At 41.2% G+C, this 121,896-nt stretch overlaps 1 protein-coding gene across 15 annotated transcripts; it reads right to left on the reverse strand.

The window, feature by feature from the left end:
- Positions 1-30,668: 30,668 nt before the first annotated feature.
- CDK8 (cyclin dependent kinase 8) lies at positions 30,669-121,213 on the reverse strand. 15 transcript variants are annotated; one of them, XM_074815961.1, is made up of 18 exons: positions 120,890-120,973; positions 112,927-113,066; positions 111,420-111,507; positions 105,585-105,693; positions 104,322-104,533; positions 93,163-93,369; positions 92,345-92,420; positions 76,617-76,727; positions 73,333-73,473; positions 53,654-53,711; positions 50,732-50,863; positions 48,496-48,639; positions 46,428-46,497; positions 45,309-45,381; positions 38,356-38,453; positions 36,902-36,980; positions 36,624-36,782; positions 30,669-31,964 (listed from the first exon to the last, which is right to left on the reverse strand). In XM_074815961.1, exons 6-18 carry the CDS (start codon positions 93,225-93,227, stop codon positions 31,839-31,841), a joined length of 1,332 nt encoding a protein of 443 aa, XP_074672062.1. In that variant the 5' UTR covers positions 93,228-93,369; positions 104,322-104,533; positions 105,585-105,693; positions 111,420-111,507; positions 112,927-113,066; positions 120,890-120,973; the 3' UTR covers positions 30,669-31,838. The 15 variants fall into 15 exon arrangements, with proteins under 15 accessions (XP_074672062.1, XP_074672060.1, XP_074672063.1 ...); XM_074815959.1 differs by having other exon boundaries at positions 105,585-105,727; XM_074815962.1 differs by lacking the exon at positions 111,420-111,507.
- Positions 121,214-121,896: the final 683 nt, after the last annotated feature.

A 121,896-nucleotide genomic window follows, 5' to 3' on the forward strand; every position in this document is an offset into this window, starting at 1 on the left:
ATTTCTTCCTCTTTGGATGTTTTTTATATATTCCTAACACATTTTTATCTCAGAAAGATTTCCTGGGTTCTTCTGTGTCTAACCACAAGATTCTTTCTTATTAGTACGTTATTGTTAGCTGACTGTTATTATATATATATCTATGTGGGATACAGCTGTTTGTGCACTGGTCCTAACTGGTCCTGATGGTCAAGCTTTTGGTGGGGAGAGGTCAACACAGCGTGAAAGTGATGATGTCAAAGTAGCTCGACACAGATTTTTATTTTATCCTCTGGCTTTTCATAGCCAAAATCTGCAAGGGCCATTCTACTCTGAAGTTGTAGCCCCACCTCCCAGTCTACATCCCATATATCTGCAAGAAGTAAGGGGGTCTTTCAACTCCAAATGTGATCTGAGCTCTTTACTTTGCTCGTCCCTCCAAGGAACCTAGGTTTGGGATGGCTGTGGGTGCAGTTCACATGGAAATATCTGCAGTCATCACAGCACACATTTTGGGAATTCAGGGCCACCACAGGGAGCAGAGGCTGACATCAGCAAGGAGACATTGGTGAGCCAGCAGCATGGAGCCCACCTGGGTGAAAGGGGGAGTAGCCAGGGAAGTGAACCTGGTATTAACCAAAGGAAAAATTGCCTTTCCAGTGAGGGTGGAGGCAGCAGATCATGGCAGAAAGCAAGTGTCCACGTGGTGAGGAGTTAAGGTCTTGCCTGTTTGTCACAAAGCGTGATGAAGTTGAGGATGAAGAATGAGACACAAGCGCTAAGCTTTCTGAGAGGCTTATTATTTCAAATACCAGAACCCATAGCCCTGTAACTACAGCACTGCCACTGCTTGTAATGGGCTGTTATATGCAGTGCTGAGTTTGCAAGGTCTCAGAACTCAGGCTTCTTTTGTCTGAACTTGTTTTAACCTGCCTAGAGCTTTGTTTTAAGCCCGGTTAGCTGTATCTGCATTTTTTTCTAATCACTAGGCAGCTATGCTTGATTTGCTTTCCTTTTGCTTATTTTTGTATGCTATAACCATAATGTTTACATTGACGGTAGCAACAAATAGCTCTTCCATGCAGAATGAAACCTTCACACCTAACACAACGAGGTGGTGTAGAGGAAGGCAGGCTGGCCATGATAGCAGGGGCCTTGAACGTCGGAACACAGGACATGGCGTACAGGCATGGGATGATAAGAAAAAGGGCAGAGGCTGACATGGCAGAGCCCAGGGCTGTAAACAACTCACCAATAGTCAGTTAAAGAAATGAAGACCAGGGAGCTGGACAAAACATGTTTCAGGGGTAGCAAACAGAGCAAAGAATCTAACATAAGTAAAAGGTACCATATATGCAGATTTGGTTGCAATGCAGGGTGGCAAATCAAGGTGTGAACCATATTAGCACACTTATAGAAATGATCCCAATTGGCTCCTACAGGAACAAGGAAGAAACCATCAACCTGGTGAGGGACTCAGGGGTGCTGATGTCTCCCACCATTCCCCCAGTCTGAGGCATCAATCTGAGCCCCCAGAAGGACAGTGGAAGGGATTGCAAAACACTGGAAAAAGGACCAGACACTAGGATTGGATATAACAATTTTAGCTGTATTGTTATTATTGAAACTTTTTCTATAGTAATTTTCTTTGCTTTTTTCCCTTCCTTTTTCTATAATAATTAGATGTAGATTAATAAAAATTCTTTGATTAAATCATTTATATTTCAATTATGCTAACAGCAGATTCTTAGCTCTACATATGAAGTGTGTTTCCTTTTTGTCCATAACAAGATTTTGAGCTTAACACATTCCATAAATCCCCGATGCTTTGGGGACTGAGGCAATTTCTGATTTCTCTCTCTGTTAAAGGGTACACACACCAGACACCTGAAGGCACTAACATTCTCTCCATTCTCCCAGAGCGATGTGAGTAAGTGCAGGAAAGAGACACTCAGCAGTTGCAGAGCATCCATTATAGCCACTCAGCCAGAGTAGCAGCTTCACTGGGGCCCTGCATAACTGCCCTGATAAAAAGGATTTTTAATTCCTGTAAGAAACATTACTCTTCCACATGATTCCATAGTGCATGCAAGATAATTCCCACCAGCTCCTAGCAGGTCTATGCTACATGTTTTAATGTGCTCTCCCTGCTTTTCTGAGTATGACAGAACGAGGTCCCGAAAAACGTGCGAATGTCCGCAGCATCTTTGTTTCTGCACTGTGGCCAAGGGGATGTAGCACTCTATTAAGACAGTCTTCAGCCAAACATCACAGAGCAGAAGAAAGCCCCAGCTCATATTGGACACGTAGGATCCATTATACCAGTTTCTTGCCTAAAGAGACAGTCAGCTCTTAACTAGGCTGGTTTTATGGTCATTTTGCCTGAGGAGAGCAATTTAAAGTAGGTGCAGCATCACCAAGAAATGAGGCCAGTGACCTGGAGTTTCAAAGAGACTTGAGCATCTAGATGGAAGTACAGCCTTGCTGAAACTACCCCACACTCCTTGGGATACTCCTCGCTCTACTACCAACTACCTGAAGTTGCTTTTCCCCTGGTTATTTCAGCACTTCCAACATTTGCTCAGAAATTTCCAGAACTCTGCTGAACTTAGGAGATGCAATGCCAGCATTTTCTTCTATAATCATCAAGATAATCCACTGAATTTCCAAAGTTGCTACATGCAAGTCTCACTCAATATCAGGAGCTCTGGTGGGAAATCAGTGCCTCTGAAAGTCCAGCTACAGACAAACTGGAGAGTATATTGGTGAATGAAATGGAAGAATAACTCTGAGAGATGTGGTACCCCCTGGAGAAGAGGATGCCCAATCTGGCTACTGTATAGATTTTTAAGTTGCTTCTGAAAAAAAATGTCTGGCTATGAATATGTAAAAAAAAGGTTTCGTTGGCAGATTAGCACCTAAATTCTTTGCAGACGAAGTGAATTAAAGAGGAATTTGAGTGAGGAAAGGGCGGTTGTTTGGGATGGGAGAGCAATCCCCTAAGCACCGTGTATATGGCCTTACGATGTGCATGCATTTTCCTTATGTTTCCCAACTTCCTCTCTGCCCTCTAATTTAAGGTTGCATGTTCCAATAGTAAACATCTCACAGCTGCAGAAAGGAAGTCACAGACAGTCTGTAATTTACTGCCAAACATCTCACTGAAGAAGTTTGCAATTTGTGATAATGGTATTGTTCCTTCAATTCCGTTCTTGTAGCTCATCCTTCATTACACACAACGCTTTACCAAGCCTTCCGTGTTTAGCAGCATTAGCCCCTCAAGCAAGAGATTACAGTAAGAATCTTTAAAATTTTATTACTGCATCTAATTTTTTTAAGTCCCTGGTGGCAGTAAGTACAAGGTATGAGTGGGTAGTGCCAGGAAAAATCATTCCTGTTTGTATCAGGCAACAAATAAACCCCACATCTCTAATAGAGTTTGACATAATAAACCCTCAGTGCAATTAGCCCTTAGATTAGTAATTTTATAATTCAGCTGTTCAGCAATGACTCAAACCTGTTGTAGCCATCTTTCAAGTAACGATATAAATAGCTTTAGCAAGCAAAACAGACCTGCAATTTATTGTTTCAAAATGCACTTTTCCATTCCAGATCTCTGATCTTTTTCCTGATAAAACTGTCTGAAAATGATTTGGATTAAATGGATGGGCTTTACCCAAAGCAGTCTGAGGCTTGGTTAAAGTGTATTATCTGTGTCAGCCCTGAATGGACTGGGAAAGTGTACCCTCACCCAACAATAGGCCATTTCTCTAGTAAAGAATTTGCACTTTACTGCTTTCCCAGGCAAGATATGCATCATCTCTTACCTCTAAGGAGGGATGGGGGTGTGCACAGAGGATCACTGTGCAGAATCATGCACGCAGGATTCCAAGCAGACAGATTTGCCGTTTCTTTAGGCTAAAGACTGAGGTCTGCTTCTAATTATGATACTGGTCAAACCCACATAGGATTCAGATTTGTGAAATCCAAGGGTTTTGTCTGGTCTTTTTTTTTTTTTTTAATTTCTTTTGATTTATGATATTGGTCTTGTTGAGTTTTCCCATCAATGACTCCTTCGAAAAACATTATTTAGTGTCACAAAGGGCCTCCTGAGGAAGGGGGAGTGCTCAGCTCTGCTGCAGAGCTGTTATTCACAGACCACATGCAATTGCTCAGGATCTGTGACACTGTACTTGGCTGCCAGATTATTCTGGTACTTCTGCATCCTATCAGTACCCATTGTGTCCTCTGGAGTGTTATATTTAAATGGTTAAGCTTTTCCTCTTCTGTGTTCCAGTATGTTTGTTTCTTTTCCTCAACTGGGATACACCTTTCCTTTGCAGAAATAATATCAGTGCCTCAAAATATTCTTGTGCTGTGGAAGTACACTGCTTCCTTTTTGAAGAGTCTCTGTTTTACCCTAAAATATGATTTTACCCTCAGGGTTTGTAACCCCACTTTATACTATAGCCCAAACTCCAAAGCCTTATATCCTATGTCTTTCTTCTCACTTTAGTATGATGAGAAAGAGGGAGCCATGAAGTCTAGATAGCTCATCTGCTTCCTGGAGCACTGACCCACACTGGTAGCTGATGGGTTGTACTCTTCCATGTGGCCTCTGTTCAGCAGATAAAAGTTTTTCTAACTCTGGTAATATATATCAAAAAGAACAAGGCTCCTGGGAGGCCATCACGGTAGACTCTGCTTCAGGTGGTAAAACAGAAACAGGAGTATGAATGATCTACCTTTTTCGTAGCAATCATTAGCTATGTTTAATTGAACAATAAAGGCTTGTGATCTGATAATTCCTTTAAGTGGAATGAAGTTGACTAGACAGTCAAGTTGATATGGCATTTGTGAATTTGGATTTATTTTTCAAGAACAAGTTTGGTAAGGTTTTGTAAAGCTAATGTGACCCTAATGATGTTAAATATAGAGGTGATATAATTAGAAGGTAGTTCATAGTTAATCAATATTATAAGATTCTCCAAATGCTTTGGTGGGTAGATCATCATATATAGTTTTAAATTAAAATACAAATAAAATTGGTCATATTTTCAGAGCAATTCTTTGGCTGAATTTTTTTTTCAAAATACATTGCTATCTTGTTCTGCCAAGATGAGAAGTTCAACTGCACAAAAGAGAGGAACTGCTACAAGACTGCTTTGTGAGAGTGCTTAAAAAATCTACTAACAGAAAATGCTTGCTTTGCTTTCTGATTTCTTCTTAAAGAAATCTTCAGCCTTTGTCATTATTTTTTGTGTGACTGGTCAGGAGTAAGTCTAGCAGAAGTCTTATACAGGCCCTATCTCATTGCAAGGTAACAGAAGTAAGGAGTGTCCTTTGTGTGATTTTTTTCCTTTTTATTACTAATATTTACATCTTAAAGTAATTTCATAAATACAATATACTTTATTCTACTTCTACCATATCCTAAAATAGAACTTTTACTTAGGTTTCTTCAGGGAATGGTGTCTGTAATTTTCAGGGATTTGTAGCACATGCAGCCATGTAGGTATGAGGCATCTTTGGGCAGCAAGGTCTCTTTTGGCAGCCCTTATATTCTAGCTATTTCCCAGCTTTTCTCAGTTAGCAAAGAGTTCCATAGCAGCAGGGAAACCCAGAAGACATCATGGAACCTGTTTGAACAACACATTAAACACCAGTTGCATGCAGATTGCAGCTGTAAAAAGAGACACGAGCTCTCGGTGGAACACAGACTGACCCCCAGAATGGCTCCGTGCACATTTCTGAGATTGGGCTTCACATGAGAAAGTTTTCGGAAGGCCTTGCTTCACAGGGCTGCTGACTTGTGGGAGCATGGCTGAGAACGTGGTGTGACATGGTCAGATGGGGTGATACTTCAGGTTTGCTGTTAACAATGGGAGACATTTCAGCTACCAGTCCATAGAGAAGAGAGGCTGGGAAAGATGTTGCTTCTGCTTGCTGAGTACAGATTTCCACCAGAACTCAGCATTAAGAGATACCAGCCCTAAGAATAGCCTTTTCCAGATACTTTGTGAGTCCTTAGGAACCTGATCACATCTCAGGGTGAAGGCTCCCTCACATCTTTCCTTTCTTTGTTAAGTATTTGTATACCTGCAGATTAGCACCTTGCCCTCATGTTGCCAGACTGGTCTGAGCCCACCTCAAGAGTAAACACAGACACTGCTGGTAAGACAAAGCCCCATTTACTCACCAAGAGATAAGGTCAGGTTTCTGTTAGAAGATTGCAAACTAAATTGCCAGCAAAGCATAAATACATCTTTAATCTCAGCCCTGCAACACAGTGTGTCTCTTTGCTTAGACTCTCTTACCTAGGACATCTCTCTGCTCTCAGAAGAAAGGGCTGAAGGCACCATCCTGCCATCAGGGTGTCATCCTCTCTGCTATCCAGAAGCAGAGACTTCTTCCCCAACATGTTGCTGGTTTATAGGACTGGAGACAGAGGTAAAAAGGCAAATGCTGAGGAAAGTATTCAAGGAGTCAGACTGGAATTGAGAACCACCGTAAATATCTACAGACCGTATTTCCTCTGGTCTCTAGACGAGATAATGTAATACATTGCTGTTATATACTTTTCCTGTAATTGATTACCGAAAAAGATTTTGAAGATCATATGGCTTGCTGTGTACTTGCAGCTCAGATGCCCATTTAAATATTGCCTTATTTCTGTCCTTCTCCCTCCAGCAAATGTGACAATCAGCATAGCAGCGCTTCTGAAGGTCTTGTTTTCCTCTGATAGCATGAAGCAGCCCAAATAATATCAATGGATTGTGGCTATAAAGCTTCACTAGGCAGGAGAATTAACCCAGTTGAATAAATATGGGTCGGCTTTGGCTAACACCTCAGGGTGAAATCTCTAGGTCACTTTGGCTGAAAAAGACAGTATGAAATAGGTCACATCCAGGCCTCAGCTCACCCTGTTTTCCAGGCTCTAAAAGTCAGTCTTCACAGACAAAGCAAGCAGGGAATGTTTTCCTGCTAACTCAGGGGGTTAATGGGCTCAGGGAGGGCACAAGGGAGTGCTGGAGCTTGCAGAAAAGGATGGAGACAACTATCCTCGGGGAGGAGGAGGCAGTGGAGAGGAGGCAGAAAGGGAGCAGAGCATTGTTGCAGTGATGGTGAGCTCCTGCAGCACCCAGTTCTCTGCACAGTCGACAGAGAGGAATAATCATGTTTTGAAAAGGCTGGTTTTAAAAGACAGGATAAATTTCCTGACTGACACCTCCCTGCTAAATGTGTATAAACTCCCTTGGATAACATGCCGCTCAGAGAATTACAGGCTCTGAGTGCCTGGGTAAGTTTTACTGCTTTGGTTTCTGTAGGCTGGCTAATGGCTGTGAAATTCCCTCACAGCTCTCAGTTTGAACACTGCATCCACAATTTAAAAGCACTCGTGTGTTTACCCCTATGTTAGTTAGATAAAGAAAGGCTACATGGGTAGTATGTTGTACTCCTTGATGCAGCTAGAGGGATAGAAGAAAGCCCAGTCCATCAGCAAAGCTGTAACCTTAAGTGAATAAATACACAGAACAGCTTCTCCAGCAAAAACCAGCTTTGAGCACCAGGAAGAATAAAGTCCTAATTCTGCAAAGATGTTATCAGCAGCCACTGCAGCACCTATTGTTTGTATTCATAAGCTCCCTCCTGTATCTTTGCCTCTTTTATTACATTGGTTTCAGGCTACTGAGAAATTCCTTGGTTCCCAAATCATGCTCAAGCTACTGTAACCCCTGGATGCACTTGAAAGCAGCTGATTCTGATTTGTTTTTTGCTCTATTATCTCAAGTTTCCTCCCTTGACCTCTTGAAGAGATACCATTCAAACACTCTGAAAAGAAACTCTGACTTGCTAGTTACATAAACTTTCAAACAAAAGGCATGCATAATTAGATCACCCAATTTTGTGCAGTAGCAGTAGCCTTATTAACAGACAGCAACCCTAGAAAGACAGCTTTTTCTTAACCAAAGCAAAACTACAGTGTGCTGAGGCTGTAATGCTGAGAAAACTTGGACAGTGCTGATCTACTGCAGTCTTATAGATGACATAATGCTGTTAATTAATGGACTTCAGAGAGTCTTCTTCATTTGTCTTTGTCTACAAGCACATTTAAATTAAGACTTTTCTATCACTGACCTGAAGTCTCTTCTAGGGACCAGTTCTGCATTGCATTTGCTATGGAGACAAACACCCTGCATATACATAGAGGAAAATAGCTGTACGGCCAAATAGGGTGTTCACTTGGCACAGAGTAACAACCTCGTGTTCCTGTCTGTTAATGATGGGGATATATCAGTCGTCGGACAACATGAGGTGTTATACACACATTTGCACAAAGCAAAGCTAAAGCTCAGACACAGTGGCGATGGTCACTTCGCTTGTTTAGCTGTAACAGCAGTTGTCTAACAATGAACACAAGCTGCAGGCAGATTATGGCTCCTCCAGACATGGCCATTGCTCAGCTACTACAAAAGCCTCTGACATGCTCCTCAACGTGGGACTACCCTACTTACTGGGCTACGTGGCCATCATAGGTAGTGAACAGCATCTCTTGATGTTTGGGGACATAGAGCAATTTGTATCTTCATGAGAGACAGTATCAAGAGAAGCTGACGCTGTCCAGAGGAGATATGGACCTAGTTATTGTCCAGATCACAGACACAGCCTGGGGCTGTGAAAGGCTCAAACAGCTTCATTTAGAAGAATGTCCTCTCCCGTGGGAAATGAGGAGAATGGAGGCAAGAAAAGCCATCCTGGAGAGCTCAGCTCACCTGGAAGGAGTTCAATGCCTTGCACAGGCACAGCATAGTGTCTTCAGAGGGTTGAAGAGTATGTTTCATTCTGATCTTGCATCCTTGCAGGCACATAGCTTCAATGTATTCTGTGTGAAAGCTGTGGGTGCACAAAAAGATGAGTTGAAAGCACAGCTGGGCCCAGGTGTATACAGGGACAGAGAGTGTGCTGGTGTGTGCAGGATGGTGGAGGAGCATGGCGTCTGGGCGTTCCCCTGCAAGGATCCACCTGCGAACAAGATGTCTGCTCTGCCTTTATGGTAAAGACAGTCTGGCTCTTGAGGACAGTTTTACTCCTCTTAAGGTAGACATTAACTTAGCTAGGTTGGATGCTTGGCAGTTGCAAAGGACATGTCTACACTATTGTTTCAGTTTGGATCACGAGTGAGCTTTAGAAGTGATTCTCCTGCTCAGCTCCACAGAGCTTTCCATGGATGCTGAGAACAGCCTAAATACTCCTCCCAGCAGCTTCCTCCATATTTTAGAGAGGGCTTCAGGCAGTCAAACAATTGCCAAATTTCCAAGTTTGACAAAGCAGCTCTTTCACTGCCAAAGGAGGTACACTTCGTCCTTCCTGAGCAACAGCCCTGAAGTCTAATCAATGAAGTCTGACCATGACAATAAAGGAGAACCTGGACCAGGGTGGCAGTGGCAGATGAGGAGAGGTTGGATTTAAGCCCATGTGCACCCCATGGCTCTAGAGCAAGTCCAGAGCTGACTGTTTCCTCACAGAGATGAGAGGAAGGCCAGGGTCACCAGAGCCCCGGTCCAGCTGATAGACTATTGAGCAGCTCCCATCATTCCTTAACTGGGCCAAGGGCACAGCTGGGAAGGGGAATTCGATTTGAACACTACAGCTTGATGAGGAAGTATTGATTTCTCATTCCCTTTTATTTGTGGGTAGAAATTTGTCACCCCTATTTTTTGGTGGAAAACAGATAGTTTCAATGGATATTCCTCTAGAAGTTAAAATTAAAATATTTTCATTAAAAGAAAATTAAATTATTTGGGTTCAAAATATCACTGGAAATTAATCTACATCCAATAAATTCAATCTCAAAAGGCAATGGATGTTGAATTTCAGATTTTTTTAATCTGTGTGGATGTTGGGGAAGTCCTCCTTCTCCCTGTTTGCCAGAGGGAGATGATGCTGGAGCTCTACATGAGTGCTCTGCCTGCCTGAACCAAAGGATTAGTTACCCTCATTTCCTCCATCAAAATGATCATAGAATCATAGAATGGTTTGGGTTGGAAGCGACCTTAAAGATCATCTAGTTCCAACCCCCCTGCCATGGGCAGGGACACCTTCCACTAGACCAGGTTGCTCAAAGCCCCGTCCAACCTGGCCTTGAACACTGCCAGGGACGGGGCAGCCACAGCTTCTCTGGGCAACCTGTTCCAGTGTCTCACCACCTTCGCAGGAAAGAATTTCTTCCTTCTATTTAAGCTGAATCTATCTTCTTTCAGTTTAAAACTGTTACCTCTTGTCCTATCCCTACACTCCCTGATAAAGTGTCCCGCCCCATCTTTCCTGTAGGCCCCCTTTAAGTACTACAAGGTCACTATAAGGTCTCCCCAGAGCCTTCTCTTCTCCAGGCTGAACAACCCCAACTCTCTCAGCCTGTCTTCATAGGAGAGGTTCTCCAGTCCCCTGATCATCTTCATGGCTTCCTCTGGACCCACTCAAACTGAACCATGTTCTTCTTATGTTGGGGACCCCAGAGCTGAACACAGTACTCCAAGTGGGGGTCTCACGAGAGCGGGAATAGAGGGGAAGAATCATCATCTCCCTTGATCTTATGACCACACTTCTCTCAATGTAGCCCAGGATACAGTTGGCTTTCTGGGCTGCAAGCGCACATTGCTGGATCATATTCAGTTTTTCATCCAACAGTATCCTCAAGTCCTTCTCCACAGGGCTGCTCTCAATCCACTCATCGCCTAGACTGCATTTGTGCTTGGGATTGTCTCAACCCATGCACAGGACCTTGCACTTGGCCTTGTTGAACTTCATGAGGTTTGCACAGGCCCACCTCTCAAGCCTGTCCAGGTCCCTCTGGATGACATCCCTTCCCTCCAGTGTGTCAACTGCAGCACACAGCTTGGTGTCATCGGCAAACTCGCTGAGGCTGCACTCCATCCCACTGTCCGTGTCATCAACAAAGATGTTGAACTATGCCAGTCCCAGTACTGACCCCTGAGGAAAGCCACTCATCACTGGTCTCACTGGATTCAACGTTCTGCAAAACGGCAAAGCACTGCCTGACCGAAGCAGGCTCTGCTGCCTCTCACTGAAACGTGCTGCTCTGGGTTGGTCCTCTCTGGGTTTTGGACCAGTAATTCCACCTCGGCTGTGTGCCTTGGGAAATGATGTGTTTCTGAGAGGGAAACATGGCACTTCTGTCAGCTCCCAGAGAGCCCTAGCCATGGTCCACATCCTCCTGGTTCTTCAGTGAGCCGCTTGAACACATCCATGGGTTGTTGCTTCTCACGTACACTGACTGCAAGCACCTTAGCATGGGGAGCAACTATTTGTTTGATATTCCTACAGCACTTAACATGATGAAGTTTAGGGTGGTTTGGGATTGTTTTTTCTTCTTTTTTCAGGAGGGACCCTAGAAAGAAATGCAAAAAGAAATACAAGAAGAAAGCAGAAGATGATGTTATACACCATCTGATACAAGCTCATATTCCATGGCATCATAATGAATGTGTTCTGCTGAATTTAAAAAAAAAAATAAAAATGGATTTTCTCAGCTAGCCATGGAAATGGAACATAAATGTGAAGTCAGTATGAACTAAAAATTTGTAACCTGATCCAGCCGGGTCATGGAGTGCTAAGAAGATTTTTCGAGTCACCTAAATCAAGGAATTGTGTGAGCCATGGGACTAATAAATCCTGATGTCCTGTGTCCTTCTTCTGTATAAGTGTTTACTGTCTAATGAGGGGACAGTTGTTAATTTTTCCTTCCAGAAAGAAATGAAATTCACTCAAACCACTTGATACCACTTCATCACTGGTTCCTGAGATAACCTGTGAGGGGCAGAACTTGTGATCTGCCCCAGGAGCATCCTGGAGGAGCCAAGGGAAGCCAGTGCACTGGCTACAGTAGTACTGGAGTACCTCTAAGGAAGTCTGGAAACACTGTTTGCAATGCAGGGTTTTTTTCCTTCCACCTTCCATCACTTTGTCTTGCCTAGAGGAACCACCAGGTCTTTGGAAAAGCAAAGTATAAAGGAGTTAAAGGGAGATAAAAGTTAAAGGAGAAAAACATAAAAGAGTTCTGAACTAGGCAGGTGCTTACTAGAGAACAGGGTGATTCTACCTTTTGAGAAACTTTCTGGTAGGCTGCTCACTCAGCCACTTTGTCTAGTGAGAGCTGCCTTGGTGATGATGGTTTTTAGCTCTAGAGAACAAGTGCTCACAACTCTGACTTCCTGGCCATAAAGGGAAGGCAAGTTCAGGCCTTTCCTTTCTTCATTCGTTCCCAGTGTGATTAAGTAGAAGCTTCTTGTGACCTAGTGAGACTCCTGCAGGGAGATGACAGCCATCTGGAGAGCAATCTGATTAACTGAACAGATTAAGAGCACATTCTGCAAAGGACATGGGAGTGTCCTGGTAAGCTTCTTCTCTTTGAGAGTCTTTGAAGGATCCTGCCTAGAATCCCATTTTTTTGCAAAATATAGTTACAGTTCCTGTGCCCTTGTCCTGCCTTGAGAAAGCCAGAGGAAACTGCCAGTCACTCTCCTGCTGCTCCAGATGTCCCATCTAATGTCCTTCCTGGAGAGCAGTTGTTCCTGGACCCATCCTGGAGCTGCTCTTTTCCTGCTCTTGCAGAAGCAAGGGAGATGGAACAGCACTGGAGAACTGGTGCAAAAGTCTCCCTTGACTGACAAGTCAATGAATACTGAACTACTTACCTTTCCCAAGGGGTCACTGCCCTTTGACAGCCAGAGAGCTCAGGCTGATGGCTCTCTCAGGAGAGATTAGTCTTGTCTCGCTCTTACCTCAGGGAAAGAGAAAGCTGAGGCCACACTGTCACTGCTGGTTATTTCCATCTGTCCTGCTTCCCCTGTCGGCCTCCTTTGCTGTTTTTCTTCATTGTTCTTTTTTAAGGTGTAACAGATGAGTTGTGAAGTGCTGTGGGTGATGTCCTGGTGTCTCTGGCCTGCTGCCACTTCCATTACGTCACGTAGGAGCTGCAGGGTCATGTGAAGCCCCTGGAAGAAATCTCTGAGTTTGTCTTCATCACCCTGAGCAAACTTGCTACCAGCTATTGTGCAGCAATCTCCACTTCATGCTTTGATGTGACACCCTCAGAGAGCTGGGAGAAGAGATCCTTTCCCTCTTCCGCCAGCACTTGGTGTTAGACTGAAGGGCTGCAACATTATTGCTGCCTTGTCTCTCATTGTCCAGGATCTGCTGCACGCTGCGACCTCCTGACACAAGTTCCCTTGGGACAGGAACATGGCGGGAGAGCAAACCTACCAGAGACCTGCTCCACTCTCTCCTCCCAGTCCCACACACGAATACTTCCCCACTCCCATCCATCTTGCTGGAGACCAGACTGCAGGTTCAACCCTGGCAAAAGATTTTCTTGCTTGGTACCTGCCCGTTGACTTTCTCTAGCATCTCTTGAGTCTGTGTTGCCCTTCTCCCTCCCCCAAAGGCCTGGCAGCCCCAAACCCTTGCCCAGCAGAGATGCTGAGGGGTTTCCACTGAAGCCTCTCATAACTGCTCTTCTTTCCTCTGTTCTCTCCCTCATGGCTTGGGAAGCCATGCACACCACGCTGAGTCAAGCAGGCAACAGCAAGCTCAAGCAAGTGTTTTTGTGGCTTTAAGTATTTGCTGCAAGTGCCAGAGTGCAGGGGGAGCAGAGGTGGCTGCCCCATGTTGGACACTTCCGTCTGTTCTCAGGCTGTTGCAGAAACTTGTGAACTTGGCCAAGTTCAGGCCCTTTCCAGCTTCAAACAGTCTTGGCAAAAACAATGTCTGCAGCTCGGGAGATTGATGTGGACTGGAAATAAAAGGCAGTTGATGTAATTTTGCTCCTTAACCTCCTGCGACAAGGCTTGGAGAGATGAAAAAAAAAAAATGTGATGGGAAGAGGAGGAGGAGGTGGAAGTAGCTTAGCATTTTAATGAAGACTTTTCAAAATGTCTCACACCTTGTCCCTGAATTCAATTTTCTTCCAGAAATTAACACTGAGGAGCATGGTGCTGTTGTTCAAGACAGCGGGGGATGATAATGCAAGATATCTGCACTGGTACATATTTTTTGGTTGATCTGCTTTTCCCCTTCTTTTGTTGAAGTTCAAGAAACATGCTTCAAAAGGTGTAAGTATGCACTTCAGACCTTGGGAAAAATGTTCCTTCCCTTGGAGGAGGAAGCCTGGTTTTGTGACAAAATTAATTTTTTTTCTTCTGTGGGGCTGTTAGAAACTGTCTTTACAGAGAATAATATTTAAAGTAGTTTGGTTGGAAGTGATTGCAGCCCTTTTTGTGTTACAACACACTGGAATACCTGAAATTCTCCTTAAAGTGTAGCAGCCTTTCCTAGACCCACTGACAACCTCCTGGGATAAACCCACGGAAAGAACATCTCTCTCCTGAGATGAGGTGTTCTGAGATGTCCCCTTCTTCTTCTCTCTGCCAGAACTCTGCGCCCACCATTGCCCACCTTTTCCACTGGCACCCATTGCTCAGGACAGGGCTACTGGTGCCCCAGAAAATCCACAGGGAATCATCTCCCTCTTATGGTGTGATCCCGTACTACACTTGGGTGCTCCTCTCCGAGCTCCCCAGCATTTGCTGCTCCTACGGGTGCTTGGAGGTGGCAGCTCGCCTGCCTGTGGGAGTAGGTAGGGGGGCAGGTGGAGAACGTGTCAACTAAACCATTACAAGAATGAGGGGGTCTAAAATGAGGATGGGCTGGAAATTAAGAAGAGGGTATAACTGTTAGCAGAGGAAAATGAAGACAGGAAGGTAAAGACAAAGTTTTTCAGTTTATGAGTGAAATTGGAGGAGACGATCACCCATGGCTGCTGAGGACTGGAACCAGTGAGGCAGAGCTCCCAGCTGCTCCTTTACACACCAAATCCAAAAATACCCCTTTGTCCTGAAGCTGTGCTGGCTGTGGCACGCAGTCCCTCCTCAGGGAGAGGGATGCCAGGGGTGTGAGCGGCACAGGCCTGTTCGCCCATCAGACAGGTGAGCACTAACCTGGCAGGACTCAGTGCTAAGGCTGGAGGTGTTGCCTTCACCGCTTTGTCTAAACTCTTAACAATTCCATACGTCTCTTCTTGTCAGAGTCTGAGCTTGGTCTTATGGCAAGGGGGGCTGCAGCTGGGGAGGAGGGATGGCAAGAGCAGGGCAGGTTGCCCTGCCTGCAGTCCCAGCTTGCAGTCCAGCTCTACCTGTTCATGTTCACCACGGTAGACCTTGTAGATCTCCACCTGATGTCTGCTCAGGGAAGAAGTTGACAACCAAACTTGCCAAAACAATCCTTAGGGCTGCAGGAAACATACAGAAGGCTGGGTCAGCACTGGCCTGCTGGGGCATACATTGCTCCATGGAGACCCAACTGCCTGGCTGGGAAGCACTGCAGCTCCCAGCTGGCCAGGGAAGCAGCTCCCCTCCTGCAGCACCCGGCTGGGAGGGAAGCTGGCATGTGCCTGGGTCCTGCCTAGGGCCCCTTGCCCGAAAGACAGGGCTGCCAATGTGCTCTGATGGTGCATGCCCAGAGCCTCCAGCACAGCAATCCCAGACCAGTCTTGTCCAGAGACAGATCCTAGTTTTCATCATTAAAATGATAAATGGGAAGCCTTCATGGAGCAATTTCTGCTATGTCCATGCATCAGTCTTAAAAGAGGAATGCAGGAGCTTCCCTGTGTTCAGGTGACCGTTATTCAAAGAGCTCAGAGCAACTGTGGAGGCCTCACTTCATGATAAATATTCAGAGAGAAGAGCAACCTAGATTAACAAGAATTCCCAGTGAAACTGGCCACATTAATTTAAACCACCAAGCTATCCCCCTTTTGCTCTTCACACTTCGTGATTTTCATAAACATCACAAGTGCTTGTCTGATCACTTTTAAGCTAGACTATTTGTGTCCAGTTAACACCAGTAACATCCAAAAAGTTGGTGTGAAAGCGGTGCTCAGCAGCAGTCTGGGGGCACACGCAGGTGCCGGGGCCTCACACACATGGGGTGCATCCCCTTCACAGCTCATAGCAGAGGTACTGCCCCTCCACAGAGCTCCTCTCCACTTCCCACCTCCCAACCAGATCTCTTGCAGCTCAGCTAACATGGCAGCTAATTAAGCACACTAATGGTCAGGTGCCCATCCTTTGAGATGGACCTGGGAGTTATCCAGGGGTTTGCTTCTGCTTCTGAGCAGTGCTGCTGGCTGGAGCCAGACTTCAGGAGCTGCTCCCATGCTCAGTCCTCATCTGTGAATTTTGCCCCCGGATTAAATCACTTTGACGCACTGCAGCAGCAGTGAAGAGGAAAAGCTAAATATATTGGCAGAATATAAGCCATGTATTTTGGTTATGTTCATCCCTTCACAATCCCAACCTGAATAGTGGCTGAATGCTCCAATGCTGTTCATTTTGTTGGGTTACATCCTTACAGCATGAAGGCTCCTGAAATTGTTCAATGAATCAGCAATAAAGCTAATGAATTTCAAAGGATATCCCAATATATGTGAGGTCTTCTATTTACAGGTTTTCCCTAAATATTTTTGCAAAAAGGAAAGCTGCAGTTCTCATGTAATGGCATGAATTTATGGGCTAGGAAAAGCAGTCTAGCTCCCGACTTCCCACTGACACAGGGAATGGGTTGGGAGCAAATCACTTCCAAACTGCTCAGGTCCCTTTCCTCTAGAGCTGCCAGGAGGAACTGCACATAGTTAGCCCTGCTGCACCAGCCCTGCTGCTCTCTAGGTGAAATTCCTGGACCCAGAGACCCATTAATCACCACAAACCCAAGGCAGAAAGCAGGAGATGAGTGTCTGTAAACCCTGGACCCTCATTTGCAAGGAATTCTCCAGGCTCCCAGTCCTGCTTGGTAAAACACCAGCATTCACCACACCGTGTGTCCCGCAGAAGAAAGGCCCCTTGCCACCTACTGTTGCCTGCCTACCCTTCAGGTGGGGTTTACACAGGACTTCTCACTTAACTTCTTACCTATTTGGTTTAACATAGTACATCTCTACTGACATTCAAATTATAGGGAAAATGGGGCGGGGGGGGGGCGAAATCTGATAATTTATTTGTTATTTTAGAATAACAGCCTCTGAGTAATGTTACCTACAGATGCAATGGTTGAAAATAAAACAAAGATTATGGAATTGAATGGATAGTCATGGTACAGCAAGCAGAGGTAGACACATCCTACTGAAATTGTAATTTAACATGGAAAGTACAGGAAAAAAAAGCTTAACAGAGGAGCAAGAAGGTTACCTACTGCTAGCTACTGCTAGGGAAGGTGGTGATGGAGAGGGAAGAAAAATACCCATAGAGATTTGTGAAATTCACCAAGTATTTTGTTCACACTCAATGTCCTGTCCATGCTCCCAATGCACAGATGTCACAGGAGATCCTTGTCCCACCTGGGAGGAGCATTTAGACCATTAAGATTTCTTTGTGTGACTGACTCCTCCAAAGTGGGCTTTTAATGGGCTGCAGTGATGGAAGCTGCTTGCGGCAGCTTCGGTGTCTCTCCCAGCGACGGCTGCTTCAGGCCATGGCAGCAGTCACGTGGCATTGCTTCTGGTCACTGTCTGGGTGACATTTTGTTCAGTATAAATTACAAATGTTACAAGTGAATGAACAGTTTGAAATTCATAGAGTCATAAATTGGAAGGCCAGGGGGGCCATTACCATCAGCCGCTCTGACCTCCTGTATAACACCAGCCATAAAACCGCAGCCGGGAACTCCTGCATCCAGCCCAGCAATTTCTGCCTGAGCAGGAGTGAATCTATGAGAAAGACACTCTGTCTTGATTAAAATCCCAATGTGACAGAGAGCTCATATATCCTGGCTGAGATCTCCTAAAGGCTAATTACTCTCTCAGAATTCATACCGTATTCTCGCTTTGAGTTTGCTCCTCTCCACAGGGTTCCTTACCTGCATTACTCACAAAGCTCCCCTGCAAAAACCAAACTGGATATTTCATGGTACCCACTGCTGTTTGGGGATTAAATTCACAAATCATCCTGAGCAAACAAGTAGGGGCATGAGATCACCTGCAGGTTTTGGAAGTACCAAAATATTCCGGACATTCATCAAATGTATTTTATACAAATGACTTGCTGAGTCCTCATCTAAAAGGAGTCAGAGGGTGCTTGTGCTCCCAGTAAGGGTGTACAGGGAAAAGCGAGGAGAGGGTGAGATGAGTGAGAGGGTTGACCCAGGGCTGATTAAGGAGAAAACTGGAGGAACTGTGCCAAGCCTCACCAGGAACTGGGGACCAAAAAAAGCCAAAAAAAAAGAGAAAAGGCACATTTTAGGAAGCGGAAGTGTTGCACGTAAGATGAAGAAAAGGGGTTTGAAAGGGAGGTGCCAGGAGGAGGGACAAGTGCCACCTGTGCCAGGTGTGGAACTGGACTAAAAGCCAGGAAAATGCTTTCAGCCCCTGTGCTGGGTGCAGGCAGGGGAAGGAGACAGCTGCCAGCCACCAAGGCACCAGAGAGCAGAGGAGGGCAGGGGACCAGCTAGTTTCTCTACATTCACACCAGAGCAAAACCTGACCTCCCATTCCCATGGCAACCCTAACCCAGCTGCATCGCACCGAGGCAGATGAAGGCATAAATTTAACAGCAAAGCCAGTCATCTCAGACCCTTGGCGTGCACGATGCAGCTGAGTTCGGGTTGCTGGGGGAACCATAACTTTTTAATCACACTGCATTAAGGGTTTTATTACTCTGCATATTTATAAGGGTTGGTTTACTCAGATCCGTTGAGAGAGAGATATTTGCCGTTTTTACTGTGTCTTTCATATTACCACAGGTTTTTCCCTCGTTTTGTACTGCACCGGTGCAGGCGACCAGGGTACCACTGCTGAGGGCAAATGCAGTGCAAAATAGTCACAGCATGAGCAAGCAAAATAGCAGAGATGCTAAAGAGACAACTGCAAAGTATCCAAAGGAGGAAGTTCATCGAGGCAGTAGATCAGTGCTTGATACAATATTTAATAACTCTGTGAATTTTGAGTGAAAAGGCAGCTGGGACAAATGTTAGAAGGATGTTTTACATAATGGCAGCTACAAAGATTTCAACAACCAAAAAGAATGACAACCAAAGGGAAAAAAAACCACTCATGAGCTACTTTCTGGAAAGATTGAGGAACAAATGCAACACAGAAGAGAAGTCTTCTGCCCTCCAGGGCCTTTGTGCACCCTTATTATTCCCCCTCCTGGCCTGTACAGCATTGCTCAAAAACCTGTGTGGAAAGCTTTTGGAAAAACATTGACACCAGTCTTTGTTTGAATCAGCTGGAAAAAATGTACTTTCCAAAACATTTGGAAAGGCACAAAAATGACCTAAAGAAACCCTTGGAGGTTGTCCTGGGCTCAGGGCTCGGACAGATTTATTCCTTCAGATTTAGCTGCAGTGCTTTAACATGTGCCTCCAAACCGTACACTTTCACCCCACTGACTTGAGTATATTTGGGCTTCTTGCTGAGCTGCTCAGCCCATTAGACTGGCTGGAGTGGGAGGTGTAGAATGCCAGGGCCAGGCTTCTCCTTCTTCAGCCCTGGAGAGGACCAAGTGAGGTGCTGGGAGGCTGTGTGCAGCCCACATCGGGTGAGCAATTTGGCTGCCCCTGCTGAACCTTACAAACAGATGAGCTCATTACCAAGGAAAGTCCCTTCTGGAAGCAGCAAAAGCAAAAACTGTCAGCTTTGTGCCATGTGCTTTGGAAAATCCCTTCCAGTGCTCCACTCATCATGAACTCCATCCCAGACAAGCTGAATGTCTTATCTGGCTGTGCCTCAGCCCAGGCTTTTGATGCCAGCCCCATCTGTGGCAGTGATGTGTCAGAAGAGAAACAGGACATGTAGCTTCCTCAGTATGACTTCCAGCACTGGCTGCTGGGTCTTTGAGAGGGCTGTGGGCACCAGAAACACCAGGGCCTCCACAGGGGCTGAGAAGAGTTGGTTTGTTTATTACAGTGAAATAAATACTGGGGAGAGAAGGAAGAAACAGGACCCACGGGGGGTTGCACAGGTTGGGGTGCTCCCACTGCTTGTATTTGTCTTCTCCATCTTCTCTCCTTTCTGCTCCTGCCAACTCTTGCCACAGCTCCCCAGCCCCTTCCCGCTCCCTCCAGTGATTGCCCATGCTCTTGGTGGGACCAGCAGCAGGAGCCGTGGTAGCAGCAGCAGGTGCCCCAAGGACTCTGACACCTTTGCCTCTCTTGTCCCCTCTAACACTGCCAGCTCAGTGTCTCTTCTCACTCACTTTGCTCCAGTGTTGATTTTTCAATTTTTGAAGATTTTGGGCTTTGACTGTCAGGGCAATGAACAGGCAAATGCATCTCACATCAAAAGGCTCCAGCTGTGCTGGGCGAGCTGCTGCGCTGCAGGACTGGGGAGGATGAGCGTGGTGTGTTTCTCTGCACGTGGGTTTGCCAGGCTGCAGCCACAAGGTGACCTTCACATGGTGGGTCAGGGACAGCTGCCCTCGACCATGTGAGACTGCGTGTCATAGAGGAGCGGTCACCCTTGGTCAGACCAAATGTCCAGCTGACCCCATGGCTTGTCCCTGCCAGCAGCAGATGCCATGAGAGGAGGGTGAGGACAGACCCATTGCAGCACTTCCCCAACCTCTCCTCCCCACCTCTGGGGACCCAAGGTACCTCCTGGGCCAGATTTAATGTTTCTTTAGGCAATAGATTTTAAATTATTTTCCTTTAAATGATTTTTTCCTGCCACATTTTGAAGCTGTGGCCAGATCCGACAGCCTCCGGTGGCAGAGCTCCACTGTGTAACTACATTCTGTGTGAAAGCACATCTCCATTTTGAAGCTGCTGCTTCCTGCTTTTTCTCCATGCCTCCAAGGTGTTGGCTGGGAAAAGGCGCTGAACAGTCATGGACTATTTGCCGTCCCCTGGCCTCCTCTATCACCTCTTCCTTCAGCTGGGCTGAAAAAACCTGCCTTTTTTCCTGATATTGCAACCACTCTATACCTTCAACTACCCCTGCACCCACCCCTGCCCCTTCTCCTCCTTGCTGAGGGTGAGGGGGAGCAGAGCATCATGCGGGAGCCCAGCTGCAGGCACGCTGTGGCTCTCCGTAGTGCTATGATGAGCACTGGGGAAGAAAATCGTCCCCGAGCGGCTTCCCCGCAGGCATGGCATGGCATGGCATGGCATGGCATGGCAAACCCCAGCGCAAGTGAGCCAGGGGGTACCTGCTGCCACTTGCCCAGGGTGTTGGGCAGGAGATTACTATGGATGCATTTCATGGTAACAGCTCTGAGCTGCTGGGTGCCCTTGTGCCAGTAAAGCAATGCAGGACAGGAGCCTGGCACACACACAGCCTGAAGTAGGACACTATGGGTTCAAAATAATGTAATTCCATAAAGCTTTCTGGCTTTATGGGTCAGGCTCCCACACCTCCCTGTTGGTGCAGAGGCTGAGAGCCCGTACCTGTCCCAGGCTGGCGCCTCCGGCTGCCCGCAGTAACCCACCGGTGCCGGATTGCCACCAGGCCGTGATGGCCGCTAGTGCCAGGCCAGGGGAAATGCTCACACCTTATCCCAAAGCCCTTTGTGCAGTCACTGTCAGTGCTGCGATGCATTTTTTTTTTCAGTGCCCTTTTCTTCTCCATACAGCCAGTAACTTAGAAGCGCACAAGATATTTTTAGACCTAACTTCAAAGTGCTTCAGGTCTGCAATTGGGTGACTCAGCTGCCAGTGCTATTTACTTTACTTTTACATTCGAACTGGGTGATTACAGACCTGAATGGCTATTTAGAGACCATATTTCCTTGTCATGCTGTCATATAGTTTACACATGGCATTGTCCGTAAAGAAGTGCTTTGCACACCCAGGCACATGTCTAAAGGTTTTCCAAAGCAGGTGGTGAATAAAGCCCTGGGCTGTCACACCTCTTTCCTCTGTCTGCTTGTAAATCCACCTTCCTGTGCCCTTCGTAACACTGCCTTATTTCAAGATGGTCTGGCAAACTCTGCCAGGAATGCTCCCCAAGATGACAGCTCACAAAGGATTGCTGCAGGATTTGGGTCACGGCTGGAGCGTAAGGTGGCATTTTCTCCCTAATGAAAGCCTCTCTCACAGCTTTTTTCTTTCAGAGGAAGAAATCTCCACAGCTCACAGAGCCATTTGTGCTGATTTAATGATGCTCAAGACATTTATCCTGGGGAAGGGTTCTGCCTGAGCTCCCTGTTTACTTCAAGCCCACTTATTTATAACATCCTTTCTTCTAGTTCTTGAATCCTTCACCTGCACGAACATCTCCTTTAGATCATCTTTACTGAATACAGTTAAGTGTAGCTCATGGGGTTATTGAATTACAGGCATGAACTTACCAAAATGAGATAAATCACTCACATATTAGCCTCTCTCTATTAAACACATTTCACCCTGAGGCATTTTTCCATAAAACAGATACTATATATCAAGCATTTGAATACTTGAAGTAGCTAACACAGGCTTCTCCCAGCAAGAAGGCACACGATGGGAATGCAGCAGCACTCTCTGAAGGAAGCTTTACTGCCTAAAATATTTATTAGAAATAACATCCTCTGTGTGAGGCTTGAGCGGTAAGAGCTTGAGTTGGAGTTAGAGCTACATTTGCTCCTATCGGATTCTCTTTCACGTGGTGCAGTACTAAACGGCGATGTGTGCCAGCCATTGTGAGGTACCGCGCTGCAGCAAGTCACCTCCGGTCCCCAACACCTGTCTCTGCCCAGACCCTGGCACGGGAGGAGCAATGCCCTCCCTGGGGCCACTTACCGACGTGCCCCTGCCAGGCACCAGCTTTGCCCCCACAAATCACGAGGTGTGAGAGATATTTTTGTCTTTGTGAGATATTTGAGCTTGATTTGGCAGGGGGCAGCACTGGGAAACGGGGATGCCATCTGGGGATGCGAAGGGGACTCGGCTGCATGCTCAGCCCCCAGCACGGTGGGGAGCAGCAGGTCCTGGTGCTGCCCAGCCCCAAACAGTGCCACCTCCTCACCTGCCCCGCAGCATCCTTGGACTCAAGCACCTCCAGAGTATCTCCAGACCACTCTAGCTACTTCTCATTCTGGCACTCATTTTAACTTCTCTTACCATGGCCTCACCTTTGGTATTTTCACAGGCTGCACCTTATCCACATATTTCCTTCCTTGCCTTGTGGTTTGACACATCTTGGGTTTGTATTTTTTTCTCTCGTGCATCACCCTGCCCAAATCGGAAGCCTGAGGGGGTTTGGTGATGGTTTACTTGGGGGATCCTGCTCCCGAACTGCATCTACTGACTCCAAACCATTTATGCTATGAGGTCACTGGCTGAGCTTCAGCCCGAGGTCCGTGAGGTGAAGGCACAAAATGTCTTCTTGACACTTCACTGGGGGTGTGCAGAATCTCTCCTGCAAATGTTGGCCTTCTGCAGGGAAAGCGATGCAAAATGACCTTCCCTTTTGTGCATTTCTGTCCAGGTACAGAACTTGAGGGGAACCATCAGTGGCCTCTGGCATTGCTCCTGCAATTAGAGAAGAGGGCTGACGTTTTCAGATTGTTGTTCAGCCAGCTGAAAAATGGCCAAAATCCCTGCAGAAATCCTCTTTTGCTAAATGCTCCTATTTTCTATTATTTTCACTAGAGCCAAGGTTTGAATTATTTTCAGATAAAAAGATTCACTGAAATACACGGAAGGGAAAAAAAAAATACATATATACAGTAATTTGCCCTGATACATCACCATGAAGATTAGTAACCTTTCAGGAACAGGCACATTCACTGGAACACTGCTGGATCCTTGCTCCTTATACACAGGATTTTGTTCTGAATAGCTCTTGGATATTAATTAAAATTTTATAAATAATTAGCATAATCAATATTTTAAATCCTGACATTGTTAAGGATTGCACAAGGATTGTTAAGGATCAACACAGGTGTATTTGTAACCTCAGGGAGCATAAATGACCCTATTTAAATACTGCTATTAAGTAAGTTGCCTCCCTTGAGGAAAATAATTTTTACAATCAATTAATTAGGTTTACAGCCAGTGAAAATGGTTTTCATTGTGGATGTTTAACTTTTTTTCCTGGAAATGCCTTTAATTAAGGAACAAACTGTAAATTTGGTAACAGTGATGACATCTATATATGATATTTATTGTTCTCTGTCCACCAAAGGGGTTTTCCTGCCCCATTTTGCAATGTTCTGCAAAAGACTGTGGTGAAAACAAAAGCTGCACCGCCTCTTCTCCTGCCTGTGCCTCTGCACCCTTCAGAACACCCCTCAAATGCACTAAACCCCACGAGCAGCACTTCTGGCTGCAGCACCCCTGGGCCATACACAGCCGCTGCCCGTGGGCACACGTGTACAACATGCTGAAAACAAAGCAGGGTGGGAGCTCCCCTTTCATGGCCTTTTTGTTCAAACTGCAGGTTTATGACACGTTATACCACTTTGTTTTCCAAACCCAGATTCCAGCTTGGACTTTCTCCCTTCCTTTGAGGTATGTGCATGTTGCTGCTTTACAGACACCATGGGTTACTTCATTAAAAGACAAACCTCTGTGATACCATTTCTTCTCATTCCCAGTGAATTGGATTTCATACTTACAAATTTCTGTTAAAAAAACCCAAATAGACAAATATGACAGACAATCTTTCATGCCTGCTTTTTATGTTGACCCATTTTCACTGTTTTCTCTCCTGGTGGAAGCTAAAATCACTCTTGGAGCCATCTCCCACTCTGCAATATTTAAACCAAAATCGTCCATCTCATGCAAACATGAATCAGCTCGCAGTTTGTCAGAGCAGCAGTTTGGCACCAGTATCACCAGTTTCCCCAGTGACTGCATCTCACTGTAGGCTCCTTTGGGGTGCTGCACTCATCAGAATTTGCCAGGCAAGGGCACAGCAATAAATCTCTGTGGGGGCTGGGAACGGGATTGCAGCTCCCGGCAAACACTTAACTTCAAGCAACACACCAGGTGCTCTGTAAGGTGACTGTCAGGTGGTCTCCTCCTTTAATCCCCCTTTGGACAATTTGATCTGCGTTTGAGCATCCATGTGCTCTTCAACTTTTCAGTTGGGGAAAAGGTTTTCTGGCAGATTGGCCCTTCTGACAGTGGGTCCCCGCAGCAGCATTTTGAGCCATCACCATCCCATTGAGCCCCAGGGTGCAGATCAGCCAGTGTGACTGACCAGCACCTCCCCATCTGCGGCTGCTACCTTTCCTCCTCCCCTCAGACCCCACCAGCAATGCCGGTGCCTCCCAGGGAGCTGGAGAAGCGTGTGATTGCAAATGACAGCCTCACCTCTTCACCCACGGAGCGAGGGTTGGATGAGATCTGATCAAACAGCTGCTCATGGGCCCCAGGCGCCGACTGCCCGTCGCTCAGGAGGCACAGGCTGCTCTCTGCGTCAGAAGCCCCGGCGGTGCTCTCCCAGCAGAGCCTCCAAGGCGACTGGGGAGGGATTTTCATATCAGCTGGTTTCATCCGGCATGCAAATAAATTGCATGGATATCTTATATACCTGCATGGCTGGTGGTAGTGGAACACGTACTAGGAGCTTATATAGGGATTTCTAAGTTCCTGGGCTGGGACATCATATCCTGCTCACATTTTCCTGCTCTTCTGAAGGTAAGATGGGGCAGAGAGCCAGAGGAAAGCCTGAAGCCTGTGCACAGAGGACTTCAGGAGTACCCAAGCTGTGTATGAGCTGTCTGCACTGACACGAGCACACCTCAAAGCACACAGCCACCACGGTCATCATTCCTGGCAACCAAATGCAGAATTTATCCCCAAAGAATCCTCCTCCATAGCTTTCTGGGTATCTCCATGTTCTGATCTACAGGAGCACACAGCTGAAGTAGATGTGAAGCACGCCAAACAATTTATTCTATTGTCTTCCCTACCCAGTTAAAGGGAACAACTCACTAAGGTAGAGCTTGGTTGGTGTAGGAAGCCTTAGAGTTCCCTGCATATATTTGAGAAACACTATAAACAGCAAAAGAATTTTAATTTAAAAAGTTGATCAGTAAGAATAGCTCTATATACACCCTGCCAGCATCTTGTGGGAAGACCAGCCAGTGAATACTAAAGGTGACCCTGCATAAACTGGAAGCACAACTGTAGGACATGGTCAGATTTCGGCACAGTGACTTGGAGAAGGAACGACAGGGTAAGACAATACCTCTTTGCCTTCTCATACAGCTCCTTTGGGAAAAGCGTTAACAGGCCTTTCATAAGCATCTGCTCAGGGCTTTTCAACTCTCATCTCAGCACTCCTGTAGGCACTCTCCTTAGACAAATCCCTACTTCATCTCCATCCCTTCCTCAGTCAGCTGGATGCATTTCTTATGTACCTGGTGGGGTGGCAGAGAGGCTGCTGCTCCTCAGACATTGTGGGTGAAGCACTATACAAATCCAAAGCTCCCACAAATATTAAGCAAGGGCTTGCTCCAAGCACATGGTAGCTTTCCCACATCCCAGGCTAAGGAACCAAAAGCGCATGCTGTAAAGGCTATCCTTGGTGTTTCTGTGGGCATGGGGTTATGTGCCAAGATGTGCTGCGCTGCTTAAATAACAAGCACTCCTGCACTAGTCCTTCCTCCATCTCCCCTGGCTCAGTACCAGTACGTACTCACTACCCAGCCCACCCAACTAGGACCAAAAATGCAAAGCGATCGTTAAACTCAGTGTGAAGGCCAATAAGACACCCCAATCCTATCAGGCTGAAAAGTACTCTTCAGTATTTTGTGACATGGGAGCTTTCAGAACAGTGATGGAGCTTGTCCAGATTCCCATCCTGGGTTGGATCCGGTGTGCATCACCCCAGGGCAATGGCTTCTTTAACGTCAGTGCTGGTGCCAAGCTCTGCAGCACAGGATCCCTTTAACTGAAGACAGTCCTCTGGAGACAGCTCCCTTCTGCCATTGCTGAAGCCAACTGCCAGAATAAAGCCTGCTTAAAATCCTCGAGGAGTGGTGAAACTTATTGCAAGAGTCCTGGTGAAAGAAGCAGCTTTGTTTCTGTTTTGCTTTCAAAGGGTAAGCACCTTTAACTCTCCTGCTGCTAGAGCTGTTCGTACGTCCCATCATTGAGATGACTGACATACTATTTCACAAAGTGTTCTTTATCCATAGCTGTGACAAGCAAATTACACTGAATTAAGCTCATCTACCTTGGTCTCAAGGGACGCTGGCTATTAAACTGTCTCAGAACTGGCATCCTGAAGCACTGTCACCACTCAGCCTACAGGAAGATGCTGAGACAGCTGTGCTACCCAACAAAAAAGGGATGCTCTAGTCAGGGCTGTAGCTAAAATAGTGTGCAAGGAGCACCACATTACTCAGTCCTTCTGCAGAAAATAGGCGCAACTTACAATGATAATGTTTAGTCCAAATGGCAGGTCTGCAACTTCACTACTGGCTCCAAGCAATAATCTATGCCTTTCCTTTCTGATCCACAATAACCAATATAAGATCCTGCAGGCTCCATCCCACTGGGTGGCAAACTGCCTAACTGTGCCCATAAAATCATCAAAGCCACCATACATGAAAGGTGGAGATCACAGCTCGCCTTTTAGTGAAGTCAGGATGGCCTTGGGGGAGATGCAAGAGGAGCTGCTTATTGTTCAAAGAGCAATTTTAGAAAGAAACCGATGGACACTGGGGAACAGCACAAATAATTTCTTTGCATAAAATCACTTGCAACTGACTCCAACCCTTGTTCTCACTAACTGCTACCTCTGTTGGGGTCTGAATGGACAAGAGACATATAAGGTGAAAACGATAGGAACAGCTTCCAAGATCATTTTTGACAGAGCTTCACATGACATGGCTAACTCCTGCATGCTTCACTCACACTCCACTCATGCTTTGCTGTTGTCTTCTCATTTCAGTTGGCAAAGGAGAGTTGACACCACTTCCTATAAAATAACATCCTAATGATCGAAGATAGAACATCCTAATGATCAGTCTCACAGAAATGTGCTGCTCCACACCGTGGGGAAAGCTTTGTGCAAAGCTACCATGGGTGCCGTAGCCAATGAGACACCTGGGACTTGGGCTGCTGATGGCCCTCAGCAAAGAAACACAGAGGAACTTGCTCTTTCCTTTTGGAGGAGCCCATCTAGCACAAATGAGATGCCAGGGACTGCGATAATGGTTGAACAGTCAATGGCACATACATGCCACCTGCATCAAGTATCTCCCCTGAGAAAGCAAAGCATGGAAAGATAAAGCCCATAAAAATTAAGCACTGTGCACAGAAAGTGAAAAGGAATTTGGAGAGACATGTTTGCTCACTCTGCTCCCACCCAGGCCTATCCCCCTAAGCTGCCTGAGGGGTTGGCCACCCACAGGTGAATCACCCCAGACCCAGATGAGATACTGCCCAGCAGTGGCTTCAGAATGAAGGAAAAGGAAGCTGAAAGAAAACCTGAACTAAAACTGGCCTGTCCCTCAGCTGGGCAGTGTTCGGGCACTGCCACAGGCAATTCAGTGAGTTCATTTTCCAATTTATATATACACACAGGAAAGGATGGGATAGAACCGGTCTCCTATTTCCTCCTGCAGACTGCTCCTCCCACCACTAGATGCTGAAACTCTCTTTAAAAGCGGTCATTGCAAAAATTATTTATTTCTTCACAAAGAAGCTGCGTCCTTATCAGATATGATAAATTCAGAGCTGCCACAAGCTAGGCTTGCCGGGAGTGCCAAGGTGAAAGCGCAATAGCATATTTATCCTCACGATCAAGTTAAGATTGTAGTCCATTTTCAACATAAGCCTACTCCAGAAAAACAATTTGTTCTTTAATCAGAGCAACAAAGACAGGCTCCCAGGCTCTCACTATTTGAAACAGACTCAGATTGGTCCAGATAATTGTTGGTGAAAAACGAAAAGCTTTGAAGTTCTTGAATCTCGTGACAAAGGCTGAGCTAGGAGAGGAAAGAGGCATCACGGCTCACACGCCGGCTGCTGCATGCCGAGCTGCCATCTCCCTCACAGAAATTTGCAACTCCGCTATTAAATGTTCTCAAAGGGGCTTTCTTCTTCCTCCCTTTTCTGTAACCCTCACATAAAAAGCCCCCCAGACCAGAACGGGGACAGGGTTAACTTTTTTTTTTGTTTAAACAGTTCAGGGAAGTAATTTAGAGCCTTGCCCTCAGTATTCCTAAAACCAGTATTAAAAAAACCTTCTTTAATGCAGAAGATCATTTATAGTTGTCATGAATATGACAAGATTAACCTTATCTGCAATAGAAATATACCCCATCTTGAAGGTATCAGAGATTATACCAAGCAATGAAAAAACCTTTTTTTTCCACAGTTCTAGAGAAAGAAACCTCAAATTCCTTGTCCAAAATGACCAGCAAAAAGACACCAGAACAAGTCAAATATTAAGATTTTACTTCCCTGTAGGCTTTAAGTTTGTTCAGGTAATGTTCAATATGTCAACTAAAAAATGGAGTAAGAATGAATTAAATTAGTGTAGCAAACTACTGAGAACTAAATGTAGAGTATAATTTAGTTTTATTATGATTAGTCGATAAGCTGCATCTTCATCTCAAATACCTTCTTAACAGGAAAATTAAATTCAAGTGCAAACTAATGACAAGAGGCCTTTTTGTCAGTTGGACCCATTCCCCTTTGCAAAGATGAAATTCAAGCCAGGCTGCTACTTTTAAACAAAGCATTGGAGACATCACAATATACTGCTATCAAATAAGGTTTGCATTAATATGATATTAACTATTATGCATTAATATGAATATGCATCAATAAGAAAGCAAAAAAATCCAGGACAATAGTATTTTAGCCAAAGAAAAGTTACTCTTGTCACCATTTTGGTACCTGGTAAGAGTCTAGAGATACTAAACAGGCAATTTCAACACCTATATATAATTTAAGGAAAGGACGAAAGAGGCTTGAATTTGAAAAACAAATCAAAAAGCAGTTTACGGCACTCCCACCTACATATTTATCTTTATTCCAGAAACTGAGGAAAGCCAGATTTTGACAACACTGATGTCAAAATGAAGAGAGTATCACACAGTGTTACTAAAGCAGCATAAACTGTCCTCAGCTTTTTTCTTTAAAGTCTCCTGAGTACTTAAACATCTACGCTACTCACATAATTTCATCTTCACCTCAAACATGCTTTGCATTTTGGGCTGGCTACCGATTTGGTTCTTCTCTTGCCCCCCATCAGCAGCTCAGTGCATTTGAATGGATCGCACTAGTTGATATTCACACTACATGAAACACTTGTAGAAAAAAATCCTGCATATATTGCATATATTTATGTCATAAAATCATGGAGTGGCATTAGATACCAAGATAAGAATGAGTTACAGAAACCTTAGAAGAACTATTCAGACAGGAATGTCTCTAGGTTTTGTAGATGAAAAGAAGCTGTCTGATCTCTGAAATGTAGCTAGTAATAAACCCACATTCAGTGCACCTCCAGCTGATCAGCTACATGTACGCAACAGGGGTAATGACATTTTACGAAGGCACTGTATTTTCTTCTGTTATTTCAAAAGAAAAATCCTTCTCAGCAGTTAATGGAAGCCTGCCCACTTGCAAGAAAAATTGCTGTCAGATACTGTTTCTCAGGACACAACCAGATATAGATGTATGATGGGGGAGAGTGGTGTTGTTGCTGATAAAAAGGAATACAGGCAAAGGCCATATGCAGATTTATGAAAAATAAATTTATTACATAACACCTTGTTTTAACAATGTTCGATTTTTTTTTTATTCAGAATACTTGTGTCATTCATGTAAAATAGTTTGATACAGTACATTGTATGTAAGTTTTTTCCTCATAAATTCTAAGGCTCTCCTAACACCTTGATCCTCTGCTGTAGGAATGGCACCCCTAAACAACGTGCGAACATTTAAAAAAATAATTAACTGAACAAAATTTAAAATACACTACACCAAGCTGGTTCTCAAAAATCAAGATGAAATATCTGAATGGATGCCGCACCTTTTTAGGAAATATCATTCATGCTTTTTTAATCCCAAAGCATGCTCACAAATCATTAACACCAACAGGAAAAAAAATAAAACACTGTCTATGACAATCATTTTAGTTTGTTTGCTGAACCAAACATGTTTATATCAATGACAACATACTTATTTTACTATCAAATAGCAGCTTTAATACCAGTCAAGTCATAGATTTAAAAACAAAACCAAAAACTTATGTTGGAAATTAATCTTTGGGACATTTGTAATGGTCGGAAAAAAATGCAAATGTTTTCATGTTCTTAAAAAAAAAATCTCCTTGTAGCAACCATGTCGGCCATAAAACATTGATCTAGGTGAAAAATGAACCAACCCACAAAAGTCACTAAAAATAAACGTCTATCAAAATTGTCTCAATCGGAGTCACGGTTAGTTTGCTTTTTTGCCATGGTAACATATACTGTATGCTTCAAGTACCAGTTCAAAGATGTTGTGTACTATTGGTCAGATAAAGTTGTTACATCAAGAGAATTCACCACATACGACAACAAAAATGCTTGCCCCTAGCACATTTCACAGCTTCAACTGCTACAGACTGTCACTGAAAAAAATGCATCGGTCAGTCTGAACCATGTCAAGTAAACTATGGAAGTAGCATATCCACAACACAAACTGTGCTAGCACTTTCTTTTCAAGTCTAACCCCAAAAACAGGTACAATCTGGGAGCCACTACTCCGCTCTGTGGAAGGGGGTGGATCGTGGCGATCGGACAGGTTGGAGGTGTGGTTTTACAGTACATTCTCGTGGCCCAAGCCGGGTTCCAGGCAGGCAGCTGTGCGGCCAGTCCTGCAGCATTAGCAACAGTGCATCGACGTTATTGGGATGCAGCTCAGTACCGATGTGTCTGATGCGAGTACTGTGGAGGCTGCTGGGAGGTAGTTGAATATCCCATGCTGCTCTGTGGCTGTGATGTGCTTGGTCCGGGGTTGGGGTAGGCAGCATGGGGGTTGGAACGCTGCAGAGGGGTAAAAGCAGAGGAAATGCAATCCTTTGTAACAGACAGTTAGCAAGACAGTTTCACCTACTGATTTATTTCTTCAAGCACCAAGCACGCACAGTCTCAAAGCAGCTGCACTTCCAGGCTTTTTTTGACTTACTCTGATTACAGCAAGTGCAGGTCTGAACATCAGGAATACCAGATTAGAAAGTGACAGTTACCACCCTTCAGTTATCCATTCTCGTTACCTCCTGTGAATCTACACCCATCACAGCCAAACCTCCAGCCAACCCTCCAGATGACTACGGTACACCTGCATGTCACACAAGGCCACCATCACTCATGGCAGTGGTATCCTCCACCTGCTCTCTTCCCCTGACCAAAAGGTATGTTGGGGTGGAGGTCCAAACGGTGCATCTTACTGCTGATGAGTCAGTTTGCATTATTCTGGAGATTTTCCTATACAAAGGATATGCTTGTCACCCTTTTGTGTGACCTAGGAACAAAGGCTGGGAGCTCTGTGATTATTTAGGCTAAAGTGTCATCTAGCAGCAGCCTTAAAAATACCTGAAGGAACGTTAAAGACAACAGCCACACATTTCTCAGTGGAACCAGACATCTCAGGGGGAAATGGTCATAAATTGTGGCTTAGGAGGTTCCAGTTAGACATTAGGGGAAAAAAAAAATTTAAAAATATCACTAAGAGACCAGTATAGCACTAGAAGAACCTGCCCAGAGAAGCTGTGAAGTCTCCATCTATGAAGGTTTTTAAGACTCAGCTAAACAAAGCCATGGCTGAGCAGATTTGGCATGAAGCAGGACTGTTGCTAAAGTGGGAGACTGAGCTAGACGGTCTCCAGAGGCCCCTTTCATCCAGCATTTCTACCATTATTTATTAAGTGGAGCATTCATCATTGCAAGAAGCTCTAGGCAAACCAGCAACTGCTTACTTCAATTTTAACCTAAAAAAGTTAGTTATTTACACATCATGCGTTATACAGGAAAAAAGGACTGCACATGAGATCTTCAATCTAAGCATATGACCACTTAGTAGCATTTAACATTCTGTTAAATTAACACAATTTCAGTACATTACTGTGCTGTTTTACATTTATGTTAAAGTCTACACACAGAGAAATTTTGCAGCATTTAGAAACTGCTGTGTAACTTCTGAACTCTTGATATCACAAGATGTATCAGGATTGTTAGAAAAAGCTGCTTCAAGTAAAGGTCTGGAAACTTCTCTAAGGTGAATATTCCAGGACTAAGGTATTGCTACTGAGACCTGAATATGCAAAACTATGGTGAATCAACATCCTGAAAAAGTAAAATATTAAAATAGCTTTACAGATTTTGTAAGTTGCAACATAAATAATAAGTAAAACTCCATTTTTTCCTGCCGTTCAGCATTTAGAACAGAAGCTATAATCGGGATGCTGAGATGACAGCAGAAATGAAAAGGCAAACTCCACCTGTTAACATATGCTCACGGGACTGAGCTAATTCTCTAGGGGTGGATAGCGCAAAGGGGAAGAAATGGCTTGACTGGCACTTAATGCCAGCGGGAACAAACCAGCACTACTGAACTGCACCGTTAACCCAGGGACTGAACTTTTGTGACGTTTGCCTTCAGTCTTGAGAGAGGGACTAAGTCACTTTGTCAACAGAAGTGTCACAGCTCTGGGTCACCCTTCTCCATGTAATAAATACAGGACGTACTTCAGAGAGCAAACATATTCTTTTTGCCCAAGCATGGCTCCTGTATATAGGAAACTATCACAAGCTTAACCATTTAAAAAAATGACCATTCATGTCAGTTGTTTGTAAACACACTTTCTGCATCCTGACTTCTAAAACAGATCTTACTTTAAGATGAAGGCAATTAAAAGTCATCAGATTCTTTCATGACACCCAGCATAATTATCCAATAAATACCATTAAGCACCAAGAGGGTTATCACAAGCAAAAGCTCAGAATAGTGGAATCACTCCAGCCTGTTTCATCACATTACATTTGGAAGTGTCACACTGCAGACTTGAATGAGAAGGCAAGGAAGTCTGTGTGCCATGTAACTACTATTTTTATGCACGGCAGAAAAGGATCCAAGGTCAACTTGCTCTGCAGAGAGTAATTTGACTTCTGAGTGGATGGAGAAACTGTCTTAGTGTGCCTTGCCCAGGAGATGGCAATCCTTCTTCACAAGCTTTATACGGGGAATTTGAGCAAATTAAATGAAGAACAAAGGAATAGGTGTTTGATTAAAACAGAGGGCTGTATTGTAATATTTGTTTGCTGTCTCCTCAAGTTGCAGGATCAGAAACAAAAAACGTGAGGAATTTTTTTCAGGGAGACCTGAAACCACCAACAGGCAACTTTTAACTGCTTCTGTTCTAGTGCCAGCAAGTTCAGGTCTCCTCCCTTTGACTACCATGTCTTCCAGATACTTTAATTGGAACAAATCTACCCACTGCCTTGTCGCAAGACTGGGGATGGAGGGGGGAGATTTTTTTTTTTTTTTTTTTAAACCAGGTGTTTTGCCTCCTAGGGCGATAGCAAAAAGATTAGTCAGGAGCAGTCAAGTTACGAATAAGAGCTCCTGAGATAGCAAATTAGCAGTTGCCACTATCTCAAGGCAAAACTACTCTGAAATTACATTTGTTGAGAAGGACTGCCTCCAGCTATAATCCTGGGATAGATATCTGAGAGCACAAAAGTTTTGATGAGCATGAGCTGAAAACAAAACGTCAACTCCTACCAAGGCAATTCGAGTCTTCTGACTTCTCAACTAGCAAACCTCAGCTCTTGCTCACCAAAGTGGAAGCTGAAGTTTGTTCAAAATGCCAAGCTGCAGCAGCAAAATGAGGTGAAAGGCGTGTAAATAGGACATGTAAATGGTGCTCCCTGACACAGGACATGCAACCTCTGCATCAATCTCCTCAGCTATGTGACTCAACATAAGATTAAGAAGGAAGATTAAGAGACTTACAGCTGCATTTGCCTTTTTCAAAATACATGCACAAGTGGTAGAAAGAGCCAGCTAAAAGGCCAAAATAGCAACCGACTGCAGCTTGACAAATTGAAAGGGATAAAGCTCCTGTAAGAGTGCTCGGGGACGTGTAATCCAACTAAAAGACAGACAATGTTTATACTTAGAGGCACCCACACTGCAGCAGTGTAGTTAAGGCTGACCGCTGTTTCACAAGTTTCAAACAGCTCTAAAAATTTACATCATTCAAGGAGAATAACTTGAAAACTGATATGCTCTTGATGTCCCGGAATAAGCTGAGCAAAGGCACTTGGGGACTATATGAAGGGTCTCAATACAGCTCCTGAAAATACCTTGCTTTACATTTTTTAGTACTTTTGAGTTTTGCCCAATGCTGGAAATATACAGATTTATATAAGGATAAGGGTAATGCACCCAGACAGCCTTTGAAAATATCTGGTACTCTCAGGAGCAAACTCTGAAATACAAGATTTCAAAGCCCACTGGTGTTTATGGAGAAACAGTATCAAACTGTGAAAAGTAGGTTGGCAGCAGCAGTTTTACTGAAACCATTCTTTAACTCTCTCTAAGTTTTGCTACAGAATATAAGCATAGCTAAGTGGCTTTCCAATATTAGGGTCTCAGATTTAGATATTAATCTTTAACTGAAAACACGGACAGTAATTTCTGACTTCTCCATCTTTTTATTTCATCCAAGACTCTCTTCCAATTGGCCTTCTGTGCTATACATTCCATGTGAACCAGTATTTATCAGTTCCTGCAGGCTAATGTTTCCACCAGCATGCCTCCTCTTGAAACCTTCTATTCCCTAGGCTTTGAAAACCTGCCACCTCTCTAACTGCTCCTGTGCATATCATTTGAAGACTTTCTTGCTCCTCTTTTGTATTTCTTAGCTTGCATTAACTAAAGGCTCTGTCCTTAACTCTCTTCTCCCCAGTCTCCAGGAATAACCTCACTCAAACCCACAAATTCAGGTATCATCCCCCAGGGTGACTTACAGATACTCTTCTGCTCCAGACTCTTCCGATTTCCTAATGTCTGACCACAATCTCAAATGCAGGAAGGCTAGAACACAGTTTTCAAGTCTTCCTTGAGCTTTTCCTACACTCCTCAACTTCCTCACTCACTTGTTCACCAACTCACCTGCCTCTTCAGATCTGTAATACTGGGCTTACTCAACCTGGAATCTCCCTTGCCCTAAAAACAGACATTATGACAGCATCATGTCAGGTCTTTCTGTTTGTCATCCAAAATACTGCTTCCCCATCCATTTGCCCAACTAAAACTCTTGCTCAGATTCTTATCTCACAGCTTGTTTACTGCAATATTCTTTGCCTCCTACCATTACAGGCTTGTTCAAATAAGGAATGGTATTTTTAGGTGATACAGAGCGCAGCACGCCAGGCTCCTGGTCGACAATCAGCATTCCCTAATATGAAGATAATAAATTAGTAACTGTAATAATCTCTGATCCTAATTTCCTTACTGCTAACCTAAAGAGCATCAGCATATCAATTTACAGGCAAACCATCAACTAAATGCATCTGAAAAACCATCTGAAAGATGCCAAAAAATACCAGTCAATACAGTGACATTTAAAAAAATTATTTTTAGCTAAAACTGCTGTAAACATGAGAACCAAATACACAATATATGAATAAAACAAATACCTGATAGTCTGAGGTCATAATAAGTCCACCTGAGGTAGTGGTAGGAGGAACAACTCTCACTTTTTTCAGTGGGGGTCCCTGTGTGTGACTGTTGTCTTGGTTCCCTGGATGACCAGTTCCATTAGTATGGTTATTGCCCTGCTGCTGCTGCTGGTTCTTCTCAATTGTTTAAACACAAAGAAAAATTTCAACTCAAAAGCAGTACGTGAAATAACATGAAAACAGGAAATAGTGTGAAAGCCAGTGAAGCATGATGACACTGTTCTTCCAGTACTTACTTTGTCTCCTTTATCATCTGGTTCTTCTTCTGTTAAAAATTCTCGTTTTGGGTAAGGGATTTGACAACCTGCAAAAACACTGCCCCCCAAAAAAGTCTATTTATCACTGTATTAGAACAGAAGGGTTAGACCTGTAACATTCATAGTTCACCCATGCTAGTTTCAAGTTGCCTGAGCCACAGCCTAATACTTGTAACTAATGAAGAAGTTTCCCCTGTCTTACTTTCATCATATTCTAAAACTTAGTAAACCTATTCACATTTATTTTTAATCTTCAGTTGCCTCTTATACAATCATGTAACTCCTAAGAGTTTTCAGTTTCTGGTAACTGGACCAAACTGGTGGCTGGAAAGGTACACCATCTGTTAGATATCTGCAAGGGCACAAAGAGCTATCTTAATCCAGCTATTGTGTAATTCACAATCTCAGGACTAACTAAAAATACTCCTGGAAACTCCACTAACTTTTAATAAAACCACCTGGAGCAAAGTTTAAAAATAACTAGAAATTTCATCTGTCAATTCATATCTCGCGTGAATTTGCTACTGCTAGTGCAAGCTAATATTTACCTGTCTTTAATCAGTAGAATGTATTTATCATAAAGTCTCTGTACACCTGTTAGCATTACTCATTGTGTATTCGCATTAAAATGCCACCCTAAAGTTGAGAAAAAAGCCACCACTGTCCTAAAAGCATTTTCTGCAGAAGTGAATCATGCACATGACAACATTAAATCACAGAGACAGCTCTTATAAATAAACCAGTAGGTTTTAGTGAAATAATTTCATTTTTAATTAATTGCTTATAAATATACATACCATATTTTATAAATTCTTCCCTAGATAATGGTAGAGAATCATACAGAGGATGCACTAATAGCTTTCCTAAAAAGGTGTACAAGCATGCTCTCTGGCTAGTCTTTTGGGAGGGAGGCTTAATTTTTAATGAAATCATTCACTGTCCCTAAATTTTCTTCCTTTTGTAAATCTCTCTGTACAAACAGAAAAGAGGAGTGTCTACAGAAAATGGATTTAAATTGTTAAGGATGACAGCGCAGAAACATAGAGTTAACTTCCCCCACCCACTGAATTTACAACAAAGGCTAAGACAGAAAAATGTAAACTAATTAGAGTGTGTCATCTGGCATTCTGGAGCAGAGAAGTGGACCTGCGGGCACTTAGCAGTTGTCTACAAAGATCTGTAGCATGCATAATCAACCTGTCAGTGAATAACAAGATTAGTTCTGCAACTAATAGGATCAAAGTTCCATAAAGCAAGAGATTAATAAGAATGCTACTTAATTTTAAAAACCACAAATGGCATTTTAGTGGTTATAGCTTTCTTCGGTTGTTAGACAGCAAGTGTTTAGCTTAAACATATTTACAGCAGAGAGAAAGCAGACATTTCTAAAGCATCTCTGGATGTACTGATAGGTTCATAAACCGACCACTTACTCGGATGTGGGAAGAGGATCTTCTAAGAAATAGGGATCCTGCATAGCCTGTTCTGAGGTAATTCTCTTTATTGGATCCATAGTGAGCAATTTCTGAAGCTGCAAAAATAAAAGATAAAAAGCTCTGCATTACCAAAACTGCTAAGAGAAACTTCACTGTTTTATTCCTCAAAGAAAAGCTGATACAAATGTGTCCGAATTCAAAACCCTAACCATAAATGGCATAATCACATTCTTCTATCTTGTTAAAATAGTAACTTCATTTCCCATTGAAGAACAACTACTTTTACTTGCAAAGACCAGGACACTCAGTTCCAGTCACAAATCTTAACAAAAACATTCAAAGAGTTTCCACAACATACCAGCAGCTTTAATCATAGAATCATGGAATAGTTTGGGTTGGAAGGGATCTTTAAAGGTCATCTAGTCCAACCCCCCCTGCAATGAGCAGGGACATCTTCAACTAGATCAGGTTGCTCAGAGCCCCGTCCAACCTGACCTTGAATGCTTCCAGGGATGGGGCATCTACCACCTCTCCGGGCAACCTGTACCAGTGTTTCATCACCCTCATTGTAAAAAATTTCTTATATCTAGTCTTAAGCCTACCCTCTTTTAGTTTAAAACTATCACCCCTTGTCCTATTGCTACAGACGATGCTAAAAAGTCTGTCCTCATCTTTCTTACAAGCCCCCTTTAAGTACTGAAAGGCCACTATAAGGTCTCCCTGGAGCCTTCTCTTCTCCAGACAGAACAACCCCAACTCTCTCAGCCTGTCCTCGTAGGGGAGGTGCTCCAGCCTCCTCACCATCTTCATGGCCCTCCTCCGTGTCCTTCCTATGTTGGGGGCCCCAGAGCTGGACACAGCACTGCAGGTGGGGTCTCACGAGAGCAGAGTAGAGGAGAATCACCTCCCTCGATCTGCTGGCCACGCTTCTTTCGATGCAACCCAGGACACAGTTGGCTTTCTGGGCTGTGAGCACACATTGCCAGCTCATGTCCAGCTTTTCATCCACCAGCACCCCCAAGTCCTTCTCTCTTTAATGGTCAGTTCACTTCCCACAAGATGATGTAACAGGCACATATTTATTCTGGTTTCTTCAACTACACTGCACTTAACAGGAAACAACATCACATTCATCTAAATTCAAATACTTCTTAGCAATTAATACACAAGTGATTCCATGTCCATTATTGCTTATTATTTAGTATTGTCATATTAGTACATCTCCACTGTCATCCATAGTATTTTAAAGATGTCATATGAAGTCACTCCTTAGAAAATCTTTATGCTGTAAAAGAACGGAATAATCAGCACGTTCAAAACACCCACCTGGCCAGATAACTTTTTATTACCCACTCCACTTTTTATTCTGACAAATATGGACTCAGACACATCTGTGTGCTACGTGCTGCTCAAAAGAGCAGTTGTGCAAAATCTTGAATTTTAGTTGATTTTTTTGTATGACATGATGCAAAATACTCTAGGGAAGACAATAAGCTGCCTGAGCTCTCGTGCTGTTGCACTATCACTGTAAGACCTCAGCCTCTACCTTTGTAACAACTGATGAATTGGGTATCAGCTACGTGAAAAAAAAAAATCTTTCCAAATTGCCTTTGTTGGTTAAAGACAACGAAGACAATCACAAAGTATAAAAATGCAGAACACAAGGCAAAGTACAATGTTTTACAAAATAGCTGAACTCAGTTCAACTAAAAGTCCAGCAAAACCTTACACTTTGAGAAAGCACCTCTTACTCATATTAGGTATTTGCTGCCTGATGCCCATCTTTAAAAAAAAAAATAAAAAGGCATACAAGACATTTTAGTAACAGCAGAGCAAAACTCCTAAGGTAATACACAAATTAAAATTTAAGAAAATAAAACTGACCTAACCAAAGCAAAGCAAGAAATCCGTATAAACAGTTACAAACATAGCTACTTAGATGAACATGCTATGAGAGATGCTTAGGATAGATACCCAGGAACTCCTCCTGAGTAACTTCAAATACTAGTAACAGACATGAAATCTAAAGTCAACAAAACATTAACGACTGAAAGGTAATTCTAAAAACTGTTTGTACTGGTTTTACTCTTCCAGTTTCATTTTGCACCTATGTAAACATTTCAAAAGCTGGCTGGACTTCATACACTTGTCACTGCAGCGTCTCAACAGTCATTTCCGATTAAAAAAACATTAGAAACATCACGCTGTCACCACAGGTCTGAAGATTTTTCTCTGTTTCAGGAATAGTAGACCAGAGTGATTTTATTTAACTCTAGCACTGAATTGCAGTGATGCATTCTAGAAGAGATTCTTATTCAAAAGGTCTGGTGTACATGCATATACTTCTCCCCATCCACCCAGCAGTTTTGTGGAATACAGCTGTGCTGGACAAGCAACATACACAGGCCGAATGAGATAACCTCCAGATACTACACAGAAAAAGGAAAATAGTGAGTCTTCATGTTTCACCATAGAATACAATGTCCAAGGCAAAACTACACCATGATGTGTTATCAAAGACAATGATCTTTAAAAGAAATGTTACACTTTCAACCTTTTTTTAATCATGGATCTAACAAGATATGCAGAAACTACATAGTCAAATAATACTAATTTTACATTTGCTATTCATACTTTTCATGGGATTTAATTCACCTTTTTTATAAAGATCTAGTATTATGATCTATGGTCATCTCCTTTCACTAGCTATTAAGTAAGCATACATAACCACAGGGCAGACCTCCCCACTGCAGACAGCTAACATTAGGAAAGTATTTCTTCTCCTCAGCCTTCAGTTTTAATGTCATGATTAACAACATAATAAATATGTATGCCACCATCAGTCCAGTTTTGTTTTTCACATCATCAACAAGGATTCACAGTAAGTTATTTCAGCTCTCTGAGTCTGCATGTAGTCTTTGCACAGTATCAGTTTGAACAGAACAATTCTTGGAAATTCCCAGAAAAACGGAAGGCAAAAAATGAGAAAGAATTGCCAACATACTGGAAAACATCACAATCAAAAAACATTGCAAAATTCTGGCACCATTTCTGGCAATTAGATTATAAAGCTGTCTGCTGCATGCTGACAAGATGTGAGCAAACTTGGTCATAACCAGCAACAGAAAACAGAAACCAGAAGAGAAATCTAATGATTGTGCAACCATTATCACACCAGGGATCAAAAACTTCTATTTTGCCCCCTTATTCAGGTGCCAGCACAGAAGTGAATCTTTCACCTATTATTACAAATATTTTCTATTTTAAAAACTGTTCAATTAAAAGATCACCCAGCTGAATGACATAAGAAAAATGCAGTAAGCTATCTATCAGCAACAAATGGTACAATCACTGCAGTTGATATGGACCACCATAACCAAATGAAAGATGAAGCATCACTCAACCAGGAGCAGCAGTCACATACCCATTTTAAAAAATAAATCAGGAAAGTAGAAAAAAATGTAAGTGGCAAAAGCAGGAATGAGCCAAAGTTGTCTCATGTAACACATCAGTTCTGCATGTGAAAAGGGACCATGTCCATGAATGATAGTAAAGAGGGAAAAAATCTGGTTAATTCAAGTTGGGAAATCAAAACATTTCATTTTTGGCAATGACAACAAACTCTGGATTTACTTCTCCTGGAATTATTAATTCTGGCATATTTTACATGTAAACAGTTTATCTGTTCTGATGCAGAGTAAAAGGGATATGAGACAGCTTGTGGAAGAGTAGGAGTATCTCTGGAAGAACTGGTACTAAGAGATTTGCTGAACTTGTTCAGGCTGTGGTGGAGGGGCTTAAGGCATTCACCTGCAGGTCAGCCTAGCCTCAGTGAGAATGCAAACCTAAGACACCTTCTGATTTTGACAGTCCCTGAACAGAGTTTTACAATGTTACTTAGGAAAGGCCAGGGTTTTTAAATGGGATCTGATTTTCATTGTTCTGACAGACAGCAGTTAGCAGAAAAATGAGAGGATCCTGTTAGAACTAATGAATGACGAACTTCACAGTACTCAGCTTGCAATCTGTACCTATGGGAGGTATAAAAGAATATGGCGCTCTCTACACTAGTAAATACTCTGCTTTTCAGCTTGTGTGACACTGACACCAACCAAAGCGCACGACGTGCGCTCTCTCTCTCTACCAGTTTTGTTGAAGGGAAGGTGGGTAGAAGCCCAAACCGCGCAAGTGGGTGAGAGTTGAGTAGCATTTTCACTCAGGGGTCAATGCTCAAACCCACCTCCTGGTCCTCTTGTCCAGTATTAACAGATATGATCAAGGATGGAGGGTTGGTAGTAGCCTGGTAAAGGACACCATTCCTTGATATTGCATTTTAATGTAAGCACTGATTTTTGGATAAATACAAACATGCTGAATAAAAATGCTGAAGACATTCAAACAGTTACCAGCCTGTTATGATACCACAGGGAGAAGAAAAAACCACTGTAGTATGTGTTTTAAGATATTCTCATGTGATTATTCTAACTTTTTCTATTTAAAACAATTTCTAAAATCACAAGGCTAGGAGAGTGGATGAGAAATTTCTGGTCAGTTTGGCCAGAGCACTCACAGCTCTTAATAGAGGCTAGTTCATTCAGAGAAAGTCTTTTTTATGGACTGCCAAGATGTACAGCACAGCTTGAACTACTCAATTTTACCTGAGCTTCGTGTTAAATGATCAGACCAGAGAGCAGTGAGAAAGAAATAGTTGAGGGACTGAGAGAGGGGAAAAGCACTTGCATTAATTGAAGATGAAGTGACTGGCCACATTACGCAGGTTGTTGCACGGAAAAGGTTTTTAGCTCAGATGGCCTAGGTATGACATGAAAATCTAGTGTGATTGATTTTAGTAGGGAGAATTGACTTGAGTTTTCTCAGCTACTCACCACTAGTGATAGTTAGCCACTTTCAGATTTTGGTACAGCAACATGAGCCTAATATTGAAAGCTTTAGACTCCAGATATGTCAAAAGTCAAATTTGTCGATGACAAGCATCATGTTTGTTCTCAAAGAAAGTGGAATTAGGAAGATAAGTACTGATGTATGCATTTCCATAATTTTGTAGAACACCTGCCTAGAGTAGTGGATGAGAAAGATCTGCAAATTCACTCAATTAATGTGCTTCACTTGCAGTCCAAGGATGAGTTTTTACATCCAAACACCATCCTATGCAAAACATCATATTCAATGGACACGTCATTGGTTTTTGCTTGTTGAACTACTTAATATCTAATATTCCTATCAAAGCCTAAATAATATTTCTTAAAATTTTATTATTACCTACTTGCTATATCAAATGTATCTTTTTTAAAGTGTGTATTTTTAAGCTAAAACATAAAACATTTTGGTAAATACTAAAAACGCATTTATAAAGCTCTGTTATAAATAGCTACATGGTAACTGGATTCATTATGAGCAAAATGGGATGGACTACTTTGACCGTGCATAATGGAAGTTCAGCTCTTCACATATCAACATAAATTTATGCATTACATATAAATATACTGACTGCTCAGCAGCTTTCAGTTCTACCTGGATATAAAAATCCATTAAAAATCAAAAATCTCTACCAGAGAGAATTAGTTTTCTTGCTCATGTAAACATCTCTAGTATTTCACCAACTTTTACCTTTAGAGAGCAGAGACACTTCACAGTAAATGATGCATAATGGTACAACCACCAGGTAACTTCTTGCAGTGATTACTTGATTCACCTGATTATACTTGTGTTTGTTTTTAACATGAACCTTGAATATACATTCTATTTTAGACCAGCTGCTTGGATATATAACTCATCTGCTTGGAAACCCCCATTCAAAAATGCTTATGCAGTATGCCACATGAAGAATATCGCCTCAGAGCTGCTCTGACTGAAGGATAAATTCCAAAATTTATATGGAGGAAAAAGTACTGAACAGAAAAAAGATGGCAGCTTAAAAACCCTTGGGTCTGATTATCAGAGAAGGTACGGCTTCCAGTGACTTGAACAAAAGCCACATGTCCTCAGACACCCAGGCCTTTTAACCATCCTCCCTTTCCTCCAAATCATTCCTCTCATCTCCAAGAGCAAAAAAGCTTCCTATTTTCTTCCCACACTCCTGCCCCCTCCCATAATATATTTACCTTGTAATTCTAGCCTGAAAACATTTAATCTGAGTTGGAAACATCAAGATAAGGAGAATGTCTTTCAGATAAGGAGAATGTCCTTTCAGAGAGACTAGATATACTTAAATTCTTTCTTCTCCACATATATATAAATTTTATTTTAGAGACTTGAATGTTCCTTAAAACACAGAAAAAAAAGGCTCAATATAGTAATTTCTGAAACAACGTAACACAGGCAGTTCCAAGGCTGAGCAAGTTTATAATTTTAACTGCAGTCTTCATAAAAAAAAGTTACACGTTCGAGAGAGAAAAATCATTGTAAGAGTACTAAAAAGTTTTCATAAGAAAGCTACAATGGATTAGTGCACCAGGAAGACATACTAAAATTTTCCAAACTACATATTCAGATCTCAAGTGGGTTTTTTTTGTTTTAAATCTGTAAGCTGTAAGCTTAATAATGAGTATGTAAAAAAATTAGGCATTTAGGCCTTTTTTTAAAAAAAATAGGCTATATTAAACATATGTGAAGCAGCAAGAGTTGCAGCAACACTGCAAATATAATTAGAAACTAAACATGACTTAAAAGACTGAAAACTTCTGATATACTAGATACAACACCTAATCTAGTGAACGACTCATAGAAGAATTTTATCAATGTGCGAAGATAAAGTTGTTTTGCAGTTCTCAGATTGCAGAGTGTGGGTTATTCCTACCTTTATTTAAAAATTAAGGTATAATATTTATAAAATAAAGTTAGTCACAGTGTACTTGACACCAGCTCAACTCTCACTTTGAACAAGTGTAACTTATGAGGAGCTTGATTTTTTTATGCATGCAGGAACTTACCAAGTGGAATGCCTTACTATCTGGTTTAACTTTATGTTTTTCCATGTATTTGATAAGGCTGCAGTTGGTATACCTAGAAAAGGAAAAAAAGTGACATTTATAATATGCAGATCACTGATACTGCAAAGCTTTCTTAGTAGCCACAAAACATATTAATAAGAACAGTTTAGTCTCCATTGCTAATCCATTAAGCAGGGAAAAACCACAACTACCAACACCAGAGATTGCTTAAGTATCATTCAGACACTACAGAAATGCATCTCTCTCCCTCACATGCTTGTAAAAACACATTGCAGCCACACAAAAAGCACACTTTTTACCCACATGCAGACAGCAAACTATCACTTGGATTTAAACCGCCTTTTAACAACTTTACTACTATATAGTTTCATTCTGTGTATTTCTAATGCCAGTAAACATGGAGATAAATATTAATCCCATCCTAACACTCTCCTGCAATGTGCAGGTTGCTACAAGAACATCTGTGAATTCACTTTTTTGAAGAGAAGCTCAGAAAGGTTTCTAAATGGTTACAACAGCATGGCAGATGCAAGAAATGTATGTAACTGCAGCCCCAAATCCCTTGGCATGGAAACAAGGCAACAGGGTAGGGTCTTAAGTGCAGGTATTAGACTCTGGCAATGTGACAGAAAAACTCAAAGCTATTCTTTTCTTTAGCCTTCATAAGCTACCCTAGACACCAAACTTGGCAATTATACCCATTGTTTACTGGAAACAGTGTAAGGTTACCAGATTCCTTTTATGCAGCTATCACAGAAAAATAATTTCCAGTACCACAGATTTGGAAACAGCTGTGACTAACTGTGCTTAGCAATCTTCAGAGCTGTGCGGGGTCTTACTGGCATCACCCATTTCACACCTGCCACCTTTACCATTTACAGTCTGTCACTGGCTACTCTTCTGATCGACACCACCTCAACAGGCCAAGTTCATCATTGTGAAACAACTTGATTTTTCTTTTTTTCACAATCTAAGTCATAACCTTTTCATAGTTCTTGTTTGGCATCTACATGGAAAAGAACCCAAGCTACAAGTAATTTAGGGTGGGCAGGAGAAGTAAAATATGCTTTCTTAAAGTTCAACTCAAAGCAGACTTACGTGTTTCTCCGGAAATCTTTCATTAAAGTTGAATGTTCAGGCATCTTCTTTATGTCTTCCCAATCTTTATCTGCAAAATCAGTATTTATTAGTAATTTTTTTCTTCCCCCCTCCAAGTAAAACAAATGCTTTCCAAGTATCTCCACAGCCCTGATTTTTTCTTTCTTCTGCTTCTCTATTCTCTAACTTTGCAGTTACTCATTTCTTTGTACTCCTTGGCTCATATTTCTTCATCACCTCTTCACAATAAATCTTCACAATACCAACACCTAAGAGGTTGCTGCTGTGAGCTGATTAACTCAAGAACTTAAAAAAACAGCTGCCAGATACAGTGAAGATCACCATATGCCCAAAAGACAACACAGAAGAAAAACATGTCAGCCATTGGGCTTGCACCCTTCAGGACTGTTATTTAATTTATTCAGGCACAGCCATGATCTCAGGACAGGAGTACACAAGACTCCTGTAAACGCTGTCTCCCTCTAAGGGATTTTCCATTCTGACAGCACTGTCTTCAGTTACAGGAAAACGCCCAGAGGTACTGTGTAAGTTTCTGTCTCAACATAAAAGAAATACTATTAGCCAAGAAAAGGCTAAGAAAAAGTAACATTTGCACACTCAAATTAAAGAATATTTCATCTCAACTTCTCTGTGTAGACAAAGCCTGAAATGGATTTAAAAATAAAACAAAACCAATCACTAACAGCACCTAGCCTCAAATGCATTAAGCTGTGTAACTCCTGAAACGGCTCTGAGAGCAAGTAGTTTGATTCAAGTCAAATCTTTAGTAAGTCTTATCACAACTGCAAAACACTGGGAGTTTAAAAATATTAAGTGAATAAATAAAAGTTAATAATTATTTATTTAAGTAAAAGATTCTTCTCTTTCCCTATCCCAAAGACACGTGAAACTTTCAAATATGGCAAGTGTCAATTAAAAAGCAAGAAATTTGCTGCAATTAAAAGAAAAATAATATTTCTTGGTAAGAACCGAAGACGTTAAAAAAAAAAAATCAACTGCAGACCATTAGAAAGGATTATTGAAACCAATCACGAAACAATAATGACAGTATTTATGTAAGCTACACAAAGACAATGTGAAACCCAAATGAAGTAAGAAAAGCATAAGAAAAGGGTAAAATTCTAGGCTAAAAGCAGAAAGGCAACACATCCAGGAATCTCATACAGCAGTATAGAAGCAATGAAGTACGTACAGGACAAAAAAAAAGTCGAAGGAAACACAAGAGTGACTTTAGTAACAAAATTCTAGAACCACACAAACATAAAGATCACAAAATCCATATGATAGGAAGAAAAAAGTCCACCAGAACAGTAAAGAAAGATTATTAATAGTGAATGGACAACAAGAGGGAAACACAAGCAGTGAGGAGAAAGATGATCAAAAAGTAAAAATAAGGTCCCTGTTATTCTGACATCTGCGATCATGAGAACACTAGGAGACAAAGCATTAACTGAAAAGATGCAAGACAGCCTGTAGAAAAACAAGATATGATCAACACTGAGGGGAAAATGCAACAAGTGATATCCACATTGTGATTTTTTTGGTTCATGCAACCTGTTCTTTGTTCTGGTTTGGAATAAAGAAATTTCCTCTATATCACAAGCTTTCTACAAGGTAAAAAAAACCCCTGAAATACCCTCCCCTACTTCCAAATGCTATGTTTAATTTAGTATGAGTTAAACATCTGCATAATATGCACTAAATGTATAGATTTTTGCTTGATTTCATACAATCAGTAACTTTCCAAATCTATCATCGGTACTGAAGAAATGCAGAAATATTCCTTCTGGTTTTTAATCAACCACCATTAAACATGATCTTTTAAAATTATAAAACATTGGTACATGTATACGTACAGATAATCCTATCATTAATAATAGGTAAAGTATCTAATATGACCATTAGATTCTAGATTTATAACTCATGAAATAAAAGATTGTGTTTGAACAGCTTTCTTGCTTTGATCAGCTGCCACTTTCCTATGCAAAGAAAGCAATACAGATATCTTTCTTTGAACAGCAATGATTAAAAAAAATACAGTATGTACCTGCAGGAAATCCCATTACATTGAATATTCTGTCCAGCTGGTCATGATGATAAGGATTACTAGTTTTGATATCTTCTTGTCGACAATGGAATATTGGCTCTGATGTTAGCAGCTCTGCAAATATACACCCTATGGCCCAAATATCTTTAAAAAAGGAGAACAGAAATAAAATAAAATTAATCTTTCCAAAAGGATCTTGGTGAGGTAGAATGTTAGTTTTTAGCTTATCAGAGATAAGGTCCCTTGCACCAAAAATTTCAAGTTTCTCTTGTAAAAGTGCAACACTTCCTTGACTTTTCCTTCTAGCTTCAGATAGAGGTACATAATTTAGTAACTACACAGGAGCTGACAGAGTATCATACAAGTTTTTGTCGTGTTTTTAAAGTGTAGTTACCATTTATTGCTATAAAAAAAGGATTTGATTAAGAAAAAAAACAGAGGAAATTATTTGGGTAACTGCCCACGCATAAAATACAAATGAAGAAAGGCCAACCAACATCTTGCCCATTCACTGCCATACTGTTCCCGCCAAGAAATGTGCCCTCTCTGATCATCCACTGGGTTTAACAAGTATTAAGAGACCCAAAAAATACAAGTTGAAAAGCAGTGATACTGGAATAAGCCTAGTGCTATCTATAAAACCTTGTGGAAAGAAAGTAACAAGAAAATGGCTTCATGCCCACATAGCTCACCCCTTTGTTTGATAAAATCAGTTACAAAAAACCAAACCAAAACAAAAACCCTTTAACTGTTATGTCCCAATCTGCAAAATCAGATAGCCTGAATTTTCCCAGTTGTTTTCCTAATTTTTTTCTCATATATACAAATGCAATTTTTAACTTACATAAAGTAATGCTACGCTGAACTTTGAATGAACAAGAAAAGGTCATGAACAAGGACAAAAGCAAATGATGCAGAGAGCATAACCCCATTACTCAGTGTTTGCATACAGTCAGTTTTTATCTATGCTGAAAAAAATTATGTACTAAAGTCCATGCAGTTTCACATGCTGCACGCAGAAGAAAATGTCAGGAAAGTGAAGGAACATGTAAATGCAACCAAAAAAAGCAGTTTAAAGGAACATATAAATAAATTTATCTAATCTATAAAAGAAATACAGTATTAACAGAAAAGTAAATGAAAATACATTTAAGTCAAACGTTACAATTTCTGACAAAAACGCTGACATGATCTTAAAACAACAATGGCTAAGGTCTGAGGAAAGATTTTCAGGTTACAGAAACAACATGTATGCTAATATACAACCTCCATGTTCGTGCAAAGTAAGTGGAGTGTTGCAGGGGAATTTATTACCCCAAAAATCGTTATCAGGCTTTAACATATCTTTTAAACTACCCAGCAAGAGGAAAAACTTCCCAGTCCTCTTCCGTACAGTCTCCCTCCCACTGCAAAAGCTCTTCACATCCACAAAAGGTGAACCTCCCCCTGGCCTGCTACTGGGCTATTCTATTCCCCTGTCGTACAGCCACAGCACACACCGGCTCCTGCCGCCAGTGATCCCTTACCCCTGAACTGGCAAGAGCAGAGACTGGCAGAGCGAAGTCAACCACGCCATACCGAAGCTGTTAAAATTCAGACTGGCAAGTAAGAATTAAGTGGCGAGGAGGCTGCAGCATTCAGGTGATGTAACTAATGCCATCCTCACAGCATCTGCCTTCTCTGAGGTTTGTTTTTTTCTGGATATGCCTGACGCAGCATCAGAGCCTGGCCTGTTACATGACAGTGACCACATCTCATTACTGCAAGCAATTTCTGTTCACACTTGTGCTTTGAAAAAGCCACAGAGAGAAGCTAAAATGCAGCTTATACTTACAGTTTAGTTTCAGTGCAGCAAATACATTCTCCATTCTGTACATTCCTTATTTCCTGTATTTATTATACTAGGTAAAAACTTCTGCTATAAAATTCATGCACTGTGTCTCACTGTCATCATAATATAGATTATACTAATAGTTCAAAGATGCATCTGTATGTTGCCTCTAACAGCATTTTAAAAAGTCTTGTGTGAAAGCCGTAAAAACTTATATTGCATCGCAGGGCATTTGGAGCCAAAACCCAGAAATACTTCATTCCTATATATAGCCAGAGACCATAGTAAACTAAACAATGTGTTAAAGTTTTAATATTTCTTCAAGAAACCTTTGCACTACTTATCAATGCTTGGGTAGACTTTACATAAAGAACAAAACAGTAAATTTTCATCCAATTTACTCACCAATAGCTTTGGTATAATGTCTTGCTCCAAGAAGCAACTCTGGAGCTCGATACCAGAATGTTACAACTACTGGATCCAAGTCTGCTAAAGGCTTCAGAGGTGAATTAAATAATCGGGCAAAGCCCATGTCAGCTGCAAAATTCAAAGAGAGGTGCTTTAAAATTTGAGGAAAACTACCAATTATTTTTTTTTAAACAAACTGATTGAGTTTACTTGTTAGCGCTACCATCACTGCTAAATAAAATGCAAACGCAGACTGTAGCAGATATGAATTCTGTGAGCAGATTTTCTTAAAAGCTTTTGTAGAAGTTACTGGATGTCATCACCTATAAGGTATATCATTATAAATCATTACTAACACGAGCCATTTAGAACAAAGAATTAACCATTGTTCTGAAAAAGCGCATCAACTCACTTCTCAGGACACTGGTAAATCCTGACTCATTTTACCTATATTCTCCAGTAAAACATTGTGTTATTACAGGATGATGTTTCAAGAAACAGCATTTTAAACGTGAGCAAAATGCAGGTTCTGCAAAGGTTAGAATGATTTATAATACATACGTGCACATCACAAAAGCTCCCTCCTCATGAAGTTAACTGTAGCAAGATTTCCTTCACACAAAAACAGCAACTAAGCCTACAGCATCTGCATCCCTGCTAATTTTCTGTCAAGACGTATTTCCAGTATCAAGATACCAGTACTAAATACCATTTAGGCTGTGATTTTAAAACTCTGTTTGGGGGCATTATATCATTAAAAACTGCATTTTAGAATTGGTAGTATGCAGCTGCCTAGAGAGTTGTCTGAACTACCAAATATAAGTGATACAGAAAAAACTGGGCAGAGACTAAAATATGCAACTTCTCCCACCAAATTGTTTTCCCAACCCACCATTCCCCAAATCCCAAGACAGAGGGACTCTGTGGTGCAGGGATATACACATGCTGAGAAAGACTCGAATGAAATGAGATGAGTAGCCATTCTGAGGGAAAAGGACCTACATGCTATAGCTCAGTGGTTGAGGGAAAACTGCACTGTAAATATGGGTCTCTAACTTGACTACACAATCCTTAATAATTTTTTATCATATGCATTCCTATTTATGGTTGTTTTATTGCGTTTAAAAAGAGAAACATTTTACAGTTTTCTACATTAAAATATCGATTACTCAAGATATGATCAAGTCACTAGTAACTCTGAAAAATAAGGAAAATTGTTGGCAGAAAGTGAATTTATGACTCAAAATGACACAAAAAGCCTATAAAATTATTTTAAGTTAAATACCAGTTATGTATTTTTTAGAAAAATTAGTTACACTGGAAAAGTGGAAGCCCTTGGTATGGGTATAACTTCTGCATTCTTTTCCTGCTGTGGTAGTATCTTAAGAAAGTAAGGAAAAAAAAAAAAATCTACATTTTGATAACACACTTAGAAATCCAGGGTCCCCCCCCACTCTTCCCCTGCTGGGAATGGATGGCTCAGAGGACTGGTGGTCCGATACAGAATCTTTCACCTGTCCATTAACAGAGTCTGACTAAATTTAGTTGTGCTCTAAGTTATTCCCAAATTGATTCAAAACTATAAATTAAGAAATAAATGGGTGGTCTATGTGCAATTACTAGCAAGTAGTTGTGTACAGCAAGTATCACCACCACAGTTGAAAGTGAATGTGCCCAGAGGATGACCTACATTCTCAATTTTGGAAGCAACTGCTCCATGAAGAATAAGGTAATAGGAAGAAATTGTCCCTTCCGCTGTCCATGCTGTACCTGTTTTGTACAGAGAAGACCTCTATCTCTACTGTGAACCTTAAACCTCGGAAGGGCATTAAAAACTTTCAGGGTAGGATCTGCAGAAGTGTTCAGCCCTGGCCCATCTGCCTCTTGGATTTCAAAGGGCGAGGGAAGAACTAGAGCAGCACTGAACGCTCCAGGAAAATCCTATCCCAAATCATTATACTAGTGATTAACAATATAGTTCAGATAAACAAAACAGTAAGAGTACAGAGTAACAATGCAGAAGAATAATCTCATAAAAGAAAGCCAGAGGGAAGTGAAAAAGATGAACTAGCTTTAAAAAAAACCCCTTCCAAACAGGGCTGCGTTACCATAACAAATCTAAGTTGGCTGTGCATTAGCAGTCTGCTATCAAAGCACTGCCACACTAAAGCACAGCCTGGTATAGCTTATTACTGTTAGACTACAGTTAATTTTTATTTATTTATTTACTTTAATTTAAAACAATTGAAGTTCTACAAATTATCCTCTCACTGTGAACAGTAACTCCCACCAGAAAACATTACAATAGTGGGGAAAGTGTGGGTCCTTCCTACCCGGGTACACCACAGTTAGAGCATTTAGCAGTAGTTCTCACTAAGCATTTTGGTTGGATTACTGTGTTTTCTGGACTTTAAGATCCCTTGCATTCATCTCCAAGGGACCTGTCTACTCTTTCACAAACATTTTGTAGGCTAAATGCCACCTTTGATTCCATTATAAAATTTAAGGTTTGCAATAATGAGTAGTTCCCTATTTAGATTTTATAAGCAGCAGCAAGATAATGTCATGGCATTACAGGGGTAAATGGAGGAAATTTAAAAATCCCGTTTCTTTCTCCTCCTTTCCCCTAGCTAACTCTCATCTTTATCCCCATATCAAAATCCCCCACCCCACACAAACACCCATGTAAACAAAATATAATGACATTTTCCACTTTTCATTGATGAGGCTACAGCATTTCATCGTCAGAACTGGTGCATGGGGCTAATATCAAGAAGCCAGTCACTCAGAAAACAGCATTTAGGCAATGTGCCCAGGCACATACTAGTATTACAGTGACTACTTTAGGTGGTACAACTGCACCTTCAGAACATTCTAACTTAAATGCTACACTGGGACTTATCAAAGATATAAACATACCAATTTTTACTCTTCCTCGCTCAGGACCTTCACCCATAACTAAAATATTAGCAGGTTTCTGTGGAAAAAAAAATAAATATACAATACATATACCACGATAAACCTAAACATTAGTCTCTGAAAAGTTAGTTAAGCTTTGTTTTGCCAGTTTTAAACCAACTTTGTTTTGATAAAAATGACAAGTTTCTCTGTCACAGTAAAGCTCTACAAGGACCCAGACACAAGCTCTCCCTGACTGCATTTTCCTTATGTTTCCTTTCAGTGTTTCCATGCTCCAGCACCATGCTCCCTAACTGACACCCTGCTGTCTGTCCTCAACCCGCATGAGCTGGCAGTCACTGAGCCATCGAGATTTCTACCAAAATTTCCCTAGATCTTTTTGGTAGGAGGCAGTCCCATTGCCACCCACCACCTGCACCCCCAGCACAGGGACGGGAAGCCAGCTCTACAACATGTTTTGCCCAGGGTCATTAGGCACATTTGCAGACACGTTTTACATAAAAAAATACCTGAGATACAGATTAAACATTACCATATCACTTTGTATCGAAGAAAATAATCTAAATTATTCCTATTTACAAGTGCATACTAATTCAGACACGTGCAAAACTGGAAAGCATTGCCTTTACATTATATTTCTCTCCATCTTCCCTTTCTTTCTTTTGCTGGGGAGAGAGAGAACTGAGCCAGAGTTCAGCTGGTTAGAAACATAACCACTCAGTTCTTAATCCTACATTTTCTGCCATACTGTTTCTCATAATCCAGTCTTCGTATCTGCAGTCAGAAGATTCCTCAAGTACTAACACTTTATATAAATCAAACCTGCAGTGCGTATTTTGAGGGAAAAAAGTCAGGAAACTCACAACTAAAGCTAAAAATGTATACTAGACTTGTTTTGAAATGGAGTGATTTAGACACCCATTCATACTGTAAATCCTGGACAAAACTGGGGCTCCTATTCAGTTGTGAACTGTAAGAATTATAATAAGGCTGAGTCATAGCTCTTGCTTTGCTTTCCCAGTTTAAATCGATCTGAAGAAAAAAGTACCCCAGCAAGATGGTTTAGGCTACCTAAAAGTTAATATAATAAATCCCAATATCTTGGTGTGATTTACCAAACACGTATCCTAGGAAATTCTCAAGTCTTCCTGAATCTATCAGACTCCGGTGTAAACACATTCAAAGACACAAAAGACCATAATTTGATATTGATCTAGCAGTAATTCATACTGTGTAAAACAAGGTGCAAAAAATTAATAATCCAGAAAAAAATTTCCTTGAGAAACTTAATCACTACTGCTTATGAAAGGCTCCAACATGGATTTCTGAAATGGTATAATCCATGTACAAAACATATAAAAGGAATTTGAGGTGTTGCATCTCTTCCCTGAGAGCAGGTTAAAGACAGAAGAAAATGTTATTGTGATCAAAAAGGTAAGATATATCCCATTATCTTTCCAACAGCAATAACAACAAATTCAACTTGTGTTGCATTATCTCAGTGATATGCAGAAGAACTTGTGTCTCCCCCCCCCACCCCTTTTTGTTTTAGTGGTTTGTTTCAGTTTTTTGTTTTTTGTTTATTTAATAAAGGCATACACTCAAGGTAAGTACTGCTTCAACATAAAATAATGTGCAGTATGTGGGCACACAGCTCACAAAGCATTCAATTTTGATTGTTTCTAGAAAAGTCCTAGAAATAAACAAGCAGCATAAATCTTTAAATTCAGAGTTAATGTTGAAGTTTAACGCAATTCAAACTGCTAGGTAAGAAAACACATAATTTCCCCACATAAACCACTCTATTGCTACACTGTGACTCAAAGAGAAAATATGCATATCTTCTACAAAAGCTGCTTCAATGTATCTGGGGTGTTAATAAGCTACATGCCTAATTAATATTTTTTAGTAGAGTTAATGATACATTACAGAGGAACTAAATTTTTTCAGATAAATAATACATTGACCTAAAGTGTAACTTCCACCCCTGTATCTTCACAGGTTGATAATACTCTACAAAACTGCTTGTAACATCCTCAGGATGTTTCTACCTTAAAATATTTTACTATTTGGATTTTGATAGGGACAAGGAGCCATATTCACCCAAAGACTCCATTATGCCAGATGATTAATCAGCACATCACTGGGTAACAATTCCTGCCCCAAAGATCTTCTACCCTAAATTCAAGGTAGGCACAGGTGAGAAGAGAAAGCACAAAGAGATGAAACAGTACTGGTTAGCAAAATAAGTAGCAACAGCTTGATTCACACTCAGATTTTCTTTTTTTTTTTCCTCTCAGGATTTACAGAAAACATTTAAAAATACAGACAATTTAGAAATCCGTGTAGGAGTCTTCTAGAGCCACAAAATAAAATCCTAAATCAATCTGGAATAACCATTCACAGTTCACCTCTTTCTAGAGTCAAAGGCCCTTCACTGAAACAGCTCTGAAACAGAAAAAGCTTACTACAGACAAAAATATTTATATAGTCACATCACTGTAAAGATACATCATAACAGTTAAAGATTAAAAAACCCCTAAATTTAAAATCTGAGGTCTCATTCTGAAGGTTCCCATTCCTAAATCATTGCATTAGTAGCCTGGAACAACATTATTAGTTGAAAGAATTTTCCAAACAAGGCCATTAATCAGTATTTAAATTCAGTAGGGGGCTATCTACCAGAAAGCAATATAGGGGCAGTATTGGTGTCCCTAAACCATAAGCATTTTGAGGACTCACTGAAAAACATTCAAGTCCTCTAACAAAAGTCAAAACGTGGGTCAGCGATTCTTGTTAGGTATCTTTGACTCAAGTCCACCATCTGAAAAAACAACACAAAAAACACCAACTCCCCAGATTTGTCTCTTTGGCCATTAGAAATCTATTCACAACGTAAAATAAGCAGTAATTAGAAACAGAAGGGAGAAATTTTTACAAAGTTCAGTCAAATTTGTTAAATTTTGATTTAATTTTAATTATCCAGAGAAAATGAAAGTTTAAAGTGCTTATTCAAATCACCTGGGCTGAGCAAGTGAAGAAAAAAAATCTTTACATTGTGTTCTGAAAACACCTCTTTTTTTTATAACTACAAATGATTGACTTTAGTCACTCATTTTTGTTCTGAGACATATTTACTTTTGCTGTCAAGTAAAAATAATTTGCTCATGCCAGACAAATGCAAATGAGAAAGCTGTTATGACCCTAAACCGAATGTGAAGAGCCATGCAGCCATGTACAGCTGAGTACTTCAGAGACCAACAAAACAACTTTTTGACAGCCCCATAGAACAAAATTTAAGAAGAATCACCCTCCTCCACAACCGCCTCAGCAGCAGGGGAATAATTCATTCTCATGGAAGAATTGCCTTGTGACCATGGCACAGCACTAAATCTTATCTTGTCCTAAATCTGGCTTTGTAGGACTCCTTGTGTGATTCCTAGACAAATCCTAATCTTGTGCATTTAATCACTATTACTACTGAAGAGAGAACAAAGATCCTCACTGAAATATTTTCAGGTACTTCTAATTTAATCATTATTTGCAAAGTGCAAACAGAAATTCTAAGCAGCAGGTTAATTTCAAAAAAAGGAGCTAAAAAAACAGAGGCTATACTGACAGGTTCATAGGTCTATAAAGAACTTCAGGCGGTCACCTTCATCCATCTGCCTGACCTGACACGTGATGCTGCTCTGTTTACCCTAAAGTCTCTTATCACGAAGGCTGCGCAATTTCCCAGGCAATCCACTCTCTCACTCTTCTCTATTGCAGTGTTTTTCCTTTTCTTCTAGCACAACAAATGAGGTTACTCCCACTGCTCTTCTCTTACACATCAGCAGAAAGAGGAGACAACCACTCCTTCACTGCAAGGGCTTGTTACACTTCTGAAGTTCTACATCTCTTTTCAGTCCTATCACCTAGATTAAAAGGACTCTCTTCTGCTCAGTGTTTCCTAGTCAGTTATTTTTTCTGGATACACAACCAGTCTTCTTGCTTCCTTCTAGCTGTTCTACCTTGGGCCACTTATTTGTTTGAACTTGAGTGGCCCAAATTACACACTGCTCTAATGCTAAATATAGAGGAGGGACTGTTTTACATGCCTTGTATAGCATCTTCTACTTTATACAATCCCACTATGGTATCTTGTTTCACCTCACTGTGTAAGGCTATTGACTCATGTGAAGGTTACAAGTCATGCATTTTCTTCACACCTTTTCTGCAGGACTGATACTTTTTTTTCCTTTTTTTTTTTTTTAATTGTTACATTTGAAGAAGCATTGCAGTCGCATATTGCTTCTTAACATATGCTGAAAATGTTTGTGTTTATTCAGAGGGGAAACTCAGACTTTAGAACTTATCTGTTTTTCTATTTTGAAGATAAAAATGCAAATAACATGAAAATTAGACAAATCTATGTCTTGATGAGATGTGATCATATCAAAGACAGCATTCCTGTTGTTCACAGCAAGTCATTCATACAAGCGGGAGACGACTACTTATTCTGTGTCCACATACTAGGTATCTGGAAATCACAGGGCATTTTCTCATGCTCTTCCACTAAGTTTTACTCACCAAAGCAGTGACCGAAAAAACTGACATTTTTGGACAGCTTAGCCATTGTGACCCTTGATAGTTAGTACTTTTAGCATCAAACCAGGTCTGTAGGAACTACTACTCCACATAGTTTTTGCTACTAGGCTACTAGTCATTAGTTTCCAAAGGACGATTTTAAACATACCTATCAATGACTAACCAAAATTAATTTGAATTATGGTATTATAATGTAAATGGTACCTTTTTCCCCCCACTTAAATGTTTGCAGTAGAGCCATGTATATTCATGAACACACTCACCCTCTTTATACCTCCATTTTAATGCACCTTTTAATAAGGTTTTAGTGCCATCCTAACCAATTTAATTTGGATGATACCATACTTAAGAGTTTGGCTACTAAAACATTACTCAGGAGAGGGTTCACAGTGATGGGGTGAGTCACACCAGTGACTTTTGTTAACCACTAGTATTTGCGCATTGTTAATGGCTGTGCCACCAATTTTCAGAACCGGCCATCCCACCCATTTCTACCTGTGATAAGCCAAGATAACTGAAAAAAAGTATAACATTGTTTTTCATTTTTAAAAAGCAGTTTAAAAGAACAATACTAAGCAAAGCGCTTTCATCCCTAAATTATTTTGCTTTTGCAATCATGGCCCCGACAGTGATTCTATTAAGATTTAGAATGAATGACTTTTTAAGTTTTAGACTTCAAAGTATTATATTAAACAATACAGGAACAGATTCAAATGCACAACCCTACAATCACACAAAAAAATTCAACTTCTTCAGCTGTGTGTGAGAAAGTGCCTAAAAAGCATGAAACACAAATAAGTTAAAAACGTCTTGCTGTGAGGTTTGTAATTCAATGGCGTGGAAAAAAATAAAAATCAAAAAGGTTTTGAAAGACAACTGCAAGGGCTTACCAAGTTGTAGCCTGCTTGGAAGAACACTTTCATGACATAGCAGCAGAAATCTTAATATACTGATGTGGTTTATCACTTCGCAGTTAGGTCCTCTGACAAGAAAAACTGTGCAGCAAAAACCTACAAGCCTTCAGCTAGCCTTGCAAAATTGGTACCCCATCTCAGGGTCTATGACTCACAAAACATTTATGCTTCTTAAGGTACATTTGTCTTAAGTTGTTGATCTTCAAGTAATCATAACATAAACCCAAAACATTTCCTTATTATCAAGGTGGGATGCTCCCCTATTGCATTCTTAGGGATTGGAACTGACTTTTTTTGAACATTTTATGGTTAAAGAAAATAATTCAATTCTCTTTCCACTTTGAACAAAACTGACTACTTCAAGGCTAAATAGTACTCTAGCACAATGGAAGTGTCAATACAACCATACTGAAATGATAGTATCAGCACTTTTCTGAAGTTAATTTATTTCCTTGAATTCAAAGATGTGCATTCACAATTAAGATAATTTCAGCTGTGTTTATTAACTGATTTTGGGCTTTAAAAAAATTATCACCAAAAGACCACCACAAACACTGGTGAAAACAATGGCTCCACAGAACTCAACATGTATTAAATCTAAATATTAAAGTTTTCTTTTTAATTAAAAAACACATGAATTGTGAAGAGCACTGGAAAATTAAGAAAATCTATTTTAATTTACTTCCTGTTAATTATCTTATAAAGAACATCTCAGAACTGTTTAAAAAAATAAATCAAGCATCTAAATAAATTTTTTATTAAAACCAGGAACCATTAAAATTACCAGTAGCAGTCAAAAACAAAACCCTAAATTATCAAAGCACACACAGCTCAAAAATTTTAAAAGTACAGAAAGTATTTGGGTATGATAGAAGATAGAGGGATGCCATATCTATGCCAGGGAGGCCTTCTGCTAGTTATTGTCACCATATTTTATCTCTGTTTCAGCATGATGAAAACTGTTGGCCTCACTATTACATTTTTATGCTCTGAACACACTCCAAAAATTTTCTTCCGTTGCTGTCACTCAGTTACTGCCAACTTGGGGCAATGTAACTTATTAAAGGCTGTACATAGCCTAATACACAGGCTCTTCTATCACTTTCATTGGAATGGAATTAAAGATGAAAGAAAAAAAATTAACTACATTTTTCAGGCCAAATCTCGTACTCCCTAAAAATGTACATCAGGACAAGCTGCAGGGTGTGACTTTCTGTACTAAGTCTCCAAGGAATGAAAGGTGGATATCATTGGCAAAAACATTATTACAGCAGGAAAATCTAACATATCAAATATCCTTAACACATAAGTTAAAAGTGTAATAGCAAACAAGAAATTAAAACAAATAGTCTTGCAGAAATATATTTCCTGTGGGTTTTGCTCACGAGCAATTACTCCGTCCCTACGTCAGGATGACTCTGAGTGCTGCAGACATACCAGAGCAGGATCAAATGCAAGAGGAGAGTATGCACTGATACTGGTTTTTAGGTACTATATTATTCCAGATATAATTCCATCTCCTTTTTCATTTTAGAGTTCTGCCTCACAAGTGAGGATTTTGAATGGTTAACAAAAACACTGAGTACCACTTCTGCTCACTCACTTTGTTGAAGCAGCTTCTGCAGGTTGACAGGCATGCAGCAGTACTGTAATCTCATACTTTCTAATACTTTCACACAAAGGAAGAAAACTGCCTTATTTACTCTTTGGTGTGCACGCAGTTGTGGTAGGTAGTCCATACCATCTTCCTTAACAGCTCTATTTTATTTTTGTTTTTCATTTAAATAATACTCGCTTCACTTCCATATCATCCTACTTGTATTGACTAATACATAACTCCTCCTGTTCAGGATGAAGAAAAATTAAAAAAGGTGAAAAGCCTATGAAATTTATTACTATGCACTTTTCAGTGGTTGCCTGGGCTTTGCTCATGCTTACTTGTTAAAGCACCTTTGTGTACATAACAAACGCGGTATTTCAAACAATGCCCCAAAGATTATGTTTTGTGTCACTCGTGTTCAGAGCAAGTTGGAAGTCCATACAGAGCAAGCTTTTATACGGGTAAGTCTGCCCTATTTATGAGGTGAATTTTTCACAAGCTACTTTGAAACAGCTCAGATTTAGTGTTAATCAAAGGACTGTTTTCTCATCTTTTCAACTTTTCCTCTATAAGTATAGATAATTCATACAGATCATTGCATTTTCTGTTTACAGGAAGATGCAGACAAAACAATTATTATGGCTACTTCCTGTATTTTGAACAATTTATATCCCTATCTTCCACAGCATTTTATGCAGTCATAACTTTACCACAAACTTAAGGTATTTAGTATTAAAAAAACCCAACAAAACTAAACTGCAAACTGTACCTACGTGTTTCTAAAATCATACTCTCGCATTTTTACTAAATCCTACTGCAGGGTTTTTATTGACTAATCTTACTTCAAAGGTATATTTGTGATCAAAGAGTTTCTAGTCCTCCACACCTCTCATGTCAGAACCAAAAGTTATGTTCATACTTTTTCCGTCTGGCTAGTACAGCTCATTACCTTTACAATAGGCATTAGATCTGAAGTTTCTAGAATGCCTTTCCTCTGTAGAAGTCTTACCTCTATTTGTATTTCTATATCTGGATATGACTCAGCCAGTTTACCTATCGTTACTGTGTGGCAATGCACTGAGATGACTGAGCTAGCCTTCAAACAGTGAAGGATTACTTACATTACTCTTTTTCCAGCACCATAATCAGAGATATCTGACCATCTTGGAAAGCCAGCCCATGAAAAAACAGGCTAGTAACAAAAGAACAAGTTTAAAGCTACAGATTTATTTACATCCCCAAAGTTTCACCTAATTCAGGCAAGACTGTTGCTATTAAAAAGATAAAAACAGATACAAACTACTTCAGAAATCCTCATATATATACACAGATATAAAAATTATCTATGTATCAGGTATCTGTATATGAATTCTATTCCTAAATATACTGCTTATATTACACCCATATAATTCTCATTACATCGTTCTACTTCAGTTATCAATCTACTTAAACACCCAGGAATTTTAAAAAGTCAAAATATTTCTAAGCTTGAAAAAAAGGAATAGCAAAAGTATTTTACCAAATCCGAATTTCACAAATCAGCACCTTAAGGAATGAGCCCTCCTTATATAAAGAATGCTAGTTCTGCACAGGGGCATCCTGCTTTCTGAAAAGTGCAGAACTTCAAGATAGAATGATAAGAATAACTACACTTGCTAGGAAAGTATCTCCTTTGCAGTATTCAAAAATCCTCAGCTACTGAAACCAGGATATTTTCTAATATTTCAATAAAAAATAGAAATATAGACTTCCAAATCTTAATTTTTATTATGAAGACAGTGGTCATCTGACCATCTTTCCATACATACAAACGGCTACATCCTGTTGCTGCTTCTCCTCCCCTGCTCTCCTGTTTTTTGTACTGTACGATAGAATGGAGTTCACACAGGTTTTAATGCACATTCCTTTTGCAAACAGCTTATTTTCTCTTCTGAAGCCTTTGCAAAGGCAGTATAAATGGACTCTGAGATTGCTGCAGTAACAACTACTAAATAAATTTTTGACTGACTGAAAATGCCAAGTTCAGCACACATGAAGTGATGGGATTCCTCAGCTGTCAGACAATTTTGGGTAGCTGACTAAAGATTTTCAAAGCACCACATCTCTGAACACTGGTGAAAGTTGCTTCATAAAGAACCATTAAAGGAAACCTCAAGTCTTTTGGACAGTTAAACAATAAAGGCAACTTTCACAAGGAGCTCCTACAACTTCACAAGTAATGTATTTGAGTAAACCTTTCAGAATCTCCTAACAGTCCAATTTTCCTCATATAGTCAGAAATAACAAAGCACCATGTACACTGACATGAAACTTGAGTGGTATTCCTTTTGTAAGCAATATGTGGACCAAAAATATCCCACCAAAACCACTTCTCCATATTAGAAAAAACCCCTTACTGAACTGGGTTCAGCTCTGGGCCCCCATCATAAGGACATGGAACTGTTGGAGCTGGTACAGAGGAGGCCACAAAGATGACTGGGGACTGGAGCACCTCTCCTATGAAGACAGGCTGAGAGAGTTGGGGTTGTTCAGCCTAGAGCTGAGAAGGCTCCAGGAAGACCTTATAGCAGCCTTCCAGTACTTAAAGGGGGCCTACAGGAAAGATGGGGAGGGACTCTTTACAAGGGCATGTAGTAATAGGACAAGGGGTAACAGCTTTAAACTGGCAGCGGGTAGATTTAGATTAGATATAAGGAAGAAATTCTTTCCTGTGAGGGTGGTGAGACACTGGAACAGGTTGCCCAGAGAAGCTGTGGCTGCCCCCTCCCTGGCAGTGTTCAAGGCCAGGTTGGACGGGGCTTTGAGCAACCTGGTCTGGTGGAAGGTGTCCCTGCCCATGGCAGGGGCATTGGAACTAGATGATCTTTAAGGTCCCTTCCAACCCAAACCATTCTATGATTCTATTATTTTCTTTATTTGACACATTCTTATTAAAACATTCATCACAAAAATCCTTGACATTTTCTGGTTCAACATGATGCTACTTGGGTAACACCTATGCATTTTTCTAAATGCTTTTATATGACATGTAATTTTCCTACAAAAAAATTTCCAATTATTCAGCTTTCCGCTTTGCTACATATACCTCCTGCCTCCAGTGAAATCACTCTGCTATAGGACTCTCCATACATTTAGAGATCATGCAGAAGAGATACATAGCATACAATTTTAAATAGGCAGTGCCTTTTTGAGCATTCTTTGTAGTTAACTGGATTTATTAGTAAGTTTGGCAAATTTAATCTTATAGGCATCAAGATATTACAGTCTGATCAGCCCTTATTCTCTTGGGGAAGGGGTAAAGGGCACTTGTGAGGTTTCAATAATTTCAGTAAAAAACAAAGATATGAAATCTTTGTCAAAAGCCTTCACTGAAAAACAACAAATATATATGATTTAAAAAAATCTTTCACATACTTCATGTATTAATTCACTCTTTCTCATCATGGAATCTTTCAGTCTGGAGTATCTTAAGACAAGGTGTTCTCTGATGGCTGCAGCTCTTGAAGCCCAGGTCCTCAGCATCTAAGTCCTAGATCCTCCTCCTTCATTTCTCACTGCACATATTCCAGCTCCCTCCTATGCCTTTCTTTCCCATATCCAGGATCCTCAAGCTCCTTTCCCACCTCCTATCTGTTCTGATGACCAAGCATACAGGGCCAGTGGAGAGAAGCATGCACTATAACTGATCAGTGAACCACTGTCTTCAGAGCACAGACAAGTCAAACTGAAATGGCCCTGGTGCAACTCTCAATGCATTTCTCTCAGAACACACATCATCCTCTATTTGGCATCTGCTTTTCATGAAATTTGAAAGAATACGACTGGTTTGATACCATATCTTTTTACCAAATATATCTGAAATATAATATAACAGATATAAAGGTTACTTGGGGGAACTAGCAACAAACAGGCTTACCCAGGTAAGCTTTGTCTCCTTAAGCTGCCAGGCTATGACGACACAGTATCAGTAGACCAACATAAAGGTTTTTTCTTGTGGAACATGTAACACCATTTGCATTTTTTCAGCTATTTTTCCTAAAGACTGTAGTAGCAATGGTATTTCTCCTATCTAAAACTGTAAAGCACCATCTTGTTTTCAATTTAGAAGTCAGTAGGCAATACGTGGACACACGTGTTTCTGGTACTGTTATTAAATATATGTTCCACCAAATAAGGACAAACTTCTCAAAAGTCACTACAATTACATTAATTCTTGGTGAAAGTCACTGAAAAGGCCTGCCTTGATTTGATACCCTGTAAGGTAAAGATGTAAATTGTTATAAAGATCAGTCCCAAATCATTCTATCTAGCACTGAAGGGCTCTAGGAGAAGGAGGGGAAAGGAGGAGGGGAAAGAAAACAAAAGCAGTACTCTTCACAACAGCATTTATAGCCATATGAAGAAAAAACTGCAAGTTAGTTTCAGCCTAAAATTTGCAGTTCCCCTTTTGCAACAGTTCTTCACTGTTAACTGGTCCGAGATCACAGTTTAAAAATTATTTCTTTTACACTGACATAGAAAAGTCAGGAAAAAATACTCTGTTTCCATTGCTTCTCATGTCTGACAGTTCTGCAGTCGGTAAGTGAAAAATATCTCACTAAAATGTCAATAATCATGTAATGTAATTTCACGTCTCCAAATAATCATCTGTGTTGTACTCATTTGTCCCTAGGGCATCTGGTGGTTAAATAAGCAGCCCTACTTTTTCAATTTCTTTTTTGCACCTTGTACTTCTTTGATGCAGAAGTCTTCACTGCCTATGGAACTCCAAATTCAGAAACTTACCTATATTTCTTCTAGGCAATAACAGTCTAAGAGCAAGTCTGCCTAGGTTTGGTCACATTATTGGCTAGGTAAATTAGCAAAGCTCTTCTAATAATATATACATTGTTCCACCTTGACCTTCGTTTAAACTTCGGAGAAAGATTGTGTTTACTGTAGTTTCAAAACAAGATTATGTTCATGAACAGAGAAAAAAAAGTGTTGCCAGTATCACTGCCAGTTGTAAAAGACAAGGTCATGGGACTTGGCTTTTATCACTGCAGAGAATTAATTATTTTGAGAATTATTTATGGAAAAGAAATACTGAGCTAAGAAGCAAGAAAGTTATTGATAAACTAAGTGCAGGTTCTAACAAACAAAACACAGTACACCAGACAAACTGGTAGTCAGACCTTTTGGAAACACCTGCAGAAGATAATGAAAGGCTAAAAAAACTTTCTCATCTTTATGATACTCATAAGGTTGGACTTGACAAGCAAGTAAATGGGGCTCTGAATAAAAGCAGTAGTCTAAGAGAGATGGATTTGGAAAATGTTCTTGAAATAGTGAGATTTCTGACCCTTCCTTGCACCTCTGTTTTCATTTGAATCAAGTTTATAAACAAGCTTTCTACTTGTAAGTTACTTGCAAACCATCTACCAAACGTTCCCTTACTCAGCACTCCATCTTACTATAAAGAGGAATCTAACAGTATTGTATGATAAAAGATTATCAAGAACTTTTAGGATTGGTTTCCCATTTTTGCTAAACACTGGTTCCTTGGATAAAAATTATGTTCAGGTGTCTCTCTAGATCTCATTTGTTATCACAGATCTTGGATTTTTACTCTATCCTTTTACAATCCTTACTTAAAACTTGTTAAATGACCTTGCACTTGCTTATAAGATCTGAGATTAAAGATGATCAACCTGTAAAAAGCTATGAAAGATTATATTCATATTCAAGGATTGCTTGAATGGAAGTGGCCTATTAATTTAAAAAATCTGTTCACTATCTTTAAATATGGCCAATTTACAAAATCACCAGGAAGTCTTGCAATGAAGACCCAAATACAACTGGAGAAGTAGACTGAATACAGTATTTTGGTTTATCTTTTCCATTTGATTTCAGTGCTTTAGCACAACAGAAATAGTAATCCAGCTAAGAATAAGAGATGCAGGACTAACCAAAGGAAGGTCTAAAAATACAAACCTCCATATAGTTTAATCTTGTAGAACTGACAAGTTTTTTAATCTCTCAAGACTCAGGTATCTCTTTCTAGAGATGTGGTCACAGAAGCATTTCATACCCAAAGCTGGTTACAATTTGATGATCCAGTAGAAATATAGCTTTCATTTTATGACCACACAACTTTCAAAAAAACTTTCAGGTATACATATTTTTTTTTCCTCAGGAAAAGAAAATGGCACCATGTCCTCCCTCTCATCATGCTGCAGTCAAGATACATTGCAAAAATGTCTTCCTTCACTGCAAAGGCTTTGTATTTCACTGCTTTCTTCATATCATTCCTTATTCCACATAAGCTATTTGATCTTTCATATTCTTCTTACTCACACCTGCACCCACATCCCCCACCCCCCTCCAGCTTCTCTTCTATTGATTTGTCATGAGCTGGATTTCAGATTTTGTAAAAACAGTAACTGAATTTTTCAAGGCAGATCAAATGATGAAGATGTAAAACATTCACAGAATGACTGAGGTTGGAAGGCATCTCTGGAAATCATCTGCCAATTCACTGAAGGTGTGCTCAGTCCCACAGTCCAGGTTATTCACGATGACGTTAAACAGCACTGAACCCGATATCAGCCCATGGAACACTGCACTAGTGACTGGTGTCCAGCTCAACTTTGTGGCACTGATCACAATACTTGGAGCCCATCAACTCAGTCAGTGTTCAGTCCACCTCACTTCACTGTGTACTTACCTAGCCTGTACTTCATCAGTTTGTCTACAAGGATGTTATGGGATGCAGTGTTGAAAGCCTTACTAAAGTAAGGAACATCCACTGCTCTTCCCCCATCCATCAAGCTAGTCATTGAAGGCTTTCAGGTTGGCTAAGCATGATTTCCCCTTCATAAATCCATGCTGACTACTCCAAATCATGTATTTCAAATGTATGGAAATGGCTTCCAGGAGAATTTGATCCATCATCTTCCCAGTGATCAAGGCAAGAGTGACTGGCGTGTAATTTCCCTGATCCTCCTTCTTGCCCTTCCTGAAGATTGGAGTGACATTTGCTTTTTTCCCCTCAGGAACCTCCCCTGATTGCTATGACCTTTTAAAGAGAGGGAGAGAGTGGTCGCACAATGATTTGCTTATATGAAGCACATGATTTTATGTATCTCTATAGGCTTCTCTACAGTGAATTCAGAGATCTCTAAGCAGTATGCCTTCTACTTTTCCGATTGGAAAGCTGGTAGTACTGCAGCAATATACTCTGTATTTCTAGCTTCAAATCTGCATTTGTACAAAGTTGACAGACATTACTCAATTAAGAGCTTGACCTAACAGGCCACTGCCAACAACAATGTCCAAGAAGAAAGCAAGCCAATGGATTCTCATTTGCACAGCAGTTCTTTAAAAAACAGGAAAGTTTCTCTGGATTTTTTTGGTTGCTTTTCTGGGTTGTTTTGGGGTTTTTTTTGAAAAGTCACTGGCGTGAGCATCAAATACTCAGTTTTGCAGTATCTTCTGATCATTTTTTCACTTTGATTAGTTACTAGTTTAAATTAAATTTTCAAGACATAAAGAAAATGCTCAGAAAGGCAGGCAAGGGAGTAGTCACGTTCCCTGTAAATAGAAGCATTAAGAAACAATAGATAATGTTATTTTAACTATAGAATATTTAGAATTATAGTAAATTACAACTCACAGGAAAGCATGTTATTACAGCCTATGCAAGAAAACAAGGTTCTGCCAGACACATTGTTCTTTTGTGATCTCATGAAACCACACACTTACATAATGAAAAATGCCTTGGAAACAAAAATCTTGGGAAATGCAACTGCTGACAACCAAAATAGTGATCGGGTTTGGGTTGAGGTTTTTTTTCTCCTTTGAAAGCAAAACACCAGTAAGTCATGTCAATATCTTTTGAGAAATAATGCCTATTATCTGTTCATATACTTAAACAGGGTAGAAGACCACCCTGCTTTTAAAAGCTGCTAACTTTTCTAGTAATGTGCACAGCTTTTCCTACCATTTAAGCATTTACGCTCATTCCTTCAAATGACCACAGTTTTGTAAGCACTAGAGCAGGACCAAAGGGCATTCCTGTATTTCTGAAGTAATTCTTGAATATTGACAAGGGGTACATTTTTGGATTCAAGAGCACTAATGTGGAAAATGGTAAATTACCAGGGTAAAAGTTCCATATATTTAACTTGGCCTAAAGCGCATACTTAAGTGATTCACAGCCAGAGCCTGGAAAGTGACTAAGATGTTGTCAACAAAAAACCACCCTGGCAGTGGCTACTCCTCATTTATTGTTAAAAGAGCATCTTTAATGTTCCCACTAATCCCAAACCTGGCAGCAGGTATCCTTGGGAACAGTCCAGGTCCCAGGAAGCAGCATTCCAACTGTATTAAAGCTTGTCCGCCTGAAAGCTTATTAAAACACAGTGCTCGTCCCACAGCAGCAGTTTAGCTGAGCTGCACACTAGAAACACGTTAGACTGCAGTATCCTGTGCTAGCGCTAATTTGCAATCGGTCACATCCACAGCAACACAATCCCAGACTAACTAGGACATGGATGTTGTTATTGACAAAGGCTAAGAGATTGTAATTCCTTCGGCAAGAGATAGGAGGACAGAAATGGGAAGCTGGAGCTCAGCACTGTGTTACCCACTTCCATATCTGGCTTGCCAAATTGCAATTCATCTGTTCAGCACCCACTCACACCACGCACAAAGAGACAGGCCAGGGAATTTAGTCTGAAAATTTGGGAACAAAAAGCATTTCATCCTAGTGTCTCAGCTGCAGTACTACAAGTAAGAGCTGTGAGATTTCCTCTTTTTTTTTCTTTTTTTTTTTTTTTGTTTGGGGGTGGTTTGGGGGTTTTTTTTGTGGGGTGGTGGTATGTTTGTAAGCATTGCTGCACCACGTGAGCACTCAAATAGTTTCAGTGCAAAATTTATTTTTAATTTAAATTGCAGACTAATCTTACTGTCACCACACAAAACCAGTGGAGGGGTGATGTTACCAAATCACTTAGCTGACAGAGGATTCTGCAAACTAATACTAATGATGCACTTTTAAATGCTAACAGGCATGGCGTAGAAGTTGCTGTACCATGCTAAGGGACCTCTATTTTAAGCCCATTACTTGAAATCTTCCAAGTGTGCTGCAAAGTCCATCTTTCCTTTTCTCTTGCTGTTGAGGCTGCAGATTGATGAAAACAGATCTATGGCCAGTCCTCTGCTTATGATTATTTTTAGTGTGGAGTAAGAACTTCGAGTAAAGGATGAAGTCCAATAGCTGCATATCAAGGTAGAAAAAATACTAGGAAAAGAAGGCAGCAAAATACAGTATGTTTCAAGCATGCTTGATAACTAAATTCAAAATATTATTAAAACTGTAATTGATGCACTTTGTGGTAATTACATGAAGTGTTCTTATTTCCTTCCTGCTACAGTCAGAGCATGAATAAACAATCTGCTTTCAATTGCTCTCAGTCATGAAATTAAAAAAAGCTGAAGAATATGCAAGTCAAATAAGAAGTTTTAAAAAGACTGACATTTATTTGTTGAAAAATCTTACTGGCATGTTTCAAAGATTTATGGAAAAGTTAACTACTCAAGCACAGCAGTATTCAAAGATAACAAATATAATCAACATCTCCCTTGCTCTGATGGAAATAGTGAATTGGCTTTCATGTACCCAGTGAAAGGAAAAAACCAGCAGAGAGTTAACTAAACAGTTAAGTTATTGCTGAGATTTGTATGCATTTTCTTTGTAAAAGACAAACCATAACTAGAAATAACACAATAGACAATTATTGTCTTCCTACAGTTACTATTTCATACAGAATGTACTCCCTTTATACAAATCTTACATGAATTAAGATTCCTCAATTCCACCATTATGAAGACAACTTCAGTCTAGGTTTATGTGATTTTAATAGCCATTAAGTTTTACTGTCTGCTTTGTGGATACTAGCAAGAAATGAGTTACTGTATGCTGTATTTTGTTTCTGATTACAGAAGTCAAGATCTCAAAAAACTCCAAAACATTACCCACCTAAAAGATAACTTCATTAAAAAATCTTAAAAAAAAAAAAACAAAACCCCCAAACCAGAAAATTGCACTTAGATGGAAGATAATTACTTTCCCAAGACAGAGTTTTCTTACCCTTAAAAAAATCCTTATCCTATGAGAGAGATGTAGCAAAAACCAGATTTTTCTGCCAGAGTACTATATTCTTTAGCTTCCTACCACCCCCAAGTACCATCACTCTTATAATAGCTAATATATGAAATGAAAGCAAGCATGTTACTTAAGCAACTCTGTGTGTTTACCTGCACACATCTAAATCTAGAGAAACACAAAATATTTAGAAACTACAGCAACACCTATCATTTTAAAGGCAGAGTAGGAGAAACATAATATATCTGTCCAGCCATCCAATTAGGAGTTAAAATTGATGATTTAACACTGATATTCCTGAAGGGTAATATTACAGGTATCCTGGAATAGAAACCACATCTAAGAACAAGCATTAACATCAGTTATTTTGTTCTGGACCAGAATATACGTGCTGTTGAAGTCCCAGCTTGCAAGCCTAACTTTGCACCAATATGCTCCTGTCTTGCTAAGACAAAACACTAGGTAGAATCCCTTCTGTTACTCAGGCTATTTCCAGGGACCCTGATAAAAGGAAGAAAGTATCTGACAGATACAATTCTGTCTGTTCTCTTACATGAAACATGTGCCTTCTAAATTCAGCTCAAACTGAATGGTTTCAAAACAACAAACCCAAAGGTTTCCATAGACAAGGCAGCACAGGCAGCCCCTGCAGAGCTTTTATAGGATTCTCACCAACATGGGTTGACAAGGTTCCAGTGGGAAGACCTCTCAGTCTCTGCCTCAAGCTTTTGGTCTCTTCCTCAGATTATCAAAAGATAGCCAATTGTGATGGTGGTTTTTCTGCTGGAAGAAAACTTCATGCTGGACTGAGACCACCAACTCATTTCACATAGGTTGGAAAACGAGATGGTAATAGTTTTTGCAGTTGCCAACTTAAACTGTATTTGAGCTACAAACCTAGATGTGAAAGGCTCTGTAATAAATTACCAATCTCCTGAGCCATCCAGTTAACAACATGCATGATTTTCTTTTTAAACTCAATTATGCTTAAATTCATAAATTTTCTGAAACTGTAGAAAGTAAGACATCAGAGAAAAATTGATTCTTGATGACAGGTCATTTGTTTTCTGTATGCCTCAAAAATATACTGAAGAACACTACTGCAGGCAGAACGTTACAGTAAGATATTACATTTTGGTTTAAAACAAAGTGTGTCTAAGTACTAACATGCACTATATATTTCTACATTATGTTTTGCTCCACTATTTCACAAATCATGACAAAGTCACCACAATCTTTTTGACGTTTTCCCTCAGTGCTGAAGCTTTTGTTCCATTTCTAAAACCAGAAGCAAATTAGAAACAACATCCATACAATTATTTTAATAAAGCAAAGCTTCCTTTTATTTCAGGTCTGAAAATGTTATTTATCAAAGATAAATCTTTTCCCATCCATTTAAACAGAGGCTGGCACTCTGTAAAAGCATTTACTGGGCATGAAAGTAGCAAACAAATAACTAGTCATTGATTACATTTCCAGGAACACTATTAAAGCTATTTCAGAGACAAAAAGTGACGCTGGAAGAGTAATAAGGAAGCCAGACTTACTGCATCAAACATAGAATAGCACTGGTAATTCTGACTCATGGGAATGAAAGGTCAAACTAATGATACTCTCATACACTAATGAAATGTCAGTAATTAGAAGCATCATATACAGTTTCATACTTTGACAGCATTTTTTTTCAATTTACTTCTAAAACTAAGAGCTACAGACAATTGGATCAGGAAAACTACCCAATTTTAAGACAACAGACAGAACCAGCCGAGCCAGTTATGGGCATATTTCAAATGCAACTATATAAGAATTGGTGAGATTCACCAATTTAAATCATTTAATAGAATTTGCTGGTTAAGGAACACTAACTCAGGTTCAAAATGTTTTGCTTATAGTGTAGTTTGGATAAACATTAGTTTATTTGCAAAAGTCTTCAGAAGTTGGCATGGCTATAATTCTGACAGATTATAAGTATTAGGAGGAGATAACAGCCTTCAAAAGTTACCTTCATAAGTAAAACTGGTAATTTTAGGGATTTTTTTTTCAGCAGTTCTTACAGCCAATCATCCTCTCCCCCACCTACACACATGCCGTATTTAGTTATTTATCTTGCCTGCAGTGATACTACCAGAGGCATTTTCTGTACCTCAACATGCCTGTTATTTAAATGAACACTTTTAAAAATAGTTTAGAAAAATAAAAAAAAGGAAAACAGCCATCTGATATACTTTGCTGTCATAAGCATATCAGATCATAGCCAGCTTTTAAAAGTCGCTCTACTAATCAAAGCTGACTGCAGTACAAAAATATATATTTATTAGTACATGCCCTTAGCACAAAGGTTTTTGTTTCCCAGTGATTTTTTATAAAAACAATCCTTGCCCTCAATCATCATCGTCCCAGTGCTAAAACCCATTGCAGATCCACTTACCAAATCCCTGTGTAACACCCAGTTAGCATGCAGGTAGTGAATACCATCTAGGATCTGATATAACAGTGACTTCACCATTCCCCGAGGTAACTGAACTGGTTTCTTGTTTGCTTTAGAAGCCCTGTGAAACTTGATTATATGCTGTAAAGGGGAAAAAGAAATAAAAATAAAAAACTGTAATATTTTGATGTACAGCATTACAAAAAGATTGCCAGCAATTCCTTACACAGACTTCTTAGTTTTTTTCAACCTTTCATCATTCATATTCAAAACTAGAAACATGCATCTTAAGTACTAGAAAATTAATACTATCTGAGGTAAAGTGATCACTGTTCCAAGGAAATCTCTCAAAAATAAAATCTGTTGTTGCTGTGGCTTAACCCTGGCAGGCAGCTAAGCTCCACACAGCCACTCACTCAATCTCCCACAGCGGGATAAGGAATACAAACCCAATGCAATTTCCTAAGCAAATTCCCTTGCAATTCACTGATCTTGGAGGTTTTAGGGGTATTTTTGTTTGGGGGTTCATTTTGTTAAGACAGAACTGATATCTTGTGTATCACAGCACATCATTAAAAGTGCATTACCTAACTGCTATATAAGGAGTTTTCTCCTACAGTAGGTAGGTTTTCTCCTACAGTAATAACGACACTGGAATCTTCAACACCTAATGCCAGACAGAAATTCTTGCAAACTGTATTGGGAGTTTTAAACATTTAAATTAGAAGCCCAGATTTATTCCTTCTTTATTTACTATACCCTTAAAGCACAGTACTCTCAGAACAGAAGCTGTTGACAGAGCAAAGCTATAAATCTGTCCATAAGAGAGTCAGCCACAGAAAAAAACCTTTAACAATTATATGTGCATACACAGGCAATGACATCTAGCAACAGTGAGGACTCCAAAAGGATATGCTGTCTTAGCACTCGAGTCCCAGGTGCCATTAACTTCAATAGCATAAGGTGCGCCATGGTCGTGGCAACCATTTCTATGTTTGCCTCCTTTTGAGAGGTGATTTCTAGAACAAACTTTTCCATACATTCACACTTATTTTCTGTAATGGCTCGCACTTGTGTGATCATTGAAACAGCCCTGATCTTGTCCATCCAAAACCTGGCACCAAACTTCTATGACATGTTCTTCCTACGTTCCTGAGCTTTCCAGGTGCCAATTAGGTATCGAACTACTCAAACCCTTTGGGGAAATTGTGTTTCTTCTCTTGCTGCAGCCCATCTCCATACAGCCTGCCCTCCTCTGCTTCAGGCGTCGAGTTTGGCTTTCCTGGGAGGAAAAGGCACATCCCTGCCCTGCCAGAGGTAAAAATGGAGCCGCACGCAAGAGACAAACGCTGATGAAAGCTAACAGTCCCTTCCCAGTCAGCCAAGCACCACGTGCATGAACATCCCTCAGCCTGAGCAACAAGTTTCGCCTCCTCTCGCCTCCCACTTCCACAGTGCTTTGCTTCCAAAGCAATTGTTATTTTTCATGCAGCAGCCAGAGAGAAGTAAATCTTCAGAGACAGATCAAAATACAGACGGCTCTCCTAGCCTTTTTTGTTCCTGCTCTAATGCACTCCGTGCCCTTTTCCCAGCCTTGTTTGAGACCTGCTGTGCTAGATATGCTCAGCGCTGAAGGACTTGGTCCATAGCCGGCTCTGTGGGGCACGGAGTCAGCCCAGTCACTGCAGCTAAGTCTCTTGCATCCAGATACAGTGAACAACCAGGAGCTGGTATGGCTGGGGAGTTCTGGAGTTTATATGGGTATGTGCATGTAAACATGTAGCTCAAAATTGAGGGTCATTCCTAAGTTACTTATATACAAGCCAGTGTTTCATTAACAGAAGTGCTTCTGCAGTGATTCTACTTAAGTATGAAGCAATGCAGAAATGTATAAATACAAACAAGGACAGGTCACTACTAGTCACAATCATCCAAACAAATACAAAGCCTTGCAGCACATTTTGAAACAAAAAACCCCAAAAACTCAAGCATTCCTAAGCTTCTGTAGCTTCGCATATCATAAATATGGGGGAGCAGTGAAAAAGAATGTGCTTGGTCTCTCTCCACATCAAAAAAAAACCCTTTACTCCATTTCCTCACAACTTTTTTTTCCTTTTGTTTTTTGTACATCAGCATTTAGAATGTCTCAGCATTTCAGCTATTCAGTGATTTTTTTTTTCTTTAATTTTATTTTGGTAACAAAATCTCAATACCAAGTATCAGAACTTCCAAGACATTTAACGGGGAGAAAATATCTTTAGTTCAGCTTAGCTGAAGAAACTAGTTACTAGGCAAATACTGCTGACCTATTCCCAACTACAAGGAACAGCATTTTCAAAAGAAATTAGTTTTACTTTGGTTTGTGCTGTCTGCCTAAACTTCATGCGAGGAAAAACCAACTGATGATTCATACTGCGCAATTCTTACATGAACGCATACATCAAAATTTCCATCTCATTCTAAATTGCCTCTGTTGTACCCTTTGATCTGAATGTGCTTAGTATCTTTTAAGATTAGTATTACAATATGTGTTCCATTGAAAGCAATGCTCAAAACGTATGTCACATTTAAGTCAAGGCACACACATACCTTTTTCAGGGAAAGGTTGCATGGTATTTTGGATTCTTTACAATGATACTTTAATTTTTTTTTTTGAGTATTCCAAATAGATCTTAAGTTTACAAATATTAAGTTAACAGAGGAAAAGGGTATATATCTTAGAACAAATTTACATCGCCTCCAACAGGTTTATATTTTAAAACTATTCCTAAATTAGGACTAAACAGCCTTCCTCCCAAATACATGAAATCTCAGCAGATGAACTGAGTAAAAAGCTCCTCCCACTGAAACACATGAATTAAATTTCAATTATATACAGTGGCATTACTCTCACTTCATGTATTCATGGATGACACTCAATGTACCTAAAACTTCAAACTCTTCCATTCAGCCAGTATGTTTCTCATTTTTCAAAGGGAATCCACCTGCATAATCAATTACATTTTTCTGCACCCTACTTCAGCTATAATGGAGGGTTATATCTCCATTTATTTAACTAGGTTTCTAGCTAGTGAGAGCTGAATGCAGATTTTTATCTTCTTAAAGAGGTCACAGATTAACTGTGTAGTGTGCTTACCCAACATTTTCCATTGCTTTTCCTTTAGCACTGAAAACGTTTCCAACAAACCTGGGAGTAAGAGGCTATACTGTTTTTAAATCCCTGACCTTGTCCCTTTTCTGCAACTAAAACTCTAAGCCTGGTACCTACAAACAATTCACCTTACCCAGAGGTCATGCTCAGCGTAGTCAAAGAGAAGCCACACTTTCCTGTCAGCATGAGAAAGAAACACCTTCTGCAGAGAAATAACATTTGGATGCTTGAGCTCCCGCAGCAACTGCAAAATAAAGAAAGTCCACAACAGTTATATCCACACATCCAGAGCTGTGAAAGGGCTGGAAAGATGAATATTTTAATAGTCTTTGCTACATACTCTACAATGCAAACAATAAAAGTTGAAATTTGCAAGTCACAGAAAACAGCACATTTTTTTAAATGAAAGAACCAGTCATTAGTTTGAAACCAAAGCTGAAAGCAGGTCATAAGGCCCTTAGGGCATTCACTTCCTATTCATTTCCTAGAATCACAGAATCATCTAGGTTGGAAAAGACCTTGAAGATCATCCAGTCCAACCATTAACCTAACATTGACAGTTCCCAACTACACTATATCCCTCAGTGCTATGTCAACCCGACTCTTAAAACACCTCCAGGGATGGGGACTCCACCACCTCCCTGGGCAGCCCATTCCAACACCTAACAACCCGTTCTGTAAAGAAATGCTTCCTAATATCCAGTCTAAACCTTCCCTGGCACAACTTGAGGCCATTCCCTCTTGTCCTATCACTTGTTACTTGATTAAAGAGACTCATCCCCAGCTCTCTGCAACCTCCTTTCAGGTAGTTGTAGAGGGCGATGAGGTCTCCCCTCAGCCTCCTCTTCTCCAGACTAAACAACCCCAGTTCCCTCAGCCGCTCCTCGTACGACATGTGCTCCAGACCCTTCACCAGCTTCGTTGCCCTTCTCTGGACACGCTCAAGTAATTCCATGTCCTTTTTGTAGTGAGGGGCCCAAAGCTGAACGCAGTAATCGAGGTGCGGCCTCACCAGTGCCGAGTACAGGGGCAAGATCACTTCCCTGTCCCTGCTGGCCACGCTATTGCTGATACAAGCCAGGATGCCATTGGCCTTCTTGGCCACCTGGGCACACTGCTGGCTCATGTTCAGCTGGCTGTCAATCAACACCCCCAGGTCCCTCTCTGACTGGCAGCTCTCCAGCCACTCCTCCCCAAGCCTGTAGCGCTGCTGGGGGTTGTTGTGGCCCAAGTGCAGCACCCGGCATTTGGCCTTATTGAAACTCCTACAGTTGGCCTTAGCCCATCGCTCCAGCCTGTCCAGATCTCTCTGCAGAGTCTCCCTACCCTCGAGCAGATCAACACTCCCACCCAACTCGGTGTCATCTGCAAACTTACTGAGGGTGCACTCGATCCCCTCGTCTAGATCATCAATAAAGATGTTAAACAGGAGTGGCCCCAAAACTGAGCCCTTGGGGACACCACTCGTGACCGGCCTCCAACTGGATTTAACTCCATTCACCACAACTCTTTGGGCCCGGCCATCCAGCCAGTTTTTTACCCAGTGAAGTGTTTGCCCATCCAAGCCACGAGCAGTCAGTTTCACCAGGAGAATGCTGTGGGAAACGGTGTCAAAGGCCTTACTAAAGTCAAGGTAGACAACATGCACAGCCTTTCCGTCATCCAATAAGCGGGTTGCCCTGTCGTAGAAGGAGATCAGGTCTGTCAAGCAGGACCTGCCTTTCATAAACCCATGCTGACTGGGCCTGATCATCTGGTTGTCCCACATGTGTTGTGTGATGGTACTCAGGATGAGCTGCTCCATCAGCTTCCCGGGCACCGAAGTCAAGCTGACAGGCCTGTAATTTCCCAGATCATCCTTCTGACCCTTCTTATAGATGGGCGTCACATTGGCCAATTTCCAATCTGTCAGGACCTCCCCGGTCAGCCAGGACTGCTGGTAAATGATGGAAAGCAGCTTCGCAAGCACTCCAGCCAGCTCCTTCAGCACCCTTGGGTGTATCCCATCAGGTCCCATAGACTTGTGTGTGTCTATGTGATGCAGTAGGTCACTGACTGTCTCCTCCTGGAATGCAGGGGGGTCGTTCTCCCAGTCCCTGTCTTCTGACTGAGGAGGCTGGATTCCCTCAATACAGCTAGTCTTGCTATTAAAGACTGAGGCAAAGAAGGCATTAAGCACCTCAGCCTTTTCCTCGTCACTTGTTACCACGTTTCCTCCTGCGTCTAGCAGGGGATGGAGGCTCTCCCTGGTCTTTCTTTTGCTGCTCACATACTTACAGAAACATTTCTTGTTGTCCTTGATTGCTGAAGCCAGATTAATTTCCAGCTGGGCTTTAGACCTCCTGCCTTCTGCCCTGCATAGCCTCACAGCATCTTTGTAATCATTGTGAGTCACTAGCCCCTTCTTCCAAAAGCTGTAAACTCTCCTTTTCTTCCTGAGTTGCAGCCAAAGCTCCCTGTTTAGCCAGGGTGGTCTTCTCTGTCGCCGGCTTCTCTTACAGCACCTGGGGACCGCCTGCTCCTGAGCCATTAACACTTCCTTCTTAAAGAGTATCCAGCCTTCCTGGACCCCTATACCCTTCAGGACCGTCTCCCAAGGGATCCTGTCAAGCAGGTGCCCAAATAAGACAAAGCCAGCCCTTTGGAAGTCCAGGATGTCAGTTCTGCTGCCCCCTCTCCTGGCCTCCCTAAGAATAGAGAACTCTATTATTTCATGATCACTGTGCCCTAGATGGCCTCCAGCCACCACATCATCCACCAGTCCTTCTCTGTTCACAAAGAGGAAATCCAGCAGGGCACCTTCTCTGGTCAGTTCACTCACCAGCTGCATCAGGAAGTTATCTGCCACACATTCCAGGAATCTCCAGGACTGGTCCCGGTCTGCTGTGTTATATTTCCAGCAGATGTCTGGGAAGTTAAAGTCTCCCACAAGAACAAGGGCAAGTGATCGTGAGATTTCACCTAAATGCCTGTAGAATATTTCATCCACCTCTCTGTCCTGGGTGGGTGACCTATAGTAGACTCCTACTACAACATCTGCCCTGTTGGCCTTCCCCCTGATTCTAACGCAAAGACACTCCACTCTGTCTTCACTACACTTGTACTCAAAGCAATCATAACAGTCCCTGACATACAGCACCACCCCACCACCTCTCCTTCCTTGTCTATCCCTCCTAAAAAGCTTGTAGCCATCAATTGGCACACTCTAGTCATGGGAGACACCCCACCATGTTTCTGTTATAGCCACTACATCATAATTTTCCTGTTTCATCATGGCTTCAAGCTCCTCCTGTTTGTTACCCATGCTGTGTGCATTGGTATACATGCACTTCAGATGGGCTGGTGTTTTGCCCATAGGCTTTACATAGAAGTTGAAGTCTATGTAAACCTCGCTATTATCCAGGATCAAGACGCCTCTGCAAACAGCCAGCTGTGGCATTCGCCCTTTCCCATAGGCTGTAATCTTTGGTAGAGCCATTTGGGGTATCCAGTTTTCTCCTGAATCCCAATTATCTGAAAACCCTGCATTTCGGTTGCAGTCATTCAAAAGCTGAATGGGATGACTCATTTAGAGCCTTGTCAATGCAGTCACCTAAATGAAGATGTGGTTTTTAAGATGGAGTCAGCTGATCTACAAGGTCACCACCACCTACAGAAGAAGGTCCAACTCCCTCCCACAACATGTATTACACCAGTTACAGCACTCACAGAAGCCATCCACAAAACAGCGCACAGTTCAAGAGAAAACTAACCCAGACACACAAAGGCAGTAATTTTCTGCTGAGTTCCTGAGCTGAAATGACTTGCGGCACTAACAGCAGAATGAGCACTAGCAAAAGGACACAGCTAGGAGCAAGAACTATATATTTCAGCAGCAGTGAGGCATTAAGCCAGCTCAGCTGCTTTAGAAACTATGGCTTTAACCACCACCAAAAGGAAAACAGAGCCAAGATATAGCACTAAAACTGAATGCAGACAACATCAGTCTATTTGAGCTATAGGTCATGTTACAATTAGACTGTACTCACACAATTGCTAAGAAGAAACAAAAGTTTTATCTAAGCAAGCTATTGTCAAGCATGGCTACCCAAGACTAGATGAATTCTTGCCAGCTCAGTCTGCCAGAAATTATGACATCTTTAATAAAAGGAATGGCTAGGGTTTTTTAAAAGACAAGGGTAATTTGAACTACTATTTGAATATCGAATAGAAAATTAACATTTTATTTCTGAGATTTAATCTATTTTCAATAAAATATAATTTTTCCGCTACATAATAAAAGAAACAAGAAAATTCATTCCTTTCTACTGATACCTTTGTCACATGTGATAACATTTTAGCTGCTACTGAGATCGTAAAATGGGAGTGGATATCTGCACATGTTTGTTTCCTTCTTTTCTATTTCATTTGAGGTGGACTCTCATCCCTACTCACTGACCGTTCCTTGAGCAAGAGGACCTATAGCCCACAAGCTTGAGGAGATGCAAGAGATTTGTAAAAGCACTGCATAAAGAAATTTTAAGGCAGGATCTGCAAGAAGTGTGGAATTCTGTAAATGGCAGGTTGACTCCAGCCAGCAGCTAAGATCCACATAGCCACTTGCTCATCCCCCTCAGTCAGATGCGAGAGTAAGAGCAAAAAAGGCAAGCAAATTTGTGGGTGAGGATAAGACGGTTTAATAAATGAAGGAAATAGGAATTTTAAAACAAAACAAAAAACAAACAACAGGAGCAATGCAAAGACAATTACTCACCACTTCCACAACCAGACCCATGCCCAGCCAGTCTCCAAACAAAGGCTACCTCCACAGAGGGAGGAGGGGCAGAGCGGGAGAAAAAGAAAAAGCCTAGACACTGTGCAACCATCACTCAGCAATAGCCAAAACACGGGTGGGTTATCAACACTGCTTTAATTGCAAATCCAAACCACTGCACCATACAGGCTGCTATGGAGAAGATTAACTGAATCCCAGGCAGACCCAGTAGGGCATCAATAACTACTGGTGGGAGTCAGCCTCTTAACAGCAAATGAGATTATAGGGTTTAAGGATACATTGTGCCAATCCTTATAGCAAAGGACTTTTTGTTGAATCTGTTTAAATTCACAGCTTAAATTTATGCTAAACATTTTAATTAATTAACTGTACCCAGAAGATTGCATGACAGTTCAGCAACTATGTGTCCATACCAAAATTTTATCAGATTTCCTGTGGCCTGATGACACAACTGTACCAGACACAACATGACTATTCCTTAACGGAAGAGGTAGATACTAGAGACCTAGAAAATAATGTAATTTTCCCCTTCATCCCCTCCTGTCCCATTTTAAGTCCATCCTACTTCTTATTCCCCAGACAGCAGCTATCATCCACTTGAAAAAAACCCAACCTTTTCACATCAAATGTGATTCACCTCGAAGGACACACAGATAATCCATCACCAAAGCTGGTCCAGAACATGACACAAAGATGAGGAGCTTTGAGTAATGCAGCAGAAGGGTTCCCTGTCTACATAGCGAGGCAACATAGACTTAATTATCCTTTGTGCTAGGAGTAGTCAATCCTGCAGACTTTGAGATTCACAGCATTCTTCTTAGTCTGCTAGGTGACAGGCTGCTGCCTTTCCCTGTTTCAAATCCAGCCAGTAGCAAGGTACAAGTAACTGAGCATGCACTTCCTACAGCGCACACACAATACAGACATGATCAGCCATGCAGGTATCAACAGAGGCAGGACAACAGCATCTTCTTTGCAAGCACCCACGTAAGTATCAACTGCGCTTACATGAAACTTGAACACCACAACTGGCCTGGATCCTGTTTCTCCACTCTGGCTAATCAGGCTTAAAGTCTGTATACATAGACACGTATTCTCAGATCCCTCTGACTCCAGTGCAGACCTTACGTCTGTTCAGAATCCAAGCCCAGACACTGTGCCCTTTCATCCAGGTTCCAGCTCTGATGTCAGGTCTCTTCAGATTTCAGCCTCCTCCTGCTTGCTGGTTCTGCATGTTTGAAGTTCACTAGCAGGTCACACACACAAGCTACCAGGGAGAGCTGTCTGAGTGTTCGTATCTGACCTACGTCTCTCCCGTATGCAGCTTCTGCAGACCTGAGGTATTCCCAACATCTGTCCCCTGCAGACCACCTAGTCCTGCCTCACATTTGCTAGCGGGTCACAGATGCACTTACAGAACAGAGCGCACACTCACTCAGAGAATAGTTAGGAACAGGCACAGGACACTGTGGTGACCACGTACAGAGCTTGGCCCAACAAGCACCACTGCCCAGTAGCCTGCTTACATGAAATCTGCCCTTTATTCCCTCTCCATTTTTTCATGTTGCTTCTTCCCCAGTCCACCCTGATCTCTCCCTTTCCTGCCTTTTATCCTTCCTCTAAACATCCTTACAGAATCCCTGCAGTCCTCTGAAATACCTAATAAAACCTTTATCTTCCTCTAAGATCCATAGCAATCTGCTTTACTTCTCATCGGTTACAAAGCCCTAGTTGACTCTCTTCAAGGACACACCTGAAAGGTTCCTTTTGTGGCCCATCACCAATGTTTTAAGAGTTCTGGTCTTTGTTACTGTCACTGATAGCAGCTGTTACTGTTTGTGCATCTGTGTGTGCAGTTTATCATTTGTGCCGGTTTTTGCCTTTGCCTTTTATGCTGAATAGCTCTTAACTACCTATTCTTTCAATCTGCTTAAAAAACCTGATGCGTTTGGTCAATGCTAGACAGCTACAAGCACCCCAGTGCATAAGATGGCTAATATACATCAGCAAAGCCATCAGAATAAGGAAACAATTGCTGCAGTGGTGACAGATGATTCCTGAATCACTGTCTTGGAAAGGCTGAAATGCTCCAGGACAGTAATAATGCAGAGCAACAAATGCAAATGTTGTCTGAAGGACAGAAAGAGCTCATGCAGATGATAACACATCACATGGGCTGTAAACAGCATTTCCAGCAACCTCACTCTCCATGAACCAGGCCTCTCCAGCCCATATGCCACATGCCTTTCCTACCAGATGACTCAACTCACGTCCAGCAGCTGACAAGAGTCCACTGAAAACAGAGTAGACTGCAAGAAACATGGTTTGACTATCAGTACAATGCCTGCTAATGATATGGGCCATTTTTTGGCCTAGTGACTCTGGTATCTAATTGCTTCTGTCTATCCTAGTTCAGCTCTACAGAACACAGAGAAAGTAGACAAGAACTATGCATTTGGCCCTCAGCAAATTACCTTCCATTTCATTTACATATCACATAATGATTCAAATCCATGTCTACAACGAGAAAGGTTTCCCTTAAATCAGTTGGTCTGGGTGTCCCTTATAAAGAAGAAAGAACCAACTGACCTTCAAAGAAATAGAAATCAGCAAATGATGAAGATGCTCATACATCTGGTTTGACTTGAGCATTATAACCCCATGTTGGCCCTGGCTGATCTTGCCCTTCCTTTCACAAATATTGTTCAAGACACAGCCAGGGAAACAGCATCCCTATGTGCAAGTCCTGGGCTCACACTAAGGTTCCTCCATCTCCCTCTTCAAATGCAGAAATACTCACTCCGCAGCCATGGGGCAGCTGAGGGACAGTAAATGAAAGTGTCCTAATGATGCATAAAATTGTTAAATTACTTCACAAACAAGGACGAAGCAGGGTAAGACAAGATGTTATTAAATAATCAGCCGCAGCATTAAGGCAGCCTGGCAAACTGCAGCATGACTATGGCAAATCTTTTCTCACACAGGGACACTAACAATAATTACCTGTCACATTAAATATGAGCTGAACTCAGCGCAAGTCTTTATGAACATGATCTTCCTTCACTGATATTCCCACACTTCCCATACAGCTCTCCACCACTACAGACACTTCTCGTGAGCCAAGACACTGCACTCTTGGCATAAGTGAGGATTTCTAGCTTTACTGCAAATGTCATTCCACCTCCACTCTTGATGCTTACTACTATATGTGGTCTGCAGGGAATGTAACCTGCTTAGTGTTGCAGTACTACCATGCTTATTTCTGTAATCGAGCAGACTCATTTGCGAGAGCAACTGGACAGGTGACCTGGCCCATAAGGAGTTTCTCTGATGTCCTGTCTCAGGACATCAGCTATTTTAGAAAAGGCAACTCCTTGCTCTCACTGCCTTCTTACGAGTGCTATGCAACACGTTTCTCCTAAAGCTTAGGACAGTCAGAAAGCTGGCTAGACACAAAGCTACTGGCAATATCAAGCAAAACATTCACTTAAGCAAAAATCACTGTTGTGTCATCTTGCTAGTTTGATGGCATAAATTCAAAATCTGATCATCATCTCATGCTTCAGAAAGGCTCACATCAATTCCACCAAGTGATCCAGCAACAAACAAATCACATACTAATAGTCATGTCGTGGACTTAAGACAGAAAATGGGCAAATAGGGACTTGGAACAGGAAGCAGATTGCAGTTGATGCAGAAAGGCAGGCAGTTTTCATACCAGAAGAGGACTGACAAAGATTTAGTCATCCTGTAACAGATAAGATGCCAGTGCAACTACTGCTACAACAGATGAGCATAGGCAGTAGCGAGACATTACCTGAAACACTATGCGCAATGCTGGCCAATTCAAGGAAGATTAATTCCAACTGCAACAGGGCAAAGAAAGCCCAAGCCTACACCCAGGGGAAGGGAGAGTCTACTGCACAACAGGAACCCAGCAAGCCAAGCCAAAATCCTTATAGCCTGCTAAAACGAAGCCAGAGAAAGAAACAGTCTCTCTCTCTCTTTAAAATGAAAGCGGGAAAGAAGAGCTATTCTAACTAACTGACAACATTATCATACATATAAATGGGCATAAACTAGTCATGATTAATTTTGGCTTGAAGGCTGATTGTTTATAGTCATCACTAGAATGAGACCCACTGCCTTCAGAGATTTTTCTTTTCCTTTCAAGTTTAACTTATACACTCAATTTTTGAGGGTGCACTTCGCTTGTCTGCAAGAGCAGAATATGATGATTCCAGAATGTCATCCAATTCTGTATTCATAAAATATTTTTAAAAGTCAAATCTGTATTCTTAAGTTTCCTCTCAAACACTGGACCTCTACTCAAGTACTTTAATCTTGTTATTTAAAGTAAAACCTAAATTTTATTACGTAAGTTCTTAAATTCCAAGTTGGCTTAGCTGCTATCCAGTAGATTCAAGATCTGTTTGTTTCAATGTAAATATGATTTTAGTTTTATATTCTCATGAGTCAGATATTCCACAGTACTAAGAGAACAAAATACGTGCTGAAAGTACATGCTGTTTTCCTTTCAAAAGTGTTCAAATGAAAGCTTACAAAGGCAATATAACAGAAAAAGTTATAACACTACTCACACTAAGAATTTATTATGAAGCTGACAATACATTTTTGACGCTTCAGTTCTTCAGACATACAACTATGTGAAATTGTTGCTTTATTATATTCTTCTGGTTTTATTTTTAAGGTCATAAATGTTGCAAAAGAAGCCTGACAACAAAAAATGTCAAGAGAAAAAAAAAATGCACATTTCTATTTTTAACTTCTGTGGTTTCCAAAACAAATGAGTCTTATGTGATCACACATAGAAGACGGTATTTATTAGCACCTCTTATGTCCAAACACATTCAAAGTAATAGAAGAGGTGTTATTAAAGTTCTCTGAAAGAAGGGAGGTGGATGAAGAAACCAGATTAGACAGACACTGCATGTCAGGCCTGGTCAAATTCTGCTGTTCACAGAAAACATGATTCCTAAGGATTCCAATTTCTAACACGTAATCAGTATGTTTGTCCCACTTTCACAGAATTAAAAATAATACTACATTTTGTACAAAATCTCTCAGGAATACCATTTTAGACCTGTAACATAGCTCGATAAAGTACTCACACTTACATTTTACATACCATGCTACTATTAAAGCATTTGAGAGCCATTAGACCTTCCAAAGAGTCAAATCACACATTTGTATTCCTCAATACCTTGTTGCCTTTCACCATGTGGAAAGATTGCTAAGAAACCATTACATGTCTTCTGACACAAAAATTGTACTCATCTAAATGATTTCTGTGTTTGGTCTTGTGGGAAACTGCTTTCACTGTTAGTGTGGAAGGGACGTAACAGCCCCCATAACCTGAGCAACCTACACCCAAATATTGTTCCTTATCGCATAGCTGGTATGGGATCTCTTCCAGCAAGCTCACTGGGACAGTCATTTGTTCCTTACCAGGGGAAGATGTTGAAGAGAATGAATCCTGGTATAACCCAGTTTCAGCTTCTGCCTAATGGGGTCCCTCCAGCTGCTGCATGCTGCCTCAGAATATTTGGTCACCCTCACAGCAGCTCTGAAAGAGCCCGTACACCCTCCTTCCATCCCCTCTGCTGGCAAGGGGGAAAAAGGCTTGATAATCGTGTAAAGACATGTTCTTGTCACCCAGGATATGGAAGCCCCAGTGTGTGAGGAGAACAAATTCACTTCTACAGCAGCCTATGCTGAGGTCAACTTGGCCAAGACCAGTAGTCAGCAGCAGCTGCCTTCTCACCTGCCCAGGGGCACAGGCCTGCTGCTCTAGCTCTGCCTCTATCTCTCTGCCACCTTTCAGCCCAGAAGTTGAAAGCCAGGGTGACGGAGTCACTGCAGAGGTGAGCAGGACTGCTGCAGAGGCTTTCCCTTTCAGATAAGAGGAGCAGCCATCAACCAGCTCAGCCCCTGCTTATTCTCACACCACGTGGGTACTGTGTGCCTGCTCCCTACAAACCCGGACAAGCTCCTAACAGCAGAGCTGTACTGGGCCCTAAGTCTCCTGCCTGGGAGACAAAAATCAATACTCCTCTTTCTTTTGTTAATGCTCAGATGTGAACATTAGGATACAAGTCTCCATTATACCCAAACCACTCAACCAGGTTCCTACCACTTCCCGTGAGTTACATTAAGCAACAGTGCAACCAAATGCTGGTTCAACTCAGCTTGCTCACACAACAGAAAACTAACAAAACTGTTCATTTACCCCTCCGTGAAGATGAACTTCTGCATCCTACAGCCACACTATCACTGGATCCAACACAGAGGACATCACCTTTTGTGCTGATAGCCTGCATTTGTTACAATAGGAAACCATAAAGTCCTAGGAATGCCCAGATGCCTCCAAGGCAAACCCTAAAGAGTGGAAATGATCAGAGAAGCCAGCTACTTATTGTTCTGTAGTTTCCTGTCCCAGCAAACTCAAGGCTGTTCTATCTTGTACATGCTGCCTATGGTGTTTGAGAGACACCACACAGACAGGAGACAACCAGAGTACAGCATCATCCACCCCAGCTCTGCTTTGTCCCATTCAGCATTTTCATCACTGAGAGTGTCTGCCACAACATCTAGCACTTCCTCTTCAGAGTCAAGTCAAGAACTAATGCTATCATATAAAAATACTATATGGTGTTTTTACATACAAACAAGCTTTTCAGGGATATTTCTGTCAACCATACCATGCACCAAAAAAACAAAGCTACATGGAAGTCCTGCAAAAAGTAAAGCCAAAACAAAACAGAACAAGCAACTTCTCACTAGCCAAAGGAAGCACAGGCAAGTGAAGTACTTGCAAACCTGCTAAAACTGAATGAAAAATGTTAATCAACAAGAATAATGTCAGAAAGTCACTTTATCACTTTAAACCCTAGGATTCCTGTATAGGAAACTGCCCAACCCAAAATCCTGAAGCTCTGGTTAAAACCTGGTTAACTGCTCCAGCTTCCTACAGCCTTGAAGAATTCTCCTGCTTTGCCAACTGTGAAATAGCATTTGCTGCACTATTCCACGTGGATAGGCGTTAACAACTTTCTTCCTTGTGATTACATCAGAAGACCAGGAATCGAGTGTTTGGGCTTATATGTTTTGTATATTTCCATACAAATCTTCTCACCATTCTATCCCCCTCTGCTCTCCCATCTAACAGAAATCCATCTCTTGGTATGATGAGCATGCAGGTTTTAGTGCCTGCTTAAATCCTCAGAAGTGAAAGTACAGATCACAAAAAAGATACCCAGAATCCCAGGCAGTACATACATTTGCAGAGAAGATGAGATGAGCAGCCAAACATCCAGTTAAGGTTCTGGAAGAGGCAGGATGCTTATCACAAATGCTTATCATGGTGGATTAATGGGGGGAAGATAAGGAAGAATATAACACTACAAGTATCTTCGTATTGAAGATAATGATTCAACTAGGGTAATTAGCACAATAACTGTTAATTCTACCAGTTAAACAAATGGTTTACATGAAGACATTGAAAAAACCCTCTTATTTCAACAGAATAAGAGCCTAGCTAGGTTCTTGAACATAAGGCTTACGTTCTCATGGTGCAGGAAGTACTGAAACATAGGAAGAGTCTTTCATATACATATATAAATTGAGCTCATCCCATAACTGAGTCAGCCATTTCAATGCAGGTCTCTGATGTAGTTCAAGCCTTTCCCTTTAATTGATCTATTTCAATAATTGTTTTTCCAAAGATCATCCACTGATCTTCAGCTCAGGTGTCTGCACCGAATAAATGTCTTAGAATTCTGAGTAGGCTATGGGCATTTTTAAACATGTAAGTTACTCAATAGTTCAAAACTGAAGTTAGTCATCATAAACAAGACAAAAGCTACTGTAGATTTGCAAAAACAAGGGAGAGTTTCACTGGGATTTATATCAAACTGCACTCTTCCCAGATAGTCACAGAGTAAAACACACAAGCTTCAGCTCTCCAGAGAAACTAAAATGGATATACCTTATATGCAAACCAAGCTCCTCTTAAGATCACCATGCTAGTAAAATGCGTAATTGGGGTAGTCCAGAATACACTGTAACTAAGTCTGGCATTCAGCCTTGACTTTTTAAGTATGACAACAAATAATTTTATTAATTAGATGTACAGATGACATTTTAGGGTACAACAGTGATGATTAGCTCAGTAGCATTTTGATATTACATATACCCACATAATCAATATAAACAGTATGGCTATTATCCTCAATTTGATCATCTTCATGAGGTTCCTTTTCTTCCTTTTAAGATATTATTACTTGATAGAAAGGGGGGAAAAATTATATGTAACAGAATTAAAATGAACAACACATTTTGGGAAAGAAAATTCTCCTGTTAACTGCAAACAGCAACATCAAAAGAATAGTAAGGAAAAGAGATTCAAACCCTGGGAATCCATGGTGAAATTAATTCAACTGCAGGAAAATTCAACCACAGTATCAGCAGTTGCAAGCCTGGAAGCATAGCTGAAAGCAAAGCCAACAACAGCTCAAAAAATGCTGCTTCAGGTTACTCTTTCTACCCCTACGCCTGCTTTTGGGCTCCACTCCCCGCTTTGCTCTCGATGCCTGCTTTCTTGACCTCTTCAGTACTGTTGTGGGCAACCGAGCACCACTCAGCCATTCACTCACCCCTTTCCCCCCAGCACTCAGAATGAAAAAATGAAGCAAAAGGCTCAGGAATCGAGATAAGGACAGGGAGGGGTGGCTCACCCATTACTGTCACAGGCAAAAGACACTCATTAGGGGAAAAAAAAAGAACATCACTTTAATTCAGACACTAACAACAACACTTAACAGAGTAGGACAGTGAGAAGCATTACCACATCTTAAAAACACCTTCCCCCCACCCCTCCCTTCTTCCACGGTTTAGTTCTACTCTAGATTCCTCTACCTCCTCCCCTCCAGCAGCACAGGGGGCTGGGAATGGGGGGTGCAGTCAGTTTGCCTCTTCATCCACCTTGGGGGGAGGAGGGAACCCCATGCATTCTTTCCCTGCTCCAGCGTGATGTCCCTCTCACAGAAGACAGTCCTCCATGAACTTTCTCTGGCTGAGTCCTTCCCATAGGATGCATTCTTCCCAAGATGCTCCAGGGTGCGTCACCCCCCCATGCTGCAGTCCTCCCAGCACCAAACTACAACAGCAGGGGCTTCTCCTCCCCTCAGAGTCCCAGCCTCCTTTAAGCACAGCCATCTGCTCTGGTGAGGAGTCCTCTACAGGCCACAGGTCGCCCTCTGCTCCACTGCAGACCTCCCACGGGTGGCAGGGGGGGCAGCCCTGCTGTCTCACCACGGGATATGGCACATCTCTCCCCCTTCCTCCTCCTTTCTTCCACTGACCCCAGTGTTCGCATAGGTGTCCTTCTCATAACTCTCCCTCATAAGTCCCAACTCCCTCCCAGGTTCGCTTTCTTAAATACGTTATCGCAGAGGCACAGCCACCGTCACTGACTGGCCTGGTCTTGGCCAGAGGCGGGTCTGACTTGGAGCTGGGGGAGCTTCAAGAAGCTTCTCACAGGGGACACTGCTGCAGCCCCCTCCCCCACTACTAAAAACCGCACCACACAAACCCAGCACAAATACATTCCCCTCCTTCCCCCACCAACCCTGTCCCACATGGGTCCTGCATTGTACTGCTGTTCTCTTCAAAGGGCACATGCTGCAGCAGCTCAGAGCAAGGAGAAAGCCTCCCAGCTTCTTGTTCCTCTTCCATCACTACTGCAGACCCTGCTGCCCAAGAGGAATGACTCTACAAACTCCTCAAGCCATGCAATGAGGCCAAATCCTTCTTGACTGCTAGCCAAGTTAGTGATTCTCTTTTAATAGATAGATACTGGGTTAGGATCATATCCAGAGCAGAGACACCTCCCTAACAGCAGCCAAACTTCTCCTGTGAAATTAAAGCAGAACAAACTGTTCAAAACTCTTTAGGTAAACCACTGCAAGAAGACTAACAAAAAATTTTCCCAAATCCCTCTGAAATGGTAGCTGATACTTCCCAAAAGCATTCAGCCTGAAGGAGTTACAGTACTGGGAAAATTTCTGCCAGAATGGTTGAAATAAGAAAAATTTAAGATGCTATTTTCAGCTCCTTTAGTTCAGAGTAGATGTCTACAACAGCAGGGAGGCTCAGCTTTCATGAAGGGACAGGAAGAGCTTCTCCTGAAGAACATTCTTTGCGCTTTCATTTTTTTGCATCTCACTTCAAGGACTAACATCTTTGAAATCACAAAGCCAACTGGAAGTTGACAAAGTAGGAAAGCCTGGTACTCACCTCAATCAAAGTGAAATTAGGATAGGTATAGTTTTACACTCTTGAGGAATATGGACTGAAAATAAAACTATTCACTCCCCCACACACACACACCGAAGTTACATGCATTTCCTTTTACTAAGCAATTTCAGCTGAAACATTGCAAGAAAAATAATCCCAGGCAGCAATAAGAATATACAACAGTTAAACTTCAGAACACTGGTTCTATCAGTATTTCTTTGCAAGCTTGTCACAAACCATAACTACAGCACATTATTCATCAGTTTCTAAAAACATGGCATATACAAATATAAGCCTGAATAACTTAAGAAAATGTTTGAATAATATTCATGGGTGTATTACAACCTCTGAGGCAACAACAATGCCAGTTTAGTTTGAAGTCTTCACTTAAATAGAAGCGAGCAAGTTTTAACCATTATGAGCCAAAAAGAACTAATCTCTTTAGGAAAATAACTGAAGTGCTAATGCAAAAGTCAGATCAAATATGTAATTTAAGCCACTGACTCTAATCATGGTTTTAAACTGCTGCATTTAAAGTTAATCTGCCCTAAGGCAGGCAGTAAATTGTAACTTAAAAACACTATCATTTTTAGACAGCAAACATAACAGGTGCGCAAAATCTCCCATGACATTTGTACTGATTTTATACTTCTATGATAAAAATACAGCACCCAGCGTAGAATAACATGATTCAAACAAAATCTAGCATGCACTCAAATCAATACTTTTAATAAGTCTGTTTGCTAGTAGAAAGAACTTATGTTACTTACTGCTATTTCTCTGCATGCAGACATAGAAATTCCAGTACCTTCTATTTGCTTTAAAGCGTAATCTTTATCATCTTTCCTGTGAAAGAAGAAAAGAAGTTTTTTTAAAAAATTGCACCATTAATTCAAATTGTGCTCTTCACCACCATTCACAGGACAGTTTCTAATTAATACAAATTCTGCATCTTATTTTCTTTTGCTTCTTTACTAGTTTAATGTCTGGATACCCAGCTAAACCATAAACTAACCACCTTGATAAAGCTAAAATGTAAATTTGCTCTCACTACATAAATAGGGTTTTTTTAAAAAAATCCTTTTTTAAACCCAATGATCAATATTTCTTCTATTCCTTCCTTCTCTTCTTAAGAAGAAAACAAAAGCAAACGTTTAGTACAAACTAGAAATAAGTCTAGCTAGGGCTACATCTCCCATAAATGCATTACCCTGGGACACAGTAAGTGTTCCCCGTGTTGTAATGAATTCTTGAGTAGCCCGGAAGCAACATCACAGTAACATCTTATCTTTTCTTTCCTCTAGGTCACAAAAAGTGCCCTAAAATTTTGTTCCTACCAAAGTAATAAAACTAGAAAGATTAATGAAAAAAACGCAAGGTCTCTCTGCATCTGAAGAATCCAAAGAAATGTTTGTTCAGCTTCAAACATGCACAACACTTAAAAACACCACCATTCCCCCATACTTTAACCAATATGTACCTTACAGTCATTTATTTAAAATGCAAACCCATTAGTAACTCCAGCTACCAAAAGCAAATGAGGAAGAGATACACTGCAGCAAAAGAAGACATTGAACTCTTGCCCAACCTCAGTCTCAAAGAACTCAAGAGTTGGAGATGGAGTGCTCGTCCTTCCCACTTGTGGGCTGGCATCCACAGCACTCCTGGGGGACACGGCACTTAACAGTACTGCCTTCAGAATTTGGAGCATTCATATAGCCCTGAATCTCCAGGTTACACAAGAATCCTTATTAACTTTTAATGAATCCATCTTTCACAGCTGTGAAGAGCCAAGCTGAAAAAAAAAAAACCAACTCAAACTTCCTAAAGGCAAATAAAACTGCAGTTAAGCATTTAAAACATACGCACTTGTTTCCTCCAGCTCTCACTAAATATTTGCAAGGCTTTGAATTGCTGTATTCCTACCTGAAACACACACTTTCCCCTATTCATCGCTACCTATTTAATCTCTCAAATTATCAGGTCCCATCCAAGAGATTTTTCATGGGGTTCAGAGACAACCCACTGTTAGCAATAACCTTTCAAAACAGAGAAGAGAGAAAAAGTGGGAGATTAATGGACAAAATCTGAACACAGTTAATGAGGAGGAAGAACAAAACAGCAAGTGGGCGAGAGCAGATTTCAGTAAGAGGGCAATTAGATGGATTCAGCAAGATAAAAGAGGGGAAAAGATACAGGATCTGACACAAACAGGAAAAAAAAAAAAAAAAAAGAGTAGGGAGGACAACGACACAAGGCATTAAAAAGCTTCCATATAATAAAACCCTAAAACTTCCCAGCCTGGCAAAGAAAGAGCCAGTGCTGAGAACAGACTCATACATGGCCAGAACCAGGTGCAGGCAGGAAACAAGTTCTCCCTATTTCTCACCTTAGAGGAAAACAAGTTGCATAAAGCCCAAAAACAAGAAACCATCACGGTGTTAAGCATGTAATTGAGGTGTGCAACTCATGATGCCAGAATATTGTAGGGATCAAAAGTATAAACAGATTTCAAATCAAATTACACAAATTTATGGAACACAGGGGAGTTACGTACTCCTTCAAGAGCAACTACTGAACATAACCCCAACCTGCTTTCCAGCACAGAGATTTCCTATGCTGCTGATGGAAAAAGATACAGGGAAATTTTGTCAGCTAAAAATAATTTTACCCTCTATCTGCCTTAGCTAGCAATGCCTTGCGGCTGTTACTGCATAGCAATATGAAGCAAAATGGATTGGACTAGAGGTTATTCTCATTGCCCTATGTGCTCATCTACTTAGTTTTGAAGGTGTTTGGAGAGATCCCTATTTCATGAGAAGTGCTACCACACAACAGCTACTGTTAGAAGTATTTACCACCAACAGAATACAAAGCAAAAAGGGTCAGACTAAAGGTTATTCTCATTGCCCTGTTGCTTATCTGCTTAGATTTCAAAGTATTTGAAGGAGAATTCAGTATAACGAGAAGTGCTACCATACAACTGGTATTATTACAAGCATTTCTGCTAGCACTGTCTACAATGAAGCCTGTCTTACATTTAAGATTGTACAACTATTTTTAATTGGTCAAATTTTTGCCAAACTAAGTCTGGACGAAAATTTTCCATACCAGATGGCAGACTTTCTCTGGAAATTTTTAGAAAAAAAATACTTCAGCTGTTTCCTAGAACAAAACTGGAAGAACACACTTTCAGTTGTGTATGTTATCTCTTCTACAATCATTGCTTTAATGTTGAAATTTGACAGGGTGGTTTAAGAACGTACCATTTGTTCTCCTCAATACAATGGATGAAGAAAGATGTCTCTTAAAATTAACCTCACATTAAAAGGCTGTTAAAGAGTCAAGACCCAAAGATCCCATGCCCAACCTTGCTCTGCCCTGAGAGCAACCGAGGGCTGTGGGGAATTAACCACTCGCTCATTTGCTCTGCCCAGGTGCTGCATGCAGGAACCAAGAGCAAGTGCCCTCTGCCCTGTCCTCAACCTACCCATGCAGTTGAGAGGAAATATAAGCATGGTAAAAAGAAGGAAAAGAAATTAAAAAGCCTTCCAAGACTTAAATTCTCTGAATTGTGCATGCACAGTTGAGATACAAAGCAGCAAACCAATTAATAACCCTCTCTAACATCTGTTCTACACTGAGGCTGGTAACACACCATGGCTACCCATTATACCATTAGCACCAGCTTTTCCGCTAACAGAAGTAGGAAAGTCCTACTTCTACCTCCGAGTCAAGCAATGATTTCTTTACAAAACTTACTGTAATTCCTTGGGAGCCAAGGGAAGTGGGGGAAATAACTTTTAAAGAGAATGATAAGAGTTTACAGAAGTGTTTTGAAGCCAAAAGGAAAGCCAGAGTAACCAAGCTTATTTTACACAACTTCCAAAAACATTTTGCCAATAGTCTGTTTAGAATTGTCAACACAGCCCAAACTGCTTCCCCATGATTTTGGATATGGGCAATTTCCTTCTCTGAAGATGAAAAGATGTTCAATGACAAGAAAGAAAAAAGCAAACAAGAAAAAAAGAAGGGAAAAAAAACCCCTGATTATAAACATCTTCCACAGCCAACTGTTGGTAACAAAATTGACCACTTAGAAGGAAGGAATTTAGTTGAATTATGCTTTGAGTCTTACTGTGCCCTTAAAATGCAAGCTGCTAACAGAGAGGTCCTGTTGGGAAAACCAGTCCACTTTCTCTGCTGCCTGGGAATGAGACGTTAAGTAACTTCAGCAGCTCCTTCACCTACCAGCAGGCTTAGAAAACCTGGTCAATCTGCAAACTTATTTTCATACCAATATATTCATACTTCCCTGCACTTAAGTAGGCTGGCATCTTCAGCACAGTAATACTCCCCACTAGTAACAGGCAGTTGTGAGGGCAGTAAGAGTAAGAAAACTCACTTCGTACATGGCTGCTAGAAATATTGTAGTCACGTGCAAGCTACATAACCCTGTGTAAAAGTGTCATTTCCTCAGAGGGACAATATTAACATCAGAGATATAAACTTGAAAAAAAATGGGTAGCTGCAACATAACTTCCAGAGGACTTTAACAACAAGAATAAATATACCTGCAAAATCACCATAAGAGACCATAACTATCTAGTTTCGTTCTTACAGCTTGAATAAACTAAAACCAAACATGCCATCTTTAAGAGAATTAAGCTATTACTATAATGCTGCTTCCAAATACTAGTTTTTTTAAAGTTCTATTGAATTTGAAAGTACAATGGCACAATAAGAAACATTCACTCTATCTGGAAAAAAAAAAAATCAAAAGGAGTAGAACAGATGCCTGCTGAATGCGAGCACGTTGCAAAGCTTTAGTATTAAAATGCCTGGTATTTCTACCCTTTATTTAGAAGGATACTTTAAGCATAAATATGTTCAGCAAGTGGGAGAAAATATCCTACACATGGAGAAAAAGGAGTCTTATTACATAAAAGGCAGTTTTAAAAAAATCAGTTCTACTGGTATTTCATCTCATATCGTACAGTTTGCAGAAAAGTATTGGCACAATGCTATAGTATATCCTTTATTCAGATCACTAGATGAGTTTAAAATTCAGTTGAGCAATAAAAATAGCATAATAAAGTACCAAAGCCTTAAAATCAATGGTAATAATTCTAAATTTACATTACAGTTACAAAGATATTTCAAATTTAAAATTAACTGGTCACAATTTAGGAATAATTTTGTCTTTACAAACAAGGAAATGTAAAACTTGACTGCAGTTAAACATCTGAGGGAAATAGGCTCTACAGTCTTACAACTACCACAGGGAACTATAAACGCAGCATCTCTTCTACAGAAAACTCTAAGGAATCTGCTAATTGTTTATGGTTCTTATTCCCTAAAGAATACAAGTCCTGATAATTAAAAGGTAAGCCTACCAATAAAACACATGTGGTTTTTTTTTTTTTAATTCTACCCTTGAGAACTCCATTAACATCAATAGTAGTTGAAGTAACACATCCTGATTAAGCACAACTGTCTCACTATTGCGGGAGTGATTCTGCCACAGCAGTACTAACTCAAAATTCCTGAAAGCATTAAATACAGCATTTTGATTTTACTAGCAGAAAATGAATTTGTGCTGTAGAGCACCTAGATGGTCACCAAGTAACTCCAAGCCCTAAACTGTACAACATGTGTAGAGTAGCCCATCTCTATTAACAGCAAAATATGGACACAAACTTTCTTACATGCTACGGAGCCAGGTAAAGCAAAAAAATACTAAATCTTTATTACCTACCAGAATGTCAAGCAAGAAAATAGATGAATCTGAGGTTTTATTATAGTTTAAGTATCAGAAAAGTGTTCAACAGAAAAGATTTAAAATACAAATGAAGAGAAAGATAACATGGAGTTAAACTCTGGCATTCCAGTTAGTTTTCTTTGTCTCTCCTCCCCTATACATTTTAGTGAAATTTGTAACAAATACATGGACGCACTCCACAAGTAGATTTGAGATGGAAGGAAGAACTTAGCAAAACACACTGCTATAGGTTAGAATATGAAAATAAAACACTTATGACAGCAAATTGTAACATTTAGGAGACCTGACATTTTCACTTTGTGGCATCAACTCCTGCCTCCTACCCCAAGTCACAGCAGTGTTACTTTTTGGTTTTGTTTTTACATCAGACTTTTAAATAAATTAAAATCACCCTAGTCACACATGATATCCAGTGAAGTCTATTGGAAGAAGTAGTAATTCAGTTCTTTGGAAGCACAGTGAATGCACAAATGCAATTTTTGAAGCTGAAAGATTTTATACCTTTATACTAAATGCCAATGCTGTACACACAGCAAACACCTAAATACACACCAAAACAGTAAGTTGTTTTCTAGAAAGCTCATCAAGATGAGGGCAGACTGGTACCCATTCAAATGATGACTTGGAAGAATAGAATTACTTCTGTTTTCTCTTCCAACACCACATTCATGGCACCAAAGTCTTGCCAGAATAAGATATTTATACCAGGAGTTCTATTTATTTTTGCATTTTGTACCTGCTGTCAATCCAGAAAATGGGTGGAGAACCAAGTGACCAAGGACACAAAAGAGGCTGAGATTCTCAGTGCCTTTTTGGCACTGACTTTCACATCACAGTCCACTTGCAGAACTACCACGTTCCCAAAGCTATTGGCACACTCCTGGTTAAAGGAATTAGAGGCAAACCAAATTAGGGACAACTTCAACAAACTGGACACACACGTAAGTCCATGTGACCAGGCTGGCTGCATTCAAGAGTGCTTAACCAAGCTGGCAAATGTCATTGCAAAGCCATCTGCAAAAGGTCATGGTGAACATGGCAGGTTCCTGACGACTAGAAAAGGGCAAGTATCAGGACCCTCTTTGAGAAGAGCAAAAAGGTTCAATGATATTATAGGCCAATCAGCCTAACCTCAGTCCTTGAAAAGGTTATGCAGTGAACCCTCCTGGGAAGCTATTTTCAGGCCCATGAAAGAAAAGATATGACTGGGAACAGCTGGCAAGGATTTTCCAAGAATGAGTTGTGCCTCATTAACCTGATTGTCCTATACAACGAGAGGACTAGCTCTATGGACAATGGAAAATACTGGATGTTACCTTGGCCTTAACAAAGCTTGTGACATGATCTCATAGTATAATCATAGCCAAATTAGAGAGCTTGGACAGCCTAACTACAGAACAGCTCTAAAAATCAATTGGACTGCCAGACTTAATTGGTTGTAATCAATGGTACAAATCCAACAGGCTGCCAGTTACTAGTACATGCCTCAGGGGCAGATACTGGGGCTGATATAACATCTTCATTTACAAATGGAAAACAGGATGAAAGGCATCCTCAGCCAATCCACAGATTATGCTAAACTGGGGACAATGGTTGACATACCAAGGAACTGAGCAGCTATCTAGACAGACCTCAGACAGGAAGAATAGGCAGACAAGAACCTCAGAAAGTTCAAAGACAAGTGCAAAGACCTGTCCCTAGTTTGGAATAACCCCACACAACTGAACACACTGTCAAGTGGGTCGAAAGCAGCTTTACAGAGCAAGACCTGAGGGTCTTGGTGGACAAGCTGAACATGACACAGCAATGTACCCCTGTGGCAAAGGGGTCCAAATCCTGGGCTGTATTAGCAAGAGTGTACCCAGCAGGTGGAAAGAAGCAACTATTCCCCTGTGTTCAGCACTGTGAAACTACATCTGGGAGTTCCATATTCAGTTTTAGGCTTTCCAGTACATGAAAGACACTGACATAATGAACAAGGCCAGCAGAGCAGCAGGAATCTGAAGTACATGACACATAAGGAGAGGAGAAAGAGCCAGGTCTGTTCATCCTTCAGAGAAGGCTAAGGAGGGATCCTACCACTGCCTTCAGTTAGGTAATGGGGAGTACAGGGAAGGAGTCATACTCTTCTTGGAGGTGCCCAGCAAACTGGTGAGAAGCAGAAGTCAACTAGCAAAAAGAGAAATTTCAGTTACATAGCATGAAGAAAAAAACCCCATGGCTAGTCAAAAAGTAGAAGAGATTTGACAGAATTCTTCATACTCAGAGATATTTAAAACTCAGCTAGGTAAAACCCTGAAGCAGCCTGAGTGAATTTCAAAGTTAGTCCTGCTTTGAGTGAAAGGTTGAACCAGATACCTGCTAGAGAACCCTTCCAACCTGAAGTATTCTATGTGGGATTGTAAAATGAACTACATTGTTTATGATTCAGTGAGACTGTAAGGAGTTTCACAGCTGTCTAGTACATTCATTATGTATTTTCAAGACACACAGCTAATTCCTAATACTGTTTTCCATGTCTGACAACAGTTCCAGAACTTCACTAGAAAAGAAACAGGGCAATTCTGGATGCATACATACATAACTTTGAGGACCATTTACTCTAAAGAGATTTAAAACTTCATTTTCAATGTAATTTAATTAGCACAAGGACACAACTTTGAATTTTATCTCTTACTGGAATAGTATCTTCCTTTATTCAATATTTAGAGTTTGTCCAGTATTTGCAATAGTAACTGCCTCTTAAAAAAGGAAATCATTCTATGGCTCGTTGTAAAACTAAAGCAATGCACACATACTGGTACTTGTAAGCAGCATAAAAAAACCCCAAAGGTTACATTTTTGTGAAAAAGCCTTTAGAATTATATTTTTCCTCAATAGTATAATTATTGGTATCTGAACCTCCAAATCTTAGTATATCCTATAGATTATTTGTAAGGATGCCACACAAATTAAGAATAAATGCATTCTACCTACTGGATTTCAAGGACTTTCACATAGATTCCATAAACTTCCAACGTGCTTTGTGCTTTGACACAGAAAACCATGGAGACCTAACAAAACTCTTCCATCCCTAAAGGAAGTTGACTTATGTCCCCAAAGACCACTGCACCCTGGCAAGATCTGTATTCTAGACATGGATGCTAGAGCACTGTACTGGTTTTGGCTGGGATGGAGTTGGTTTTCTTGGTAGTAGCTCCTATGAGACTGCATTCTGGATTTCTGACCAAAACCACACTGATTACACACCCGTATTTTAGTTGTAGCTGAGCAATGCTTACACAGTGTCAAAGTCTCTTCTGCTCCTCAGACTGCCCCATCAGCAAGTAGGCTGGGGCGCATAAGAAGTTGGGAGGGGACACAGCTGGGACAGCTGACCCCAACTGACCAAGGCGTATCCTTTATCATACAATGTTGTCCTCGGCAATAAAAGCTGTGGGGAGAAGGAGGACGGGTAGGTATTTGGAGTTATGGGATTTGTCTTTCCAATAACCATTACGAGCCCTGCCTTCCTGGAGATGGCTGAACACCTGTCTGTTGATGGGAAGTAGTGAATGAAGTGTTTATTCTGATTTCCTTGTGTGTGCAGCTTTTGCTTTACCTATTAAACTCTCTTTATCTCAGCCCATGAGTTTTTGCACTTTTACCCTTCCAATTCTCTCTCCCATCCCACTGCAGGGAGCAAGTGGCTGTGAGGGGCTGAGCTGCCTACGGGGGGTAAATCTCAACAAGCACATTCAAGATGCACAGCCTTTAGAACTGAAGAATGCACCAAAGTTTACTCAGGTTTACAGTCACAGTCCAACTGGGTGAGACTGAAAAAGTTTCAAATTGTAAAACATTTAAATGTGTGAAATCCAGTGGTTATCACTGCACACATTTAAATGTACAAAGCTGGAGAAGTATACCTGTGCAGAGTGAGATGTTAACAGTTCTGTGATGATAGAAGGTAACAGCCGAAGAGCAAAGATGATATTCATCAACAGAACATAAATTGTACATGAAAAAATAACAACTTGGTACAAAGGCTGAGAAATTGCATTGTAAGCACATGACTTCCCAGATATTTCCCACATTTTAGGTCTGCCCTGGTCTGACTGAGTGGCAGTGGTTTTTTGGGTAGCAGGGAGGGGGCTACAGCAGTGGCCCCCTGTGAGAAGCTTCTCTAAGCTCCCCCAGCTCCACATCAGACCAACCTTTGCAGTAAGGTCAGGCCAATTAGCAACAGTGGTCACTCCTCTGCAGTAACATATTTAAGAAGGGGAACCTGGCAGAAGTTGTAGGAGTTGTGAGGAGAAGATTTGTGCAGACACCAAGGTCAGTTGAAGGACAGAGGACGAAGTGGGGAGGTGTGCCAGAGCAGAGACTCCCCTGAATGAGGGGAGTCCGCAGGAGGTGAGACGGCAGGGCCGCCCCCCCCGCCCCATGGAGGTGTGAGGTCTGATGAAGCCACAGTTAATGTCTCAACCATCCGGTAAAGAACTCTGGCAAAGGAGAGTGTTTCTATGGAAACACCGGGGCTGTTCATGTAAGGCAGGGAGGTGCAGCAAGAGGAGGGGGTCCTGCAGAGGTGAGACCACATTTTTCGGAGGCTGAACTTCCCTATCTTGAGTGACTCTGTGAAGAGCCAATAGAGAAGCCGTTTTCATGAAAGGTCAAACAACAGTCATACCTGCAGGGAGGGGGGAGTATCTCCCAACAGCCCCCGAGCCCACCGACTCATTTCCAGAAGAATCTGAAGGTACAAACTGCACATGTACCAGAAGCAAGGAGAATTCTAGAAGCATAAACGGTGCATGATAATGAGTCCAAGTGCCCACATGGAGGAGGGGCAAGGAATTATAAAAGGGCACAAGTCAAAGCCCCAGGTGGCTGCACCCCACCAGAATTGGACCCCTAGGCTGGCTGGACCAACAATGGAACCAGGACTGGTGAAATCTTCCTTTTTGTCTCTCTCTCTCTCTCCTCTTTCCCCTTTTCTCTGCCATTCTTATTCTATATGCCCGCATATAAGGCAAGGCTTGTTTGGGCATGTTTGAGGCTTGTCGGGGTATGTTACAAGATCTGCCACTAGTCAGTGTCAGTCTAATGCCTGTTGCAGAGGATGCAAAGATTACTGACAAAGTTTCATGCCAGTTATCTGTTGTGAGTGAATAAAAATGGAGTTGTGTGAACTGAAGAATCCTTGGTGTTGTTTCACCTTAATCCCGACCTGGGAATCGGCAAATCTGAGTCATCCCAAGAAACTGGGATGTGACAGGAGGTCACCGGTGGAGCAGATGCCAATTTGCAGCCTGTGGGCAGCCCCACGCCGGGACAGGTGACTGCGCCTGAGGAAGGCCGGGACCCCGTGGGAAGAAGGCCCCGCTGTTGTAGTTCAGCACTGGGAGGACCCACACACCTGTGGGAGTGACTCATGTCGGAGTTGGTTTGTGGAGGACTGTCTCCTGTGAGAGGGGAACTGCGCTGGAACAGGGGAGCAATGCCAGAAGTTTCCCTGCCCCGAGGTGGAAGAAGCAGCAGCACTGACCGCACCCCATTCCCCACCCCCTGAGCTGCTGGAGGGGAGGAGGTAGAGATATTCTGAGCTAAGGGGTAATGGTTTTAAACTGACAGAGGGTAGATTTATTTTAGAGGTAAGGAAGAAATTCTTTTCTGTGAGGGTGGTGAGACACTGGAACAGGTTGCCCAGAGAAGCTGTGGCTGCCCCCTCCCTGGAAGTGTTCAAGGCCAGGCTGGATGGGGCTTTGAGCAACCTGGTCTAGTGGAAGGTGTCCCTGGCCACAGCAGGGGGGGGTGGAACTAGGTGATCTATAAAGTCCCTTCCAACCCAAACCATTCTATGATTCTGTAATATAATTTCCAGAAAGAGATTTTTCTAAAAATAATTAATTTTCCAAGGGCCACTTGTTGTGGGCTATGTTTTGTGACCAACCAAAAAACACATTTCAGTTATACTGGCTAAAACAAATTGGATAAAGCAAGACCAGAAGATAAACGTTAGCTCGAATTACTGCTTCTTCATTTGACTGGACTTAAAAACACTGATGAATGGGGTAGTCCTATAATATGCATTAAACCTACAGAAAATAGGTTAACATTATCTTCTCTATTATAAACTGCCTGCTATACAACCAAAGGACAACTGTTTTAAAAAGTTCAGATTTATTCAAGCCCAGAGTATTTAAATGTACTTACAACCAGCTTAAAGTTTATCCTATCATAGATTCTAGCTTGTTCCTTTCACAGAAGAAATCTGCCAAAAATCAGATAAAGACCCAGATTCTGCCATGAAAGCCTCTTATGTATTAATAAATTGAGAAAGGATCATGAATAATACGACCCTGTTGGAAAAGCTGGGAGTCCAAGCTACTTTGTCAGGGATTTCAGCTAAAAAGAATAGTTCACAACTATTCTCTCATCTACAAAGTTACCTGCGATAACTTTCCAGAAAGAGGTGAAGAGAATAAAGAACAGTTGGGCGTAGTTAATCTGCAGATGAGGATAAATACAGTTCATAAAGTAGTGTGACTTAGATATTTGTGCTTGCCAGTAGAAGCAGCACCTCACACCCATACTAAATGTGGCTGCTGGCACCAGTACATGCGTTACAGTTTCACACACTTCTAACAGTGCTCACTCCCAAAGGGGAAATTTCAGACTGTATCCATATTTCTACAATTATAAGTGTTATGTTCTACTTCTCTGGCTTCAAACATGAGACATGCAAGAAAAATATGAATCAAAAAATGCATAGAAGCATGTTTAAAAAAATATGTAGTGAGCAACTGCCTAGAATCAGCTAGAGCTGGATCGGGAGCCTGCAAACAATAGGGCAGCCCTGCTGTACCAGACCTCTGCACACAACCAGGAGCAGAGCTACACTGGGCACAGGTTTCAAAGGACCTGAGGCAGTCGCTGGGAAGAGGGAGCAGCCAGCACACTCCCCTGGCAACACCACTAACCACCTCGGGAGTCAGTGCTGGTCTAGACCCACACAACAGCAGCACGGCCCCTGAGGAGCCACTGTCTCGTCCAACAGGTACATGTCCAAGGGCATGTCCTCATTTTCATAGGTGTTACTGATGTGCAGGGGCTCTCAAATGATACTGGTATGTAGCTATTATCAGGAAGACCAGCTACATCTTGCTTGGCTTCACAGAGAGAATATGACACACTGAAATAGAAAAAAAACAGTGTAAGAAAAAAAAAAAAAAAAATCACATCCTTTATCTCCTTAGGTTCCTTTTCCTTTGTATTTAAACTAGAGATCTGCTAGAGTTAACTGTCAAAGACAGCTGGATAGACCTTTCATATGATCCAGAGCAAGCATTCCCATTAATAAATAGAGTCCTTAATTTTATAAAGACATGCCGTAGATTACAGCTACATAGATCCAAGTTTCAATCGATGCACTGTATGATCATGCTAGGTTTTGGTGAGCCTTAGAAGTGTCTGCATAGTCATATCATTAAATTTAAATAAATTGCATAACTCAGAAGTTGACAGAAACTTCATATTTAAATTTTGATTACCCTGCTGTTCTCTCCTTTCCCTCTTCCAGAGAGGTAACAAAAATATATTGCTATCTTAATGCTAGGCAGCTATTATCTTCAAGTTTGTCAGTAATTTCTAGCAGAATTAAATTTTAACTTAAAGGACTAATAGAAATATCGTATTTAAATGTAAATACCAAACAACCTAGCAGAAGAAAAAATTTAAAGACTTATCTCTGAGGTATTATTTCAACAAATTTGTATGGTTAGGGTTTTTTTTTCCTTTTAAAGATATGTACATAATGCACAAAAAAGCAAACAGGTAAAAGACAGCATATTCAGAAGCAGGACGAAAAGCCAGTTTATGCTCGCTCTTGATGCTATTAGCCCCCCTCCTCAGAAACATACATTTTATCCTGAAAGAAAATTATTGCTTCAGCATGACTAAGTCTTGTTAACACTTTAATATGCAATTTTTAGATACAGTATGTTTTAAGACAAAAAAACCTTTTACAAAAGGATAGAAGAGTACAAGGAACACAGTTTGTGACTGAAGCACGTTGCATGGACTTGGATCTAAATTTACAACATGTCATGTGAAAATAAAAAGCCGTATTACTCACCAAAACGCTAACACAAAGAAATTATTGCAGGGGAGATGCACTAACAAAACTGAATTTATTAAGAGTCTAACTTAGGCATTCATACTTTTTCCATCCCCAGAATACTTACAGGACATGGCAAGATGGCTGTGTCAGAAGAGCATCATTATTCTTATCAGATAGCAAGGCTTATGCTGAGAATATCTTCTACTTCAAAACAAATGCTTCAGTAATCAGACCTTATCATGGGTAAAGGAAAGGTCATTTCCACAGCTGGAGGAAAAAACATCAACAGCAAGCCAACAAACACTAGGGCTTCTGAGACAGCTGACACTATGTGGTGAACGGCAATTACTGATTAACTTACTTCCTTTTGTTCTCTGATTTTTTTTTTTAAATTAACACCTTTTGCCACAACATGTAGTTTGGCGAGAAGTTCAAAGTAACCAAGTAAATTCAATGATAACACTGTACATGTAGTTCTTCTGATCTACGAATTTGCTGCTGTCAAAAGAAAAGCCTTTTCTTGACATCTCTGCTTTACTGCTCCTAGCCAGAATATCCCTCCCCTTACACAAGCTCTGATCTGTGTCATACTCCTCCATGACATGATTCATCTCTTGCATTCGGCAAAAAGTTATCCACTCCTTTTTTCCTGGGTTAACAAATAATTCTGTTAGTCTACAGTGGGGTATGATGAGTATCAAAACCAGCGCTACAGTATGTGGTAAGAGCAAAGACAACAAAGGAACTGGTAGAAGACAGATAGAGATGGAGGAGAAAAAGCAAGATGCTGCTCACTTCACTCCCTGCTTTCTGGTGGTGGTGAAACTACAGGGAGTATGGCTGGACGTAGTTTAAAAACAAAACAAAACAAAAAAACAAGCCAACCCCCCCACCTAGCCCTGCAAATAACTCCAGCACAGAAGTTCCACAGAAGCAAGAATCCCCAGGATTTGCTTAAGTATCTTCTCCTCCTTTCTCCCACAAAACTGTAATTTGACAGACAGCCTAAAACCCACACAATTATGAAGACTGTTCCTATGAGGAGACTAGTTGATGGTGGCAATATCCCACTCCAGACTCAAAGCTCCATGCTGCTTTATTAAAGGACATGGCAGTCTTACCAGTATTTTTATATAAAGCAATACAAGAGGTACTTATGTAAATCCTCTATAAAGCAAAAGATCAATGTATTTCATTTGCACTTTCCTTCTCTCAGATTGCTCTTATCAGAAACTAGAAGTTGCATAAAGACAGCACAGCATTTCAAAGCATCTGTTCTGAAAAGCAAACAACAAACAGGGCTAAAGCACTGGTCTAAACTTCAGAGGACCATAAATTCATTGGGTAACCTCTGGTTTTGGTAAATTTTGCTTCAGTAGTCAAATCTGAAATTATTTGGTTTACATCGAAGAAACAATATACTGGCCGCTTTAAAAAAACCTTTTATGATAATAAGCTTTTTAAGTCACAAATTTGCCTAACAGTCACAAACATACTACTGCAGAAGCTACAGGTTCATGGGTGATATTTTCTTATTTAATAGCCCTTAATAGATTTATCTTTCATAAATTTAGCCCATCATTGAAAAACTGTTTCCTATCTTCTCAATGACACTCAGGATTTCAGACACTCTCCCTGTCCCTCACTCTCACAGACAGAAGAGTCCTTGTCTATGGGAACGACTGAAGTTTTCATACAGACACTGCTCCACATTTCTGAGTATCCTTGTTAGCCCTCCTTAGGTCTATTATACCCTGCCTGGGATGAAGGGATTAGAAGTGCCTACAATACTGAAAATCGGATTTACAGCAACAATGACTCTGTGCTTTGAGCTCCACTCCATTGCTAGTAAGTCTTGTGATTCTCTCTGCTTTTTAACAATTACTTGCACTGAGCTGGCACTTTTACAAAACTGTCATTATAAACTCCAAAGATCTTTTTCTTAAATAATAATAAATTCAGCTGCTAATGTTGTATGAGTAAAGAAAGGACCATTTCCCCAAACACAACACTTCACATCAGTGAGCATGATATGTTACTGGAGAAGGACTTTGTGTTATTGAGGGCCAAGCCTTCACAATCAGTCCTCGCCTTCACTATCCCAAGTAACACTCACTCATCAGCAAAGCTGTTTCCCAACTATTTATGACTGCTGATTTCCAAACAAAACTTTTGAGCAGCACAGATTCCCAAGAGATACCACTAATGACCTCTCAGCATTAATTCACATCTCTAGCTAGCTTCTCTATCCAGAGAAGGACCATCTCTAAATTCAGCTTAAGACTTTGGTAGGGGACTTTACAGAACGCCTTTTGGAAATCTGGATAGATTACATCAACTGTGTTGCCTTAACCTGTATGTTAACTCTGTCAAAGGATTTTAATAGACTTCGGAGGTGCTGAATGTATTTTGTAAGGCTGTTGTCTCTTCACCTCAGCACCTTTCATGTGTCTACTGTCTCTGCTCTTGGGTCACCTTACTAGTTTCCACTCTTCCAAAAAGTCCTTTTAAAAACTGATCTCACCACTGCCTCTTTCCAGTCTTCCATGACTGGCACAATTTAAAGCACTGGATTATACTCTCTGTTTAATAATTTGCTTATTTCGTTCTTGAACTCCTTCAGATGTGCAAACACATCTCACCTTAACAACAGACTGCTCTTCACTTCAGTTTGTTCAAATAGCCCCTTCCCCAAACATGGCAATTTGAGACAGATCTCCCAATGCAGTCCTTTGCCTCCAATTCTTTAAGTTCTTTCATAATGCACAGAAAAAAAAAAAAGCGCTTTTCTCTCTTGCTGTCATTTCATCTTCTCTAAACACTCCTTTTATAGGTCCGTGGTGCCCTGGTTCTGTAGATAGCATTGTGCTACTCATATCGGAAAAGAGGGAGGAAAAGGAAGATTAATTTCATGCCCTTCCCAAGTAGCTTCTCAAGGTGGAAAGAGCTTGTGTGTGTGCGTTTGAGGGCCTATATGGGGGGAGGTTGCTGGGGAGGCTCTCACACTACAGTTTTACACTTAGCCTACCATCACTTACCTTCTATTTCTCTATTCATCATTCATAGAAGACTTAGTTTTTCAAAGAATATATCCTCACTCCCAAGGGCTTCCTTTATTCTACTATTTCGCCATGTCAGATTTTTTTTAATTGATGGTCTTACAGTGTCTTGATGAGTGATACATACCCACTGAGAGCCCAGTGAAGCTTCAAAAACGGTTTCCAAGCAGCTTGCAACATTTTACCTTCTTGGCTCTCTTTAGCTTTAAGAAGCCATCTCCTCCCATCACTACCCCCTTTTTTTGTCTTTTTTAACTGAAGTTAAGTGGTACTTCAAGCAGATTTCTTAACCTTTTATAGATTCAGCATCCCTCCAGGAACAGAGAACAGACCATGTTTGTCACAGACAGCCCTCAGTAGTAAGTTTGAATCTGCTCTTTCATCCTGCTGTAGGCCATGTCCTGAGTCAATTCTCCCATTGTGGGTGCCCTGACTAGCTGTTTCAGTAAGTAGCTACTCACTGCCCCAAAGTTTTGTCTTGGCACCCGCCCCTGACACAGCATCCACCTAAATGAAATGAGGCTAACGAGCCATTCATTGCTGTATTTTCTGCTTTGTAGTCCTTCTGATCTCACACAGCATAGGCAAACTAGTCAGGCAGATGGAAATGCAGTCCTAATGCTATTTTTCCCCCTTACATGTGCCTGGAATTCTACCCACAGAGCTTTCAGTGCTGCAATAGCTACTCTTCTTTTTGAGTCTTTTGGTATCTGACGCTCATCTGGCAGAGTCATATAAGCTTCCAGTTGAGCTTTTATAACACTGAACTAACAGAACAGTGAATGGCACTGTTAGCACATTTACTTGTGAGGGGTTGTTTTGTTCAACCCTGCTTAAACAGGATTGACATTCACCCAAAAAGAAAAGAGAGAGTTTGAACGCTAAGCAGTTCAAGTACAAAAAATTAGATAAGATTCAAATTACACTTGAAAACAAATTTGCTGCCTTGCTGTCTTGAAGTCCACTCAGGTAGAGCTTGCTCCAGTTGCTTTTGTTATGCTCCATACCTTGCACAGTAGTTCTGTGAGAACAATGGAGTTGATGAAACCTGACTTCCCAAGGCTTCGTTGTGGGATTATCCAGTGTCTGAATGCGAACAGTAATTGAAAGTACACCTGCAGCTAAGGCTTTCCCTCACAGGGTAAGGCTATGCCTGTCCCAGAAAACACATCTTGACCAGAAACACAAGGTGGAATCAGGGGTTTACTGCAATTCAGATCCTTTTGTATTCCAAGTTCTCAGCCGCATGTATTATTCACGCAAACAATAATGAATTTAGTCTTCTTTTTTAGTGGAACTCTCAAGTGTCCTTTATTCAAATGTCAACATCTTGTACGCAAGGTGTTACAAGCACACAGCACAGAGCTTTCCCAGAAAAACAGGCAGATTGTTTCAGTGACCTTTAGTTGCATTCTTCCCTGTTCACAAAACACGTGCATTTTTTCAAGACCAATTTTAATTTTGGATGTTTAGGCTATCATCTGTAGTTGAGAAAAGTCACTATATTCTCTCGAACATTTTGTCCTTTAAAGAAAATATCTGTGGCTTTAATCCTGGCTTATAGTTCTTTTTGTGCAATCCTAAACTGACTGTAAAACATGTTTTATCATATTACCCCTTCACACTCTGGGTAGTTCAGATGCAGTCGAACAGAAACTGTTGCCTGAACAGCAGTATCTTTTTGCTCAAGTATTGCATGTAATTTTACAAGGACTCTGGCACCCCGATCTTCATATGATTAAGTCAGTCTTTCACTAGGATATACAAAACACATGCAATAGGGTAACATCAGTAGAATTCTCCATAAAAAAGAAGAATATTAAATTGTCTATCCAGTCCCTTTCCTATATAAGCTACTAAAGACTTCATATGCTTCTGTACAAAATTCAATATGTTTATTCAAATAGCTATTTCTCAAATGGGGAGCCTACAACACACAAAAGTTAGCAACTAGTTCACAAGTGGCCTTGTACCTAACAAAAAATTGTAGCTATGAATAAAGCTATGCTGTAATCCCAAAAGTGCTATTATGGGGGCTTGACAAGGTCTCAGAAACCATTTGTTGAGCCTCAGAGGAGACAAGAGAGAACAGCAGGCTAGCCAGCCAGAACACAAAACCCTCCTGAATGGTTATCAGCCTGCACGTAGCAGTAACTCACAGCATTACTTGCCAAGCTCGCAAAGAAAAGATGGGGGGCAGTGAGGGGGGAGAGGAGCATAAGAGTTAAAGCACTGGCAGAATGAAGCCTGAAACTGAAACTATGCTGCCATCCATTCACACAAGATGGGCTTCTCTACTCTAAACTCAAGACTGCTTTACAGTGGAAAGATACCAGAAAGAAAGCCTTTTATTAGCAGCAAAGCTAAGTATCTTGATGCTCCCGCTTCAGCTTCATTACCTTACTTGAACAAAGTTAGATAAATTGTCTGTATTGAACCTTCAAGAGCATTTCCAAGACTTAAATTAAGAGAGATGGGTGAACTGATTACTATCATCTACATAAACTCAGAATCCACAGTTCTGAGTATTTTATAATATTATTAACAAAGTAAGCCAGCAGTTTGTTTTATACTTTAAACATAAAAGAGACAACTATATATTCTCGATGATCCCAAGGGTCTTTTCCAACCTAAATGATTCTATGATTGATTAAACATAATCTTCATAGTCTTAATCAGTTTCAAAATGAGAATTTTGAATGAGATTTGACATCCCTTTAGCATGGACCCTTTTGTCATATTTCCAAAGTTTAAGATCTGGCAGTTCCTCTTCCCCCAACAAATGCCCAGAAAGCACATTTTTAACTCAAATCATTTGAGCTGATCAAATCTAACATTGTTCATGGCAGCAGACTGGCAGAAGACATGCAAGTTATTACTTTGCACAACACATTATTTACCTCATCCTAGGAGACAGTCCTAGCTGCAAGTATACTCCCAATCTGAATTTGCATTTAGACAGTGTATAATTCCACAATAAAGCAGAGCCTTGGGGAGGAGGAAAGAAAAAATAAATATCAGGTTTCATAAACACCATTACTCACACAACTATTGTGCAAGCCACAAAAAGTTGCAACCAAAACTGGTGCAGCCTGTGTGACTTTAAGACAGCAAGGCTACAAGTCCATCTTCAATTCTGCAGTACCTCAAAAGCAGCTAGCACTGTAGATGTCTTTATACAAGGACTCTGTATAGCCACAGAATTCTTTGGGTTTTAACAGATCCAGAAATACAGAGGTTATCAGTATGTGCAGCTACAAAATTAATATATATATTTTTTCCCTTATGGTCAAGACATTTCTGATGTTTCTGCAGAAATATTTGAAAGCTGTATTTTCCACAGAACAGTTATCACATGCACAGACCACAAACAATATTGTTGAGAACCAGCAAAAAGGTTAAGGAATGCATCTGGATATTCATCCACTACAGGTTATTCTTTTAGAATCTGCAGAGGCCACCAAAGGTCCTGCAGAAGCACGGAAGGTATTAGAGCCTCATCACATTCACCCTTAAAAGCAAAGGAGACACCACCATCATCCTTTTTTTTTTTTTTTTTTTGGTTAAAAAAATCCCCACTATCAGATATGAAGAAACACTTTTTCAAAATCTGCTTTCAATTTGCTCACTAAAGAACTGCTACTGTATTGCAAATTACCTGCGCTGTGTGTACTTACCACTTCCTTGCTTATCTACCTGAACTTTTGTTCTCCAAGTACTTTTCTTCAAATGCACAAAATGACAAAATTAGATTCATCCTTTAATGCTACTATTTGATTCCTGCCCTCAGATGTAAGGGGCTCCCTTCCAGGCCAGGTTTAAGGTTTTACCATAACTTCTATTAGGATTATCAAAACTCAAGGTTGGAAACAAGAGCTGCAAAATCTCCTCCTAGTCCAGGAGACTTCCAGGACCCAGTTTCCTGACTCACCTCTCCTTCCCTACTCAATTCCTGAGACAGAAACCCAACGGCACTCTACTGATCACTGATTTCAGCCCCAGAAAAGTTTCTAACTCTGTCATTTTTGTCCCTGTCTCCAAACTCTTTGTTAACACAAGGAAGAATCTACTGCCATAGTCCAGACCTAGTCTAGCTGTACAGACAGGTGCTTTCCCATGCAGATACTATGCCTAAGATCTCAGCTCCCGAACCCTGCAGAGCCTCTCAGCCACCTCCACCTCTGTTCTCACCTTTCCCTGAAGAACAGTTAGCTCCAGGTTCATCTCCTCCTCCTCAACAATGCACAGCCCATAGCATTCACCACTTTTTTTAGTGCACCCAACAGCTGCACATATTCTGCACTGCCATCCCAGAAGCAGAGAGCACAGTACATTGTTTCTGGCATGCCACTAGACATCTTGGTATTTAGAGATAGCTCATGTTTTTCTTTCATTCCCACCACTTACTTCTAGTGCACTTATCACCCCCAAGTTCCACTCTTGGACACTGTTGATGACTGTATGCAACCTTCACATGGGTGAGCAAGGAAGCGGAGCAGTGTCTTCTGCCCTGAAGTTTCCTCCGAATTTTTCAGAAGTTTGGGGACCTAAACAGGATACAAACCCCCACAGGAATCAGTCTCCAAGGTGACTGAAAAATGCAACACAACAGTTCTAGCATATCGCAGCAGCCTATCAAAAAACCTCTTGCTTACTGCAAAGTACATGCATGAAGAGCCTATGTTTAGCACATACAAGAGGAGACAATTAAATCAAACACACACAAGTACCAACTCTCCCCTATGATTTGCTTTCAGTCTCGACATTCTGCAGTCATTCGTGTTTACCAACCATTGCCATTTTATTCTCTTCATATTCAGTTACATATTAGCTTAATGTGTGCAAAAACTAGGATAGCATTAGGCTTGACACTGCAAATAGGGAGTTTTCTTATGTATGTAGTAGTCTAGAAGAAAAAGTACTATTTGGGAAACTTCAATTGTCTGTCTGTAACCTGTGCCACTGTTTTAAAAATTTTAATCATTTTTAACACTCTTCAAACAGAAGACACTACCAGACCATTCAGTTATTTATGATCCTCCCTCCCTCCATCCCCAGTCAGCATCCTGTAAATGAGCACCACTGCAACAAGTAACTATCACACTTCTGCTGCTTCTAGGGCAGTCATGGAAGGAAGCTAGAGAAGTCCACCTATTACTCTTATTACAGACTCTTTTAGGAAAATTCAGATTAACATCACACTTTGAAATGAAAGGATTATCCTCTGAAATTAAGAACCAGAGCCAAGCTTGCAAGACAGGCTGTACAGCAAAAATAGAGAAATGGCAAACATTTTATTCTAAGACAAAAATAGCAACACACCAGGCAAATGGTAAAGACTGAAGATAGCACTCATTTTGTCAGGACAGAACAAAGAAAATCCTATGAAATGCACGAGATGTCTCCTTTTGGGGCTGGAGCCCAGCATTTCTGCTAAAAAAGAAGATACTGGTTGTCTGTGGTTCAGACCTATACTCATGATTCTGGTTTCCAGTCCTCACTAAACTAATTTTATGTTTAAATCCAAATAAAAGATGATGAAAGGAGACTATACCCTTCTGGAACTGGAGCTGCACCTAACAATGTTAACCACAGCAGGGGTGGGAACACACAGTCCACGCCAGCAGCCTGTGCGCTGCCTCACATGTTCAGTTCATTTAACTACAGCAACCCAGTCTCCATCCCGTATAATCACAACCCAGACATTTGCAACTGATGTCCTGCTTCTCATTGTCCCACTGCTTGTCTGTGGAAAATTACTTTGGTGGAAGATGGCAGCATCTTGGTATTAACTAGCTATTCAGAATGATCTACTTCTATCACTATTTTAGGCACAGCAATGAATGACTTCTAAGTCAAGAAATTCAATCAAGAGCCACATTTTTATAATCATTTTGATACTCACTGGCACAACAATCACATTTTAATGCCAAAATGGACACATCTGAGCTGTAACTTGTAGGTCTTGTAAAGTGCATATCACCACGTCGGCTGCTGTTGCATACTGTTGGAGTACAACCTTGCCATACACAAATTCAAGCCACTGTACCTTCCTTATATTGCCACTGTAGTTTCCAAATTTCAGCATAACTAAAAGTCTGTTCTTAAGAAACAAGAGATTTTTCAGTTTCTGCTACAACAGCCTGCAAATTACAGCTCTTCAGATTTCAGTGGTAATAAAGGACATTTCTGTTGTTTTGTTGTTGTTGGTTTGTTTTTTTTTTTTAAAAAAAGCTTTGAAAAGACTTTAAAACAGAAGAACCAAAGAATACCCAAGAGCTAGAGTGAACAGACTACCTCACTGTCATTTGGCCAAAAGCAGCATCCTCCGATGACATCCACTTTCTCTACAATCAGTGCCCTCACACACTATCCCCTACTCCCTCACAAGAAATCAAGCACAGCAGTACATGCCCCCATTATTTACATATATTATTCTAATTTATAAATCCATAATAAAAGCAGATAGAAAAAACACTGGTGTTTTGCAACACTATTCTCACAACCTCCTCTCTGCACTTGTCAAAGGCTTCAAGTAAGAATGAAACACTAACTCATCTTTGCTGCAGGCTATCAACACATCTGTGACAAGATAACGAAAGATCACACCAAATGAAGTCCAAGGGCCACAGGAGGACTCACTCAATCGCATGCCCTTAAAAACCTATAAAGCTTGGAGCCACCTAACCAGGTGAGAAGGGAAGGAAGCAGATGGGAAGACACTTATATGAGTGGTTTACCAGAAAAATTAAAGAGAACAAGACTTCATCCAATACAGCATGCATACCTCATTATGTAGATACAGTTTAATTAGGAACTTTCTAACTACTATGGTAATGGATCCAAAAGAGACTCAGGGCATGTATTTTAAGAAGATAATACCACATATTACATACATAAAGTCTGCGGCATTTAGAAATTCCACACTATTGTTGACAGGAGTGAGAAGCCAAAGGCTTGCATGCCGACTCCACGGCTCTCACCGCCTGCCTGTAATCTGCACCAACTGCTTCAGTTCAAAACAGTTAAAATCAACACACATGAACATTCAGCCAAAAAAAAAAAAACCACCAAACCCTCATGTCAATTAAACTGCGAGATAACAAGAGTTGTTTGCAAGTTTGTAGTGAAAACTAACAGCATGAAGTTCATGATACAATTCCTGCAAAGGCTTGATATAGAACTTCCAGACATGTTGTTTCACTTCTTGCCAAGTAATATTTCTCACTGGACTCACCACTTCTAGTTGTGGCACTCCCAAACTCAATGTACCTCTCACTAAATCAGTTTGATATAAACATTGACAAAATACATTATCTATGATGTGACGTAACTCAGTCAATGCATACTCATAAATACAAACAAACTGGAGCTAACCTCGTAACATCCTTATGAAGGGTCAAGTGTTTTGAAAAAAAAAAAGTCAAAATTTCTAAAGTAGACAAAGGTAGGCTCTTCTGCATGCACTGCAGAGCTTGGCCTGATCTCTAACAGAGTAGCCTAACTTCTAGAGCTGAAGAGCATCCAACTTGTTACAAGTTAGTCAGAAGTGACTATTTTTGATAACATTACAAAACAGACACTAAGCTCTTGACTTATCTTCTTCCTTTGACAACAGGTTATGCAGTTTATCTACACTGTATTAAAACAGTTCCTTATTGTTCACCCAAAAAATTCCATGTCTCCCTCTTCAAATACTCTGAAACAAGAATAGCACCAGCATCTTATACATTACCCAAACCATTATTTTATTTAACTTAAACATATTCTGCCTTCTCTTTTTTTTTTTATCCCCCCAAAGGGAAATACTCAATCTCTTCAGTTTCTCTTTATACAGAAGTTTTTGAGAGATTCATCATCATTCTTGCAATATCCATTTAACCGGTAAATAGAAACTATGACATACTGTATTAGAGATCAAGCAAGCCAGTAGTTTAGTGGACATCCACTAGTTTTCCACCATTGTTTCCTATGCAACTCATACAGACCCTCAAGGAAAAAAAGTGGATATAGATTGTTTAAAGCATGCAAGCATTATTATTTTGTTTCAATTGTGTTTCAAAATGTGTCAGTATGTCCAAACGAAACAATCTGTCCCCCCACCTACAGCAATACTTCCAACACAGAACTATGATAGCTGAAATAAAAACAAAAAATAACCTCCAACTGCACTTGTGTTTGGGACCTACATCACCTCTTGCAGTTCCTGAGAGTGACTAGGAGAGCACTAGCTTGCTTACTGGTGGTTCCCCACCGGCAGAGGCTCACCACGTAAGCTGCTTTCTGAGAGATTAAGAATAGCTTCCAATAAAGCACCAGGGGATGTTACTATAGCTCGAGATCTTAAATTATATCATTTTTTGCTGTCGTAATTAAAAAGTTAGATACTGCCTAAGAGTGACATTCAACAGTTTCTTATTCCCATCCAAACCACATCCGATAAACAGGAAAAATTAATATCTGGAAACACTCCAAATTGCCACTGAAACAGACAGCCTTGCTCCACAGAATAGGCTTCTCTCAGACTTCCGACTATAGCTGTATCACAAAAACAGAAGGCAGAGGAGAGCAAACAAAAAAAAAAGCAGTACAAGATCAATCCCATTAACACTGGGTACCAGTCTGGCATCCGCACACAACCAGCACATGCTGCCAGCTCCAGGGGAGCATGTACCTAGTGTGCTACATGAAACGGGCAGCCAGGCTGGCACAAGTAGCCCCCGCTGTCCTGCCACCTCCCTCTGCCCAGACCCGGCACTCAGTTCCTAATCAGCTTTGAAAAAGCCTGATCCAGTCAATTAAAAAAATATATATATTTTTTTTTTAAATCAAATCTGTACCTTAGTCCAACACACTAAAACCTGCTGGCATATTTTCCAAGTCCAGCATAAGTCAAATAGGTGGGTTTAATATCTGGGTTGAGTGATGTTCTGGAGGGAGCACCCAAACGGCACGCAAAGCAGCTTTTATGCAGGAAATAACTGAGATTTTCTGGACAAAAAAAGTAAACTATCCTACCACCACTAGACACGAGTAACAATTTCTTTATCTGAAGACTGACATTCAACATGCCATGCCTGCATTCCCTTCCCAGTGTCTGCCATTAAGCTGCCTTCTTGTACACCTTTCTGCTATAAAAATAAACCCCATCAATTCACACAGAGTTTGTTCTAAGCAGGTTTTAGAGCCCACTGCTGGTACTGCACTGATGAAAAAGCACCATTCAATAAAAAGCCAGTAAGATTCAACCACTGACATCACAGACTTAAAAATAAGAGGGATTAAAATAAAAACTTGAGAACAGAATGCAATTTTGCTGCAGGCAATGTACCAGGTAGAGTTCAGCTGCAGCGCTTGACATTGTTATTCAGCTAACTTGATCATCAACTGGGTCAAGTTTGGCAGCAAATATGTAAGAAAACCTCCGTGGAGCCATACCTGGTGATCCTCTAAGATGGCCCACTCGAGATGCCAAGCCTCACCTTACGGCAAAGGGCACCACAGTGCTGGACTGGCTTTTTTGTTGAAGCACAGCATGAAACCCAGCTTACACCCTCAGCAGGTCACTAAAGCACATACTACAGAACATCTCTTTCACTCACTAGAAGGATTCTCACTCCATCAAGATTCCTATAAGACTGTCCTCCAAAACGTTCCTGTGTAGTTCAATACAATTAACTTCCTACAATTAGGAGACACAACTGCTATCTAGTTTTGAATTGCCGTACTGCACCTCAGAGGCAGCTGTAAAAGCAATCCAAAAAAAAGAGGTGAAGACCGCAGTTGTACTGTGGACACTAGCTCCTACTACTCTTAAAGTGGATTTTTATTAGCAAGGGCTTTGAACATACATTTGCACAAACTGAATTATTAAAGTTTAGTTCTTTTCAGTGCTTCTTCTATTCATTAGACATTCATATATAGAAGATGTTATTTAAGAAAAACCTGCTCCAATATTTTTAACAAACCATTTACAGTCCTGCAGCCCATTCTCCAAAGTACTCTAAAAATCATGAGGTACATTAATAGACAAAGATTTGTGCCATTTAAAAGAAAAATTAGAATCATGTAACAAAGTTTGCTTTAAACTTATAAGGTCAAGGGAAAAAATAAGAAAATTAACTAAAAGATAGCAAACAACTTCATATGTAAAGAAAGTTTGAGCTGTATACTACAAACAACTCAAGAAGCAGGTTCATCCATCAGTATGTACCATTTGGGGAACACTGAAACAATGTAAGAATTTTTTTAAAATATTTGCATATTACAATGTACAAACATTAAATTCTGTTTCATACAGTCCCCACCGCAAAATATAACATCCAGTCATAGATTACTATAGCTTCAGGAAAACAAAATGTTACTACACATTTGCTTTTGCAATTTAATTGATTCCTTTGGATAAAGGGGTAAATGGAACCTTTAAGTCTAATTCCGTCCATCTAATTTAATATCACATATGTACAAGTGTACTGTAAGCCACCAGAACATCTATAGATGTTTCATTTTACATATTTCAGTGATTGTCCAAGGGCAATTACACAGCATATTTAAAAGATAAAGTTTGCAGAAATCTGGAAGGAAAATCAGAAGTATTAGGGAAAGGGAAGGGAACGGAGGCACTAAATGAACAATAAAAAAAAAAAAAGGAGACAATATACATTGCTCACCCTTTTTTTCAAACTTTTATCAAATACCATATCTTGATTTCTGCCCTCACCAAGAGGAGAGAGGATTTAAAATCATACACGCTCAAGAACTGTGAGAAAATTCTACTCTAAAGTCACCTTTGAGTAACTACCTATTTTTAAACCACACGATTCCATTTTTCTGAAATTACTCAAAATACACTACCATCAGTACACTTTCCCGAACACAATCAAGCAGCCTGATGATTTCACCAAAAATGTGTTTGAATATATGCTCCACCAGTGTCACATGCTGAATTCCCTACACGCTGCTGCAGTCCAACATGCTGAACAGCTGCGCAGAGCCTGACACGAATATTAGAAATGTAGTCATATTTTTCAGTACCTCAATCTATTTTTCATATTGCAGGTGTGTATCAGCACTGAAACGAGGGCTGGCTGTACCAGCAAAGTTACTACCTGCATGTAAGGAGACTTGAGGCAATAGCTTATCACACTGATGACAGTATATTCCTCTTCCCCTCACAGAAAAAAAAGAATTCAGGCAAGATAAGAATTCCTCCTATGAACACTTTGAAGAATCCAAATGTAAAATCTGAGAAGTAGTTAGCTGACTCATACCACCAGACAAAATTCATGCTGAAGTAACTGTGCCGCAATTAATACCAGCATGTTTAAAACACAGACAAGGTGTGACCAGTCCCATTACACCGTTCTGTAGGTAATGGCTAAAGCATTTCTAGAATTAAAGCTTATGTAAACAGAAACAGATCATGTTTCAGCCATAACTGACCACAGCCTGCTTTAAAAGTTTTTTATTTATCAAATGTGAAAATAACACCCAGACTTTTAAAATGCATGTTATTTGAACAACAACATACAGAGCACCACTATGAGGAGACTGCAAGAGAAAGAATGAATATAATTTAAAATTTAGGACCTGTTACAAGAACAGCCCATGCCTCTCCTCCTTCTGCTCCCTACTTCCTATTGTTCTGCTGTTCAGCAAGTGATGCCATGTCATGGACGAAGGAAACGTAAATGACAGTTTGCTAGATCCTTCTTTAAAATATTTATGCAAAGAAATTAATTTACTCAGGTCTGTACCAAGAACTGGTCACATGTAAAGCTCTTTTAAGGCATTCTAAAGCCCCGAAAGGACCAGCAGACTTTGGTTCCTGAAGCAGCCAGCAAGAATAACCAAAATGGTGACTACAAGTAATAAATCAGACAAAAAAGCATTATTAGAAAAAAAAAAATAATCAAACCCTGTTCTACGAAGCTGATGGTCGGGTTGAACGTTGCAAGTGGCTACTCACGTATTCAAAATGAAAACCTGTTCACTTAAGCGTTTTCCTCCACTACATATTTTTTTCTCCAAAACCTACCCGTACCGAAACAAGACTCCAGCATTTCGCTGAGGGGATGGGAACGCTCCGAGTGCCCTACGGCGACCCAAGCACAGTCCGGACGGCAAAAGGCGGGGTTTAACCGGGCGGCAGCAGAAGCCACGACACCGAGAGAGAAAGAAGATAGGGCAGGGCCGGAGAATGGGCGGCATTAACGTGGGGGGCCGAGGGGGACGCAAGGGCCCGTGGGGCAGGAGGCGGTGGGCGCAGGGCAGGGCGGCCGGAGCAGGCAGCGCGGGCGGCGGGCCGGGAGGGGCCAGGGGGCGCAGAGAGCCCGCGGCGGGGTCCGGGGGAGCCCCGCTCCTCACTCACCCGTCCTTCCGCTTGGCTTTGTAGACGTGCCCGTAGGTGCCCCTGCCCACCTTGCAGCCCTCGTACTCGAAGAGGTCCTCCACCCGCTCGCGCTCCCCGGTCAGCTTCACCTTGAAGTCATAGTCCATCTTCAGCGCCCGCCGCGCCGCCCCGAGCCGCGCCGCGCCGAGCCGCCCCCAACAGCCGCGCACCCCGCCGCGCCCCGCCCCGCCGCGACCGGGCGGCAGCAGCAGCAGCAGCAGCAGGAGGAGGAGGAGGAGGCCCCCGAGCCGCCCCGCGGACCATCCAGGGGCGGGCGGGCGGCGGCGGGACTGCTCCCTTCCCTCCCGAGCCCCGTCCTCCGGCTGCTCCCTCCCCACCCCGCCAGCTAGCGGCACAACAGCCGGTCTCCCGGGCGGAATACGGCAACCGCGCCTGGCCGCACTGCCGCAAAGAAACGTCGCAAACTGCGGACACCTCCCCGGCCCCGGGCGCGGCGGGCAGCGCACCACGTGGAAGGCGGCGGGCTGCGACCTCCGCCGGAGCCCCGCCCCCGCCCGTCCCGACATGCCTTGCGGGCCCGCAAGCACGCTGGGAGATGGAGTCCGGGCGGGGGGGGCGCAACGCGCCGCGATGCATGCCGGGAGTTGTAGTCTTGCCCGCGCGAGGCACGCTGGGAGGTGTAGTCTTCAGGCGGCGAGGTGGCGCGGTCCCTGCCGGGAGCTGCAGTCCCCGGGCGGGGCTGCGGCGACAGGGCCCGGCCTGGGGTAGCGGCACGGGCAGAGGCCGCACGGGTGGTTGTTTCCCGGAGCAGGATCAGCGCTCCGGGCTGGGCAGCTGGAGCTGGGGCACTGCCGGCAGTCAGCAGCCACCACAAGCTGTGGCTGTCGGCATCACGGGTCGGTTATGGTGAACGTCAGGATCTCCAGCTTACTCCAGACTGGCGAGGGCAGACACAGCTGGTCTTCGCCAGCTCAACCTGCCAGACCACCTGTTAACATTGTTGTATTTAAGACAATTCTGTGATT

This window comes from Strix aluco, chromosome 2 (assembly GCF_031877795.1).
Source record: "Strix aluco isolate bStrAlu1 chromosome 2, bStrAlu1.hap1, whole genome shotgun sequence".
NCBI lineage: Eukaryota > Metazoa > Chordata > Aves > Strigiformes > Strigidae > Strix > Strix aluco.

What these genes read in the sequence shown, in the direction of transcription:
- CDK8 (XM_074815956.1), bottom strand. Translation starts at nt 121,017, where the DNA reads ATGGACTATGACTTCAAGGTGAAGCTGACCGGGGAGCGCGAGCGGGTG. An exon ending in TGTAATGGGATTTCCTGCAG is followed by an intron (nt 46,498 to 48,495) that starts GTACATACTGTA and finishes CTGATTTTGCAG; the next exon opens with ATAAAGATTGGGAAGACATA. An exon ending in ATAGTAAGGCATTCCACTTG is followed by an intron (nt 38,454 to 45,308) that starts GTAAGTTCCTGC and finishes TTATTTTTGCAG; the next exon opens with CTTCAGAAATTGCTCACTAT.